Below are 135434 nucleotides of genomic sequence, written 5' to 3'. Positions count from 1 at the left end.
GGGGAATAACACATACAGTGGGGGGGAAAAAATTATTTAGTCAGCCACCAATTGTGCATGTTCTCCCACTTAAAAAGATGAGAGAGGCCTGTAATTTTCATCATAGGTACACGTCAACTATGACAGACAAATTGAGAATTTTTTTCTCCAGAAAATCACATTGTAGGATTTTTAATGAATTTATTTGCAAATTATGGTGGAAAATAAGTATTTGGTCACCTACAAACAAGCAAGATTTCTGGCTCTCACAGACCTGTAACTTCTTCTTTAAGAGGCTCCTCTGTCCTCCACTCGTTACCTGTATTAATGGCACCTGTTTGAACTTGTTATCAGTATAAAAGACACCTGTCCACAACCTCAAACAGTCACACTCCAAACTCCACTATGGCCAAGACCAAAGAGCTGTCAAAGGACACCAGAAACAAAATTGTAGACCTGCACCAGGCTGGGAAGACTGAATCTGCAATAGGTAAGCAGCTTGGTTTGAAGAAATCAACTGTGGGAGCAATTATTAGGAAATGGAAGACATACAAGACCACTGATAATCTCCCTCGATCTGGGGCTCCACGCAAGATCTCACCCCGTGGGGTCAAAATGATCACAAGAGCGGTGAGCAAAAATCCCAGAACCACACGGGGGACCTAGAGAATGACCTGCAGAGAGCTGGGACCAAAGTAACAAAGCCTACCATCAGTAACACACTACGCCGCCAGGGACTCAAATCCTGCAGTGCCAGACGTGTCCCCCTGCTTAAGCCAGTACATGTCCAGGCCCGTCTGAAGTTTGCTAGAGTGCATTTGGATGATCCAGAAGAGGATTGGGAGAATGTCATATGGTCAGATGAAACCAAAATATAACTTTTTGGTAAAAACTCAACTCGTCGTGTTTGGAGGACAAAGAATGCTGAGTTGCATCCAAAGAACACCATACCTACTGTGAAGCGTGGGGGTGGAAACATCATGCTTTGGGGCTGTTTTTCTGCAAAGGGACCAGGACGACTGATCCGTGTAAAGGAAAGAATGAATGGGGCCATGTATCGTGATATTTTGAGTGAAAACCTCCTTCCATCAGCAAGGGCATTGAAGATGAAACGTGGCTGGGTCTTTCAGCATGACAATGATCCCAAACACACCGCCCGGGCAAAGAAGGAGTGGCTTCGTAAGAAGCATTTCAAGGTCCTGGAGTGGCCTAGCCAGTCTCCAGATCTCAACCCCATAGAAAATCTTTGGAGGGAGTTGAAAGTCCGTGTTGCCCAGCGACAGCCCCAAAATATCACTGCTCTAGAGGAGATCTGCATGGAGGAATGGGCCAAAATACCAGCAACAGTGTGTGAAAACCTTGTGAAGACTTACAGAAAACGTTTGACCTGTGTCATTGCCAACAAAGGGTATATAACAAAGTATTGAGAAACTTTTGTTATTGACCAAATACTTATTTTCCACCATAATTTGCAAATAAATTCATAAAAAATCCTACAATGTGATTTTCTGGATTTTTTTTTCTCATTTTGTCTGTCATAGTTGACGTGTACCTATGATAAAAATTACAGGCCTCTCTCATCTTTTTAAGTGGGAGAACTTGCACAATTGGTGGCTGACTAAATACTTTTTTTCCCCACTGTACATTCTCCAGAAACACTGTTCTGTTAAGAGTTCACTAATGTGTATTGCAACGTACTGGCCGCCTACTCGTCTTCTGTTATTCCATGGTAATGACTACTACCGGATGTTCTGGAACAACAAGGAAATGTTGGCGATTATTGAGAAACATAAACAATTTGAAGCATTGCATCAATTAGCTCACGCTAGTTCCATAACATATTTTTTTTCATCACGTAGAAAAACTGATAGGCTACTAGAGGATTCTCTTGACATGGGATTTTGCCAACTATCTTTCTTCAAACCGTGGCAGAAATTAACTGCTTTATAGTGGTGAATGTTGTATTTTATGGTTTATATGAATAGGGACAGGTACAAACACATTAACACATTGAATGAACAATAATCTGATGCATTGCACCATAGTGTATAGCTCACACTAATGTTCAACACCTGCCCCAGTGGTATTGATGGTGCTTCTGAAGTATGTTTAGTCATTGTGGCTCTCATGTACATTTCAGTCACACTTGGTCACATTTTATGTACAGTGGTACAAATCTCTTCCCACAGCTTATCCAGATACATTGTCAATGCTTCACGCCACCCATGTCCTCCTCCTTATTACTCCACCCCCTTCACCTGAGCAGTGATATAAGGCCAGAGCTGCTTCATCACCTCACAACTGCTACCTGCAACACCTTTTCAAGCTACTGCTCTTAAATATTTGTAAGTATCTACTTTATAAGAACTTGAGATAACTCTTACTTAACTTGTTTGTTAGTTTTTTCATTTTTGTAGGCCTACAGGGAATGGCAATAGTTAAAAGGGGAATATGCAGATGCTACATACATTTGACTTAAATTAATTCTATATACCTATTGATTATTGAAGAATATTGCTGGCTTCACGTACTCATGGGAAATGGGAAACTGGGAAGCTATAAGTCCGACATGATTGTGTTCAATTGCTTTTGAAGTCGGAACAATCTTCAACCAATAAGATTTTAGCTAGCTTGATAAACTAGCTAACGTTGATAATGATAAAGTTAACTAGCTTGCTTAAAGGTCAAACTAGCTACATCATCCATATTGATAAGGTCCTAATTGCCAAAATCGCATTTATTGTCATCTTTTGGTTGAAAAGTTAAAAAGGTCAGTGGTGAAACGTCACAACTCGGCAACTCTGGCAACAACATTTTCTAAACACTTAAACAACACAATGTAACTCCAAGTCAATCACACTTCTGTGAAATCAAACTGTCAAGAGTGGCAAGAAGGTTTGCTGTGTCTGTCAGCGTAGTGTCCAGAGCATGGAGGCGCTAGCAGGAGACAGGCCAGTACATCAGGAGACGTGGAGGAGGCCGTAGGAGGGCAACAACCCAGCAGCAGGACTACTACCTCCAACTTTGTGCAAGGAGGAGCAGGAGGAACACTGCCAGAGCCCTGCAAAATGACCTCCAGCAGGCCACAAATGTGCATGTGTCTGCTCAAACGGTCAGAAACAGACTCCATGAGGGTGGTATGAGGGCCCGACGTCCACAGGTGGGGGTTGTGCTTACAGCCCAACACCGTGCAGGACATTTGGCATTTGGCAGAGAACACCAAGATTGGCAAATTCGCCACTGGCGCCCTGTGCTCTTCACAGATGAAAGCAGGTTCACACTGAGCACATGTGACAGACGTGACAGAGTCTGGAGACGCCGTGGAGAACGTTCTGCTGCCTGCAACATCCTCCAGCATGACCGGTTTGCCGGTGGGTCAGTCATGGTGTGGGGTGGCATTTCTTTGGGGGGCCGCACAGCCCTCCATGTGCTCGCCAGAGGTAGCCTGACTGCCATTAGGTACCGAGATGAGATCCTCAGACCCCTTGTGAGACCATATGCTGGTGCGGTTGGTCCTGGCTTCCTCCTAATGAAAGACAATGCTAGACCTCATGTGGCTGGAGTGTGTCAACAGTTCCTGCAAGAGGAAGGCATTGATGCTATGGACTGGCCCGCCCGTTCCCCAGACCTGAATCCAATTGAGCACATCTGGGACATCATGTCTCGCTCCATCCACCAACGCCACGTTGCCCCACAGAATGTCCAGGAGTTGGCGGATGCTTTAGTCCAGGTCTGGGAGGAGATCCCTCAGGAGACCATCCGCCACCTCATCAGGAGCATGCCCAGGCATTGTAGGGAGGTCATACAGGCACGTGGAGGCCACACACACTACTGAGCCTCATTTTGACTTGTTTTAAGGAAATTACATCAAAGTTGGATCAGCCTGTAGTGTGGTTTTCCACTTTAATTTTGAGGGTGACTCCAAATCCAGACCTCCATGGGTTGATACATTTGATTTCCATTGATAATTTTTGTGTGATGTTGTTGTCAGCACATTCAACTATGTAAAGAAAAAAGTATTTAATAAGATTATTTCATTCATTCAGATCTAGGATGTGTTATTTTAGTGTTCCCTTTATTTTTTTGAGCAGTGTATAGCCTGTACAGCCGATAGTGGCCACTATAAGGTAAAGAGCCTAGTGTTGAGAAGTGAAGGTGCGATGACGCTAAAGCGTAAGAATGGTGCAGTTAAGATCAGAGATTCTTCTCCTGAGTGCACACTCGCCATGTTTGGAGGAGGAGGAATGCTGCCTATGACCCCAAGAACACCATCCCCACTGTCAGACATGAAAACATTATGCTTTGGGGGTGTTTTTCTGCTAAGGGGACAGGACAACTTCACTGCATCAAAGGGACGATGGACGGGGCCATGTACCGTCAAATCTTGGGTGAGAACCTCCTTCCCTCAGCCAGGGCATTGAAAATTGGTCATGGATGGGTATTCCAGCATGACAATGACCCAAAAACACACTGCCAATGCAAAAAAGGAGTGGCTCAAGAAGAAGCACATTAAGGTCCTGGAGTGGCCTAGCCAGTCTCCAGACCTTAATCCCATAGAAATCTGTAGAGGGAGCTGAAGGTTCGAGTTGCCAAACGTCAGCCCCAAAACCTTAATGACTTGGAGAAGAGTGGAGCAAAATCCCTCCTGAGATGTGTGCAAACCTGGTAGCCAACTACAAGAAACGTCTGACCTCTGTGATTGCCAACAAGGGTTTTGCCACCAAGTACTAAGTCATGTTTTGCAGAGGGGTCAAATACTTATTTCCCTCATTAAAATGCAAATCAATTTATAACATTTTTGACATGTGTTTTTCTGGATTTTTTTGTTGTTATTCTGTCTCTCACTGTTCAAATAAACCTACCATTAAAATTATACACTGATCATGTCTTTGTCAGTGGGCAAACGTACAAAATCAGCAGGGGATCAAATACTTTTTTCCCTCACTGTAGGTGTAGGGTTAGATGGTGGTGCAAATAAAACATTTCCCATTCCCCCTTTTTTTTGTGACGAAAATGTGCAATCCGCACTCCAACCTGCTAAAGGCAGTAATACGCAACACAGTCTAGTCTGCTGAAAATTCACACTAAGAATTGGTGGTAGGTATTTACCTGTCTTTTGACATATTCCACTTATCTTCTGTAAGTAGTGTGCCCAGCCGGTCATACACCCGTAAATAGCGCCCACTATCGGCTGTACAGGCTTTAACTTATAGATGCCTCATGGGCATTGTTAAACCACAGAGTTTCTAAACCCAGAGGCGCAACATCGTGAAACTTTCGGGGAACGCTTGTGAAGCAGGCCAGGCTGGGGTATGGGGTTTGAGAAGTCAATGACAGAAGTGAAAAATGATTCCTTAGTTGCTCATTTTCTCAAAATCTAAAGGCGCAACCTAGATTGTCATAAGTAGTTGTGAAAGAGAGCGACCTGCATCTACGTATTTTACTGGTTTGTGATTCACTGACACCGTCCCCGGTTCGTGGGGAATAAAGCAGCCCAAGAGTCAACACACAGGAACTTTATTTAAAACACACTAAGGAAGATTAACATGGGGATGAAAAGTGGGAAAGGTAGTGGAATGGTAGTAGTTCTGAAACAGAGGTAATTAATCTACTGTACACAATACTATAACTGATAGCACAAGTAGAGCAACAAGTCTATTAACAAGGGAAGGACTGTATGAAAATATATATGCTAACTGCACATATTAAAATACAGCTATACACAAAGGCAGCATATAACAATAGTAACAACTAACTATGAAGAACAATATTCAAATGTCACAACTCACTTTGTGCACACACACCATCCCACAAGTCCAGAAAGATTTGATTGAGTCGTTGTTGATGGGCAGAGACAGAGATGTCATGGGAGATGGAGAGTGGAGTGTGCAGCTCAGGGCTGTGAGGTGCTGATAAGTCACTGGCAGGAAATTAGTTGAACATGTTATTACTCCAACCACGTGAAAGTGACAAACTGACACGTTTTAGTTTGTCAAAAACAGCTTTATATCGATGGAGTGCCTTTGATTTGAGGCCTGCACAGACGCAGTTCGGCGTGAGACAACCGTTAGACCTGGGCATGAGGTTAGCTAGCCAATGTCGCCATGACATCGCCTACAAGCGTGATAGGGGATTTCTATTAGAGAAGCAGTTTCAGCCTATCGTCATAGAATACCGTCTTTGGTTAAACTGTCCTATCCCTTTTTGTGTGGGTGTTTACAATCTAGACCAGGGGTGTCAAACTCATTCCATGGAGGGCCTAGTGCCTACTGGCTTTTGTTTTTTCCTTTCGATTAAGACCTAGACAACCAGGTGAGGGGGAGTTCCTTACTAATTAGTGACCTGAATTCATCAATCAAGTCCAAGGTAGGTATCACGTTTCAGGAGAAGACCCAGACAGTGTCGAAGTAACACAAGTTTATTACGAAAACAGGGGGCAGGCAAACAGATCAAGGGCAGGCAGAGGTCAGTAATCCAGATCAGAGTCCAAAAGGTACAGAACGGCAGGCAGTCTCAGGGTCAGGGCAGGCAGAGGTCAATAATCCAGAATGGTGTGACAAGGTACAGAACGGTAGGCAGGCTCAAGGTCAGGGCAGGCAGAATGGTCAAAACCTGGAAAACTAGAAAACAGGAACGACATTGTCCCTACAGTGACAGTACATGCATATCTGTTACGAACCCCGTGGCTTTAAAAGTCTAGGGTGGATGGAAAAGAGACCCGTAACATAACTCATGCAAATTAGAATCGTGACACGGAAACAGTGAGAACAAAAATACACCGACAACCATAAACTACCGTCAAACACAAAATGTTTATTGTAAACACACGGTAAAGGTTTGGGAAAAAGGGCTGAGCAGGACCCAAGGAATAAAACAATAATGTCAAAAACCCCTAAACTGATCTTGTCTGCCTCAATAACAATTACAGTGGGTGGTCCGCTCAGGTCTAACTAGTGTTTTTAGACAATGTTCTTTCTACGGGTAATGTATGCCCAAGGGCAACTTGCTAAATCCCCCTTTTCTCAGGAACACACAACATAGTTACCATACAGAGTAACCAGCAAATGATTGAGTACACAAAAAACAGGACACCACAGTATCCATACTCACAAACGAAAAGAGTCTGTCAGCAAACACAACTGACTGGCTTTTAAAACAATAGGATGTGTGATGTGAGTGAAAAACCAGAAACAGGTGGTGCAAGGCAGAGGAATGTCCACTGATTGGTCCACCTCAGCAATCAGCAGACAAACGGATGTCGGACAGGTGGGACACACCAACGACCACCAATCAGGAACACAAAGGACACCTGTGATTAGGGCAGAAGGAGAGGAAAAACACAAAAACACATACAGGATACCTGTATCCGTAACAATATCCCAACCAGAAGCCATGGAATACAGGCAACATCCACATTAAAGGCTAGAGCTGCCGCTTTCAAGGAGCGGGACACTAATCCGGACACTTATAAGAAATCCCTCTACGCCCTCCGACGAACCATCAAACAGGAAAAGCGTCAATACAGGACCAAGATCGAATCCTACTACACCGTCGAATGTGGCAGGGCTTTCAAACTATCACAGATTACAAAGGGAAACCTAGCCACGAGCGGTCCAGTAACGTGAGCCAACCAGATCATCTAAATACCTTCTATACTCTCTTTGAGGCTAGCAACACTGAACCATGCATGAGAGCACCAGCTGTTCCGGACGACTGTGTGATCATGCTCTCTGTAGCCGATGTGAGTAAGACCTTTACACAGGTTAACGTTCATAAGGCCGCATGGCCAGACGGATTACCAGGAAGTGTACTCAGAGCATGCGCTGAACAGCTGGCAAGTGTCTTCACTGACATTTTTAACCTCTCCCTCACCCAGTCTGTAATACCTACATGTTTTAAGCAGACCACCATAGTCCCTGCGCCCAAGAACGCCAAGGTAACCTGTCTAAATGGCTATCACCCCATAGCACTCACATCTGTAGCCATGAAATTATTTGAAAGGCCTGGAGCCACTTCAATACACATACCACCCCAACAGATCCACAGATTAGGCAAGCTTTATATTTCACTCCACACTGCCCTTTACCATCTGGACAAAAGGGACACCTACGTGAGAATGCTGATCGTTGTCTACAACTCAGCGTTCAACACCATAGTGCCCTCCAAGCTCATCACTAAGCTAAGGACCGGGCCACCCCCAGGTGGTGAGGGTAGGCAACAACACATCCGCCACACTGACCCTCAACACAGGGGCTCGAGACCTTTAAGTTCCTCTGTGTCCACATCACTAAGGAATTATCATGTTGCACACACACCAACAGTCATGAAGAGGGCACGACAACACCTCTTCCCCCTCAGGAGGCTGAAAAGATTCAGCATGGGCCCTCAGATCCTCAAAATGTTATACAGCTGCACCATTGAGAGCATCTTGTCTGGCTACATCACCTCTTGGTATGCCAACTGCTTGTCATCTGTGCCTAAACTGCTATATTATATTGTGGCCTTTCTCTTGCATTTCAAAGATGGAACAAAAAATACATAGAAAACACATGTTTTTTTGTTTGTATTATCTTTTACCAGATTCTCCTACATTAATTTCACATTTCCACTAACTTCAAAGTGTTTCCTTTCAAATGGTATCAAGAATATGCATATCCTTGCTTCAGGTCCTGAGCTACAGGCAGTTAGATTTGGGTCATTTTAGGCGAAAATTGGGGGAAAAAGGGTACGATCCTTAAGAGGTTAACCTCATTTGAACTAAATTTATTCATGTAAAAATTGAAAGTTGGCAGGTTTTGTAGATGATCCATTCTCATTATAAAAGGGGCTAGTTTACGTACATTTTCTTTCTCTCCTTTTCCTTTTTTTGTCTCTAAATGTGTTTTCTTCATCCATGTTTGTGTGGGTGTTTACTATCTAGACAGACTTTGCCATCATACGCTGCAGCAAATAAACTATACAATCCTCTCTTTAAAATGCTGAGTTTTAACTACACAGCACAGACAGGATTCTGCTGAAAGGGGACTTTCTCCTCTCCAACAATGGAAAATACAAAGCTATCATTCAGGTTCAATATAGTTAGTGAAACACCTAATTTTCACTTCTATAAACCTTAGATATTTGGTCTGCAACTTATTTTGAAAGTACAATGCCTATAGAAAGTCTACACCCCCTTGAACTGTTTTCACATTTTGCAGGCTTAAAATTAAATCGAAAAAGGGATTAAATTAGATTATTTTCCCTACAGATCTGCACAACCTACATTTTCAAAGTAAAAGAAAGTTATTTGAAAAAATCAGATTTAAGAAAAAACTAAATGAAATATCATAATTTGATAGGTCTTACACCCCCCTGAGTTAATACTTGGTGGAAGCATCTTTGGCAGCCATTACAGCTGTGAATCATTTTCAATAAGATTCTACCAACTTCACACAACTCTTAGCAAAATATATCCATTGTTTCTGTCAAAATTGCTCAGACTCATTAAATTTGGTGTGGATCATTGATGGACAGCGATATGTAAACCTTGTTTCTGACCTTTTAAGCAGATTTAAGTCAGGACTGAGACTTGACCACTCAGGAACACTGCAGAAAAATAAAAGACTGAGGTGGGTTTTCCTCTAACTTTTTACCTGGGTTTTTCTCCTTTCCTATTTCTTTTGATCCTAACAAACTCCCCAGTCCCTGCTGATGACGAGCATACCCATAACATGATGCTGCCACCACAATACTTGAAAATACAAAGGGATCAACAACGTTGCATTCACTACATATTACTGGCCTATGTGACAAAGTGAAAAGAAAGCCTGTGTTAAAAGGCTGTTAAGTAATACTGCAATACAGCATGGCAAATAAAATACTTTTTTTGGCCTAAATTATAAACTACAGGGTTGGTTCAAATCCAATACAACACAACAGAGTGAAACCCTCTCTATTTTCAAGTATTGTGGTGGCAGCATCATGTTATGGGTATGCTTGTCATCGGCAGGGATTGGGGAGTTTGTCAGGATCAAAATAAATATGAAAGGAGCAAAGCCCAGGTAAAAAGTTAGTCTTCTGAAAACCTGACCCTGGGATAGAGTTTTATTTTTCAGCTAGTCAATTGTACACATTTTATTGCCAAAGACACACCAGAATGGCTTGCCAAGAGGTGACAAGGTTTATATTTAGCTTCCCATCAATAATCCCCAACCAAATTTACTGAGCAATTTTGACAAAATCGATGTATGTAAGAGTTGGTAGGATCTTAATGAAAATTATTCACAGCTGTAATGGCTGCCAAGGGTGCTTACACAAAGTATTACCCTGAGGGGGGTTGAGACCTATCCAATTATGATATTTAATTGATTTAGCAAAACATTCTAACTTTCTTTCACTTTTAAAATGTGGATTAGGTTGTGTAGAACTGTAAGAAAAAATCTAATGTAATCCCTTTTTGGATTAAATTTTAAGGCAGCAAAATCTGAATAAAGTTCAAGGAGGTGTAGACTTTCTATAGGCACTGTATATTTTGCTGACGGACACCAGTTGGTTTTGGTGTACACAATGCTAATATTAACATTTTTTGGGGGGGGAAATGTTATCACACTAACTTGTTATTGCCCTCTAATTATGATATCCCTTTTAATAAAACAATAAAGTAATAATTTAAAGTGGACACAGACAGCGGATCAAGGGAATGCACACAGCACTACAGAACAGAGGCATCCTTTTACGCTAATTAATTTTCTATTTGCAGACCGATGGCAACTTTGTGCTCTACGGTTGGGATCGGGTTCTCTGGGAATCTCTGAACACAGATGCTCAGGAGGTCATCCTCCAACAGGATGGCAATCTGGTCATCTACGCCAGGGTTTCCAAAACTCGGTTCACCCAGGGGGGCCCCAGGACTGAATTTGGGAAACCTTGATCTACGCCATCCCACATGCCACCCCAACAATGCACAAAGCGGTCACCTCACCTTCACTGACGAAGGCGCCCTGGTGCTTTACATTCCCGGAAATGTGGTCTGGTGCTCTCGTGATGACACTGGTAATGAGGGAGAGTAACACCTTCGCATCGCAATACCTGTCTATGTCTACCACTAAAATCTGCATTCAAAAGCCTCTCTTGGCCTTTGATTTGCTCAAATAAAGAAGACATTTACTTTTAAAGTAGTGGTTTGTGTTGTAATTCTGTGCATTGTGACTGCGGATTCTCTGTGTTCAAAAGACAAACATCACTAACTTTTCATCATGGAGATTATAGCTTTGACTCACATAAAAGAGAACATGAGATCTGACTGTTTTTCATGTACATTTTTATTATGAAAGAGACATACACTATCATGCATCACAACAGAATAATTTATGGAGGGATACACACATATACATGGATTATAACGTTGCAGTTATGCGTGAGTCTGTATTGGTGTTTGTCCCATAGAGAATGATAGAGGCCGCTAATGGCAAAAAAGCGTTTTAGCACGGGCAGCACCATTGAGGGCTTCAACCATGCTTCTGCCATTTTAAAGTAGTCAACTGGGTGGGGATTCCTATGGGTTGTAGCCTCAATGGCGCTGCCCATGCTGTCACAGATGCTATAACGGCACAGATAAAGATGAGTCCTCTATCCATCTCTATGACTTGTCCATGATTATGGGTGTGTGTGAGTGGGAGGATGTGGGCCCATGTGTGATGTTACAGGAAGGCACACAGTCTCTCCAATACAGAAGGGTTTCTGTTGCTGAGGAAGATCAGTTCTTTCTTCCCTTCCTCTGTCTGACCTGAGAGAGAGAGAGAGAGACGGAGCTCAGTTCAAAATGTCAATCTAAACCAACACAAACTGTGCCAGGGGTGAAAGTGAATAGCTCTTACTATGTGGGTGTTGTAGCCAGTGGCGGTCCAGGTAGTAGAGGTAACAGCTCTCAAACTCCTTCTCACTGTAGTTGGAGACTGGTACTGGGACAAACGGGTCCATGCTGTCAAAGCCCTCCTGTATGGGGAACACAGAAGAGGATAGAAGTGTTTATAGGTGAACTTATGTTTCTATTTGACTGGTCATACAATAACATGAAACATGATGTATGTAAACACGTCAGAAGAGTATTTTCCAAAACATCTAGATCAGTCCCTTCCCTTAGCCCAGATCAATAGACACCCAGGGCTGGAGGTTGTTTTTGGACTGGACATACAACATTAAAATCGGGATGTAATCATGACCCCTGACCTCTCCCAGCAGCTCCTGGGGCAGGTAGGCAGAGCTTGGAGCGTAGAGAGACCCTGTCTGAGACAGAGTGGCGATGACCGCCCCTCCAAACTGAGGAGAGAGAGACATATATAGGGGTGGTGGTGTAAATCAGATTTAATTTTCTAATGTCTATTAGACAAAGAGGATAACTCCATGCAGTTCTGACCCAGTCATTGTTGATCATCTTCCTCAAGTTATGAACCAATGTCAACTCCTCTGGAGCCACCTGAGAGAGAGAGAGAGAGAGAGAGAGAGAGAGAGAGAGACACATAGAAAAAGTAGAGAGAAGGGAAAAGTTACAAGAAGAGAGGATGAAATGGAGAGGAGAGAAAGAGACAGGTCCGTCAGGTACGCAATCTTTATACAGAAATTACAAAGACATGACAATGGAAGCAATAGAAATCAAAAAAATGTTATAGAACCACAGTGAGGTGAATGAATGTATAGGTGTGTATAAGTACTGGGCTCTTGTCCTCCTTCTTGAGTGTGGTCCTTCCCCAGAGACCGTTGACTCCATCAACAGCCACAGCCAGCCTGAAGCCCTCCTCAGCCCCCTCTGTCCCCCCAGCCTGAAGCCTCAGCTCCTTTAGCACCGCCCCCACCACATCACTGCTGCTCTTCACACGAGACACTCCCTGGGGTGAAAAAAACATGGTTTAACAATGATACGTGGTATGAGATTCTTAAAAGAGAAGTGCACTGAACCAATTATGTTGCAGGACTGGAGCCCAGACGCAAGGCGTCCGCATGATTCCCAGCCGAAACAATTCGGAAGTGTTTGTGCATATATTATGACAACATTTTTGTTCATTTTGGACTTCTGTAAGGTTTTTTGGTGGGGGCTGTTCGGGCACAAGTAAATTTTTTCTTGAGGCAAGCCGAAGTCAGTAGCCGAAGTCTATGCCCATTCGTCAGTGATTGGTCAACAGTAGGGATTCTTCAATAAAGTCTTTGTTGTCATTCAACAAGAGATTCCTCGTTTTCATGCACATTTTTTAATTGAGAAATACTGCACCAAACATCTTAGTTAGACTAAGATCTCCTTGGCAAAAACGCCAAAATTAATGACTGAGTTATTTTAGATTAATTCTGACTACGGCGTCTCAAAATGGACAAACAGCACTATTGATGCTTTTTTCTCATTTTTCAAGTGAAGGCCTTAAGGGATTATGCGAGCACATTCGTTCGGTTCGCCTAGCCGAGTTCGGCCGAACTGAAGCATGCTGACGCCTTAATACAGGGCAGGTTGACACTGGACTCACCATGTCCACCAGCTCCCCTAGTGGCCGTCCCTCCTCAGTGCTCTCTCTCTTAGTCCACACATACCGCTGCCTCAACTTGATCTAAATCAACAACAAGGGGAGACACAGTCACAAATACAGCATGCCTCAAGCTTACTTACATACAGTGCCTTCAGAAAGTATTCACACCACTTGACTTTTTCCACATTGTTGTGTTACAGCCTGAATTTAAAATGGATTCAATAGAGATTTTGTGTCACTGATCTACACACAATACCCCCCCCCCCTTTATTTTTTTTCAAAGTGGAATTATGTTTTTTTTTTAAATGTAATTAGAAATGTTTATATGAAATGTCTTGAGTCAATAAGTATTCAAACCATTTGTTATGGCAAGCCTAAATAAGTTCAGGAGTAAAAATATTCTTAACAACTGTGTGCAATAATAGTGTTTAACATGATTTTTAAATGACTACCCCATCTCTGTACCCCACACATACAATTATCAGTAAGGTCCCTAAGTAAGCAGTGAAAAATATTCCAAAACATACATCCTGTTTAAAATATGGCACTAAAGAAACACTGAAAAAAATGTGGCATGAAATGTAGTTTTGTCCTGAATACAAAGTGTTATGTTTGGGGCAAATCCAACACATCACTCTTCATATTTTAAAAATGGTGGTGGCTGCATCATGTTATGGGAATGCTTGTCATCGGCAAGGCCCAGGGAGTTTTTTAGGATAAAAAGAAACAGAATAGAGCTAAGCACAGGCAAAATCCTAGAGGAAAACCTGGTTCAGTCTGCTTTCCAACAGACACTGGGAGACAAACACAAGGCCAAATATACACTGGAGTTGCTTACCAAGATGACATTGAATGTTCCTGAGTGGCCTAGTTACAGACATTGAATGTTCCTGAGTGGCCTAATTACAGTGTTGACTTAAAATCAGCTTGAATATCTATGGCAAGACTTGAAAATGGCTGTCTAGCAATGATCAACAACCAACTTGACAGAGCTTGACACATTTAAAGAATAATGGGCAAGTATTGTACAATCCAGGTGTGCAAAGCTCTGAGACTTACCCAGAAAGACTCACAGCTGTAATTGCTGCCAAAGGTCATTCTAACATGTATTGACTCAGGGGGTTGAATACTTATCTAATCAAGATATTACAGTTTTATTTTCCATGAATTAAAAAAACATACTTTTTCTTCCACTGACAACTTCTGTAGATCGTTGACAAAAAATGTCAATTAAATCAGTTTTAATCCCACTTTGTAACAACAAAATGTGGAAAAAGTATAGGGGTATGAATACTTTCTGAAGGCACTGCATCTTTGTCATTTTTTGTCATTTTTTTTTAGCAGCATCTTACTTCTTGTTGAGAACTCTGTTTATTAAGTTTTACACACACACAGACAAGACAAAGCAATATAAATAATATACTCAACTAGAAAAAAATACAAATAATACATATATAAAAAAAAAAACTTTAAAGATACCATACTTTAGACAAGTTAAACACACCAGGCAGAAGGCTACAAAAGGTTAAAGGGCAATCTATAGAATAGGGACAGAGCAAACACCTCACCATTGTTCCTGTAAACAGTTAAGGGATGGGGTGGAGAAATGCAACCACTCACAGACAGTCAAGGCCACAGACCAATCATCCACTGGACCAAAAATAAAAAGTTTACAATGCTTTAAAATAAAAAATGAATATTGATAATTTTATGTAGGCGTGAACAGAATTAAAAAATAAAAATAACTGGGAAAAACAAGCTCACACCTTAGTCTCTGCCCGGGCGAGATGAACAAGGCATCCGCAGGTCACAATCAATAAGCACATCAACCTTAATGCCCCCCCCCCCCCACCCCAGAAAAAAACACAGAGAAATGCTCATCCAACCCCTAAGTCACAGGGGGTCAAATACAGACTTATTTTGGTTTTAATAGGAATGCCATCAGAGGATGGACTGTTTAAAGTAAGACCGGAATGGAGCCCAAGCCTCATTAAACAGTTTGGGGTTCCCACGTGAATTGAATTTAATTTTTTCTAATTTCAGAGAGCACAACACATCTCTCACCCAATATTTATAAGATGGGGGAGCTGCCATCTTCCAGTTCTGTAGTATTAGCCGTCTAGCTAAAAGAGTTGTATAAGCAACAGTGTCCGACTGGATTCTTGACAGGGGGGTGCTTATGGGCAGTACTCCAAAAAGGGCTGTAAGGGGAGAGGGATCTATAACAGTGTTATATATATCAGAGAAACATTTAAATATTAATTCCCAGAAACCTGACAGTTTATGACAGCCCCAGAACATATGCAACAGTGTGGCCGGTTCAATTTTACATCTGACACAGGTAGGATCAAAATCAGAGAATATTCTTCCAAGTCTGGCCCCAGACCAGTGGATACGGTGAACCACCTTGAATTGAATGAGGCTGTGTCTAGTGCTAAAAGAGGACGAATGCACCCTGCGCAGCACAGATTCCCAGGTGTCTTCCCCAAGTTCCTCCCCCAAATCCTTTTCCCATCGAGTTTTTAAAGGCACCAAAGAAGGGTTCTGTAAGTCATGAATGATTGCATATACATCTGAAATTGCGCCCCTAGGAAGCTTGTTCAGCTCCAGGATGCTCTCTATAGCTGTATTCACAGGCCTATGGGGAAATTCAGGTGTGTTAGCTCTGACAAAGTTCCTAGTCTGGAGATAGCGGAAAAAGTGGGATTGGGGGAGGTTGAACCTTTCCTGTAGCTGAGCAAAAGAGGCAAATGTATCATCAAAGAATAATTGGGCTAGTGAGGAGAGGCCTAGTGAGTGCCAGATGTCAAAAGCCCCATCATTCAAAGATGGAGGAAATAAAATGTTCTGATTGATTGGGCCTGATAGAGAAAAGCCTCGAAGGCCAAAGGCTAAGCGGAACTGATTCCAAATTTTAAGAGACTGCTTTACAATTGGGTTGACACACCTTTTGCCTAGGGACACTGGGAGAGACGAGCACAACACAGAAGAAAGTGCAGCAGGTTTACACGATTCAGACTCCATCTGGACCCAGATTGGTCTAGGGCCAGCATCTTACTTCTAATGTTAGGATTAGGGGAGGGTAAGCTGATCCAAGATCTGTTGCTACAGGCAACATGTACCTGGCGCCCACTATTTATCTGAGGAGGAGGAGCTACCTTGGAAAGGAAGTGTTCATTGGTGGTTCTGAAGTTGCGTAGCCAGTTGGACGCCTGGATTGGCTGGTCGAAGCGGGAGGCGTGGTAGGAGGAGGGCAGCAGCTCCTTACAGTTCTTCACCCACAGGTGGGCTATAGAGAAGAGAGGAGAGGATCATCACAATCATTATTTTGTGTGTTGGGGTAGTGTGTGTGTGTGTGTGTGTGTGTGTGTGTGTGTGTGTGTGTGTGTGTGTGTGTTTACTACCATCTGGAATGTGTAGTACTAGCCATCCCTGTGTGGAGCAGTAGTGGACAGTATGACAGAGAGACATGGTCTTCCCACTGCCCTTCACCCCATCTACACAACCAGTCAAGGTCAACACCAACACAGTTCAACACAATACAGGAAGACAACACTGGTCATAGAGCGGTACGGGGATGACTGTGTATATTAAATGTGTAAAGGCACAAAGGTACATTGAGGTGTGATCCGGTGTATTAGGTAGGGTAGGATACAGAGTAGGTAGCGCAGGGTGGGCTGGCTGTAGTCGGCTCTCTTCAGGTGAGATATCAGCTCCAGAGCAGGCTGCCTCACCATCACACAGCCCTCGTTAAACGTCTTCACCTGGACACGGGTACAGACAGTCAGTCAGTCATACTGTAACACCCTAACACATGCTCGGACGCGGACACACAATACCTGTTGTTGGTATCGTGGAGGCAGGCCGTGGGGAAAGACAGTGCGGAAGTGGGAGGGGGGCACAGTGTAGTACTGCCCTAGGTGCTGCTCCAAATGACAGGCCTGGGGACAGAGGGAGATTAAACATCAGTACTCTCCAGACTTATTACGACATGCTACAGTATACTAATAAAGTGGGATTGATTAGTTGATGGATTTCTTCCACCTACCGGGTCGTTCTCCTGTGTTCTGAAGATGGAGAATGTCTCCTGTCTCGTCTCCGACTCCATGGCAACCGCCTCCTGCTGCTGGCCACACCCACTGCCATGGAGCGGCCGCACCTGCGCTACCTGTCCGTGACATCATCACATTCCACAAGTAAGATGCAGGTGTAGGTGTTAAGCGTCTATCATAGTCCAAAACGTGTACTTCTAGAATACAGGACCGTTAGAATGAACTACAGTGGTGAATCACAACATGCATTTTCACTAGTACCAGCAACCAGCACAACATCTCCAGAAAGACGTGTACTGTATATGTATAGGGCTGACTTTTCAAAATGCATTATCCCACGGAAACTGACATCACAATGCATATTAAATGTTAATAAATATGCATAGCTAGCACTAGCCCAAGATGTACTCTTAAGGAGCCTAACGTTACCGTTACTCCTTAAGGTCCAAGGACCTTATATGTTATTTTCAGAGGTAGACTAGCTCTGGCAGCCAAAACAGCCAAATACTACATGTAAACGCGAATCGATTCTCAACTGCCATATGGTTCTAGAGTCATAAATCCCTTTACATTCATATCACATCAAAATAATTTCACAAATGCAAAATACACACCTACTGTACACCACAGGAGGTTGGTGGCACCTTAATTGGGGAGGTCAGACTTGTGGTAATGGCTGGAGCGGAATGGTATCAAACACATCAAACATGGGTTTCATGTGTTTGATGCCATTCCATTAGTTCCTTTACAGCCATTATTATGAGCCGTCCTCCCCTCAGTAGCCTCCACTGCTGTACATTGTTTTAACGGCTTTATCACAGATGCAGCCAACAGTATTTTTCAGTGACAACACGTTTCTGGCGGCCTTCTTCCATTACACACAGGTGTTCGGGGCATAATAAATAGCAGCACAGGTGGTCCCTCAGTCTTCCGTAAACACGCGCTGTAATATGAATTATGGCAATGTGGGAACACTAACCCTATAAAAGTTGTGTATCAATTTAACATTTTGTTTTTTGAAAATTGTTTCTCGCTGTTATTTAGGATAAGGAAGGTCCGTATGTTTCCAAAACTGTAACGCAAGCGATGCGTGTTAATGTTCAGACCGAGCGTCGGGGCTCTTAACTAAACTCACCCATACAGAAGACGCCTTCGTCCAATGACTTATGTGTAATGGAAATGTGAGTCGAGAGCTAGCACATGACAACAATTAGGTATAAGAGACTATAGTATTAGTGCAAGCCTCATGCTATGAATGTCATGGGATCTTGCACCATGGACTCACCGTTTGTCGTAATCTGAAGGATAGTCTGTGAAGGGCCATGTTCTGGAACATGAATAAGTACATAAACCCAGGTCAGTTTACACAGCTACACTGGTGCCATCTGTACTATTGCAGGGGCGACCTTGACTGTAAAATATGTATTTTATTTTATTAGGACTAGCAAGCTATCTTAGCTCAATCGCTAGCTAACCTTGCATTAGCTAGCTAGCTATCTGCTAGCATGATACTGTAACATGCATCGTCTTACAGTACACTGCAGCAAGACTACAACAACTGTAGGTGCACAACAATTTACCAAGCAATTAATTCATTAAATTCCTAATTAAGATCCAAATAGGCAAGGTCATGTAGTTATAGACGGTCTATTTTGAAAACACTGAAGTTACACAATTTCGGTCGAACTGTCACGGTGCTAAATCAGTGGACGTCGCCATTTTGGTTTGTAGACGAAGGATGTGACGTGAGGAGCTCGAACATGCGCAAATCCAGATGTCAATCACAGCTGTTGTAGCGCTAGGTGGTCTTATTTAGAACCCGTCTGATTTATATATATAAAATAAAAAAAAACAGTGGGAAAGCCGGATGGTGGGTGATGAGAATAGTTGGCCTAAAATAGATTTAAGTCAATGGACCTAGGACCTAGGCCTATAGGTTTCCAATGGTTATGACAGGTGGAAAAAAAACGTTATAAACACTCAGGATGATTCTATGCAAGATGGTCCCATCAATTCCAGTGTGGAGTATGCGCGAATGAAACCAAAAAATATAGTGTTTTAGTTTGTAAACATAATTATAGCCTCAGGCCTAATATTAGACATTCAACCACAGTAATGATATAGCTCAGTTGATAGAGCATGGCGTTTGCAACGCCAGGGTTGGGGTTCGATTCCCACGGGGGGCCAGTATGAAAAATATATATAAAAAATGTATGCACTCACTAACTGTAAGTCGCTCTGGATCAGAGCGTCTGCTAAATGACTAAAATGTAAATAATGCTCTATAGTGATAATGTTTCAAATGAAATATAATTTATAAACAAAACAAAAAAAAACTGTAGGCCTTGGTTGTGTAGGCTTACAGGCTACTGGATCTCCCATAGCGCACATCAATCACCCTTCTCTCCCGCCTCTTGGAGCTTCTGAAAGTGTGGCGTGTGTTGCTTTCAGCTTGTTTGAGACTTCTGAAGCCTTCAACTCAGTGCTTCTTCTACGGGCGCTTTTCGCTCAGAAGCCCCGGTTTTGTGAATGGGCTTCAGTCCGCCCTGACTTCAACCATGCCTGGGTAGCGCAAGGAACGAATTCAGATATGCAAACAGGTAACTGCTTGGGAAAGAAGGGCCAAGAGAAAGCAAGGCTTGATGTTTCGGAGCTTATATGTCGTCGCCATTTTGTTAGTTTTTTTTGTTTTTATATCATTATGCATATCTAAATCATTTAGGCTATTTTGTGAACATACGTTTTTTGCTACTTTTTTGCTAATTTAGATGCACATTGAACTGTTGAGTGTTTTTATTATTTCGGACAACTGCACATATAGCTTCTGAATACATTTTCTCATGAAAGTTGCTTTTGCTAAGAGATTTCTGTCTTATGTGCTCATCATTTATTACGAGTGAAGCTCGCAACGATGCAATCGAATAGAAAGCCTAGCTGTCAACAATGTTTTGGCACAGAATGACGCAGCCTCACGGGGGGCGTTCTCCGTTCTCGAGCACAGTGCACGATCTGATCAGTCTGAAGGAAACAATGTAGCCTAACATTCCCTTTCCCTGGATGAGAAATAGTTACAAAATAAACATAGCACTACTGCAGGGCTCGGCAACAGGACTGACCCCCCCAAAAAAGTTTTTAGTAAAAAAAAAAAAAAAAGATTTTATTGTTTATGTCAAAAAATACTAAATTCACAAAGATTTCAGCTAAAATTTAGTATAATTTAGGAAACTGTTCCCAAGTATATAAACAAATAAAAAAAGAGACATAGCCTTTGTATGTGATCATGTCTCAATGTAATCAAGGTATGAAATGATTGTTATTTTCAAATACAATCTCTTATTAGGATTAGTTGTGGTCAATGCAGTGTACAAATTATTATAATTATGTTTTGGCCACCGACCATTGCCTCGACGGCTGAATCTAGTTGCCTTCCCCTGCACTACTGTAACTAGCTCGTCACCTAGCTGTCGAGACAAGTTACCACGGAGAATGCTACTGTAGTGTCTTCAACCGAGCGCTATGAAAACAGCCGCGCAAATGTTCTCTTCTGTATCCAGCCAGCCTATGCGTAGGGTTTCGGAGGAGGAGTAGGCCAAGCGACTTTAGTTATGTAACCAAACCAATATCTGAATACATCGCATGATTGTTGATGGTTGTCGAGAGGATAGGGCAGTATCACCAAGCTCTCTTATCTTGTCTAATGTAGGCTAAACGCAGTTTTGGGACGAGCACGCTCGGTAAGTAGCACGATTATGTCTAATTTTGTACCATATCAAACCAGCATGTTATGTTAGTTTGTAAGTATATGCTAGCGTGCTGTATCACAGTGTTGCAACATTATTGCATCTATCATATCATTTATTATGGGGGTGTGGGACCAGGGTTGAATTCTCGCTGCACAGACTGTGATAATATTTATCAAGCCAATGTTGCTGACACAATTATTATAAGGCAGACAGAGGACAGATGAGGGAGAGGAAAGGGGCATGGACTCATCACAAAAAAAATATTGTTTCATCATAGAGAATTGTGATCACTGACAGACATGTAATAGTTTAATGGTTAAATTGGTTAATTTCGTTGTGCAATAATATGTATTATTGGCAGATGTTCTGTGAAATAGGCTATATGAATGACAACAACAACAATGGCACGTGTCATGTCATTACCTACGTTATGTGTGCACTGTGCATAATGCCTACAAGCTGCCATAGTTCACACGACGCATCAAAGCCATTCGCAAAATATACTAGTGGGTAATGTTGTCATGACAGTGACAAGGTGAACGCGGGTAGATCACACAGCGAGTGCAGTACTGGACATCCCTCCCCTCCCCTCCGCTCCGCTCCGCTCTAGATCAGCCAGCCAGTGTAGCAGCGACCATGGTACACAATGTAAGACCCACGGACCAAGAGCCTGATACAGCCAGATATAACTGTGAAGAGAAGGGCAGAGAAAGAGAGTGTGTTTGTGTGTCACAACATTAGCTCTCTGAGATACATTGGTATCGAACATGTTAAGACACCTAGGAGGGAGGGGAGGGAGATACTGATAATCTATTATTGAGAAGATAATTGTATTGGATTCATCGTTTGTGTACCATGTCTCCTAAAGGTCTGAACCAAGAGTTTGATATCACATCATTTCTTACATGAATATGTCACTTTGATTTGTCTTGCCTTCCAGGTCTCCTACTTGGTCATTTTGTAAATATATTTTATTTTCTGGAACTACTACATGTGCCCATCTCATTGATATCAAATTATTAGAGATGCACAAATGGTTTTTGCACCCACCAGCATCATGTGCATAATGATCATGTGAGGTGAAATGTGTATATTTTGGGATGTGAGCACTCAGTTTGTTTGTTTGACCTGACAAAGATCAGTTCGGATCGAAAACGTTGTCAATATAGCTGTGAATTGGGAGCTTTAACAGCGTGCAGGCCTTGTTCTTTACTAATATTCTTTATTAGCCCAGCACCTATGTTTTTAAGGATGTGCATATGACCACAAACTTTTCTGTGTGTGCGTGTGTGTCTCATCAGCTTGTATGGAGTAGTGGTACCACTTAGTATACTGCAATACTATCTCAACCTATCACTATCATGTACGCTGCATGACCAAAAGTATGTGCACACCTGTTTGTCGAATATCTCATCCAAAATCATGGGCATTAATATGGAGCTGGTCCCCCCGCCCCCCAGATTCGTCCGTCGGACTGCCAGATGGTGAAGCGTGATTCATCACTCCAGAGAACGCGTTTCCACTGCTCCAGAGTCCAATGGCGGCGAGCTTTACACCACTCCAGCCGACGCTTGGCATTGCGCATGGTGATCTTCGGCTTGTGTGCGGCTGCTCGTCCAAGGAAACCCATTTCATGAAGCTCCCGACGAACAGTTCTTGTGGTGACGTTGCTTCCAGAGGCAGTTTGGAACTCGGTAGTGAGTGTTGCAACCGAGGACAGACAATTTTTACGCGCTTTGTACGTCAGCACTCAGCGGTCCCGTTCTGTCAGCTTGTATGGCCTACCACTTTGCGGCTGAGCCGTTGTTGCTCCTAGACGTTTCCACTTCACAATAACAGCACTTACAGTTGACCGGGGCAGCTCTAGCAGGGCAGAAATCTATTTGTCTATGGATATTGCATGGCTGTGTGCTCGATTTTATACACCTGTCAGCAACGGGTGTGGCTGAAATAGCCAAATCCACTCATTTGAAGGGGTGTCCACATACTTTTGTATATACAGTATAGCGTGTAATGGGATGCTCTGTCAGCAGTGTTGTCACAGAGCTGCTAATGTACATGTAGTTATGGCTGATAACAGTGACAGTCAGATGGTGATAGTTGGATATGAGAGGGCCATTACAGTGATTTAACCCACTGCTCGTTGAGTGCTTACGATCACAATGATGACAGTGACAAGTCTATCCATCACTCTGACATCCGCAATAGCTGTAGACCTGCTGCTTAACGGTAGACTGAGTGAAATGACTTTGCCATGAGCAGCACCGGATATACAGTCACACACAGTATCTGTGCATGTGCAGGGGTTCGCTTCACACTGTTCACAGCGTGGTAACCAGGGCTCCAAAACAGCTGAGAAGTTGAGCCTCGCGCGTCAACGCTCAATTACAGTAGTTGTTGCGGAAATTGACCCACTATGCTGTTTACTTCCTGCATCTACAGTGAGGGAAAAAAGTATTTGATCCCCTGCTGATTTTGTACGTTTGCCCACTGACAAAGAAATGATCAGTCTATAATTTTAATGGTAGGTTTATTTGAACAGTGAGAGACAGAATAACAACAACAAAATCCAGAAAAACGCATGTCAAAAATGTTATAAATGGATTTGCATTTTAATGAGGGAATAAGTATTTGACCCCCTCTCAATCAGAAAGATTTCTGGCTCCCAGGTGTCTTTTATACAGGTAACGAGCTGAGATTAGGAGCACACTCTTAAAGGGAGTGCTCCTAATCTCAGTTTGTTACCTGTATAAAAGACACCTGTCCACAGAAGCAATCAATCAATCAGATTCCAAACTCTCCACCATGGCCAAGACCAAAGCGCTCTCCAAGGATGTCAGGGACAAGATTGTAGACCTACACAAGGCTGGAATGGGCTACAAGACCATCACCAAGCAGCTTGGTGAGAAGGTGACAACAGTTGGTGCGATTATTCGCAAATGGAAGAAACACAAAATAACTGTCAATCTCCCTCGGCCTGGGGCTCCATGCAAGATTTCACCTCGTGGAGTTGCAATGATCATGAGAACGGTGAGGAATCAGCCCAGAACTACACGGGAGGATCTTGTCAATGATCTCAAGGCAGCTGGGACCATAGTCACCAAGAAAACAATTGGTAACACACTACGCCGTGAAGGACTGAAATCCTGCTGCGCCCGCAAGGTCCCCCTGCTCAAGAAAGCACATATACAGGCCCGTCTGAAGTTTGCCAATGAACATCTGAATGATTCAGAGGAGAACTGGGTGAAAGTGTTGTGGTCAGATGAGACCAAAATCGAGCTCTTTGGCATCAACTCAATTCGCCGTGTTTGGAGGAGGAGGAATGCTGCCTATGACCCCAAGAACACCATCCCCACCGTCAAACATGGAGGTGGAAACATTATGCTTTGGGGGTGTTTTTCTGCTAAGGGGACAGGACAACTTCATCGCATCAAAGGGACGATGGACGGCGCCATGTACCGTCAAATCTTGGGTGGGTACCTCCTTCCCTCAGGGCATTGAAAATGGGTCGTGGATGGGTATTCCAGCATGACAACGACCCAAAACACACGGCCAAGGCAACAAAGGAGTGGCTCAAGAAGAAGCACATTAAGGTCCTGGAGTGGCCTAGCCAGTCGCCAGACCTTAATCCCATAGAAAATCTATGGAGGTAGCTGAAGGTTCGAGTTGCCAAACGTCAGGCTCCTGAGATGTGTGCAAACCTGGTGGCCAACTACAAGAAATGTCTGACCTCTGTGATTGCCAACAAGGGTTTTGCCACCAAGTACTAAGTCATGTTTTGCAGAGGGGTCAAATACTTATTTCCCTCATTAAAATGCAAATCAATTTATAACATTTTTGACATGCGTTTTTCTGGATTTTGTTGTTGTTATTCTGTCTCTCACTGTTCAAATAAACCTACCATTAAAATTATAGACTGATCTGGTCTTTGTCAGTGAGCAAACGTACAAAATCAGCAGGGGATCAAATACTTTTTTCCCTCACTGTACGTCATATCGCTGAGTCTACCTTTAATGTTGAGATACCGTCGACTGCTGGTTAGTTAGCACAACAGACACTTCCCTGGAGCAGACAGACAGGCTGTTTATAGGACTGAGGGTCATAACATTAATATTTAGTCATAGTGAATAATACGATTAGCTTTTTTGTCTATCCAGTATGTATTGGCCACACCCCTTTCCTCAGTTTATCTACATGTAGGCTATGCGTGGGCCTGCTTGTTGACTCATGGCACTTGTACTTGTGTTATCTAAATGCATAATGTAGCCTATTCCATAAATCTATATTCTGAGAATTAAAGGTATTTCAACCTGTCACTCAATTTAGCCAACTTGACATTGTATTGACAAACAGGGCTGTACTGTACTATACTGTACTGTACTCTAGCTCACCATGTCTCCTTAGTTTTCATGTCACTGTGACCTCCACATATGTATACTCTCTCTCTCGTTCTATTTCTGGGTTCTCTCTGTCCTTATATCTGGGTCAGGCCACAGTAGTGGTCACTGTAGAGGTGACCAGTAGTCAGAGAGATACTGAGCTCTACATGCTAACATGGTCTGACTGGAAGCCTCTTCAGAGGACAAGGACAAGGCACTGTTGAGAGACAGATGAGTTGTTTCATAAGAGGCTCTCCATAGAGAGTAAAGAATGTACAACAGGGTGTGTTTTATTAGGAAATGGAAGAGAGAGAGAGAGATACAGGAGATGGTGTTTGTCTTGGCGTATATTGGTCAGCACATAGAGTCTACAGAGCAAGTGTGTATGTGGGAGAGAGAGGGAGACAGACAGAGAGTAAAGTATAGCTGTTCAGGGGAACGTTATTGCTGAGTGTGATACTTGCCTTAGCGTCACATTAAAAGTCCATTTACAATGGGGTAAATGAAAAGCCTACTTGACTTAGAGGAAACCAGAGGAGGGGGAGGAATTCACTAGTTTCCAAAAATACGCTTTGCCCGTTCCTACGGATTTGTGTTACACCACTACTGAGAGGGGAGGAGGGGAATGTTCTGGAGGACGTGAATGGAGGGATTGAGGTTGAAGAGGAGAAAAAGACGGGAGAGAAGAGGGGGAGGAAATATGGTTTTGATTAACATGGATACGGTGCCTGGTGCTGGGTTGACCATTTTACTGTGTGGTCTGTTCTGAGAGAGAGAGAGGACGAAAAGAGAGTTGAAGTATGCAAAGGGTTGCTGACAGACATGAAACAGAGAAGGTTGGAGAGAAAATAGAGAAAAGAAAGAGGTGGACTACAGTAGAGGGGAGGGAGGGGGGAGGGAAAGGTAGAGGGATTGTGGGGTGGAGAGAAATCAAAGTTGGTATCGAGCATGAGCCCTTAGATCTGTGATCACTTCATGAATGAAAGAAAGAAAGATGGAGTGAGGAATGGAGGGAAGGAAGCAAGGAAGGAATTATACATTTTTAAAGAATTTTGAACAGGGCCCCTGTTTTCCAGTAAGTGTGGGCATTCTTGGAAAGGGCTGCTCTGCTGAGTGTGATTGGTCCCCTGGGGTTCCGTTCAGTGAGGTCATCAGTGAGGTCATCATCTGAATCATCTCCTGAGTTACTTTACTGCCATCTGCTTCTCACACACACACAAACACACACACACACATACATATACACACGCGGCTTCGGAAATTGTATTGCAGAATTTTCTTCAGGACTTTGGACGGAGAGAGCGGGGGAAAGAGAGGGAGGGGTTTAGTATAGTGTTGGCTGCCAAGCTGCGTGATGCTGTGGTCAGCTGCAGTGGAGAACAGGACATAGCCTACATGTAAGCTGACATTTAGCTGGTGTCTTTTGCCGTCTGTTGTAAGCATTATAGCATTATTATGGGCCCCGTGTAGCTCAGTTGGTAGAGCATGGCGCTTGCAACGCCAGGGTTGTGGGTTCGATTCCCACGGGGGGCCAGTATGAAAAAAATAAAATAAATGTATGCACTCACTCACTGTAAGTCGCTCTGGATAAGAGCGTCTGCTAAATGACTAAAATGTAAGTGTAAAGTGCCATAGAGGTAGTATAGTTTCTGTGTTTTCACTTTCTTGTAAAGTGCCTTACATTTGGATTGTCATTCTGTTGTTTTTCAGTAAAGCTGATAGGAGACTTTTTGTCTGTCGTTGTTGTAAAGTACCTTACATTTGGATTGGCATTCTGTTGTTTTTCAGTAAAGCTGACAGGGACTTCTCCTCTGTCGTTGTTGTATTGCTGCTACTGTCTGATGTCAGTGAAATGACTAATCTCTCTCTCTCTGTTTCTCTCTTTCACTCCATCCTTCTCAGCTCAAGCCTGACTGACAGACAGATAGGGACAGAGCGCTGGACAGTTGGGTCAAGAAAGCTTTTTGACATTTCATCTCTGGACAATACCTGTTCCCTCCCACCCTGGGTGCTGCACCCCCCACCCCTCCCCCCTCACATCTCTGATGGACCAGAGAGCGAAGGGGGGACCATCTCTACCTCCACCATCCAAACCGCCTCTCCTCCCCCCTGCCCCGCCACAGCAGTACCCAGAGAAAGGGGTAGGCAGTGGGAAGCGGAAGAGGAGAGAGAAGGAAGGAGGAGGTGGTGCAGTACTGGAGGTGTTCATTGAGGGGTGCTGTGGCGCTGCAGGGCAGAGACAGCTCCCATTTCCAGGAAGAGAGAGGAGCTGCACTGAGGGCAATGTGAGGCTGAGGATTGGAGTCCAAACGGCCAAACGCATCAAGAAACCCCCCAGGACCCTGGAGGGCTACGAGTATAAACCCACCATCAGGACCTACCAGAGGCCTGGGAGGGGGGCAGTGGGGAGGGGGGATCAGGAGGGAGGGGTGAGTGGGCAGGGGAACAGCCCTCAGGAGGAGGGGGACGGAGAGCAGAACCAGGGGTCGGACCCCAACACCACCCAGACCAGGAAGATACACTCCTCCTCGCCTCCGCCTTCATCACCACCATCATCATCATCAACAGCCCCTACAACCACCACTCCCAGCCCAGCCAACCCTCAGACTGTGCTAGCCAAACAGGTAAGAAGAGAACCACTACTACCTCACTGAATACCTGACTTGTTAACCGCTTACTACTAATTTATTACATTGACTAGTACTTCAGGTCTGTTTTATTTGTACACTGGGTCCCCTACAAACCTCTCCGGTGTGGAGAAGGAAAAGTCATGGATATTATAGTATTCACATTTGACACAATTGTATATTATTACACGTTTATCTAGGCCTATGCATGATATGCATTAGTGTACAATTAATGTACAGTATGTGTGTTTCCTATTCATTCCCCACAAGGCGTGTTATCCTGTCCCGAACACTCAGCGCTGTTCCTAATGGTTTATAATAATAAGGTGAAGTGAGTGATGGTCTGGATAGAGAAACTTAAACAGCAGCAGCAGTAGTGTAGTGGTGCATTAGAATATAGAGAACAGGACTATTAATAGTCACACAGCACAGCAACTATTAGCAGCTGATCCAGACATTGGTCCATCAGCTCTTATGACAATCACCTACCCCAGAGAGTAGATTATTGCTTTAGCTGCAAATACACCAGTCAGGCTGCAGCAACGCAGCTCACAAATGACAGGACAAGCATGAAATGTCAAGCCTCCTCATCTCTATTAGTGGGCATTTATAGCTACCAATAGCACAGCTGCCTTTCTCTGTCTTTCTCGATCGCTCTCGCTCTCTAATTCTCTCTCCTCTGTCTTCTTCTCTCTGTCTATTTTTACCTCCCCTCTTTTCTCTACCTGCTCTCATTTATCTTTCTCTCCACCTCTCTCTCTCTCTTTTTTGATAGCTCAGTTTCTCCTCATGGTGTGTCAACCTCATTTCAGTCTCCATCACCTCAGCTTCTCTCCTCCCCTTTGTCCTAATTTCTCTCTCGCACTCGCTCTCTCGCTCTCTTCCTCTTCCTCTCTCTCGCTCTCTCTTCCTCTCGCTCGCTCTCTCTCGCTCTCTCTTCCTCTTCCTCTCGCTCTCTCTTCCTCTCTCTTCCTCTCTCTCTCTCTCTCTCTCTTCCTCTCCTCTCCTCTCCTCTCTCTCTCTCTCTCTCTCTCTCGCTCTGTTTTTATGTCATTGTGTCCTTTAGCTTTCTTTCAACAGGCTTGCACCAGCACCCCACCCTTGCTGTTTCTCTCTCTCCCGTTTGCTCTCCTTTTCCCTCCCTCTTTCCTCTCCCTGTCCTCTCTCTGACCCACTAATGCTAATGAACTATGCAGCTCTGAAATACATTACATTTACATACAGTTGAAGTCGGAAGTTTACATACACCTTAGCCAAATACATTTAAACTCAGTTTTTCACAATTCCTGACATTTAATCTGAGTAAGAATTCACTGTCTTAGGTAAATTAGGATCACCACTTTATTTTAAGAATGTGAAATGTCACAATAATAGTAGAGAGAATTATTTATTTCAGCTTTTATTTATTTCATCACATTCCCAGTGGGTCAGAAGTTTATATATACTCAATTAGTATTTGGTAGCATTGCCTTTAAATTGTTTAACTTGGGTCAAACGTTTCGGGTAGCCTTCCACAAGCTTCCCACAATAAGTTGGGTGAATTTTGGCCCATTCCTCCTGACAGAGCTGGTGTAACTGAGTCAGGTTTGTAGGCCTCCTTGCTCGCACACACTTTTTCAGTTCTGCCCACAAATGTTCTATAGGATTGAAGTCATGGCTTTGTGATGGCCACTCCAATACCTTGACTTTGTTGTCCTTAAGCCATTTTGCCACAACTTTGGAAGTATGCTTGGGGTCATTGTCCATTTGGAAGACCCATTTGCGACCAAGCTTTAACTTCCTGACTGATGTGTTGAGATGTTGCTTCAATATATCCACATAATTTTCCTTCCTCATGATGCCATCTATTTTGTGAAGTGCACCAGTCCCTCCTGCAGCAAAGCAACCCCACAGCATGATGCTGCTACCCCCGTGCTTCACGGTTGGGATGGTGGTCTTCGGCTTGCAAGCAACACCCTTTTTCCTCCAAACATAACGATGGTCATTATGGCCAAACAGTTTTATTTTTGTTTCATCAGACCAAAGGACATTTTCCAAAAAGTACGATCTTTGTCCCCATGTGCAGTTGCAAACCGTAGTCTGGCTTTTTTATGGCGGTTTTGGAGCAGTGGCTTCTTCCTTGCTGAGCGGCCTTTCAGGTTATGTCGATATAGGACTAGTTTTACTGTGGATATAGATATTTTTGTACCTGTTTCCTCCAGCATCTTCACAAGGTCCTTTGCTGTTGTTCTGGGATTGATTTGCACTTTTTATACCAAAGTACGTTCATCTCTAGGAGACAGAACGTGTCTCCTTCCTGAGCGGTATGACGGCTGCATGGTTCCATGGTGTTTATACTTGCGTACTATTGTTTGTACAGATGAACGTGGTATCTTCAGGCATTTGGAAATTGCTCCCAAGGATGAACCAGACTTGTGGAGGTCTACAATTTTGGCTGATTTCTTTTGATTTTCCCATGATGTCAAGCAAAGAGGCACTGAGTTTGAAGGTAGGCCTTGGAATACATCCACAGGTACACCTCCAATTGACTCAAATTATGTCAATTAGCCTATCAGAAGCTTCTAAAGCCATGAAATCGTTTTCTGGAATTTTTCAAGCTGTTTAAAGGCACAGTCAACTTAGTGTATGTAAACTTCTGACCCACTGGAATTGTGATACAGTGAATTATAAGTGAAATAATCTGTCTGTAAACAATTGTTTGAAAAATTATTTGTGTCATGCACAAAGTAGATGTCCTAACCGACTTGCCAAAACTATAGTTTGTTAACAAGAAATTTGTGGAGTGGTTGAAATAACGAGTTTTAATGACTCCAACCTAAGTGTATGTAAACTTCCGACTTCAACTGTACCTCTACTTCCTTGTCAACAAGGGCACTATGCTGTAAATGATTAGAAAATAGCAATGGGCTAGTACATTAACAGAACTATCATAGGTCTAACCGGGCTTCTTTTGGAGATATAAAAATCTTTACCTGTAAATTACCTAGATCTTTTGTGATAGATGACATAATAAATGACCAATCTGATCTGACAACAATGTGTTTATAACCATGTTTTCATCCCAGCAGGTCCCTGTGAACCTGACCCATAAGAAGTCAGACACCCTACCAGAGAAACCAAGGCACCCTGACCCACCTGCTCAAATGGATCAGGCAACCCCCTCTGACCCCACAGCTTCATCCCCCCATTCCCCCCCTCCCTCATCACCCCGTTCCCCCTCGGTGAAGGACCCTAGCAGTGAGGCAGGTGTTAATGGTGAGGGAGGTATGCTGAATGGGGGAGTACCTACAGTCACCTGCCATCCTACCAGACTCACAAATATCAAAGGTCGCAAACATAACTGTTCTTCCTCAGCCGCCCCCACTAACGTGAACTCAACAACAAGACCTCCAGCCTCCAGCCCCCATCGGGCTGACCTTGCAGCCCAGGACAGGACTACAGGCTTCAGCTGCCCTCCTACACCGCCCCCATCCACACCCCTACTTCCAGACCAGAGAGGAGCCCCAGTGGCTGATGGGAGACTGAGTCCTGCTGCCTCCCTCACCAGCCTGAGCAGGAGACCATTACCACAGTCCTCCATGGGAAATGAGAGAGGGAGAGAGGAGAAAGCAAAGAAAAAGAAAGAGAAAGATGAGAAAGCGAGGGGTGAGAAAGGGAAGGGCAAGAGAGGGGAGAAGGGGAGAGGGAAGGAAGACAGGGGGAGGAATGAGAGTCCAAAGATGGACAGAGATGAGAAAGCAAGGGATGAGAGAGGGAAGGAGGGAACTGGGATGGATGAGAGAGGGACGGATATGACTGGGAAGGAGGAGAGAAAGGGGGAAGAGGACAAGGAAAGCGAGAAGCCCAGAGACTTGAGGATGAATAAATTGCCCTCTTCTACAAGGTGTCAGATATTGCCTGAGGTTCAGAGCAGGAAGACAGGTACACCCAGCCCAAACCCAGACCTGACCAGCAGAACAGGGGAATCAGATGATCCAGGTGGCCCCTCAAGACCCACCGTCTATCCCTCCAACCCCTCCTCTCCCCTCACCTCCCTCCCTCCTCCCTCTCTCTCTCTCCGCTTCTCCTCTCCTCCTACCTCCCCCCGAGAGCAGGACAGCCGTCCGCTGAAGAAGCGTAAGACCCGACGGCCAAGCTGGACCAGGCTGGTGAACCGGGCACAGAGACTGGCAGAGAACCCAGATGGCCCCCAAGATGCCCCCTTAGTTGCCCCACTGACCACCACTACCCCCCAGACACCCCCCACTACCCCCCAGACACCCCCAACTACCAACTCACCCAACCTTCGGTCAACTGAGTCATGCCTAGCCCCCTTCGTTCCTCTACCCCCCAGTCCGTCCTCCCTCTCCCCCTCTACCTCCACCCCTGTGAGACCCAGACCAGCAGGGCGACCCCCATCCCCCACCCAGACTTACCTGTTGACCTCTGATCCTAGCCCTTCACCTGGACCTGACCGTCCCGTATTTCAGGCCAGAAAAAGGGGTCGCCCCAAATCCCAAACCTCAAGCTTGGACGAACCTCCACCCAGACACTTGCCCAAACCTAACCGAGCTGAGGTGCTCCCTCATGGGCATGATGAGACTCTGGACCCCCATGTGCTCAACCCAGTGCTGGATCACAGTCTTACCCTCACCAATCCCTCTAGCCCCAACCCTACACCCAGGAAACAAGGTCGCCCCAAACGGCTGCCCCCCTCCCCCCTCCTCCCCAAACAGACTCTCCAGGACCAGAACAGGGATACACTGACCCCCTCTGGAAGTGAGGAGGGGGGTAAAGACTTCCCCTCTGAAAAGGGGAACAGGCAGCTGAGGATGAGGAGCATCATCGGAGAGATGAAGAGGAGGAAGAGGAGGCTACTCAGGGAGATGCTTTCTGGGTGTGGGGGGGTAGAGAGAACTCTTGTGGGGGTGCAGGAGGGGTGTGTGGGTCGGTCACAGCACCCTCCCTGTCCTCCTCCTTTGGGGGTAACCTAGGTCCCCAGATCAACGTGAGTAAGAAGGGGACCATCTATATGGGGAAGAGGAGAGGACGCAAACCCAAAGCTCCAGCTAACTCTAACCCTGCCTCTCAGTCCACACTGTTCACCAGTCTCTCTGGTCCCTCTCTCTTCTCCTCTCCACAGTCCCAGCCCCATCCTCCCCTCCCTCACCCATTCCCCTCCCCATCTCTCACCCACTCCAGTGGAGCCCAGAGCCCTTACAGTGATGGAGGCTTCACAGAACCAGCTCCCTCCCTCTTCCTCCCCCACACCTTCACCCTCCCCTCACCCTCCTCCTCCTGCGCATCGCCACGTCCTCTCTCCTCCTCATCCCTCTCACCCTCCCTAAAGAGGAGTTCTCCAGGTCAGGCACGACATCCCCTCTTCCACCATCCCTCCAGCAGACTCTCTTCTCCTCCTACTCACCCTCCTCACCCCCACCAGCCTGTCTCCCTCGCTCACCTGAAAGAGGCCACACCCTCACCTATCAGCGAATCACACAGCGAGGAGATGTTGCCTAGTGACAGTGTGATTGGAATGGACCACAACAGTATCTCAGAGCGGGGGGAGAGGAGGGGCCGTGGGAGAGGGGGGGTAACCATGGGAATGACCTCAGAGGTCACCAGGTCAGTGTTCCAGACAGGCTTGGGGATCAGCCTGAAGGGTCAGAGACAACTGTCTCCCTCCATGTTACCAGAACACCCCTCCCCTGTACCCACACCCCTCAGAGTGTCGGCCCCCTCCGCCTTCCCCAGACACACACACCCTGCTACCCCTCCTTCTGACTTAGTGGAACCCAGAGACAGACAGAGGCGGAGGGGGTACGAATGCCCCTATACCTGCCCCCCCTGCCCCTGCCTAGGGCACAACCAGCGCTCCCACCTGGACCTCTGCCCCTGCCTCGCACACAACACACTCAAAAGACAGAAACACAAACGCAAGAGGAAGTACCAGCACCTGCTCATGCACGACCCAGACTTCCTGTCTGAACTGGACGATCTTATTGGGCAGTTCAGCGAGGTCCGCATCGGGCGCCACCAGGATTGGGCCAGACTGGATCTCGATGAGAGTGGGGAGAAAAGACGCCACTCTTCCTCATTGTCATCGCATAATTTCCGCTCAAACATTTACAGAATTAACTTGAGTGGATACTACTCGCCTCACCCCCTGTCTTACCCCCCTCACCCCTCCTTCTCCCCCCTCCACCCCCACCCCCACCCCTGCCACGGCCTGCCATATGGCAGCAGAAAGCCCGAGCGGAGGTTGAGCTGTGGCTGTCCCAACAAGCCCTGTGAGTCCCTAGACCAGGGTGACTGTGGCCAGGGGCGGAGGTGTCCCTTACAGGGTAACACAGGGCACCTCCACCCCTCCTCTCTCAGTAACCCCCTGTCCTCCTCCACCACCTCTTCCACCACCCCCATGCCTCTGGGTTTTGGCTACTACAGAGGCTATCCTCTGACCATGGCCCATTACCCAAACCCCCACCTCCACCCCTCCTTTCCCCTGCCTCCCCCTAACCCCTACGCCCCCCACCACCCCCACCTCCACCCCCCTCACCTCCTCCTCAACCCAGCCAGGTTCCACAGGAGGAGGAGCAGGCAGCTGAGGGAGGCTGGGTTGGGTGGAGGGGGAGGTGAGGACGTGAGGGGTAGGGGTGAGGGAGAGAGGGCCGGGGTCCGTTCCTGTCCAGCAGGGTCCATCCCTGGTCGGTCCTGTGCCTGTGGGGGGAGTGAACACAAGCTCAGACACAAACATCGTCACAGACAGCGTGATCGTGAACGAAAGGAAGAAGAGGAGGAAGAGGAGGAGAGAGTGGCAGGGTCACAGCCAAGGTCAGAGTTCACCACAGGGTCCGGAGGAAGTAGAAAGACTGGAGGACAAGGGAGTGCTGGGTTGATGGAGTCTCCATGGCAACATAGGCACGGCAAATACCCCTCTACTTTCTCCTCTGCTTCTGCTAAACCAGCCTCTTCATCATCATCATCATCAGAGAGGCTCAAACACACACCCCTCACCTGTCTAGGCTCCTCTCACCTGTCCTCGTTTGGGGAGGCCTGGGGGGGTCGGCAGCACCCCTGGCTGAGGAGAGGGGGGCTGGGGGCAGGATTCAGACCCCCCGACCCCACCTGGGGCACTCTGACAGAGGGGCAGAGGATGGCCGCTGTGGGGAGGTCAGAGAGAGAGGCGGGGGAGAGCCACACACCCTGTCACAGCACCTTCACCCCTCAGACACACACCAATCTCTTCACCTCCTCTGCCACCAGTGGGAGGGGCATGAGGAGCGGAAGAGACAATTGGAGACCAGGGAGCCAAGACGGGTCACTGAGGAGGGAGGAGCCATCACAGACCGAGAGGAGAGGCACAGGTGAGAGAGAGAGACCCAGGACAGCAACACAATTAGACCCAACCAAATCATGAGAAAACAAAAAGATTATTACTTGACACATTGGAAAGAATTTACACAAAAAAATGAGCAAACTAGAATGCTATTTGGCCCTAAACAGAGAGTACACATTGGCAGAATACCTCACCACTGTGACTGGCCCAAAATTAAGGAAAGCTTTGACTATGTACAGACTCAGTGAGCATAGCCTTGCTATTGAGAAAGCCCGCCGAAGGCAGACCTGGCTCTCAAGAGAAGACAGGCTATGTGCACACTGCCCACAAAATGAGGTGGAAACTAAGCTGCACTTCCTAACTTCCTGCCAAATGTATGACCATATTAGAGACATATTTCCCTCAGATTACACAGACCCACAAATACTTTTGATAAACTCCCATATCTATTGGGTGAAATACCACAGTGGGCAATCACAGCAGCAAGATTTGTGACCTGTTACCACAAGAAAAGGGCAACCAGTGAAGAACAAACACCATTGTAAATACAACCTATATTTATGTTTATTTAGTTTCCCTTTGGTACTTTAACTATTGCACATCATTACAACACGGTATATAGATATAATATGACATTTGAAATGTCTTTATTCTTTTGGAACTTTTGTGAGTGTAATGTATACTGTTGAGAGAGAGAGAGAGAGACTGCATGAACAGTCATGCACACTCTCACATAATTTTCCCCTCATTTGTTAGTTCATTCTCACAGTCTGTTAATAGCCCTTCCAGTCTGATCTTACAAATGTTTCTGCTTGTGAAGTTGGCCACTTGCTGTGCTGTTTGAGCCCTGGGCTATGAAGCTATGAGCAGAACACAGTCATTAGTTAACCAACAGAGTCTCTATGTATAGCCTTGTCCATGTCTCACCTGCTGCATGCCTCGCTGCCTGCCTGCATGGTCAACATACTATAATGTACACTGGCTGGCTGGCTGGCCAACATACTGTACTGTACACTTGCTGGCAGGCTGGCTGGCTGGCCAACATACTGTACTGTAGGCTGGCTGGCTGGCCAACATACTGTACTGTACACTAGCTGGCTGGCTGGCCAACATACTGTACTGTACACAGGCTGGCAGGCTGGCTGGCTGGCCAACATATTGTACTGTACACTGGCTGGCTGGCTGGCTGGCTGGCCAACATACTGTACTGTACATTGCTTGGCAGCTGGCTGGCCAACATACTGTACTGCACACTGCTTGGCTGGCTAACATATTATACTGTACACTGCCTGGCTGGCTGGCTGGCCAACATACTGTAATGTACACTGCCTGGGTGGCTGGCTGGCCAACATACTGTACTGTACACTGATTGGCTGGCTGGCTAACATACTGTACACTGCCTGGCTGGCCAACATACTGTACTCTACACTGCTTGGCTGGCTGGCCAACATACTGTAATGTACACTGCTTGGCTGGCTAACATATTATACTGTACACTGCCTGGCTGGCCAACATACTGTACTGTACACTGCCTGGCTGGCTAACATATTATACTGTACACTGCCTGGCTGGCCAACATACTGTACTGTACACTGCCTGGCTGGCTAACATATTATACTGTACACTGCCTGGCTGGCTGGCTGGCTGGCTGGCCAACATACTGTAATGTACACTGCCTGGGTGGCAGGCTGGCCAACATACTGTACACTGCTTGACTGGCTGGCTAACATACTATACTGTACACTGCCTGGCTGGCTGGCCAACATACTGTACTCTACACTGCCTGGCTGGCTGGCTGGCCAACATACTGTACTGTACATGCTTGGCAACTGGCTGGCCAACATACTGTACTGTACACTGCTTGGCTGGCTAACATATTATACTGTACACAGCCTGGCTGGCTGGCTGGCTGGCCAACATACTGTAATGTACAATGCCTGGGTGGCTGGCTGGCCAACATACTGTACTGTACACTGCTTGGCTGGCTGGCTAACATACTATACTGTACACTGCCTGGCTGGCTGGCCAACACACATTTACATTTTACATTTTAGTCATTTAGCAGACGCTCTTATCCAGAGCGACTTACAGTTAGTGAGTGCATACATTTTTTTTTCTTTTCATACTGGCCCCCCGTGGGAATCGAACCCAAAACCCTGGCGTTGCAAACGCCATGCTCTACCAACTGAGCTACACAGGACTATACTGTACTCTACACTGCCTGGCTGGCTGGCTGGCCAACATACTGTAATGTACACTGCCTGACAGGCTGTCTGGCCAACATACTGTACTATACACTTGCTGGCAGGCTGGCTGGCCAACATATTGTACTGTCTGCTGGCTGGCAGGCTGGCTGGCCAACATACTGTACTGTACACTGGCTGGCAGGCAGGCTGGCTGGCCAACATACTGTACTGTACACTGGCTGGCTGGCTGGCTGGCCAACATACTGTACTGTACACTGGCTGGCAGGCTGGCTGGCCAACATATTGTACTGTACACTGCCTGGCTGGCTGTCTGGCCAACATACTGTAATGTACACTGCCTGACAGGCTGTCTGGCCAACATACTGTACTGTACACTTGCTGGAAGGCTGGCTGGCCAACATATTGTACTGTCTGCTGGCTGGCAGGCTGTCTGGCCAACATACTGTACTGTACACTGGCTGGCAGGCAGGCTGGCTGACCAACATACTGTACTGTACGCTGGCTGGCTGGCTGGCCAACATACTGTACTGTACACTGGCTGGCAGGCTGGCTGGCCAACATATTGTACTGTACACTGCCTGGCTGACTGGCCAACATACTATACTGTACACTGCCTGTCTGGCTGGCTGGCCAACATACTGTACTGTACACTGGCTAGCTGGCCAACATACTATACTCGTAACATACTATACTGTACACTGCCTGTCTGGCTGGCTGGCCAACATACTGTACTGTACACTGGCTGGCTGGCAGGCTGGCTGGCCAACATACTGTACTGTACACTGGCTGGCAGACAGGCTGGCTGGCCAACATACTGTACTGTACACTTCCTGGCTGGCTGTCTGGCCAACATACTGTACTGTACACTGGCTGGCTGGAAAAACCCTAGAAGGAAAGGCTGCTCAGTCAGTGTTAAAGTTGGGGAATTTAGGAAAGATGGGAAAAAAGGAGATACTTGGGGAGAAGTGATGGATAGAGGGATGCCGGGGGACCGATAGTGAGGGAGGACAGAGAGAGAGGTTGGAGGGAGGTAGAGAGTTTTGAAAGGGGAGGGAGGGAGGGATATGTTTGGCTGTGGCACATCATCTAACCAGACACATATGTGACTGAGCACACACACACACACACAGCCCACACATTGTTTCTAATATATTGTGTGTGTGTGTGTGTGTGTGTGTGTGTGTGTGTGTGTGTGTGTGTGTGTGTGTGTGTGTGTGTGTGTGTGTGTGTGTGTGTGTGCGTGTGCATACCAGAGGCGGCTTGTAGGAGGAGACATAGGCGGACGGGCTCTTTGTAATGGCTGGAATGTAATCAGTGGAATGGTACCAAACACATAAAATACATGGAAACAACGTGTTTGACTCTATTCCATTAATTCCATTCCAGCCATTACAATGAGCATGTCCTCCTAAAGCTCATCCCACCAGCCTCCTCTGGTGCATACCGTGTGTATGTGTGCTTGACTGCTTGTTGTGATTCCCAGAAAGGGAGTAGATGATTTGAGGGGAAAACCAGGCAGCAGTGCAGAGGAAGTGTAGAGTCACCCCATCCCTGTTCACTGTGACTCACAGGGACACACTGAGACAGACTGCTGCTGTTTCAATTACTGATACATATACACCTCTCCTCACTCTCCCTCTCTTTACTTCCCACTCATTCCCTTTCTCCTCCCTCTCTCTCCCACCTCTGTCTTATCTCTTTTCCCCATCTCTCTTCTCTGTCTCCCATCTCTCTCTCTCCCTGTCCTCGCTCCAATGACTGCTCTCTGGACTCAAGGCCCACACTATGACCTGAGCAGGAGGCAACTGAAGTGGCTGAGAACCGGTCAACGTTTTGGGGCTAAGAGAGGGCCTGGACGACCCAGGAAGAACCCTCTACCCTCCCCCATGGTCTCCCCCTTCCTCTCCCGTACAACCCCACCAAACCCTCCAACTGAGACACACGTCCAGAACAGAAACAGAGGAAGTAGAGGAGGAGGAGATACAGTGCAAGAGGTGATTGAAGCTGTGATTCGGCGCCAGAGGAGGAGAAGACGGAAGAGGAGGCGCATTGAGGAAGAGGAGAAAGAGGAGGGTGAGCATCCACCCTGTCTCCAAAGGTAAACCGTCAGAACTCACCCTTATCCCAACTGACCCAGCGGGTGCCCTCGCAGATGCTCGCAAAGTTTAACTCAACAACATTTCACTCCACAGCGATCAAAACGTTACTGAGAAAGTCTAGAAAATGCATGCTATTTTACATGCCCTGCAACTAGCTGCTAGATGTGCACTGAAGACTCAATACCTCACACAGACAAAGTATATTAACACATGGTTGACAGCACTGTGTGCTAAGCCAGTGCCCTTTCTCTCTCTCTCTCTCTCTCTCTCTCTCTCTCTCTCTCTCTCTCTCTCTCTCTCTCTCTCTCTCTCTTTCTTTCTTTCTTTCTTTCTTTCTTTCTTTCTTTCTTTCTTTCTTTCTTTCTTTCTTTCTTTGTCTCTATCTTTCTTTGTCTCTATCTTTCTATCTCTCGCTCTCTCTCTTTATTCATTCCTCTTAGTTCTGGTGAAGGTGAGCCAGTCACCCACACCCCCGCCATATGCATAGGCCAATCAGAGCTAAGTCAAGCTCCATCCCTAACACCGGCCAGCCAATCAGATAAGGGAGCTGACCAGCTGCCTAGGAAGAGGTTTCAGAGGGCGGGGCTCTACTCAGATGACTACAAAACTACAGAGTGAGTTATCATGCACCCGTTCACACAAACTAACTTCACTTTGAATTTATTTCACAAATGATGTGTCTTCTATTAATTTCATTGTGTAAATGTGTCTCTTCCCCAGTCCCTCCTCTCAGAGCCAGCTGAACAGAGAGAGACTGGAATATACACCAGGAGAACAAGACTACAGCCTCCTGCCTGCTCCCATACATGTCGGTGTGTGTGTGTGTGTGTGTGTGTGTGTGTGTGTGTGTGTGTGTGTGTGTGTGTGAGAGATTGTGTGTGTGTCAGGTTTTTAACACCCTCCCCCCTTCTCTCTCATAGGGAAGTACCTAAGAATGAGACGTATTGACTTTCAGTTGCCCTTTGATGTCCTGTGGCTCTTCAGGCACAACCAGGTAACACACACACATACACTATACACAATATACAAACACACACACACACAATAAACACACACACTTGAATGACCATGTCTCTGTGTGTTCCAGCTCCACAAAGAGCCTGATGTTCCTCTGACCAGAGAGATCTCATCCTGTGAGTACCCTAAAGTCAGAGCTGGCTTCTGTCTGTGCATACAGTGCATACCATACACAATGTTTATACTGTAGTGTGTACATCAATACTTGACTTCAACATGACTTACCACCCTACCTGGTTGGCGGGAGACATCCAAGTGTTGCAGTGACACGTTGAAGGTGTTCAGTCTGTGTGGAGGGGTCCGTACCTCACTATCTCTCGTTCTGTCTTTGTCTTCCTCCCAGGCCAACCAAAGGAGAAGAGCCTGTCCAGTCACCAGACAGGGGTGTCCCTCCCTCCCTCTCCCTTGGAGGAGGGTTCCAGTCCCAGTAAGAAGCTGTTTCCCCACCTGGACATGGAGCCTATGACCACCAGTGACAGGTAAAGACAGAAGAGAACCCACCATGTCAATACACATGGAGGAACAGACTAGTTGTTTATTTGCATTTATCAAAATAATAATAATGATCTTATTTATGTATTTGTTTGATTGTCAGGGTGTTCGTCCTGAAGCAGCACGTGTTCCTTTTGAGGAACTGGGAGAGGGTCAGTGACAGACAGATACGCCTGAGGAGGGGGAGAGAGGGGGAGCGAGAGAAAGAAGGAGAGAAGGATGGAGGAGGAGTTTCCAGCGATGTAGCTACTGGGGACAACAACAGCCACATCATGTCAGGTCCATGAAGCAAGTGTGTGTGTTAGTTTAAGTTTTTGTAGGTGTGTGTGTGCTCGCCCGCCTGTGTGTCATTGTGTTTTATTTGAAATGTGTTCATTGTCTTTCAGTAGTACTGTACTGAATGTATGTTTATATGGACATAAATGTGTGTGTTCATCTCAGTGCTCAGTTTAGCTATCTGTTTTACAGTATTTATTTAGCCATATCGTATTCAGCATTACACACACAGCAGTTTTCCGACCACAGAAATAACTGTCATCTCTTCACTGCCGTCCAAGAACATTCAGCTAGGTTCAGCTTTCCCCATAAACTATCAACCAAACTTTATTTCCATCAAACAGTCACCAGCCAAGAACAGACACACATAAGGGAATTTAAGGACATCTACTGTACACACACACACACAAAACCATCCATGGGCACTAAAGTTGTTTCCCCTCCCTGTAGGTCGACGAATGGTGGTGAAGAAGAAGGTTGTGTTGACTAGTGAGCCCCTTCGTGATCCCCAGTGCCCCCCTAACCCCCTCAGCACCACACCCCATGTGAGTACTCTACTCTGTACTGTAACTGTAAACATATTCACTCATTACAGTTTCTCCCATGAGGGCTGCCTTGAAGTGTAATGTATTCATACAGAGTGCTTTGTCTGTGTCACTAATTCTTATAACTAACTGCTGATGTCGCATTTACCACACCACAGCTCACTCAACCTCAGAACAGACGAGAGGAGAAAAAACAGGGGGAGGAGGAGGGCCAGAGGGAGGTGCGGAAGGAACGACTGAACAACATACTCCTGAAGCTGTGGCAGGCATGATTGGTGACAGAGAGGAAAAGGAAGGAAGGAGGAAATCTTCTTCCTCCAAGTAGCTCAGCTCAGTGTCTTTTTCTTCCTCCAAGTAGCTCAGCCTCTCTTCTTCCTCCAAGTAGCTCAGCTCAGTCGCTCTTCTTCCTCCAATTAGCTCAGCTCAGTCTCTCTTCTTCCACCAAGTAGCTCAGCTCAGTCTCTCTTTTTCCTTCAAGTAGCTCAGTTCAGCTAACTTTGCACTAGTGTTGGGGGGCGCTTCCCCTCGTTATAAGTTATAAAGATTCTTTTCGGCTTTGTTTCTGAGAGGAATGTGGGATGGGTGTTGTTGTTTGCTGTACCATTGAGAATGATTGACAGATGGTCAGCAGACCAGTGACAGTCTGATTTAATAGTCAGAGAGGGCGGAAGGGATGGATGGAGACCATAGTCCAGGGTTCTTCAATTCCGGTCCTGGAGGGCCGAAACACCAGTTTTTCATCCTCTCCTTCTAATCAGGGGCTAATTCAGACCTGGGACACCAGGTGAGTGCAATTAACTACCAGGTAGAAATAAAAAAAACAGAAGTGTTTCGGCCCTCCAGGACCGGAATTGAAGAACCCTGCCATAGTCTTAGGGCTGGATTCAATTCGTATCGCGGAAGATCCGCGTTATAGCTCGATTTAAATGTAAAGGAAATGTTCACGGTAAACGCTGCATGTCGGCTCAATCTAAAATTACCTTTTTCTCCCCAATTTTGTGATATCCAATTGCGATCTTGTTTCATCGCTGCAACTCCCCAACGGGCTCGGGAGAAGCGACGGTTGAGTCATGAGTCCTCCGAAGCATGACCCAAGCCGCACTTCTTAACACCCGCTCGCTTAACCCGGAAGCCAGCTGCACTAATGTGTCGGAGGAAACACCGTTCAACTGATGACCATCAGTTGCAGGTTCCCGGCCCGCCACAAGGAGTCGCTAGAGCGTGATGAGCCAAGTAAAACCCCCCCGGCCTCCCTTAACCCGGACGACGCTGGGCTAATTGTGCGCGGCCCTATGGGACTCCCGGTCACGGCCGGTTGTGAGACAGCCTGGGATCGAACACCAGGCTGTAGTGACGCCGGAACACTGCGATGCAGTGCCATAGACCACTGCGCCACTCACGAGTCCTATCTTTACATTTTTATGCAGATTTTCTGCGATACACAGCCCTTAGGGTTTGATTCAATCCCTATCACTGAAGGTCATTTCCAATTGAGCCAACATATGCAGTTTTTACTGTGAATGCAGTCTCCGCTAGCCTGGGAACATTGCCTTTAATATTCTCTTCAGCGCTACGGATTGAATCAAACCCTTAATGTAAATGTGCCATGTTGTAAATAAACTGAAGCCTAAGTGAGTTCGATCTCCAAAAGCAATACATCCTGTAAGGATTTTACTACAATAACTGTAATATCACTACCAGTAGCAGCTAGAGATCCTTCTATGTATCAAACCAAGTAGTTTTTATTGCCTTAGTGAATATGATCATTTCAAGATCGTTATATTGTACCAATGATAATGCAGTAACATTGACCTAATAATGTAATGAATCAATTTCATAATTGATAGGTATCTAAGAGTTAAAGTTAATAGTCAAAGGCCTTCATTTTGCTACAAAGTGTTAAACATATAACTGACCTTTGTTAAATATTGCTATGATTGTATATTACTTTCTTTTCTTCACCTGTATAGTTTTTCTGACTAATGGAATGTTATTTTTTTATTTGGTCAGACAATCAGGAAAATGAATTGAATCTGAGATTTGTAACCGTTCATTTGTACAGTTCATTTTGGTACAGTTTCTAATTTGACTTTGAACACTAAGTTGAATGTTTTGTAGTTTACCTGTGTATTTTCTTCACCCACTATTACCAATGGGTGATTAGGAATATTATAGCATTCATCAATATAGTGAAGGGTTATTTATGTAGTTTGCATGAAATTTAACTTTGGGCTGGATTCAATCCATATCGCGTAAGATCGCATTAAAGTGTAAAGGTGATATCCCATTAAGCCGACATATGCAGTGTTTATCGTGAATGGGAATTCCACGAACGCGGGAACGTTGCCGTTAAATTGAAATGGAGCTATAACGCGGATCTCCCGCAATACTTATGCGATGCGGTGAGAATCCAGCCCTTTGTTGTACAATTTAAATTGCTGCTTATAACGTGTCTTTGGAGAAAATACCACAGAGTTCATCTGACAGAATGTAATTTCAAACATTGACCTTATTATCAATAACAATAAAATGCAGTTTTTGTTTACAAAACATTGTGGACTTATTGTTATATTCTAAACCACTTACCCCTTCATACTATCACAAGGCCCATGAATATCGTTGCTCCTCCATCCTTATGAAGACGCTGCATAACTGGTGGGATATTTAATAGACGTAATGGAGCAACTGCTAAATGACCAAAATGTAAATGTGTAATAAACAGCACCATCTGTTGGTGTAAAGCTGAATGACTCCATTGGCCATGTGATCAGGTGATACAGCGCTTTCCTCCATCACGACCCTCATCTGAGGACGTGACAGGCAGGACTGAGCCTGAGGCCCTGCTCTACTAATGCATCCTTCTCTCCTCCTTACCTTCAGCAAATCACTGATCTGTATGTGATTATATAGGCTATGTGTAAGTGGAGGCTGGTGGGAGGAGCTATAGGAGGACGGGCTCATTGTAATGGCTGGAATGGAATAAATGGAATGGTACTAAACACATCAAACATATGGAAACCACTCTGTTCCATAAATTCCATTTCAGCCATTCCAATGAGCCCGTCCTCCTATAGCTCTTCCCAGGAGCCTACACTGCATGTGTGAGCAAAAGTTGCCTAGCCAATCCATCCTGCTCAGGTCTGTGGGTACTTTAATGAGGAAATCATTTTGAAAGTATTAAAACAGGGATAGTTTCTCATTTCAGAGAGTAAGTCCTTCCCTCGATCTTCCCTCATGCACTCCCCTTCACTGCTCTGATAGAAGTGGCTAGGTCAACTGGAAGCATATACACTAAGCTCTTTGATTGTGATGGCTTTAATATCAAGGGACCCCATACTTTCTAGGCAAGTATTCGCCATAGCTCAATGGAATAGAGCAGGGGTATTCAACTCTTACCCTTCGAGGTCTGTAGCCTGCTGGTTTTCTGTTCTACCTGATAATTAATTGCACCCACCTGGTGTTCCAGGTCTAAATCAGTCCCTCATTAGAGGGGAACAATGAAAAACACAGTGGAACTGGCTTTGAGGTCCAGAGATGAGTTTGAGGGGAATAGAGAAGAAATGAGACTCATGAGAGAGTTTGAGGTTTGGTTTATGTTGAATATTTATTGGGTATTTACAAACAAGCACATGCGGGAGTCGGACACTGACTGACTACAGGGACACAGTACACAATGCAACAGTTAGGTACAGGGCTGGCTACATCACACCAGAGAGAGATACAGAACCCACTGCTACACACACAGACGCTCGCTCGCTCGTACATACATGTGCGCATGTACGTGCACACACACACCAGTGGAGGCTGCTGAGGGGAGGATGGCTCATAATAATGGCTGGAACAGAGCAAATGGAATGACATCAAACATATGGAAACCATGTGTTTGATGTAGTTGATACCATTCCACGTATTCTGCTCCAGTCATTACCACTAGCCCGTTCTCCCCAATTAAGGTGCCACCAACCTCCTGTGACACACACACACAGAACCCCAGATAGATAGAGAGAGAGATAGACGTGAGGGGACAGATACAACAGAGCTATATACCTTTCTGGGACTCCAGGGTCAATAAATAACACATCCAATAAATGAACAGCTTTTCATACAAATCAATGCATTTATCATGGATCATCTCACACAATGGAAAATATACCCGAACCAACAACAAAAAAATAACAAAAAAATCCTTGTCAACATACTGAGATTGTTACCGTCACAGACCATGTGTATTTCCTGAAGTTAGGTTTACCCCTCACCTGCATCTAGGCATGGCATATTGAATGGTGGGCCTTGCTGACACTAACTAGCTCTTCCCTCATACAGCCTAATTTACTACAAGCTGCCATTAAAATACATTATAGATAGCTCTAAACAACTCATGTCAATTTACTGGCCTAAGAAAGTAGTTCTCTAACTTGTTTTGCTGCCGTGACTCAGCTAAAGCCTTTAGAAAACCAGGGGTTTAGTGTGACTGGCCATGACACGCAGTGGCTCAACTATCTATTCTAGCTAAACAATGTCTTGAGACATGCAGCGATTTGGATTAGCTAGTTAGGTTGTTGACATACTAGCCAGTGCCATACCATTGCATTTGGTAAAGTAGCCTATGTAATGCAAGTGCAAAGTTACAATGTTTCCAATCTAATGTCACATATTTCTTCTACGAGGTTGTCATAGGGACACTAACCCTGTGCTACACCACAGAGGCTTGTTGGCACGGTAACCTTTAATATTTTTTCTGACCAATCAAAATAGAGATATTCCCATAGAATTTGAATTTATGGGTAATCTATTCTATTCTTCATTCCTCAAGTACCCTGAACTCCCGCGAGTGACTTTGAAAAACAAAAAAACAGTAAACAAACCAAAAAGACAAACAGTTCCTTTAAACCACAAGCTTTCAGAAGTACATCATATGCATCATCAATACCAAGCCTACAGAATAACTACCAACCAAATCATAAGATAAACACAGTAATAAACATTACTACTTTAACGTTATTCTACTACCACTATCGTTACTACAGTATTAATAATGATGACCTTACACGGGTTAGCATGACAGGTAGGGAAAGAAGGAAGGTGCAGTGGGGAAAAAAAGTATTTAGTCAGCCACCAATTGTGCAAGTTCTCCCACTTAAAAAGATGAGAGAGGCCTGTAATTTTCATCATAGGTACACGTCAACTATGACAGACAAAATGAGAAAAAGAAATCCAGAAAATCACATTGTAGGATTTTTAATGAATTTATTTGCAAATTATGGTGGAAAATAAGTATTTGGTCAATAACAAAAGTTTCTCAATACTTTGTTATATACCCTTTGTTGGCAATGACACAGGTCTTCACAAGGTTTTCACACACTGTTGCTGGTATTTTGGCCCATTCCTCCATGCAGATCTCCTCTAGAGCAATGATGTTTTGGGGCTGTCGCTGGGCAACACAGACTTTCAACTCCCTCCAAAGATTTTCTATGGGGTTGAGATCTGGAGACTGGCTAGGCCACTCCAGGACCTTGAAATGCTTCTTACGAAGCCACTCCTTCGTTGCCCGGGCGGTGTGTTTGGGATCATTGTCATGCTGAAAGACCCAGCCACGTTTCATCTTCAATGCCCTTGCTGATGGAAGGAGGTTTTCACTCAACGGGCCTGGACATGTACTGGCTTAAGCAGGGGGACACGTCTGGCACTGCAGGATTTGAGTCCCTGGCGGCGTAGTGTGTTACTGATGGTAGGCTTTGTTACTTTGGTCCCAGCTCTCTGCAGGTCATTCACTAGGTCCCCCCGTGTGGTTCTGGGATTTTTGCTCACCGTTCTTGTGATCATTTTGACCCCACGGGGTGAGATCTTGCGTGGAGCCCCAGATCGAGGGAGATTATCAGTGGTCTTGTATGTCTTCCATTTCCTAATAATTGCTCCCACAGTTGATTTCTTCAAACCAAGCTGCTTACCTATTGCAGATTCAGTCTTCCCAGCCTGGTGCAGGTCTACAATTTTGTTTCTGGTGTCCTTTGACAGCTCTTTGGTCTTGGCCATAGTGGAGTTTGGAGTGTGACTGTTTGAGGTTGTGGACAGGTGTCTTTTATACTGATAACAAGTTCAAACAGGTGCCATTAATACAGGTAACGAGTGGAGGACAGAGGAGCCTCTTAAAGAAGAAGTTACAGGTCTGTGAGAGCCAGAAATCTTGCTTGTTTGTAAGTTACCAAATACTTATTTTCCACCATAATTTGCAAATAAATTCATTAAAAATCCTACAATGTGATTTTCTGGATTTTTTCCCCTCAATTTGTCTGTCATAGTTGATGTGTACCTATGATGAAAATTACAGGCCTCTCTCATCTTTTTAAGTGGGAGAACATGCACAATTGGTGGCTGACTAAATACTTTTCCCCCCCACTGTACATATGAGAGCTGAGGTACGGTTGGGGGAAGGGCAGCCTTTACAGTAGTGGTATCTTCATACAGTACATCAGGGAGTAGCTTGCTGCTTCATCTGAAAGCTTGGATAGTCTAGGTCAGGAATGTACAACTACGGCCCTGGAAGCCCACATTGTCTACTGGTCTCTATAGTCTTTTGAATTGTCTTGTAGTCTGAGACTTAGAAACGCCCAGGTAACCAGTCGAGTTAAATATCTGGCGAATCAAAGATACTAATTGATCTATGAGGTAAAGGAAAAGCTACCAGACTAGAGTTGATCATCCCTGGGTTGAGTAGAAAGAGACATGTCTCAAGTCCCTGTCAGTCTGTTTATCTGTCAGTTTATCTGTCCGTCTCAAAGCATTGATATTTCCATAAGCACTGAGTAGTATGTGTTAGTGAGGTTTAAGAGGTGTGGACTGATTGAAGTTACAGCATTGCTATGCCAGTTATACTTATATACTGTTGGATACTAGAATGTCCTTTAGATAGATATGTGTCATATAGATAGATACTCTTCTGCATTCCAGGGTTGGACTCAATTCGAATTGAAGGCAGTCAATTCAGGAAGTGATTTGAATTTAAAATCCGCAAATTAAAAAACTTCACATAAATAGCTTCTCCTTTACAGTTCATTAAGAAGTCATTAAAAATAGATGCACCTTTTTTAATAATTGAATTGTAATTTCAGTTTACTTCCTGAATAGACTGCCGAATTGAGCCCAACCCTGCTGCATTCACTCAAAGCATTCATTATACAATAAATACAGTGTAAAGATATGAGACTAAATCTATCAGATTATGATGAAGATATGAAGGATATGAAGTCTGTATGCCAATGCATACAACACACACTAAGATGAAGCCACTGGATTCAGATAATTGACAAACAGACTTGAGCTGTCCATGTGTAAAACGACTATAGAGTAGTGACTGGTGAGTTGGAGATGTAGTGAGAGCAGCAAATAAAAGGCCAGATCACTTATCAATTTGATTCATGATCAACCTTATCTATAGTAACGTTTGACTATCTGTTTTCTCTTGGTTATCTATCTTTCTATCTATCTCAGTTAAATCAATCTATATTCATATACCTATATATTATGTATGTATATTTATACAGTCAAATAGTTATCATTTTTAAACTGACTATTAATTGTAGTGGGCACATGTCAAACACACATACAGAGAACAGGCGATAGAGGTGAGAGATCAATAGGGGTGAAAGGTCAAATTGAACACAGAAAACGGCTACATTTCACTATGGTACTACGTTACATAACAGGGGCTACGCGCCATTGCTCCAATACTCTACTATGGCTCCCTTCACTGGTTAGCCTGGCGGCAAGGTCTGAGACGAAGGAGTTGGCTAGAGCAGAAACCGACCTGGCTACCAGGCTATACATCTTCCCATGGTGACTGCTGATCTGAAAGTGTCAGGATAAACTGAATGCATGGGTTGCATGTTTCGTCACAATATTGTTTTTAACGTTCGTTTGGACTGATGATGCCCGACTGAGCATTCTACTCAATGCATCGTCAATGAGCGCTGATGAAGATTTCATCAAAAGTGCATTACAGTGGCTTGGAAATACAATGACATTCAAAAAGAGGCAAATCATTATTAGGAAAACCTTTCGTCATAATTTTGATGTCACCAGATTTACTTTAGATGCAGTATAACGTTAGCTAAGTAGCTCAAATTGAGGGGAGGCCACTGGATTGTAGCTAGCTAACGTTACTAGCTATTTTTGACGAACTTTGCTAGCTAATGACATTACCATCTGTCTAAAGTAAATTTGACGACATTATCATGCTGGCAAGGTTGTTTCCTACTACATATTTGACTACTTTAGCAACGTCACCGTATTTCCAGGCACTATAGTGTAATTTAGACTAAACAGTAGTTAGCCTCAGTTATCACCACTTTAGGGCAACGCCGATAGAGGGCGCTTTGAGAACGTTCATAACAATGGCATGACGCGACCGAGTGACGGAGATGCAACCTATGAATAGAAAGCTATGGTGTAAACTCTACAAAGCTTAATCCAGTCCTTCTCAGATCAGTGGTCACCAAAGAGAGGAGATGACGAATGGAGGACATTTAAAGGGATAGTTCACACCAAGATAAGTGTTTGTCCGAAGTTTTCGAACTTCAAAAGTGGTCTGAAGTCATGCTGGGTCCATATTCCACGCCATCTGGTGAGCTAAATAAAATCTTCATTAAATCCCCCTAATTAGATGGCGCAATTCTTTAGGGATTGAGTTTTGCAGATTTCTCTCAGTGCATATAGTGGGATCTACACAACAGATGGTGCGGAGTAACGACTGAACTAAATCACTGAGACCAGAGATCATCAACTAGATTCAGCCGCGGATGGTCAGGGGGCTGGAACATAATTACAAATAATTTGTAGACTACAAATTGACCGCAAGAAGCCCATACAGATATAACATTTGACTAAAATATAATCCTTTCAAACCTTGCTTAGATTTGTAAACAATCACGTTTCTATTATGTGTGGGAATACTTTGGAACAGATTTCCTAAATTTGCTGCTGATTTTTGGTCTTATGTCCAACAAGTAACCCTAACCCTTTGCTCAGAAAACTTGGGGGGCCAAATAAAATCACAGGCCGCCAGTTGGGGAACCCTGACTTATGACTTTGGACCACTTTAGAGGTATAAAAACGTGATTTCAACTTAGATTTGGGGGTGAACTATTTCTCTGAGAGCATTGGGACTTCGCCACAGCCTCTCAATGGTTGCCTAAATACATTATAGCTTTATGACTTCATTTTCCCTCCCCCAGATATATTAAAACAATCAAAACTCTGATCAGGCGTCTGAAATCACATGATCAGGGAGGCGTAGCCAATGGGCACGAGCCCCTCTCGGTCTCCCTGACGACAGCGAATCCAGTCGTGATCGACACCCCCTAAAACCACTAACTCCTCCCCTTTTCGGAAGCTTAGCTCCGCCCCTGTGCCAGAGTGGTCGCATAGTGTTCTGACTGACCTGAGAAAGAGAGAAAAATAAGTGATACTGCTGTAAAAAAAGTCTCATAAGAATGACATAACAGTCATAATAGACAGTCATGACAACTGAACTGATGTCTGAACTGAACAAACTAAACATGTAATCTAGATATCTTTCCTAATTTTTACGATACCTGAGGGGTCTTGGGTTGTCCCATGTCTCTTCTGTCTCTCTCTCTACCACCTCTTCTACTTGCTGGGGCTCCAGCGCCCTCCTCTGGTTAGCGCTGGAACTGCTGCTCACCATCCGGGTCAGAACAGACACCCCTGGAGACAACCACTGAGACGGACGTCTAGGGAGGGAGAGAGATACATCAATAATAAGAGTAAGATACTTAAACGGTATAGTATCATACAACTCTATCACACAAACACTTACAGACACACCAGCTCACCTGGTTGAAAGTGTGGGTATCGTGGGGTTATTGGAGGCTCCAAACAGCCGTCCCAAACCCCAGGGGACCGCCAATGCTCCATCGACCTGAGGAGGGTCACTCCTGGCCTGGGGCTCTGGAGGGTCTCTGGATGTCCCCTCCTGGTTCTGGTTCTGTACTGCAGACAGGCTGAGTTCAGCCAGGTTCTGGCCCAGCTTGCCCCCCCAGCGTACCACAGCCCCCCATCCCTGCTGGATCACCTAGGGAGAGAATAACAGCTCAGAAAAGTGCTGTGTGGCACGGACACTCACACATGCATTCAAACACACACACACACACGAATACACACACTTCAGGGAAAAAAGAGCCATTGAATTGTGCTCACCTGTCCTGCCTGTTGGGAGAGACTGGCCTCCTCAACATTAGGAGGTGCTAGCTCCCTAATTTCTTTCTCCTGAACCCACATCAGCTGAGGACTCGTCTCCGCAAGACCCCCAGAGACCTTCGCAGGCCCCACGCTGAGACTCGCTGGCTTCAGTGACTCCACCAACCCCGAGTTGGCCAGGGACGACGAGCTTGCATTACGATTGGTCACCTCGGGTTCCACACTCCCAAAGTCCAGCTCTGATAGACTCTCGAGATAACTGCTGCCCCTGCCTTGGGAAGCGGACCCCCGGGGCGAAAGCCTGAATCCCAGGTCCTGATTGGGTGGGCTGAGGATCTCTGGGCTGAGATTGGAAGGCTCCAGGTGGTGGTGCTGGAAGAGCAGGTCGAGGTTAAGGGTCAGGAGACTGAGGGGCTGCAGCAGGAGGAGGAGCTCCTCAAACAGAGGCTGGCAGGAAGTCAACGACAAGCGCATGAAGGAGGAGGGCCGGTAGAACGTCACCAACACATCTGACAGAGAGAGAGGGAGGTGAAGGAGAGAGAAAGAGACGGAGGGGTGGGGGAGAGAGAGGGGTGGGGGAGAGAGAGGGGTGGAGGGAGGAGAGATAAATAATGTTATAACATATTAATATTGAAACGGCTAGATTGCGGACATGAACTTTAGGCTTCAGAGACTTACCACTGCATGACTGGAGATGGGACAGCCAGAAATCCAGAAGCTTGATGCTGAACAAGAGAGAGAAGAAGCAGGTGAGAATTGGAATTTAAAAAGTCAAACAGAAAAACCCTAGGAAAGAAGAGCCAGGTCTTACTTGAGGAGGCCGAGGAGGAAGGCGTTGAACCTGTGTTTGTTCTGCCTGAGCTGGGGCAGCTCTCCTATTCTAGCCTGTAGGCTGTACAGGGACTGAGTGCTGGGCCCTGGAGGGACAGAAGGGGAACACAGATCAGAGAAAGAAAACACTTAGGCTTTGGCACAGTGAAACAAATCACTCATGTTACCTTTGACCTCAATTGACTGAAATTGAAATTGAAATTGAAATTAACAAGTACTGAGTCAATGGAATAACCCTGATCACCATAATAGTGAGAAGGAGAGAATAAGGGGGAATAGAGGAGGGGAGAGAGTGATAATCAGAGAGAGAGAAGGATGACTCAACACTGCAGAATAATGAGTGCCAGACTGGAGCGAGAGAGGAGAGGAGGAGAGAGAGACTGAAAGTACTATGAACCCACATGATGTCTGGGAGGGTGAGAGAGATACATATTGGAGAGAGGGAAAGAGGAAGAGAGATAGAGAGATTGGCTATGTACGTCCATAATATCTGAGAAAGAGAACTAGAGAGCGATGGATATAGAGAGAGATATATAAATAGATGGAAAGGGAGGGGGTATAACAACCATAGCCCTCCTATGCTGTCTATGCTCTCTTGCCACCCACCTCTGTACTGCGCTCCAGAGTTCCTACCTGGCCTGGTGGAGGCCTGGACCAGTCCCCAGGCTGAGTTTGGCCTCCTGCCCGAGATCAAATCACTCTGGTGGGGCTTGAGGCCGTCGGAGAGCAGGCTCCGCAGGGCGGGGCACAAACACTGCAGCACCAGCCGACCCAGAGACGGATTCACACTGCTGTCTCCTGATAGAGCCTGGAAAGGGGAGGAGGAAGGAGAGTGGCAAAATACAGGAGGAGATAAATAGAGGAGGAGAGAGAGGGAAGAGAATAGAGAAATAGAGGAGGGAAGAGAGGGGATAAATAGAGGAGGAGAGAGCGGGAAGAGGGGATAAATAGAGGAGGAGAGAGAGGGGATAAATAGAGCAGGAGAGAGAGGGAAGAGAAGGGATAAATAGAGGAGGAGAGAGAGCGAAGAGAGGAGAAATAGGTGAGGAGAGAGGGGGAAGAGAGGAGATAAATAGGGGAGGAGAGAGAGGGAAGAGGGGATGAATAGAGGAGGAGAGAGAGGGAAGAGGGGATAAATAGAGGAGGAGAGAGAGGGAAGAGGGGATAAATAGAGGAGGAGAGAGAGGGAAGAGGGGATAAATAGAGGAGGAGAGAGAGGGAAGAGGGGATAAATAGAGGAGGAGAGAGAGGGAAGAGGGGATAAATAGAGGAGGAGAGAGAGGGAATAGGGGATAAATAGAGGAGGAGAGAGAGGGAATAGGGGATAAATAGAGGAGGAGAGAGAGGGAAGAGGGGATAAATAGAGGAGGAGAGAGAGGGAAGATAGGGGATAAATAGAGGAGGAGAGAGAGGGAATAGGGGATAAATAGAGGAGGAGAGAGAGAGGGAATAGGGGATAAATAGAGGAGGAGAGAGAGGGAATAGGGGATAAATAGAGGAGGAGAGAGAGGGAAGAGGGGATAAATAGAGGAGGAGAGAGAGGGAAGATAGGGGATAAATAGAGGAGGAGAGAGAGGGAAGATCGGGGATAAATAGAGGAGGAGAGAGAAGATAGGGGATAAATAGAGGAGGAGAGAGAGGGAATAGGGGATAAATAGAAGAGGAGAGAGAGGGAAGAGGGGATGAATAGAGGAGGAGAGAAAGGGAAGATAGGGGATAAATAGAGGAGGAGAGAGAGGGAAGAGGGGATAAATAGAGGAGGAGAGAGAGGGAATAGGGGATAAATAGAGGAGGAGAGAGAGGGAAGATAGGGGATAAATAGAGGAGGAGAGAGAGGGAATAGGGGATAAATAGAGGAGGAGAGAGAGGGAATAGGGGATAAATAGAGGAGGAAAGAGAGGGAAGAGGGGATAAATAGAGGAGGAGAGAGAGGGAAGAGGGGATAAATAGAGGAGGAGAGAGAGGGAATAGGGGATAAATAGAGGAGGAGAGAGAGGGAAGATAGGGGATAAATAGAGGAGGAGAGAGGGGGAATAGGGGATAAATAGAGGAGGAGAGAGAGGGAAGAGGGGATAAATAGAGGAGGAGAGAGAGGGAAGATAGGGGATAAATAGAGGAGGAGATAGAGGGAATAGGGGATAAATAGAGGAGGAGAGAGAGGGAAGAGGGGATAAATAGAGGAGGAGAGAGAGGGAAGATAGGGGATAAATAGAGGAGGAGAGAGAGGGAATAGGGGATAAATAGAGGAGGAGATAGAGGGAAGAGGGGATAAATAGAGGAGGATAGAGAGGGAAGATAGGGGATAAATAGAGGAGGAGAGAGAGGGAATAGGGGATAAATAGAGGAGAGAGAGGGAATAGGGGATAAATAGGGGAGGAGAGAGAGGGAAGATAGGGGATAAATAGAGGAGGAGAGAGAGGGAAGAGGGGATAAATAGAGGAGGAGAGAGAGGGAAGATAGGGGATAAATAGAGGAGGAGAGAGAGGGAATAGGGGATAAATAGAGGAGGAGAGAGAGGGAATAGGGGATAAATAGAGGAGGAAAGAGAGGGAAGAGGGGATAAATAGAGGAGGAGAGAGAGGGAAGAGGGGATAAATAGAGGAGGAGAGAGAGGGAATAGGGGATAAATAGAGGAGGAGAGAGAGGGAATATAGGGGATAAATAGAGGAGGAGAGAGATGGAATAGGGGATAAATAGAGGAGGAGAGAGAGGGAAGATGGGGGATAAATAGAGGAGGAGAGAGAGGGAATAGGGGATAAATAGAGGAGGAAAGAGAGGGAAGAGGGGATAAATAGAGGAGGAGAGAGAGGGAAGAGGGGATAAATAGAGGAGGAGAGAGAGGGAATAGGGGATAAATAGAGGAGGAAAGAGAGGGAAGAGGGGATAAATAGAGGAGGAGAGAGAGGGAAGAGGGGATAAATAGAGGAGGAGAGAGAGGGAATAGGGGATAAATAGAGGAGGAGAGAGAGGGAATATAGGGGATAAATAGAGGAGGAGAGAGATGGAATAGGGGATAAATAGAGGAGGAGAGAGAGGGAAGATGGGGGGATAAATAGAGGAGGAGAGAGAGGGAATAGGGGATAAATAGAGGAGGAAAGAGAGGGAAGAGGGGATAAATAGAGGAGGAGAGAGAGGGAAGAGGGGATAAATAGAGGAGGAGAGAGAGGGAATAGGGGATAAATAGAGGAGGAGAGAGAGGGAATATAGGGGATAAATAGAGGAGGAGAGAGATGGAATAGGGGATAAATAGAGGAGGAGAGAGAGGGAAGATGGGATAAATAGAGGAGGAGAGAGAGGGAAGATAGGGGATAAATAGAGGAGGAGATAGAGGGAATAGGGGATAAATAGAGGAGGAGATAGAGGGAAGAGGGGATAAATAGAGGAGGAGAGAGAGGGAAGAGGGGATAAATAGAGGAGGAGAGAGGGGGAAGATAGGGGATAAATAGAGGAGGAGAGAGAGGGAATAGGGGATAAATAGAGGAGGAGAGAGGGGGAAGATAGGGGATAAATAGAGGAGGAGAGAGAGGGAATAGGGGATAAATAGAGGAGGAGAGAGAGGGAAGAGGGGATAAATAGAGGAGGAGAGAGAGGGAAGAGGGAATAAATAGAGGAGGAGGGAAGAGGGGATAAATAGAGGAGGAGAGAGAGGGAAGAGGGGAGAGGGGAGAAATAGGGGAGGGAAGAGAGGGGGAGAAATAGAGGAGGAGAGAGAGGGAAGAGAGGAGAATAGAGGAGGAGAGAGAGGGAAGGGAGAGAGGGGAGGAGAGAGAGGAGAATGGAGTGGAGAATAGAGGAGGAGAGAGAGGTAAGAGAGAAGAGGGTTTTATGGATTGGAGGGGAAAAGTAGAGAAGGATGAAAACAGAGAGGGGGAAACAAGAGAGAAGAGAAAAGGAGTAGAGTAGAGAGAAATGTGGGGGAAAGAGGGATGTGGAAGGATGGTGTTAGTACACAGAGGTTCTGACTACTGAGCCAAAGATAGGGATATCTGAAGACAATCTAGCACCTTGTTAATGGAGGCAGACTAGGGGAGAGGAAGAGGAGAGAGAGAAAGAGAGACAGATATTTCCAGTTATTCAATGGATGATTCATAAATTATATGGATATAGAGCCACTAACAGGCTGTTTGAGCCATCAAGTTTGAGCCATCAAGTGTCACAAGTCATTAAGTTCCAATGAGCTGAATGCAACCACCGCTGCTATAGACCTAAGTCTAATTTCAGAGACACGGATACAGAAATCCTATAAGGCAATGAAGAGTCTTTTGGGAGATTGAGCTGGTTGATCTCTTTATGTCTGTCTGTTTTTCACTTTGCTTTGCCTGTCGGTGTGGAAACCCTGTCATAGCAACAGTTTGACAATACGTCATTAGGAGCGGTAGCTAGGTATTATAAACGCGGGGTGGAGGTTTGCACTGATTGGATTACCTCCCCTGATCTAAAACCAAAATGTGAAATCGGAGGAAGATGATTGGCCCTCATATTTCTCATAATTGAAATGAATATACTTTATTGATCCACAGAGGAGAAACTGAGTTTGCTACCAGCATCAGACAAAGGCAAACACAGTAGAAACAAACAGGCATGCATTCAGAAATACATCATTAAAGTATATACATAATGATTAAAAACTCAAGCCCATTTTCCATATCTTGCATAATGTGGTGTGTACATCGTGTTATTGAAGAGATAGTGTTAAACATCGTGTTAAACACAGAGACAGTGGAAACTGACCTTCTGCACCAGGGTCCGTGAGGAGCTGAACTGAGCCAAAATGGCCTCTACTGCCACACTGACTGCACTGACCAGAGCTGTGGATGGGAACAGTTACACAGTTATACACACACAAACATAATGTCTCTAACAGTGTAAATGTACATGAATAAATGTACTGTATATCACAGACTGTTTATAAATATACATGTAGGCTATATATGGTCCTGTGTGGCTCAGTTGGTAGAGCATGGCGCTTGCAACGCCAGGGTTGTGGGTTTGATTCTCACGGAGGACCAGTACAAAAATGTATGCACTTACTGCTGTAAGTCGCTCTGGATAAGAGTGTCTGCTAAATGACTAAAATGTCAAATGTAAATATATACATGTATATCATACCTCTTTTTTCAAGCAGGCACAGAGAGGACAGCCCTAGGCCTCTCAGAGGGGCCTTCACGTCATCGCCCATCCAGGAAGTCCCGCCCCTCTGTACAGAGTCGGCGAATGAGACGCTACGAACCGCTGAGATTAACAGAGATAGAGGAAGGATCACTTACTCTACTCTAATCAGTGGTGGACTCACAGAGAGGAATAGCAATGTTACTTGGTATTTCTGTGTTACTGTTTCAGTATTAGTGATATTAGTTGTTGTAGCAGTTAGTTAAAGCAGTGGTAGAGTAGCAGTACTATCAGTAGTAGTGTAGTAGTAATAGCATAGTGATAGCACAGTGATAGCATAGCTTAGTTTGTTGAAACATCCCAGTCAATCTTTTTCACTGAATCTAAAATGATTGTCTTGTACACTTTGCTTTTCCAATATTCTACGCAGGACATCGTCCATTCTGAGGGTGATACATTATGTAAATGGGAAGCGGATGCATTAACCTTGACAGACACAGGAAACATAAAACCCCCTAAGGGAGAAGAGAGCCATGCAGAAGTCAGGTATCAGTCACAGATTGGTGGCACCTTAATTGGGGAGGACGGGCTAGTGGTAATGGCTGGAGAGGAATGAGTGGAATGGTATCAAATACATCAAACACATGGTTTCCATGTGTTTGATGTCATTCCATTAGCTCAGTTCAAGCCAATATTATGAGCCGTCCTCCCCTCAGCAGCCTCCTGTGGTATCAGTAAGGTGTGAGAACATTCCTTAATCTGACCTCATGATAGCCACTTATATAAATGCAGCAGGAAACATATAGACACACTATAGAAGGTTAGTGTTCAGCCTAGTTTATAGCCATTCACCACTACATTAAACACATAATGTATAGTCATACCCAAACACACGCACGTACACCAATGCATTCATGCACACACTAAAGCGTGATAATAATCGTCACAGTGATTATCATGGTTCAACAGAAGCTGAAGGTCATAGCTTCATTAAGGTGAGAGTGAAAATCAGAGGTGTCTATTTCAGCACTCCATGCAACACAGACACAACAACAACAGCAGGGACAGACAGACTACAGACAGACTGACAGACAGGGAGATAGAGATATACAGTGAGGGAAAAAAGTATTTGATCCCCTGCTGATTTTGTACATTTGCCCAATGACAAAGACATGATCAGTCTATCATTTTAATGGTAGGTTTATTTGAACAGTGAGAGACAGAATAACAACAACAAAATCCAGAAACATGCATGTCAAAAATGTAATAAATTGATTTGCATTTTAATGAGGGAAATAAGTATTTGACCCCTCTGCAAAACATGACTTAGTACTTGGTGGCAAAACCCTTGTTGGCATTCACAGAGGTCAGACGTTTCTTGTAGTTGGCCACCAGGTTTGCACACATCTCAGGAGGGATTTTGTTCCACTCCTCTTTGCAGATCTTCTCCAAGTCATTTGGCAACTCGAACCTTCAGCTCCCTCCACAGATTTTCTATGGGATTAAGGTCTGGAGACTGGCTAGGCCACTCCAGGACCTTAATGTGCTTCTTCTTGAGCCACTCCTTTGTTGCCTTGGCCGTGTGTTTTGGGTCATTGTCATGCTGGAATACCCATCCACAACCCATTTTCAATGCCCTGGCTGAGGGAAGGAGGTTCTCACCCAAGATTTGATGGTACATGGCTCCGTCCATCGTCCCTTTGATGCGGTGAAGTTGTCCTGTCCCCTTAGCAGAAAAACACCCCCAAAGCATAATCTTTCCACCTCCATGTTTGACGGTGGGGATGGTGTTCTTGGGGTCATAGGCAGCATTCCTCCTCCTCCAAACACGGCGAGTTGAGTTGATGCCAAAGAGCTCGATTTTGGTCTCATCTGACCACAACACTTTCACCCAGTTCTCCTCTGAATCATTCAGATGTTCATTGGCAAACGTCAGACGGCCCTGTATATGTGCTTTCTTGAGCAGGGGGACCTTGCGGGCGCTGCAGGATTTCAGTCCTTCACGGCGTAGTGTGTTACCAATTGTTTTCTTGGTGACTATGGTCCCAGCTGCCTTGAGATCATTGACAAGATCCTCCCGTGTAGTTCTGGGCTGATTCCTCACCGTTCTCATGATCATTGCAACTCCACGAGGTGAGATCTTGCATGGAGCCCCAGGCCGAGGGAGATTGACAGTTCTTTTGTGTTTCTTCCATTTGCGAATAATCGCACCAACTGTTGTCACCTTCTCACCAAGCTGCTTGGTGATGATCTTGTAGCCCATTCCAGCCTTGTGTAGGTCTACAATCTTGTCCCTGACATCCTTGGAGAGCTCTTTGGTCTTGGCCATGGTGGAGAGTTTGGAATCTGATTGATTGATTGCTTCTGTAGACAGGTGTCTTTTATTCAGGTAACAAACTGAGATTAGGAGCACTCCCTTTAAGAGTGTGCTCATAATCTCAGCTCGTTACCTGTATAAAAGACACCTGGGAGCCAGAAATCTTTCTGATTGAGGGGCTCAAATACTTATTTCCCTCATGAAAATGCAAATAAATTTATAACATTTTTGACATGCGTTTTTCTGGATTTGTTTGTTGTTATTCTGTCTCTCACTGTTCAATTAAACCTACCATTAAAATTATAGACTGATCATTTCTTTGTCAGTGGGCAAACGTACAAAATCAGCAGGGGATCAAATACTATTTTTCCCTCACTGTAGATATACACACAGACAGACAGACTACAGACAGACAGGGAGACAGACTGACTAACTGACTGGGAGATAGCGATATAGATATATAGACACACTCAGACAGACTAACAGAGTGACAGACAGGCGAGCAGGATGTTAGACAGGGGGAGGGAGTGTGAGAGAGCGAGAGAGAGAGAGAGAGAGAGAGCTCTTACTCAGCGCGGGCGGCAGCGGCGGAGCCTGGATGAGTTTTGGGGGATCTAGGGTTTTCTTGGGGGGTATAGGGGGGTAGAGGAAGGGGTAGTAGAGGGGTGCGGCCAAGGCAGGGAGGGTATGAGAGCGGGGGAACAGGGGTGAGCTGAGGCAGGATGTGTCCAGGCCTGGAGGGGGGGCTCCAGAGCGATGGGGGGGGTCGAGAGCCCCGATGGGGGAGAGGCGGGGAGGGGCGCCCCTGTGGAGGGGGCAGTTTTTGGGGTGGTAGAGGTACCAGGTGGGGAGGGGAGGGAGATCTTTAGAGGTTCTGTTCTGGCCAGGGCAAGAGGTGTATGTGTGTTTGTCTGAGATAGGGCCGTACAGCAGGTCGATGTCAGTGTGTTTGTTGGAGTGTGTGTGTGTGTCCGTGCGACCGAGGGAGCCAACGGTGTGTGTTTTGGCGTATGCCATCATCATCGCATCAATGTTTTTATATGGGGTGGTGCAGCCTTGAGTGTGTGTGTCATTGCTGACGAGTGTGTGTGAGCCGGTGTGTGTGTGAGTCTGTTTATCAGTGGCGGTAGCAGTGCAGTAGAGAGAGTCAAAGTTAGTGATGGAGTCAGAGCCAAAGCCATACTCCATCTTTTCTTTAGTCTTGGAGTCATTCACATAACGATACACACTATCAACGTTGCTCTTGAAGTCATTTCCAAAACGATGTGCAGAGTCTAGGCCTCCATCCTTCTTAAAATAGTCACTATAGCTATATCCGGAATCAATATTCTTAGAATCAGTTCCATGGCTGTCTTCATTTAAATCTGTGTGAGTGTATTGTGTAGCAAAGGGGTTAGATGACTGGGTAGTGTAGGGGTTAGGGGCCGTGGCTGTAGACTGGGTAGTATAGGGTTTAGGGCCCGTAGCTGTGGACTGGGTAGTGTAGGGGTTAGGGCCCGTGGCTGTGGACTGGGTAGTGTAGGGATTAGGGCCCGTGGCTGTGGACTGGGTAGTGTAGGGGTTAGGGCCTGTGGCTGTGGACTGGGTAGTGTAGGGGTTAGGGCCCGTGGCTGTGGACTGGGTAGTGTAGGGTTAGGGCCTGTGGCTGTGGACTGGGTAGTGTAGGGGTTAGGGCCCGTGGCTGTGGACTGGGTAGTGTAGGGGTTAGGGCCCGTGGCTGTGGACTGGGTAGTGTAGGGGTTAGGGCCCGTGGCTGTGGACTGGGTAGTGTAGGGGTTAGGGCCTGTGGCTGTGGACTGGGTAGTGTAGGGGTTAGGGCCCGTGGCTGTGGACTGGGTAGTGTAGGGGTTAGGGCCTGTGGCTGTGGACTGGGTAGTGTAGGGGTTAGGGCCCGTGGCTGTGGCTGTGGACTGGGTAGTGTAGGGGTTAGGGCCTGTGGCTGTGGACTGGGTAGTGTAGGGGTTAGGGCCTGTGGCTGTGGACTGGGTTTCAGTGTGGCTGCGAGGTTGTGTCCTGGGGGCCGTTCTCGTATGAGCACCACAGTATCCTGGGCGGTAAGGGGGGATTGCAGAGTGAAGGAAATAGGAGGAGGGCTGGGAGTGGGACTGGGCCAGGGAGAGAGGGGGTGAGGACACTGCCCAGTCGAAAGGGGCACAGGGCAGGAGGGGAGAAGAAGAGGAGTATGAGTGTAACAGGGGCAGGTTGGGGCAGAAATGGGGATTTGAAGGGGACAAGTTTTTTTTTCAGGAGGTAGGGGTGTGAGTAAGAGGTGCGGGTAGGTGGTGTGTTTGTGTGGGGGGGTAGTTGGGGGTCAGAAGGGGGGTAGTTGGGGGCAGGTAGGGGTAGTTGGGGGTAGTTGGGGGCAGGTAGGGGTAGTTGGGGGGTAGTTGGGGGCAGGTAGGGGTAGTTGGGGTGTAGTTGGGGGCAGGTAGGGGTAGTTGGGAGATAGTTGGGGGCAGATAGGGGTAGTTGGGAGGTAGTTGGGGGCAGGTAGGGGTAGTTGGGAGGTAGTTGGGGGCAGATAGGGGTAGTTGGGAGGTAGTTGGGGGCAGGTAGGGGGGTAGTTGGGGGCAGGTAGTGGTAGTTGGGAGCAGGAGGACAAGCGAAAGCAGAGAGGAGGGGAAGGTAAAGGAGAAGCAGAGCCATGGACAAACGTTAGAAGGACGGATGGGACGGAGGGATGAGAACAACAAGGAGAGGAGTAAAAATTTATGTTGCAAATAAATTGGGAGGAGAGAGAGAGAGAGATGGAGAGAATGTTAGTGTCTGTTGAGAGAAGAATGCAATGTAAACCAGTAGATCCCCACCACACCACAACATGCAGTAATGCAGTACATCACCCAGTATCCACACAACAACATATGTTCAGTAGTCTGACCCAACAGATGCACACAGACTGACCACAATACATGACAGAGTCAATGGAGGTGGATTTAATGAACAGAGGAGTCAAAGTTCAGATTTAGAGAAGCCTTTCTCTTTTGTTTCCTACTCTCAGTCTCACAGTCGTTCACCATTATTTCAACCACACCCAAACCTTATATCTCACCATCAAACAGTTAGGCTATGGCATTTCCCCTCTAGTATTTCCAGTGGTTTAAGTTAGTGGTTTCACGTTCTACTCTTCCGTCAGAGTGTATTCTGTATTATAAAACGTATAGGTGCAGGTGACTGGCGAAGGTGAGGGTATCGCTGGCCATAGCTAGTCTAGTTCTTCTGCTGTTCTAGCAGTTCTCTCTCTCTCTATCTTCACCTCTCTCTCTCTCACTTTTTATTTTCCTCTCTCTACAGAGCAGTACAGAGTACCGTTGGTTACGCTGAGTCAGCCTATATAGAGTTCTGTTCCTGCCTGGCTGCACACTGTCTATCTCTCTGTCTCCTTGGAGATTATTGGATAATAGCCTGTGCTGATTAGAACTCCATTATGCACAGAAATACATTGTCTCATTTAATATCACTGTGAAAGAGAGATAGAGGCTACACAGAATGTGTGTTAACTACCATACCTTGGTTTAGCCTTGAGTTGATCTGACTGTCTCTCAGATGCAGCCACACATTACACTTCCTGTTTTTTTGCACTACTGTGAAACAAGTCTCTACCATTGGTTGATAGATGGAGCCCCTCCCTTTTGGTTCTTAAAGCTGTACACGCACATGTGACAAATAGTCTGGTCTGTATTTTGTTTTGCAGTCTGTGGGTAGAAGTTGCCCCTACATAACATAGGATCAGTTTATCCTACTGCTGTGACAAGTTGACCACACATAACTCCTTCTACGTTGACAAATACCATACAACTTAGCTTTTACATACACACACAGAGGGAAGCACACTACACGCACACACGCACATTCAGCATGTCTCCTGAAATGTACATTGTGACTTTGATTCGAAATATATATATATTTTAGACAATAATCACATAATGAAATTAATTAATGTAAATTGTTATCAAAACAATAAAGCTGTGTAATTAAAATACAGATTAATAGAGGTATTCAGCCCTTCAGCCTATGTAACTAAGAACCACTCTAAAGGTAGCCAATAATATGAGTTATCGGATCTGAGCTGAATCGCAGACACTCTGGGAAGGGGAGAACAGTCTGGACAAAAGAAAGGAAGATGGAAGATAGAAGAGAGGTGAAAGGAGTGTGTGAGCGGTCAAGGACAGAAGAGAGAGAGAGGAGGAGGTAGGCAGCAAAAAATTTACCGATGACTCAGCAGATAGAGGAGAGAGAGAGGGCAGAATAGAGGGAAGGGGAAACAGAGAGAAGGGGGTACAGTGTATAAACAGAGAAAAGATTAGAAAGAGAATGAGGGAGGAGGAAAGAGACAGAAAGAAGGGGAGACAGAGGGAGAGAGATACAGAGTGTATCTCTGTCTCCCTCTCTGAGGGAAGGAGAGAACTATAGAAAGGGAGTAATGTAGAGTTAGCAGAATAGGGAGAGAGTAACAGAGAGAAAAACTGCAAGAGAGGGAGAGCTAGAGGGAGATAAAGAGAGAGAGATAGAGAGAGGGAGGTAGATGGAGGGAGGGAGGGAGGGAGGGAGGGAGGGAGGGAGGGAGGGAGGGAGGGAGGGATAGCTGTGGGTACTCCATTACTTCCCCCCGGTCTGCAGATTGGATGAATAATTTAATAAGGTAGTGATGACATCACACCAGGCCCACAGGAAGCACTGAAGAGATTCCACCATCTCTCTCCCTCTTTGTCTCCCTCTTTGTCTCCCTCTCTGTCTCCCTCTCTGTCTCCCTCTCTGTCTCCCTCTCTGTCTCCCTCTCTGTCTCCCTCTCTGTCTCCCTCTCTGTCTCCCTCTCTGTCTCCCTCTCTGTCTCCCTCTCTTTACACTCATCTGTCCATCCCTGAAAAAGAATGAGTGCAGCCCATCTAATCCTATCGCTCTCCTTTCCATCTATCTGTCCATCCTAGATAGAAAACATAGATGCTGCACCCATCTCTGTATGTATCTCTCTCTTGTTCCCCCTTCTTTCTCTTTCCCTCTTCTCTGGAATGCAGAGAAATCTCCCCCTGTGTTTTTGTCATCCTTCTCTCTGCTGGTTTAGTTTTTATTCCCAAGAGAGGACACAGTTTCAGATGTGGTGTTGTGTGCATAATATTAGATGGAAGGTGGCTTCAGTGAATACTGTAGTTTGTTACTACCTCCACATTTTAACCCCAAATCAGCACCTCACAGTCAGCAACTAGGCCTATAGTCATCATCATGACCATCATCATCATCTAACTCACCTGTAGTTCTTGACTCCCAGGTTCTTCCTCCATCAGCTGTTCCTCTCACCTCCACCTCTTCTTCCTCTACCTCTTCTTTCCTCTTTTCTCCCTCCTCTTTTCTCTGTCCATCCATCCTCCATAGGTTCCCTTCACTGGCTGAGCACCCAATCCGCTGCGAGGGACACAGCTCGGGCTGTCCAATCGCATCCTCTGCTTTCTGGAACATTTCCCTAAAAGCAGCCAATGAGGTGAGGGGAGGTGGTTGCAGGAAGGCGGCCTGGGCCTGGGAGGTGTACTCCCATTGGATCCCGTCGCTGTCCATCTTTTCCCTCCTCCACTTGAGGTTGTAGAGGAAGTCAGGGTCAGGGGTTATGACTGTGGGGTCAGGATCTGGTTCAGTTATTAGCTGGTAGGCCGGGGAGCTGTGTTTGCTACGGTTACGCAGTTCCTTGAAGGTCATCACTTTTGAACCTGACCCTGACGTTGACCCAGATGATGACGTTGACCCGGAAGTAGATTTCTTCAGGGTTTCTTCATTGGATTTTCTAACTTCCAAGGGCGAGGGCAGGGGCATGTTTTCACCATCGGGGGAGAAGGCCATGAGCCAATCAAATCGCTCAGGGCGTAAAGAGTTGGCGAGAAGGGTGCAGACTTTGAGGGGGGGAAGGGTAGGGGGGACAGGGGGTAAGGGACGCGGGGGAGGAGGGGGAGGAGATTCCGACAGCACAGGGGAATATTTGAAAGTCTCGAAGCTAACATTGTTAGAGGTGTTGGTATTGCCAGTGCTGTAGTAGGGGTCAGATGCTAGGCTAACGTTAGCCCCAAACCCACTGTTTCTCTTCCTCCTTCTCGCCATGTCAGTGAAAGACGTTGTTCTAAACACATCTCTGCTCTCCACTTTCTCTCCCTCATCCTCCTTTACTCCTCCAAATATATCAGTCTCTCTATCCCTCTCCACCCCTGACCTCCCTCCGCCATCTCTCCATCCATCCACAGCCAACCCATCTATATCATACTGCTCCTTTGCCCTCTCCTCTTTTTTCCTCATCCCTCTATCCGGTGTCTGTCCAAGCCTGGAGGTGTGGTGGGTCTCCGCCTCTCCCTCCTCCTCCAGTCCCCCCACAGAGACCCCCAGCTCTGGGCTGAGTTTGAGGAGCTCAGCCTGGGTCAGTCCTGCTAGCACCAGTAGCTTACGGATCTCATCATCCAACGCATGGAAAGAGGGAGGAGGGGGGAGAGAGGGCGGGGGAGGGATGGCAGGGGGGGGGGTGGAGTTGGAGATGGAAATGGTGGGGGCAGGAGGGAGAGGAGGGGGGCGAGAGGTGGGAGGGGGGAGGGACAAGGGGGTCTTCTCGCATCCTGCTTGGAGGATGGCGAGACGCTGGGCCTCCTTACGGGCTAGGTGCCTCCTCCGAGGGGGAGGGATGGGGGGAGTGGAGGAGGGGAGGGAGAAAGGGAGAGGGGAAGATTTGTAGAGTGTAAAGTAAGGGATGGGCTGACAGGGAAGAGGAGGGGGGACGGAGGGTGGGGAAGGAGGGAGGGCCTTCTCACACCTGAAGGTGTAGAAAGTGGGGGATGAGGATGGAGAGGTGCAGACAGAGACGGAGGGGGTGATGTCACGGCTGATGTTGATGTAGGTGTGGAGTTCAGAGTTCACGCTGGCATAGCGGGCGGGGGGTTTGGGGGGTCTCGGTGGGGGCTCTATGGGCGAAGAGGTCTCCGATTCCGAGACCAGGGGCTCATCACAGTCTGAAGGCGCTGTCAGGTCCACTCCAGCATCAGAGAACTCCTGTGAATCTCCCAGCGACCCGCCCCGGCCCTTATACAGCTTCCAAGACATATCCACGTTCCCCATCTCATCCAGAACATCAGAGAGATCCTCCTTGCCCAGATCGCCTAGATCCAGTCCCTTCTCATGGAGCCTGGAGATGTGAGCCAGCTTCACCTGCCTGTTGACACTCTCCAGTCGGTCCAGATGATCCAGTCGATCCCTCAGTAGATCCCCCTGAGGATCCCCCTCCAGGTCCCAGCGAGCCACCTGTATCACCTGGCTGAAGCGCTCCATCTTGCCAAAGTCTCCCACTGACTCCAGGAAGTCCAGGAGGCCTAGTTTGGTGACCTCTGACCCTAAGCCTGTCTGACCTTTGACCCCCAGGTAGTCGGAGGAGGAGGGGGAGGCGGGGGCGGAGGGGTAGCCCTCGTCTGGGGAGCAGGCAAGTGGAGGGGAGGAAGGGCAGCGAGAGACAGAGGGGGGGATGGGATTGAGGAGCAGGGAGGGGGGTGAACGGGAGGCTGGGTAGCGCTCAGGAACGTGAATGAGAGTGTGGTCCTGAGAGATTGACAGATCAGCGTTCCCCTCGTGGGAAGAGGACGACAGAGAGATGGAGAGATCGGCGCAGTCTGACTCCAGATCAGAGCAGGAGCTGATGGAAGTGGAGGATGAGGAGGTGGAGGAGGTCAGGGAGAGATCCAGGAGAGAGGGAGGGCAGTCGCAGCACGATGGGACCAACGTGTCATCATCATCATCATCATCATCTCCCTCCTCCTCATCATCTTCATCAACTTCAACGTCCACACTGTTTTCCTCTTCCTCCTCTCTCTCTTTCTTGTTATCCACCTCTTCCTCCGTTTCTTTCTTGTTGTCTATGACCACGTCTGTGTTCTTGTTCACATCTGCAGTCTCCTCCTCTTTTTTCCCTTTCTCCAGCTCCAGGGCATTAGGGGGGCAGGCCGGGGCCAGGGCCTGAGGCTGGGGCTTGGGCTGAGAGGGGCTGGCCTGTGCCTTGGCCTTGCCCCCTGTCCCCTCCTGTCTCTGGGGTAGCAGGGGAGGTGGTGGAGGGGGCTGAAGCTTTAGCTGCTGTCTGATGGAGATGGTGTTGTTGTTGTTGTGGTTGTGGTTGAACAGACTGTTATTGTCCTGGGGAGAATGGCCGTCGCAGCACAGACAAGGCAGGCTGGGTTCATTACAGTTGGGGTCCAGATGAGGAAGAGGAGGAGGAGGGGCGCAGTTGGACACAGCTGCTGCTGCACGGACACTTTTGGGTTTGGGTTTGGGTTTGGTCATAGAGAGGGGAGCAGTGTTTCTCTGTAAACCCAATCTGGACTGACCCAAGGGGGCACGAGGCTGGACCCCCACCCTGGTCCTGGAAGACTCGGGGGTCACTTTGGTGGCACGCCGAGGAGAGGAAGAGGAAATGGTGTTCATGTTTTTGTCTTCCCTCTGGGAAGCAGGGCCGTGTGGCTTTGGTTCCGCTGCAGTGGTGGTCCGCCTGCTTGTGTCGAAGCGACGAGGCCTCAAGGGCGGAGCGGAGGTTCGGCTAGAGGAGTGCATTTTAGGAATAATAGTTATTTATGTTTCTATAGAAACAGGGGTTCTGTTTTCTATCTAAGGGATGGAGAGATCCAAAACATGGTGGTCACATCTTGGCTTGACTCCAAAGATCCTGCAACATCAAAAGAGACATGCAGTCAATAGAGGCACAGCAGATAATAGAGATAAGAGGAGTCTGTGCTTCCATGTTCCTCTAACTGCACAAGGGACCAGCTTGTTCTTGTTCATATGAAATCTTAGAAGTTAAATCATCCCCTGGTTCATTCATTATAGCTCAATAGCTATTGGGCTTTTTCTGCTGTATAATTACCTCCTCAGTGCTGGGACTAGCTAAATTAAATCCATCTCTCCTCTCCTCAATCTTGTCCTCCCTCCCTCCCTCTCTCCATAAACAGACAGACAGACAGACACGCACACACACAGACAAACACACACACTTAAATTCAATGTCAGAGATCGAGAGGAGATCTCCATGAAAACAGTTGGCAACTAATTAAGGATTATTGTCATCCTTCAGCATCCCAGTCTACTCTGAGATTCCGCTTGATGGAGTGATGATGTTAAAGCCTTGAGAAAGGATTTACGCTCTCTCTCTCTCTGACAAATAGGTTAAGTATAGGCCAAGCAAATTGAATCGGGATGAATCAAAATGAACTATCTAAATTCGAAGGTTATTTGCATTAAAATACATTTTTACATATAGCATCGTACAAACATCTTTAGTAGACAAGATCAAATTATTTAGAGCAGAAAATCCTTAGCGGCGCAATGACTAACGTAGAGGCTGTCTTTTAAAGCCCATCCACTGCCCAGGCTAAACACACTGGTCATATTCCTCCACAGCAGCACGGTGCCCTTCACATCAAACGGGGAGAAGAAGGTAGGCCTATATAAATCATAACCTGAACAGCGCTTAGATCGGGCCTGGGACACGTCGCCCTGGTCAGAACCGTTAGAATAACGCACCGAAACCGCATCGCACATCATCTGCTGGATTTTCGGTATTTACCACCGGATTTATCGACGTGAAGTGGCCGATGAAGACCGGGGGAGATGGGGTGAGAGAGGAGTGGAGGGGGGAAAGGGGGGGTAGTACCTCAAGCCGCATCGTCCTGATACATTCACCCCCGCTACTATCACAAAATGTGTCGCAATTTGTATAAAATTAACTATAACATGCTTATGTTCGTCATTCTTTTAAACAACCATAGTCTATAAATCAAGACAAAGGCTATTCAAATTGGTTATCTGGATCTGGGGATATGGGCAGTGGTTGAAGGCATAGCAAAAACGTATAGCCTAGATCTGGGTAAATAGAGAGCATTTGATCAACAACACTTATAATCATATGATTGTGAGATATTTGACTCACCATCGGCTCGGTTGAGGAGAAGATGGAGACGCTGGATCCCGTTCTCGGTAAACGGATGCGAGCGCGCGCGAACTCGTTCGACCGACCAACAGCCTCTCCAAGGGTTACAGCGAGAGCTCTCTCCTCTCGCGACCACCTCCTTATCTTTCGTCATCCGCCTCTTTCTCTCGCTCGTACGCCGGGACCACACCCCTCTTCTGCCTCACCAATCCATCTCCCTCTCACTGTGTTCATCTGCCAGCACCCTCCATCCCTCTCAGCCTTCGCTTCCTCCCTCCAAGAAAAAGTCAATCACTTCGGAATCTTCTACCGTATTCTCTATGATCTCTAGTAGTGGAATTCTTCCTATCCGCCATCACACTCCCTCCATCTTTATTATTCTCTTTCATTCTCAGTGGAAATGGAAGGTCACATGGTAAATGCACATGCAGTATAGTAGTCTATTCACACTGTTTCCCTATTAAACACAGGAGTGGAAACACAGGAACAGTGAAAAATAGACTCATTGTCTTTATGAATCATGATGGAAAGCCACACACAATGTTAGATCTTGCTGTACTATATATTGTGTTTCCCACAAAAGGTCTGAATACCAAACCCATGTCATGTTGGTCACATTTCTTTATTAAAAGCAATAAGATGACTGTCAGCAGCAGGTAGATTTACAGTAGTAATTACAGACAGAAAGAGGTGATCATACACAGCGAGAGATAGAGAAAACGAAATACAAAGATAGGACAGAACACTGTGTGAGAGAGACAGCAGGATTGTTCCTTTCAGGAAGCTTCCTGCTCTAGTCTATTCACTCTACTAATAAACTCTTCTATTAGTAGAGACTGCACTCTACTGAACCACTCTACTGGTAGAGACCAGACCACTCTACTGGTAGAGACCAGACCACTCTACTAAACAATGGTCTACAGGGACCCCTGTAAAAACAGGTTGTCATCCTGATTGAGGTGATCATCGACCAATAATGATGTCATTCCCTGCCGTCATTATCAAATCCTTGGGATTCTAGAGCAAACAGTTCCTGACAGTGACATGATGTCATACTCACATCATCATCAATAAATAACTAGATTGATACAGAGACAGACAAAGAGATTGACAGACTTTTTTGATGACATGATATTCACAATTTGAGTAATCAGTTATTCTGTACATAATTGAAAATCAGAGTGGAGGAAAAATGTGCACACATAGGGGTCCTTGAAGACCAGGTTTAAGACTAACTGGCCTAATCTCAACCAGGCTCACTCTCAGTCCAAACTAAAGCCTTGTTCTATTTAAGTCCCTAGACCCTTACCCTAGCCCAGGGCTCTCCAACCCTGTTCCTGGAGAGCTACCCTCCTGTAGGTTTCCGCTCTTATTAGAATCAGGTGTGTTAGATTAGGGTTGGAGCGAAAACCTACAGGATGATAGCTCTCCAGGAACAGGGTTGGAGAGCCCTGCCCTAGCCCTTAACCCCATGGTGTTCACTGAAGGGGTAGGAGCAAGGGACCGAAATGGAAGCAGCCACACCAACTAGCCCTCCTCAGTCCAGCTACAGTGTGACACCCCCACCCCCCCAAAAAAAACTGTCCCCTCGTCATAGTCTTCACTTGTTTCTCTTGTAGATTTTCTTGGCGAAGTTGAGGAAAACTACATGTGGAAGGTTTTGGGCGTGCCGAGCGATGAGTTTCTGTAAGCGCTGGTAGCTGTCGTCTTCGTATTGGTGGTACAGGGTGGACATCTGTAGGGTGTTGTACAGCGCTTTCACCTTCTCCACACTCACACTGTCATGCCGACCATAACATGACTGAAAGAGGAAAATAAAAATGGAAATCATTTATTGTATTTTTATCCATTTTCTTCCCAGATATACTGTAGTCAGACCAGTTTCTTGTATTGACCTATGTAAAGAATTGAATAAATACATTCATTCCCTCAATCATTCTTCCATCCTTCCAAGCTTAGGTGTATTTACAGTTCAACAGTCAACTGTGACTGTTCATGTGTTACGGATACAGGTATCCTGTGTGTGTTTTTGTGTTTTTCCTCTCCTTCTGCCCTAATCACAGGTGTCCTTTGTGTTCCTATTTGGTGGTCGTTGGGGTGTCCCACCTGTCCGACATCCGGTTGTCTGCTGATTGCTGAGGTGGACCAATCAGTGGACATTCCTCTGTATTGCACCACCTGTTTCTGGTTTTTCACTTACACCTCCCATTGTTTTAAAAGCCAGTCAGTTGTGTTTGTTGGAAAATACTATTTTCGTATGTGAGTATGGATACTGTGGTGTCCTGTTTTGTGTACTCACTCATTTGCTGGTTACTCTGTATGGTAACTATGTTGTGTGTTTCTGGGAAAATTGGGATTTAAGCAAGTTGCCCTTGGGCATACATTACCCGTAGAAAGAACATTGTCTAAAAACACTAGTTAGACCTGAGCGGACCACCCACTGTAATTTTTGTATGGTTAGCAGTAGCTTAGCGGTTCTTGAGGCAGGCAAGATCAGTTTAGTTTTTTTTTACATTGTTGTTTCATTCCTTGGGTCCTGCTCAGCCCTTTTTCCCAAACCTTTATCGTGTGTTCAAAATAAACATTTTATGTTTGACGGTAGCTTATGGTTATCGGTGTATTTTTTTTGTTCTCACTGTTTCCATGTCACGATTTAAATTTGCATGAATTATGTTACGGATCTCTTTTCCATCCACCCTAGACTTTTTAAAGCTACGGGGTTCGTAACATAACGTGGGGGCTCATCCGGGATCTATCTCATTGATACCCATGCTACTCATGCAAATTGGTTTAGTGTCTGGTTCAGTGTTGAGCTTGGCAGCTGTGACTAACTGGTTTTGTGTTCAGTATTCGTCGGCTCGTGTTGCTAGCTTAAGATGGCTACTTTTGAGTTGGAGGCCTTTTTGGAAAACCCTATGTGGGAGGTTTTTGATAATTGCCGTAGAGTGGATCTACAGGCTTTGGCTGACCACTTTTCTGTACCCATATCAAGGGTTTTGGTGAAAGCAGAAGTTAGGAAAGCAGTGTTAGAGATATTATTGAACGAGCGAGTGCTTGAGTTACCGCCGCCTGAGCCTGCTGCTCCTGTAGGGGATGCGGCTGCTGCTCCTGTAAGCCCGTCGGTGTCTGAGGACGAGGCTAAGGCTCCAGCCACATTGCCCCGTTTTGACCCACTCTCTCCACTGTCCGACAGTGATGCCAGGATGGATGTCCGCTCGACACGGCTCCAAATGGAGGCAGAAGAGCGGGCACAAATCAGGCAAGACAAGCTGGAGACGCGTAAGCTAGAGGCAGAACAGGAGACGCATAAGATAGAACTGGAGACGCGTAGACTTGATAGTAGGTGACGTGATAGATTTGTCGAACACGATTCTATTCAGAGAGTGTGACCCAGAGGATAGCTTGGGTGCTACCTCTGGTAAGCTGGTGCTGTCTGATCAACAGCCCAGGGAAAGGAAGAAGTATGTGGAACTTGTGAGCAGCTGATCGCTAACCAGAAGGTTGACATTAGCCTGGCTAAATGTTTTTCTAGTGTTGTCTCAGTGGAGGAGCTAAAGAAGGAAAACATGGCATACTTCATTGATGGTAATCTCCTCATGCGTAAATGGACATCCCATGTTGACGCTGGCGGAGATTGGAATGCTATTTACCAAATAGTGATTTCTACAGCCTTTCGACAAAATGTTTTATCCCTCGCTCATGATCACCAGTGGTCCGGACATCTGGGAGTCACCAAGACTTATGATCGGGTTTTGCAAAAAAATGTTTGGCCTGGTTTAAACCAAAATGTGGCTCAGTTCTGTCGGACTTGCCACACCTGTCAAGTAACTGGGAAACCGAACCAGGTTATTCCTCCCGCGCCTCTTTGTCCCATACCTGCCATAGGTGAACCATTCGAGCATGTGATGGTTGATTGTGTTGGACCATTACCAAAGACAAAATCTGGTAACCAGTTTCTGTTGACGACTGTGTGTGTGGCCACCAGGTACCCAGAGGCCATTCCTCTGCGAAGGATTACTGCTCCGGTGGTGAGTAAAGCGTTGATCAAATTCTTCTCAACTTTTGGGTTACCTAAGGTGGTACAAACTGATCAGGGTAAGAATTTCCATTCTAAGCTTTTCAAACAAGTGTTAAAATCCTTGTCAGTTACACACCGTGTGTCAAGCGCATATCACCCAGAGTCTCAGGGTGCGCTTGAACGTTGGCATCAGACACTGAAGTCTATGCTCCGTAAATATTGCTTGGAATCTGAGAAGGATTGGGATGAGGGAGTTCCTCTAGTTTTGTTTGCTGTCTGTGAGACAGTACAGGAATCCCTAGGGTTCAGCCCAGCTGAACTGGTGTTTGGACACACCATGAGAGGACCTATGAAAGTCCTTAAGGATCAGTTTTTATCACAAGAGTTGTGTGTGAAAGAAAATGTGTTGGACTACGTTAGTCGCTTTCGTGAGCGCCTACATGGTGCCTGTGCTCTAGCAAAGGAAGCACTGTCTTCCTCACAGAGACGTATGAAACGGCACTATGACAACCAGGCTGTTTCTCGTTCACTGCAGCCAGGTGACCAAGTTCTTGTATTGTTGCCTGTGCCGGGAGTGTCATTGTCAGCACGTTTCTCTGGTCCTTATGTAATTGAAAAGAAACTAAGTGAAACTGACTACGTGATACAGACTCCTGATAGAAAACGCCAATCTTGTGTGTGCCACATTAACATGTTGAAGACATACCACACCAGACCCGTCACTCAGATAGACAGTCCAGAGAAACTGGCCGAGTCGGCGGTCTCTATTGCTGCTGCGGCTGTAGTGGGAGGTCATGTTAATGATGTGGACGGAGATGGTTTGGAGTTGCGCAATACTCAGCAGCAGTGTGCTAGATTGCCCAATTCAGAGATGCTGCTGTCTCTCCCGTCAAGCCTGATTCATTTAACGGACGGACAGTCAGATATATTGTGAGGCTATTACACAGCTTTCCATGTCTTTTTAATGATGTGCCTACATGCACAAATGTGTTAGAACATGACATCAATGTTGGAAATGCTGCACCTATCAAGCAACATGCTTATCGTGTCAACGTCTCTAAAAAGAAAGATAATGAGGGATGAGGTCGGTTATTTGCTGGAGAATAAACTGGCTATGCCAAGTTCAAGTCCTTGGAGTTCTCTGTGCATTCTGGTTCCTAAACCTGATGGGACATCCAGGTTATGTACGGACTATCGAAAGGTCAATGCTGTCACAGTGCCCGACTCGTTCCCGTTACCCAGACTGGATGACTGTATTGACACTGTTGGTGCTGCTACTTATGTAACCAAACTAGATCTTCTAAAAGGTTACTGGCAGGTGCCGTTAACCTCACGTGCCTCCGACATCTCTGCCTTTGTGACCCCAGACCACTTCCTACAATATGCTGTCATGGCATTTGGGATGCGGAACGCAACAGCCACTTTCCAACGCCTGGTTAACACAGTATTGGCTGGAGTTCCTAATTGTAGTGCTTACCTTGCTGATCTGGTAATGTATTCAACTGAGTGGTCTGATTATGTTAACACTCTAAGGGTAGTGTGTGAACGTCTAGCAGCCGCTTCTCTAACCCTGAACTTAGCAAAGTGCGAGTTTGGGAAGGCCACTGTTACTTATCTCGGTAAACAGGTCGGCCATGGTCAGGTGCGCCCTGTAGATGCCAAGGTCTCAGCTATAAATGCATTTCCCGCACCTACCACCAGAAGAGAGCTACGCCGTGGGATGGTTGGCTACTGCCGTAGTTTCTGTAAAAATGTATCTGCGGTAGTTGCTCCATTAACTGATTTGCTCAGTCCGGCGAGAAAATGTGTATGGTCTGAAGATTGTCATACTGCTTTCAACACTGTTAAAGCACTCTTATGTAGTACCCCTGTTCTTGCTGCGCCAGACTTTGAACGGCCGTTTAAACTGGAGGTAGATGCAAGTGCCAGAGGTGCTGGTGCTGTTCTACTGCAGCCGGACCAGAGTGGAGTGGACCATCCTGTCTGTTATTTTTCACGGAAATTTAAGAAATGTCAGACAAACTATTCCACCATTGAACAAGAAGCTCTAGCTTTGTTGTTAGCTCTGCAGTACTTTGAAGTTTATGTTTGTTCCAGTGCATTACCAGTGATAGTGTATACTGACCATAACCCCTTAGTTTTTCTCCACTGGATGTACAACCAGAACCAACGCCTTATGCGTTGGGCACTTGTAGTGCAAAATTATAATTTGGAGATCCGCCACAAAAAGGGGTCGGATAATGTGTTGCCAGATGCTTTGTCTCGGGCTTAGAGATCTAGGTTTTTTTTGTTATCCCGTCAGGATGCTGTTGATCTTTGAATTTTGGGTGTTGTGATGGTACGTGTGTCGCAAATCATTGTGGTTTGCTCTTTTAAGGGTGGGAGTGTTACGGATACAGGTATCCTGTGTGTGTTTTTGTGTTTTTCCTCTCCTTCTGCCCTAATCACAGGTGTCCTTTGTGTTCCTATTTGGTGGTCGTTGGGGTGTCCCACCTGTCCGACATCCGGTTGTCTGCTGATTGCTGAGGTGGACCAATCAGTGGACATTCCTCTGTATTGCACCACCTGTTTCTGGTTTTTCACTCACACCTCCCATTGTTTTAAAAGCCAGTCAGTTGTGTTTGTTGGAAAATACTATTTTCGTATGTGAGTATGGATACTGTGGTGTCCTGTTTTTTGTGTACTCACTCATTTGCTGGTTACTCTGTATGGTAACTATGTTGTGTGTTTCTGGGAAAATTGGGATTTAAGCAAGTTGCCCTTGGGCATACATTACCCATAGGAAGAACATTGTCTAAAAACACTAGTTAGACCTGAGCGGACCACCCACTGTAATTTTTGTATGGTTAGCAGTAGCTTAGCAGTTCTTGAGGCAGGCAAGATCAGTTTAGTTTTTTTTAACATTATTGTTTCATTCCTTGGGTCCTGCTCAGCCCTTTTTCCCAAACCTTTACCATGTGTTCAAAATAAACATTTTATGTTTGACGGTAGCTTATGGTTGTCTGTGTATTTTTTTTGTTCTCACTGTTTCCATGTCACGATTCTAATTTGCATGAATTATGTTACGGGTCTCTTTTCCATCCACCCTAGACTTTTAAAGCCACGGGGTTCGTAACATCATGGTTGACCTCTCACCTCCAGCTCTGCCCTCTGTTCCGGGGTCATGACCCCTAAAGCAGTCACCACCAGCCAGCCACACTTGTTGTCCTGGATGTCTGTTCCAATCTTCCCCGTCACCGCCGGGTCGCCATAGCAATCCAGGTAGTCATCCTGGCAACAGAGAAATATTGTAAAACAATGATGTTATGACATTGTTAATGTGTGTGTGTGGGTGTCAGTCTCACCCATACAATTACACATAGAATGTCTGTGGTCTCACCTGTATCTGGAAGAACTCTCCCATCTCCAGTAAGATGTGTTTAGCGTTGTTGTGTTCCTCTTCACTGTCAATGCCCGCCTGGGAATTATTCAGAAAGGGATATTCCATTTCTATAAGTTACCTTGTATAATGAGACTGCACCAGCCATTAAAAGACTATACACACTCACCATGTACATGGCTGCTGCCACAGGGAGGTAGAAGGAGTAGAAGGCAGTTTTGTACTTTACTATGGCCTTATATCTGACACACAGAGAGTGGGAGGGAGAAAGATAAAGTGAGTAAAGATAATACCCTTCCAAACCCTCCATACCCCAACAGCCATGCACTACTTCTATCAACAATACCCACTCACGTGTACCTTAAATCACCATATACCCCTCCATCTCTATATCCCTCCCTCGCTTTATCCTCCCCTCTCTCTCTCTCTCACACCTCTCCATGGTGAAGCGGTTGAGGTCTATTTGACCAGGAGGAGCGGTCATCAGGTCCAGAGCCTGGCCCAGCTCTGTCTGGAAGGACGTCTGACACACACAGGGACAGAGAAACAATAGTAAGCTACAGCACAAGTCAGCCGTGTAAGTGTTTGTGTGTGTGTGTACCTCAGTGAAGAGCTCCAATAGGTGTACGTAGTAGAGCTGTGCCCTGCAGTGTCTGCGCAGTAGTCTGTAGATGGCTCCCTCCAGGAGGAAGGCATCATTGATGGCATCCAGACCCACTCTCTCCTGAGAAACAACAGCTATGTTACTGAGCACACCCTTTACTTAAAGCCTACTACGTTAACAGGGACACATGTTATTGTTGACAGGTGATGCAGTATGTAAGTTGATGTCAGCTTACAGTTCGTTTTGGGTAAACCAGTTGGCTGACCATAACAATGCTTTTAGATTAGACTACAATTCTAGTGAGAGCAATAACAATAGTCAGTCTCACCCTCTTGTACCAGCAGGGCTGACCTCTCCGAGTCACTGAAGCATCCATGATGTCATCAGCTACCAGGAAGAATGCCTGGAGCTGAGATGGAGAAAGAAAGAGAGAGAAAAAAAAAAAAAAATTGTGCGAGAGTCAGCGTTAGTCAATTCACAGTAGAGAGATACTGGTACCTCAGCAAAGTGCCAATTGATGCAACAACTGTGTGTGTGTGTCTCACCAGCTCAATGCACCAGCCAACCAGCAGGGCCCGTCGCACAGCATCCTGGGTCAGCTCTGTGGGAGGGACAAGCTCCCTCAAAGAGCCAATCACAGACAGACCTCTGTTTCTTTTTCCTCCAGGAGTGTTGTAGTGCAACACCTAAGAGACAGAGACAGAGAGAGCGAGAGACAGAGACCGAGAGAGACAGAGACAAAGAGAGAGAGACAGACAGAGACAGAGAGAGAGAGACAAAGAGAGAGAGGGAGACAGAGAGAAAGAGAGACAGACAGCAATAGAGATGAGTTGCATCATCTTTGCACATCTCAATTTCTCCCCCCAAAAACTAGCAACTACCGCTAGACACTTCTCGTAGATATGAAGGATAAATACTTTTTTTTTTGACTTCCTATGGTGGTCTCACAACACACCCTACCTCTCTGAGTCTGTTGAGAGCGTCAGCAAGGACAGGGTCTGTGAGGTCCTGCTCTGTGAGCTCTGTCACCAGCTCCTCAAACTGGGCCTCAAACAGCTGTGGGTCTGACTGTACCGCCCCTGAGTGGTGGGTCCCGTTGCTGCAACTACTGTCACCCTGAGAGGAGAGGAGACATTTAAGATTGTGAGGGAAAGTCGAAAGGGGCATAGTAAGCAACAGCATTAGTTTCCAAAGCATCACATGTTAATACAAGGTCTAGTTTCTGCTTACACAGAAACATAGTTCAGTGTCAACAACAACACTCAGTTTATTAGCTAACAGTACTAGCTACATTGGTATAGCCAACTAACTGAAACTGTTAGCTCATTGCACATAAGCAGACAGGGTGAACATCTTTACAGCAAAGCTAGTAACATCCCAATGCTGTCAGTAGTAGCTTCAAAAGTCCCACCACCTGTTCTCTGCAGTAATGTGACGAATTTGAGGTGAAACTATAGCTAACAGTCTGTGTTTACTAGCTCGAAAGACCCAGATAAACAAAGTCTAAAAATAGAGATGACCCACTAACATTAGTAAAAATAGCAAGTTACCTTGGCTAGAATACAACTAACGTTAGCTAGCCAACGTTATCTAGCTACTGTTAGTAAACTTGTCTGGCTAGCCATTCAAGACACATAGCGATATCAAGCATGAAAGTTAGATCAGATAGCTAGAAAAGCAATTACACACAAGGTTGCAATATCTGCAGTCGTTCTTACCATGATTAGCTTGTCCTTGCTTGTAGTGACTGTCTGTTTGGCAAATCCCTCTTCACTGGTGTTTCTTTACCTGTCAAAGGGGAGAGCGCGACGCCCACAGAACTTGGGAATTCTGAGTATTGTAGTTTTTGACCACGTTGTGTTTATTTTATCTCATAGCTTCTGAACTAAACGTCCCGACAGCCTTCGCGAGTGATGGCAGGGGCGTGGGGCCACGAGGCTTCATATGACATCGAGACTTTTGATTCGATAACACCATCGAACCAGGATGGGCTTTCGGGCTGACTAGCCAATAGAAATTCGGAAGAGGCGGAGTTTAGATGTGGGGCCCTGTCTGATGTTTAGGTAGTTTTGTGGTGATGCACATTAACCCCATGTAGTTAGTTTGATCAAAATCAATAAATTGCTTAGCATGAGTTAGAGGTTTCTAGGCTAAGTCTAATACACGAAACAATATATAATATGCAACTTGAAATCTGTGGCTCCATAAGAATAGAATAGAATAAAATGGAATAGGGCATTTCTATAACATGTTTAGCCTAGCTACACATTTGGAACACATTACACACATGAGCACTTTCATGTTGTGGATAATTTATTAAATATGTTGAAATACATGACTTGCATTAAAAGTTCTTGCATTAGAACATTTATGTATCATATTTGAAGAGAATTATACATTTATTCAGTTAGGCTCTATCACGTCAAGCCATACAATTATACAATGTGCAAAATAGGAGGTAGAAATTATAGCTAAATTCTTAACACAGCTCAGTGCTTCTGTGTGTTTGAGTGTGTGTGTGTGTGTGTGTGCATATGTGTATCTGTGTGTTGTGTTTAAATCATTTACATACATAATTGTGTGTATATTCAAAACTTAAGTCTTCACAGATATGGGCCCAATATCGCCATTGAGTGTCTAACTCTTGTCCGACTGGGTTGAGGTTAGCCAGCTTTCTAGTCCAATCCAGAGACAGTATATCCTCTAAGAATAACGCACACTTTATGTCGTCCAACCTCCAGTATCAGACTATTATAAAATAAATAAAAATAAATTGGTCATTTAGCAGACGCTCTTATCCAGAGCGACTTACAGGAGCAATTAGGGTTAAGTGCCTTGCTCAAGGGCACATCGACAGATTTTTCACCTAGTCGGCTCGGGGATTAGAACCAGCAACCTTTCGGTTACTGGCACAACGCTCTTAACCACTAAGCTACCTGCCGCCCCTATAATTATATCCATATTCTCATAGTTCTATATCCCACTAAGTCTTGCTGGAACTACCGTCCTGAATATCTGATCCCCAACATCTATACAAACTTATCTGTACATTTATTGCAAGAATCTCTTTAGTGCTTTTGGAATCATACTGAGGTGCAATTGATCATACATAACCATTCAGCCAGAGCTATACACATCACAGAGTTCATGGATGATAGTTACAACTCAGTATATCTACGGCTCTGGGTTCAACAGCACAACATTGATCCATCCCCTTCACTATACATGAACACATTTCCAAAGGCTCAGAGCAACTAGGTTTTGGGTGCAAGAGAGAGAGAGAGGAAGGGAGAAAAGTAAGAAGCATTGCCAAAACATGCAGCTAAAGTCATTCTTAGGGTGAAGTTAGTTATTTTGTAGGATTAGATACACAGGGAAGTTGTGGTATTTGAACAAGGCTCCTGTTGCATTTGGAGTACATTTTGGGGGGTTGTAGCATAACATGCACGCATACAAATCAAATCGCTATGTCCAAGGTCATCTCAGAGAGAGGAAATGCCGAGTTTGAGAGTATGTCTTAGACCGGTGTAATGGAGTTCGTTTTGAGTTTGGGGTAGATGGTGTGTGAGTTTTGAGTTTGAGGCACCTTTCCTCTGAAGGCAGAAGGAGATGGACTAGGTAAGGGGTGTTGAGGATTACATGTTGATTTTACCTCAAGAAAATTAACCATAAAAAATATAAAAATAACAATGTAAGATTGTAAACATACGGCGACACTAGCAGGCCATTCAACTTTCACTTTCAGTCAGCAAAACGAGTGTAATCTTTTCTGTACATTTTACAGTCATCAGGAGAAAAGGAAGGTGAACCATTTCACCAGTGGAAGACAAAAAGGTGAGTTCCATGACCACTTAAAGTGAGTTTCGCTCTGGATGAAGAGCTGGACAAATGAATGTACATTTGAGTGTTGAAAAAGAGTGAGCAGCACAATCCAACACGTGTGTGTGCAGTGGAATGAGTGTAGGTGGTTTGTGTAAGAGTGGAGTGATGCTCACAGCTCCAGAAAAGTGTTTACCTTAGACACAGATCTAGGATCAGCTTACCTTCCCCTGATCCTAACCTTAACCATTAGGAGGAGAAACACTAAACTGACCATAGCTAAGAGTCTAGGGGAAACTTCATTATCCTACTCCTTCTCTCCATCCTCTCTAGTCTTGAAGTTAGAGAGAGATCCCAGAGAGTTGGAGAGGACAGATAGAGGTGTGTTCAGTATGGCTAGGTGGAGGTTGAAGATAGGAGGTTAGAGTTGAGAGGTCAAAGTTCAGGAAAGGAAGGCCAGGCCAGGCGCAGATGCAGAGGAGGGCTCCAAGGGGAAGGGAAAGAGGAAGGATGCATGTTGAAAGTATTGGAACAAGGCTGTAGTAAAGGTCTAGTCGTTCCCTCCTCATAGTGCTGACTCCCTCCACCGCCCATCAGGATATGTCAGTAGCCTGTTCCTTCATCCTTCCTCTCCCCTGTCTAACTCATCCTACCATCCTCCACCTCTCCTCCTCCCTTTGTATTTCTTCTTCATTACACCATACCATGCCTCCACTCTCCTCTGTGTGGGTACACTTTCTGCCTCCTCTCCTTTTCCTCCTCCCTCCTCCCACTCTCACAGGGCTGACTCTGTGTACAGCGCCCCTGATGACCCATGAGGGGGGTTGGCCGTCAGTAATCGCCATAGCGACGCAGAGGAGGTGGAGCTTAAGTCGCCGCAGCTGCGCAGGTGGATCCCCTCCGTCACAGGGGGTTGGTTGCTATGACGGCGGTTGTGCCGGCTGTCGCTATGGGAGTGGTGGTGACCGCGGTGATGAGGGTGTGGGGTGTTGGATCCCCGGCTGGCCCCCCAGGAGTTACGTAACACCTGGAGACAGACAGACAGACACTAGTGTGAGTGTGTGTGTGTGTATTCACAGTATGTGTGTAAATGTGTCAGTGTGTGTTACCTGCTCTAAAGGGAGATGGCCTGTCCCGTTGCCCTCCGCCCCGCCTCTCCTTTTCTGACCCTGTCCTGTGTTCCCAGAATGCTCTGTGGCGGACGCCAGGTTCCGTTTGGAGCGCTGCAGGAAGCGAGCCACCAACCCCCTTGTCACCTGACAGGAAGAAAAGGAGAGAGGATGAGAAATGAGGACCTGGCATAATCTTTCTATATACAATATCTCAATTTCTAGATATTAGTATCTTTGCAGAGTTTATGGCTGCTGTTATTTGCATTTTTCAGCCATTACACACCTTGAGGTCCCCAAGAGAGCGGTTGCATTCTTTGGGCAGGTGCAAGGGAGAGTTGGCGGGGCCTTTGGAGAGGGGCAAGGTGCGCCCCATGGTGGCTGCCTTCACACTGCCCTTCCTGGGGAGGAGGGCTGAGGGCGGCACCAGAGAGGAGTGGGGCAGAAGGCATGCCTCGGAGGACGGAGCTGGGGAAGACAGTCAGACAGAAACTATAATCTGTAGTGTCTAACCCAAGGGTGGTCAATCCTGCTCTCTCTGACCACTAACCTTTAACTTCTCACCTGTGTCTGTAGAGGTCTGAGAGCCCACCCTCACTCCTTTACTGCCCACTGAGCCACAACTGAAGTCAACTAGAGCAGAGAGGGAGGGAGAGAGCAGAGAGGGAGGGAGAGAGCAGAGAGGGAGGGGAGAGACGGAGAGATGGGGAGAGAGGGAAGAGAGGGGAGAGAGGAGAGAGGGATGAGAGGGAGAGAGAGAGGGAGGGAGAGAGGGAGGGAGAGAGGGGAGGAGAGAGGGAGGGGAGAGAGAAGAGAGGGAGGGAGAGAGGGAGGGGAGAGAGGATAGAGGAAGGGGAGAGAAGAGAATGAGCGGGGAGAAGGGAGAGAGGGTGGGAGAGATGAGAGATGAGAGAGGGAGGGAGGAGAGAAGGAGGACGAGAGGAGAGAGGAAGGGAGAGAGGAGAGAGGGAGGGAGGAGAGAAGGAGGAAGAGAGGAGAGAGGAGAGAGGGAGAGAGGAGAGATGGAGGGAGAGAGGAGAGAGGAAGGGAGAGAGGGAGAGCGAGAGAGGAGAGAGGGAGGGAGGGAGGGAGGGAGGGAGGGAGGGAGGGAGGGAGGGAGGGAGGGAGGGGAGAGAGGGAGGGAGGGAGGGAGGGGAGAGAGGAGAGACAGAGGGAGAGGGAGGGAGAGAGGGAGAGGAGTGAAAGAGGAGAGAGGGAGGGGAGAGAGGAAAGAGGGAGGGAGAGAGGGAGGGAGAGAGAGGAGGGAGAGAGGGAGGGAGAGAGAGGAGGGAGGGGGAGAGGGAGGGAGAGAGGAGGGAGAGAGGGAGGGAGAGAGAGGAGGGAGGGAGAGAGGGAGGGAGAGAGAGGAGAGACAGAGGGAGAGGGAGGGAGAGAGGGAGGGGAGAGAGGAGTGAAAGAGGAGAGAGGGAGGGGAGAGAGGAAAGAGGGAGGGAGAGAGGGAGGGAGAGAGAGGAGGGAGAGAGGGAGGGAGAGAGAGGAGGGAGAGAGGGAGGGAGAGAGAGGAGGGAGGGAGAGAGAGAGGGAGGGGGAGAGAGGTATGACATAGATATGAAATGCAAACTATCACCACGTCTTTCCTGCATAGTGTGTTCATAGCGTGTTCATAGTGTGTTATATAGTGTGTTCATACTGTGAGTTGTAAATCACTAACACAGGATGTCTGTATGTGTGTGTGTGTGTGCCCACCTGTATCAGCAGAAGAGCTGAGGCCAGGCTCACTGTGTGACCTCACTAGGGGCAGAAGCCCATCACTATCCCTCCTCTCGCTCCCTCCGCCCCGATGACGCAAGTACAATGGCTGTAGGGGGAGGGGCACCCCGTTGCCCTGACCGCCCGGCTGATTGACAGCTGAGGATGAGGAAGTGGGAGGAGCTGCAGAGGCAGAGGCGGAACCACGTCGTAAAGGGGTGCAGGGCCTGACTCGTTTCTCTAGGATAGAGGAGCGCTGGTGAGAGGTGGCGCCCCCTAGCAGCTCCAACTGGGAACAACTACTGGCTAACATGGCCTGTCGCCTCAACACTGGAGACCTGCAAAGAGGGGGGAGGGGGGAGGGGAGTTCCCGTTTGAGAAGGGGCCGTAAGAAAGTGGCTGTGCTGTGAACTGTGTGTGTGTGTGTGTGTGTATTTACCTGTATGTAGCTGTAGCAGTGCTAGATGAAGAGCAGGAGTTGGACCTCTCCCCTCTGAAGCATCGCCTGGCCCTGGGGCCTACCAGGGGACTCTCCGGGGCCTGGGGAGGGGGGCCACGGAAGCTCACATACTCCCCTCCTTCTCCCCCGTCTCCCCCCTCCACTCCCCTGGTGCTCCGTCTCTCCCCCCTATCTCTCACCCCCAACCCCACGAGGCAGGAGTCCTCTGAAGGTGAGGAGTCATCTGGGATGTCAACGATCTCCGACATCAACAGAGAACCACTGTCCATGGAGACTGGAGGGAGGGAGGGAGGGAGGGAGACGGTTCATTCACTTGTTTGTATTAGGCTACATTTATGAATTGGCAGTGTTGCTGGAACAGTCAGTAGCTGTTTAGGTAAAGAACCAGAGTCAATGGGCCCTTCATGGAAAATCTCCAGTCAATACCAGACTGGTAAAAACATGACTAATAGAGCTGAAGTAAATAGAAGTGAACAGAATGTAGCATATGTGACTCTCACCCTCTCCGCTGAAGGCAGTGGATGTGGCCCTCTCTCCAGACAGCTCGTTCCCATGGCTGTCAAACACCGTGGCCTAAAGACAACCACACAGGACATGTGTTTAATAAACACAAACACACGCATGCACACACAAACACACACACATAATACACACACAGAGGCAATTGTCCTGTATTCTTGCTTAGCACTTTCTCTCTCTCTCTCTCTCTCTCTCTCTCTCTCTCTCTCTCTCTCTCCTTTCTCTCTCTCTCAAACACAGACAAACACACCAGAAAACATGTCCAGATTCCCACTGACCTGGCTAGCTGCTCTCTGTCCCATCACTAATTCGTAAGGAGGGGGACAGTCAGTGGGATACAGAGGGACTGGACTCTCCATCGACCCGTTATAGGTGATACTGAGGACATACAGATAAACAGACAAACAATGAACAATGATTTTATTGCCTATTTGATAATGCTAGAGTGTGTGTGTAATAATAATAATTTGAGGGGTGCTTATATTATATTATTTGTACTGTTACACACAAGTGTTTAATGAAAATGTGTTTCTTGCATATCCCAACTCCCCCTGAGACACCTGCAGGGAGTGGGGTCATAGCCAGGGTCACCATTGTCCTTGCTCAAGGGCATCGCAACAGATTTTTCACCTTGTCGGCTCCGGTATTCGAACCAGCGACCTTTCGGTTACCGGCCCAATGCTCTAACCTCGAGGCTACCTGTCTGTGTTATTACCTCTGTGCGTCTGTCTCAGAGCTGCAGGTGTATTCAGGGGGGTAGTAGGGGGGCGGGGGGATGGGCGGGACAAACTCCTCAAAGTCCATGATGTTGGTTAGGAAGGCATCCTGAGGAGTGGTGCATTCTGGGTTGACGGAGCGAGAGCGGTGCGGGGCGAGCTAGAGAGAAAGAAACAGGGAGAGGAGGGGAGGAATCATTATAACGGATGGATAAAGAAACTATTGTCTGTGTGTGTGTACAAGAGTGTGTGTGTGTGTGTGTGTGTGTGTGTGGGTGTGTGTGTGTGTGTGTGTGTAGACTCACCAGGTGCACTAAGTCCAGGGAGAAGATGTGTATACTACAGGTGACAGTAGAGAGAGTACAGATGATGGTAGAGAGAATACTCAGACCACAAGCACTGAACAACAGGTCCTGGAACAGAGGAGAGGACACTCAGACCACAAGCACTGGACAACAGGTCCTGGAACAGAGGAGAGGACACTCAGACCACAAGCACTGAACAACAGGTCCAAGAACAGAGGAGAGGACACTCAGACCACAAGCACTGAACAACAGGTCATGGAACAGAGGAGAGGACACTCAGACCACAAGCACTGAACAACAGGTCCTGGAACAGAGGAGAGGACACTCAGACCACAAGCACTGAACAACAGGTCCTGGAACAGAGGAGAGGACACTCAGACCACAAGCACTGAACAACAGGTCCAGGAACAGAGGAGAGGACACTCAGACCACAAGCACTGGACAACAGGTCCTGGAACAGAGGAGAGGACACTCAGACCAGAAGCACTGAACAACAGGTCCTGGAACAGAGGAGAGGACACTCAGACCACAAGCAATGAACAACAGGTCCTGGAACAGAGGAGAGGACACTCAGACCACAAGCACTGAACAACAGGTCCTGGAACAGAGGAGAGGACACTCAGACCACAAGCACTGAACAACAGGTCCAAGAACAGAGGAAAGGACATCAGCCCTTAACAAATAGTCAGGAGGCCAGGGCAGTGAGGAGCAGTGTGGTTACTGTTTGTAATCTTTTATATGCTGTATACTGCAGCGTGCATCATGTGCATTTGGCTATAATATTATGCTCTGCTTAGTTTATATCTGCATAAATGATTGTTGAGCTGAATCTCAGGAGTGAGTCAAAGGACTACACTTCCCAGAGTGCACCAGCAGCAGCAAACCGGCTGCTTGTCACCTGATCAGTCATTTTCACTGATTTGGAGCACCTGTGAAGGCATGGAGGGGCTCAGTCATTCAGAAGAACAAACTTCAGAGAGAAGACTCCAAGTTCACTCACAGGTTCAGTCCAAAGACGCCAATGGTAAATGGTTAATTCATTGAAGTTATTTAGAATGTTTATTTAAATGTTTAAACTAATTTAAGTTCATTAAAATGGTAACTTTTTATTCTGTCTTTAAAGGTTTACAACCTAATTTACTGGCTAATTTACTGGACAGACCAATCAACTGAAAGCAAACTAAAAATAAAAAAGATTGAGTCAGAAATTTGAGTTGTCCCTGTGTCCTTTGGATGGTGAACAAGAGGAGGACTTGACAGTTGTAAACCACGCGGAGCGGCCTGGCCCTGAGGATAAACGGCTTCAGATCCAGAAATAAGCTGTTGACGCAGAGGAAGTCAAGATGGCGGAAGATGTCCTGGGGAAGTCGGTCCAGCAGCTCAAAAAGGAGAGGACCACTGCAAAAAGCAGCTTCACCAGACAAGCCAACTTCATTTCAAGAGGAGCAAGGAGCATGCTTCAAGTGGAGTTAAAGGAGGAATTCGCTAAGCTTTCAGATTGTTTCAGACAGATGCTCGATGCCAACGATGACTACAGGATTGGACTGGAGGCTGACATGACTGAGGATAAGGAACCAGGTCTTAATGAACAGCAAGAGGCTGACATTTATAGATCTGTAAATGAAGCTGAAACAAAGTTGGCGGAGATAAGAGACATTGTTCAAACAAACCTGTGGTCGAGGTATGGAAGGAGTGAACTTCTTGTGGCAATCCTGGAAGCAGAAAAAGCCAATGATAAAGCGGCTGATGTACCTGTGGAAAGTGCCAATTTAGAGGGCTATGAAGTGCACCTCACTCTCTTGGACAAGAGAATAAAAGAGGCCATCTCAGCAATGTCAAGATGGGAGCGATGGATCCCTGTAGAATTAAAGGACGAATTAGATGGAAGAGTCAAGGACGTAAGAGCATTCTACTACAGGCTTGAGTTAAGGAGACCTGAATTTGCCACTGCACGGACGATCAATGAGCAAGGCACAGGAGGGAAACTACTACCCCAACCGGCAACATCCACACCAATAGTGAGAATCAAGCCAATCTCTCTACCTATCTTCAATGGAAGCAAGAGAGAATATCACAGATGGAGGAAAGACTGGGAAAGGCTACAAAAGCAGGGAGAGCCATCCGGATTAACTGAAGTTAAGAAAATTCAACTCCTGGAGAGTGTGGATGAAAAAATCTCAAAAGACCTCAGACTTTCAACCTACACCACTGCCGATGACATGTTCAGAGTCCTGGAGAACAGGTATGGCAACAAGTCAACCATCATAGTGGAAATCCTGGAAGAGCTGGAGAAGATGCCACATGTAAAAGGGAACCAACCAAGAAAGGTCATTGATCTCATGCAGTCAGTGGAGAAGGCTCTAGCAGATCTCACAGAGTTAGGAAACTCTGGAGCCATAAATAACCCACTGGTAATTAGATCCATTGAAAGCAAGTTGCCTGACTTCATTAAAAGAGACTGGGTGATGTTCATGGTTGAACCCAGAAACAATGTCACATCAGACAACCACTTTGTCATGCTCTTGAAGTTCCTGAAAAGTCAAGAAGAAATACTAGAGAGACTCGACCAGCTCAGAACTGTGGAGAAGGTGGAAAAATCAGATCGTTTGGACAAGAAGTATGACAGAAAGATTGCCTCAACAAAAACCACAAAGAAAGAAGAGCTTGATGAGGTATGTGGTGTATGTGGTGATAGTGGGCACAACAACAAAATCTTCTTCTGTAGAAAGTTCAAAAGACTTAAGCTACCTGAAAAGAAAACTGTATTGAGAAAGCTGGGAGCATGCAGAAAAAGTCTCGGATGCCATGATGAAGATGGATACTGCAGAGACACTTTCCTATGCAGAAACAAAGACTGTAAAAGGGAAGGTGGTGCCCCAGACCACCATTTTTTCCTCTGCCCAAAAGGAGAAGTCAAAAGAGGGGAAGAGAGAAAGAGTGGAAAAGACGGCAAAGGTGAAAGCAAGCTAACGGAGGAACAAGAGGAGATCTTGTCGGAACTTTCCCAGGAAATGGCAGATCGATGCAGAAAGGCTTTCACCAACACCAACAAAACCGCAGTGACACTCGATGCTTCAGGCCAGTCTGAGCTACCGCAGAGAAATGGGCTCTCTGAACTTCCTGTCATCATGATGTTGATGCAAGTCACGGCAAACGCAGGGCAGAAGATTGGGACTTTAATTGACCTTGCTTCAGACACAAACTACATTACCCATAAGGCTGCTGAAAGACTGAGGTTAAGACATGAGAAGATAACTTTAGTTGTGCATGGGGTTGGTGGTATGACCATGGAGGTGAACACACAAAGGTATCTCCTCAAAGTCAGAGTCAAGACACCTAAAGGGACAGAGAGAGCTCATGAAATGGTCTGCTACGGCTTGGATGAAATCGCCAGAGTGCATCAAGTAATTGAACCTGAGAAGTTGAAAAAATTATTCCCAGAAGTCAAACTTACAGAATTGGAAAGGCCAGAAGAGGTTGAACTTCTCATTAGCCACCGAGAGGGAAGACTCGCTCCCCAGAGGGTAAAAATCATCGGAGACCTCCTCTTGTGGGAGGGTCCATTGGGGAAAACAGTGGGTGGAGCACATCCCGACTTATTTGAAGAAGTGGAGGTTGCAGCATATGAGTCCAAAACACACTTTGCTCGCTCCATGAGGACAGCAGCTGTCAAATATCAAGAAATCACAAGTCCAACAACTGACACAGCCCAGCTACAGCAGGAGGATGTGACTCAGACCAAATTTACAGCTGCCAGTAACCGTGAGTTCCTTGAGTGGTGGCACTGGGACAGCATCGGAGCTGCATGTGAGCCAAGATGTGGAGGATGCCGATGTGGAAACTGTCCACCAGGAGGAAAGGAAATGACCCTGGCAGAGGAAAGGGAACTGGAGATCATTAAAGAAGGCCTCACCTACAAGAAGGGGGATGCTCACACACCGGCTCCACATTGGGATGCAAAGTATCCTTGGACGGTAGATCCAGCCTCTCTCCCGAACAACAAAAGTGCAGTCCAGGCTTGTTTCTTAAGGATGGAAAAGCAACTAAGCAGAGAGCCAGACTGGAAAGTCGCATATGCTACCCAGATCCATTAAATGGTCGAGCGAGGCGCAGCCATAAAACTCACCAACAAAGTCATGGACGAGTGGAACGGACCAGTGTGGTACGTAAGCCACCTGGTGGCACCAAACCCTCATTCGGTGACAACACCGGTTCGTATTGTATGGAATAGTAGCCAGAAATACAAAGGCGTGGGTATGAATGATCTTCAGAAATGACCAGACGTTCTCAACCCTATAAGAGCTGTCTTGCTGAGGTTCAGAGAAGGGACGTATGCATCTCTAGGAGACATCAAAAAGATGTACAACTCTGTATGGCTGGAGGAGCGTGAGATGCATCTTCACAGGTTCCTCTGGAGGGACAGCCCAGATGAAGAGATAAGTGAATATGCAATAACCAGAGTCAACATTGGGGACAGACCTGCTGGTTGCATTGCTCAGTTGCCTATGAGGGAAACAGCACGCCTGCCCAAATTTCTTCACTTGGAGGATGAGCGCAGAGTCATTGAAGAGGACAGTTATGTGGATGACCTCTTAACCTCCCAAAATGACCTGAATAAACTTGACAAAATCACAGCAAATGTCGAAGAGATCTTGAAAGCTGGAGGGTTCTTCCTCAAACCATGGGTCCGGTCAGGGCAAAGTGGGAGGCAAGGAATGGAGATGGAGGTTCTAACAAAGACACAAAGTAAAACCTTAATTCTTCCAAATCAAATGAGGGACGAAGACAACAAAGCCTTGGGTATCGGCTACCAAATGGATGAAGACAAGCTCTACATGTTAACCTCAGTTAACTTTTCCAAAAGGAAAAAGAAGATGAGAGTTGGAAAAAATCTTCTCAAGGAGGAGGTGATTACTGAGACACCTAACCCACTGACTAGGAGGGCTCTCTTAAGCCAAGTGGCTGGACTGTACGACCCAATTGGCTTAGTTACACCTGCCAAACAGAAGGGAGCAATTCTTGTTCGAAAAGCATTCCAAGAGGGAGGGGGTGGGAAACTAACCCAAGAAACCTGGGACCAACCTCTCTCAGAAAGCCTCAGAGAAGAAGCCATCCAGCTTTTTGAAGAATATGTGCAGCTTGGAGAGGTGAAATTCCACAGGAGCCTCACACCAGCTGGCTGGGAAGGGAAACCTTGGGGCATCACATTCTCTGATGGAAGAGACAAAACCTATGGAGCTGTGATGTACTTAAGATGGGAGACAAGTCAAGGCACTAAAGTTCGATTAGTTGAATCAAAAGCCAAGCTGACACCCCTGGATCAGAAGGGAGAAGCTGTAAAAGCTGAGATCTGTGGCGCTGTCTTCGCAGCCAGGATCAGGAAGTATGTGGAAAAGCATGCTCGAATGAAGATCGAGAGATGGTTCCATCTACTTGACAGTCAAACGGTCTTGGGAGCCATTCAAAGAGTCAGTTATGGGTACAAAACCTTCTTTGCAAATAGAGTGGGTGAAATCCAGAAGGCTGGACAAGTGCAAGACTGGTGGTGGATCTGTGGGGATCTAAACATAGCTGATATCATAACAAGAGGGGGTGCTCCTGAAGATTTGAAGTAGAATTCCACATGGCAAAATGGACCAGAGTTCCTAAAGTGGCCAGTGGAGGAGTGGCCTATAAAATCAGCTGGAGAGGTTGCAGCTCATGCCAGGGAGAGTGTAAACAAGCTCCAGAGGAAGGCATTCTCAGGTGCATTAACAAGAGCTCAAGCAAGAAGTAGTCAGCAGAAAGAAGACCTACAAGGCACTCAGGAAAGTCCAAAGAGTGAAACTCAAGAGGGAATACCTGTGGTAAACCCAACTCTTCTTAGAAGGAAGCCCACTGGCTGGGTTAAAGATCTTGTGGAAGTAAGAAGATTCAGTAGCCTGTCCAAACTGGTGAGAGTCGTTGCCTGGGTTTGTCTAGCAGCCAAGCAGTGGCTGAAGAGGAAGGGCCGGGCCCCTAAACAGGCAAAGAGGGAGGTAAGATCACCCAAGCAACCTGTGCTGACTGTCAAAGAACATGAAGATGCACTCAAATACCTTTTCCTCGCAGCTCAAGAAGGTACAGATTTTTCAGACACAACTATAAGCAGACTGACAGTGTACAAAGATGTGAACTCTGGGCTGCTAGTTTGTGGAGGCAGAATTCAGACATTCAACGAAGATAAGACAGCAGTGCCAGTTTTACCCTTTGAAGCATGGGTGTCTACACTGCTGGCACAAGAATCCCACAAAGCAAACCACGAGGGAGTGGCGGGAACCCTTTTCCGGATGAGGAAGAAAGCCTGGGTAATAAAAGGCCGTAGACTTGCCAAGAAAATGGTTGACAACTGTGTGGTCTGCAGGAAAAACAAGGCAAAACAGTGTCAACAAATCATGGCTGACCTGCCTCTAGAGCGAACAGGCCCAGCTGCACCTTTTGAATTCACCACCATGGACCTGTTCAGCCCTTATGAAGTGAAAGATGAGGTCAAGAAGAGAACTAGACTCAAAGTATGGGGAATAGTCTTCTGCTGCATGGCTTCCCGAGCCATACACACTGAAGTGGTGAGTGACATGTCATCTGAAGGATTCCTGCCAGCCTATCAAAGGTTCACTTCACTGAGAGGACACCCCAGGAAACTCTGGTCAGACCCTGGCACTAACTTTGTGGGAGCCAAACCCGCACTTCAAAAATTCCTTAACCAACGAAACAAGTCTGAACTTGAAGACACAGCTGCCAAGCATGGTACAGAATGGTCATGGAAGATCCACCCTGCAGACTCTCCCCATAGGAATGGTGCCGCAGAGGCAGCTGTCAAAGTAGTGAAGCGGGCGTTGAGCAACCTTGGTGGAGATGGTGTTTTCACGTGGGGAGAATTCCAACCTTTTCTCTTCATGGCAGCCAACCTTGCTAATGAGAGACCCATCGATGCAAGAACTCAAAGCAGAGAAGACTGTGTAGAGTACATCACCCCGAATTCTCTGCTTTTAGGACGTACCAATCCAAAGGGAGACCCTGGAGATTTCCAGTTTGATGGCTACCCTTACAAAAGACTTAAACATATTCAAGCAGAGTTAAGCCATTTCTGGAAGAAGTGGAGCCAATTGGCTGGACCTAATCTGTTCATAAGGAACAAATGCACACCAAAGAGCGAAATGTTGCTGTTGGAGATGTGGTCTGGTTGGCTGACCAAAACGCCCTAAGAGGACAGTACAAGCTGGCTAGAGTGGTCGGTGTCAATGCTGACAGCAAAGGCATCGTAAGAGATGTGCTTGTGAAGACTTTTCCCAGCTATCCTGTTCACATCACAAAGTCAAACAGCAAAAAAGGGCCCACAAGAGCAAACGGTGAAAGTAAGAAGAGGCTTCAAACCAAAATCCCAGCCACAATTCTTCATAGAGATGTCAGACGGCTTGTCATTCTACTTCCCATTGAAGAACAAACAGAGGTGTGAAGGGCTTGTGTGACCTCTCTGGATTTGAAAAAACCAGGAGCTCAAGTGGGAGGTGTTGAGCTGAATCTCAGGAGTGAGTCAAAGGACTACACTTCCCAGAGTGCACCAGCAGCAGCAAACCGGCTGCTTGTCACCTGATCAGTCATTTTCACTGATTTGGAGCACCTGTGAAGGCATGGAGGGGCTCAGTCATTCAGAAGAACAAACTTCAGAGAGAAGACTCCAAGTTCACTCACAGGTTCAGTCCAAAGACGCCAATGGTAAATGGTTAATTCATTGAAGTTATTTAGAATGTTTATTTAAATGTTTAAACTAATTTAAGTTCATTAAAATGTTTCATTAAAATGGTAACTTTTTATTCTGTCTTTAAAGGTTTACAACCTAATTTACTGGCTAATTTACTGGACAGACCAATCAACTGAAAGCAAACAAAAAATAAAAAAGATTGAGTCAGAAATTTGAGTTGTCCCTGTGTCCTTTGGATGGTGAACAAGAGGAGGACTTGACAATGATTGTCAACATCAGAAAATGTAGCCCACATACTCTCAGAGAATATAGACGCCACACACATTGAGCTGTCATTAAACACACACACTGAGCTGTCATTAAACACACACACTGAGCTGTCATTAAACACACTGAGCCGTCATTAAACACACTGAGCTGTCATTAAACACACTGAGCTGTCATTAAACACACTGAGCTGTCATTAAACACACTAAGCTGTCATTAAACACACACACTGAGCTGTCATTAAACACACACACTGAGCTGTCATTAAACACACTGAGCTGTCATTAAACACACACACTGAGCTGTCATTAAACACACCACACTGAGCTGTCATTAAACACACAGACTGAGCTGTCATTAAACACACACACTGAGCTGTCATTAAACACACTGAACTGTCATTAAACACACTGAGCTGTCATTAAACACACTGAGCTGTCATTAAACACACTGAGCTGTCATTAAACACACACACTGAGCTGTCATTAAACACACTGAGCTGTCATTAAACACACACACTGAGCTGTCATTAAACACACACACTGAGCTGTCATTAAACACACTGAGCTGTCATTAAACACACACACTGAGCTGTCATTAAACACACTGAGCTGTCATTAAACACACTGAGCTGTCATTAAACACACACACTGAGCTGTCATTAAACACACTGAGCTGTCATTAAACACACACACTGAGCTGTCATTAAACACACTGAACTGTCATTAAACACACTGAACTGTCATTAAACACACTGAACTGTCATTAAACACACTGAGCTGTCATTAAACACACTGAGCTGTCATTAAACACACTGAGCTGTCATTAAACACACACACTGAGCTGTCATTAAACACACACACTGAGCTGTCATTAAACACACTGAGCTGTCATTAAACACACTGAGCTGTCATTAAACACACTGAACTGTCATTAAACACACTGAGCTGTCATTAAACACACTGAGCTGTCATTAAACACACACACTGAGCTGTCATTAAACACACTGAGCTGTCATTAAACACACTGAACTGTCATTAAACACACACACTGAGCTGTCATTAAACACACACACTGAGCTGTCATTAAACACACACACTGAGCTGTCATTAAACACACTGAGCTGTCATTAAACACACACACTGAGCTGTCATTAAACACACTGAACTGTCATTAAACACACTGAGCTGTCATTAAACACACTGAGCTGTCATTAAACACACTGAGCTGTCATTAAACACACACACTGAGCTGTCATTAAACACACTGAGCTGTCATTAAACACACTGAGCTGTCATTAAACACACTGAACTGTCATTAAACACACTGACCTGTCATTAAACACACTGAACTGTCATTAAACACACTGAGCTGTCATTAAACACACTGAGCTGTCATTAAACACACACACTGAGCTGTCATTGAACACACTGAGCTGTCATTAAACACACTGAACTGTCATTAAACACACACACTGAGCTGTCATTAAACACACACACTGAGCTGTCATTAAACACACACACTGAGCTGTCATTAAACACATTGAACTGTCATTAAACACACACACTGAGCTGTCATTAAACACACACACTGAGCTGTCATTAAACACACTGAGCTGTCATTAAACACACACACTGAACTGTCACTAAACACACACACTGAACTGTCATTAAACACACACACTGAGCTGTCATTAAACACACACACTGAGCTGTCATTAAACACACTGAGCTGTCATTAAACACACACACCTTCAGCTGATGTCTGACAGAGTGGCAGTCTGCGTTTAGGTAGAGTACCAGGGTCTCCTCCTCGTTTATAGAGCAGGAGTGTGTCGGGGCGCAACACACACACAACCCGTTCTCCACCTGCAAAACACACACACAGAGGATTAACACACACACACCCCCCAACCTCCCACACACAGAGGATTAACACACACACATCCCCCCAACCTCCCACACACAGAGGATTAACACACACACATCACCCCCCCCACACACACACACAGAGGATTAACACACACACATACCCCCTCATCCAACCCCCCCCACACACACACACACACTCTCCACAGGGCTGTGTACACCTCTCTGATTCAGAGGGGTTGGGTTAAATGCGGGAAGACACATTTTGGTTGAAAGCATTCAGTTGTGCAACACATTTCCCCTTTCCCTACATACCTGGCAGGTGAGGAGTGATTTGACCATCTGTGCGTTCTGACAGGAGAGCATGGATCCAGCCAGACTGAGGATGACACACACAGCAGACAGCAGCATGAAGAGGGACACCTGGAGAGGGAGACATGGAGAGGGAGACATGGAGAGGGAGACATGGAGAGGGAGACATGGAGAGGGAGACATGGAGAGGGAGACATGGAGAGGGAGACATGGAGAGGGCGACATAGAGAGGGAGACAGAGTTTTGAGGTATGCAGATGACCTGTGTTCAAATCAGGTAGCAGGTTTGTCAGTTACATACATATGCACAAACACACACACACACACACACACACACACACCATTAACATATAAATAGACAGACACTTCTGTACTACTCACCACAAGAGTGAGTGGTCTTCTCCATGAGATAAGTCCAACTATCCCTGACGCCACAACCTGGGAACAACACACAAAAAATACATGAATCAATGATCATATCTATAACCCAGTTAAGCACAGCCATGAGATATTGGGATCATTTCAATATTCTAAAGAGGTTTCTTCTCCTTGTATCCTTTCCTCCATCTGCACTCCATCTGCACTCCATCTCCACCTCAATGAGACATTCTCCATATTGCTTTCACCTATAAAACAGCCTGCTGTCTTTTCAGGGGTGAGTTTCACATACAGATGTAGGATCTTCATTTGAGCCAGTTTGCTAGAGCAGGAAAATAATCCTGCAGCGAAAAAGGAAATGTGAATTATTCATTGAATTATAATTGATGGATATTTTTGTAGGGGTTGATACATTTTCAGTTAGGACAAATCAAGCCTGAAATTTCAAAGTGGAAATTACAAACATTGGAAGCCTTTTCAAAACTCAAATACACTACAAGTTTGCATTTCATGCTTTGCAGGAAAATTCTCAGCAATAAAATAGTGATCAAAATAAGATCCTACATCTATAAAACATAAATAATTGTTTTAGCATTAAGATCATGTTCCTCCATTGCCTAATAGACTTATGATTATCTTGCTAAAGATGATATTTAGGTTTTCAGGAAAGTCCCCCCTTATCAGTGCAGATGAAGGAAAGGTAGTCATTCAGACCATTTAGAGATGCTCCCACGGGATACTCACAAAGAAGCCGGCCCAGAAGGGGCAGGACTGTCGGACGCGGGTGGAGGATGTGAAGGCCATGCTGGTGAAGGAGAAGGCCAGGACCATGGCCCCCAGGCCCAGGTGGCACAGCCCCAGGTACAGCAGCAGCTTCGCCCCACCTTGACGGCCAGACATGCCCCGGCGGCTATCTGACCAGCCCCTAGACCCAGAGGCTGACACCACACTGCTGGAGTCTGACGGGGATGGCATGGCTGGTGTGTGTGTGGAGAGTGGTGAGTCTGTGTATGTGTGTGTGTGTGTAGGCCTATGTGCGGTGAGTGTGTGTGTGTGTGACAGAGAGAGAGAGAGAGAGAGAGAGAGAGAGCGAGAGAGTTTGTTGCTTTGGAAAAAATCAGCCCTTTTCCACTTTGGCACCGCAGTCAATTGGCAGGTGACAAAGAACGATCCTGACGCGACACAGCGCAGTTTCCAAAAACTCTCAACTCAGAAGACTGGGCTATTCACCATTTGAAAACACCAATAGCTGCTTAGCAGAGTGTGTATGCCCATTTCATCTGCACCCCAGACAAACTTCAGCATGTTCACGTGAGGAAAAAAAATAAGAAAAATACCTAGGGCTGATGCTTGAGAACCTGAATGTATTTACGACACACAGCTCCCTCCCTCTGTTCCTCTCTCTCCATATCTCTACCTCCTAAGGCCCGTAGCATTGCGGTGGGCGGAGCCCCTAGGCCGCAGTCCTGTAGCATCTCCCGTTATTAAGGGCCAGATATCCCGTTGTTTCTACAGTAATGGGAAACGACATGTATTGTGTAAGGCGGTGAGTGGGTCTGGATCTTGTCAAGGTGACGAGGAACGAGCATTGAAACAAGGCCCGAGTTGTCCTGTCTTCACGAAGGTCCGACTACCGGACCTGTCCAAGGATGAGAGATATGGCTCTTGATCAGATCTTAATCGGTCCGGTCGGGAAACCGTTCAGGTTAAGAAATTACTTAAATCCGTCGAAAGTCAACGTATATAAATTATAGAAAGTACATCCTCCTTGAGCCGTCGGTACGTTTGTTCTGTTTTCATTTGCTATTCCTCCACTTTCCATGTTTTTCCTCCGTGGGAGTTTTGCGGTGGACCACACAAACTTCTCTCCTCTTCTCTCCTCCCTGCAGCAGTCACGCGGGCCTCCCGTTCTGCTCGTGTGTATCCCGGACATCTACCTCACTGCACCGAATTCTACGTCACACACCTCAAGCGATCGGTTCCAGTTTCACACACATCCGTTTCCCAAGTCAAATAGCCTAGCTGATCATCATTCTTATATTTCCCGTTCACCATCATCCCATCCCTCCATTATCTCTCCTTCACCATAGAGGCAAAAGAAAGGAATGACTAGTGTTTGTAAACCGACACGTAATCATGTGACGAAAAGGCAAGCAAGAATACGCGCGAGGAGGATGCGGCAAAGCCCGACGGTCCTGGTGCTGATGATGCTGCGCTGGAGGGGAGCCCACCTCCAAGGCTTAATGCAGCCAGCCAATCAGATATGCTTTCATTGCACTGTGCGGCCTCCAGGAAGTTTGTAGTCCCAGGACTATAGGCAGTTGTAGTTCACTGAATTACACGTCTCACAATATAGGCCTGCCTACATGTTACATTATACATGTTTCACATTGGTTCCATCCTCATCTCTTATATAGGCCTATACATACCAGTTTAAAAAATGGTGAGGGGCTCAACAAGAACATTTATGTAAGCCATTAAAGGAAAAATGTAGCCCAGCTGGTATGGTCATAGTGTAGAAATGCAGCAATGCTCTTTAGGGGGGCTGTTAGACTTATTCATGAAACTGTGAAGGTTTGGAGAGTGGGGGACAATGCACTGATTACTGTAAGCTGAGATACACTCGTTATTTTAGTGGGACAGACAACAGAGTGATGCACCAAAATGCAATTCACTCTGAGGAAATGTAAGCATAGGCATAGAAAATAGAAGGGTATTTTATTGAATAGGCTAAGCAGCGTGTATGTGAAATGATATACATTGGTCATAAGATAATTGATCAGACAAGGAAGGTTTGATAGGGTGAACATGTGTGGAAGGAAAAGAGGAAAGGTGAGGGAGGGAACAATGAGATATCAGAGTAAAAAACACACAGGGTGCATCATCTCAATAGTCTGGAGTGGCTTCTTCCCCTCGTCTTCTTCCCAGAGGAAGCCACTTTAGAGTATTGAAATGAACCCATAGACAGATAAGCTTACTGGCACAGTAGTGATTATGTAGTGTCTGGCATGGGCAGTTACATCATTCCTTCAGAGTAATTACTGATCTGACACGTTTGGATTGGTGAGAGCATCGAGGTGGAAGTCTTGTCCAATCACAGTACAGTTTATGATATAGGGAGAGATATATTTGCAAATATATCCAGTAGTACATCAGTGATTACCTCCAGGGGTGCATTGGATCAGGGCCCTGGTCTATGTCTGAAAGAGGAAGGGAGGGTGTTTCATTTTTGCCAAAGCTGTTGAACAGGTGCATCAGATAAAAGGTCCATTTGTCTATCAGATCAGAAAAGGTCAGTATGTTTATCACTAAAAAAAGAGAACATCTCATCCCTCTATTTCTAACTCTCATCAGCATCATTCCATCCCTGTCTCTATGACACTTGCTTTACTCATCTTATCTTCTTACTCCCTTGCTTCATCCATCCATCATTCTCTCATCACTCCACTCCTCACATATTGCACTTCTCTGTCTCTCTCTTCCACATCCTCAGTCCATCCATGTACAACACTTTATGTAGTAGAAGAATAGTTTACAACAGGCACAACCCAGATCACTCATCTTTACGTAGTGTGGAAAAATCAAACAAAATTAGAATTCAGGTTGAACTATCCCTTTAAGAGCATAATGTACCATCACCATAGATACAGCATGTAGATCTAAATTCCTGTCACTCTCTAGAATGCCCCCTGTGCTACGCCTAAACAGCTATGCGCTGCTATGACCATAGAAATAAAATGAATGGAAAGGAATGTCTGCATGTTGTCATAATTCTAATTCTTTGGCTATGACATTGAAAAGTGATTCTATGGCAGCGGTGCACAACTCAGGTCCTCTAGGGCCGCCATTATAGTAGTAGTTACCAATCAACTGTTCAATCAAGAAGCAGCAATATGTTTGGCAGTTTCACTGAAAGGTCACTTGTTAATGTTCCTGGTTAATCAAGGAAAAATAATCCCTCTGAAATAGAGAGATAAAATTAAACACAGCAGACTCTTGTTCCATTAAGGAGATGTGTACCACTACTCTATAGAGTGAAGTCCAGAGCCATGGGATTACAGAGTTCAGCAAACTCGGTTTGGGATTTAGAATTTGAGCGTGCACCATGTTGGTTCCAAAAAATCAAATTCAACAGTGCATTTTAGAAGGAATTAATATATTGGAATGCTGTCTCATGGAACTTGTGTAGCCAACATTGAAGATATTTTGCTGAACTCTGTATGGCTCTGGTGGAGTGTAAACATACCATGGCTGTCAATCAGTCAGTCACCATGACAACAAAGCCATTGCAGGAGATTTGAAGGCAGTTGATACAAAACATGTTTTGGATGAAATCAAGGTGGTGTTCATCCTATTCTTTAAACAAACCATTGAATATTCCTCTGTAAAATGACCTTGGACCACCTCAACATAGTTACATGGTCAGTAAAAGTGCAATCCATAAATTCGGTTTCTGGTTTAAAAAAGTGTAGTTAGCACTTTTTAAAGGGGAGGGGGTAGTAAATTAATACATTTTTATTTTTTCTCAAGTCAATATAGTGTTTGAAATCGATCTTGTTGCCACAGGGGACAGAGAACTTGTGGATTGCGCCTTTAAAACCCTTTCCTTTGCAATAATATTGTTCCTATATGTGATAGTTCCCTCAGGTAACGAAGAGTCAGCCAGGACAGGCCAGCTCTGCCTCTACAGTAGGAGACATTTGGAGGATTTCTTCTCAGCGTTGGTGATTTTGACCTCGCGACCTGTGGGGCCTGACTTCTTGCTGGACTTCAGTAGAATATCTCGAGCCAAGGCCATAAAAGACTACAGAGAGGCAGGAAGAGGTGGAGGGAGAGAGAGGCAGATAAAGGGTAACAGTAGGAGAGTGGGGGTATGGGGATTATTAGGGTATGTGGCACATGTAACCTGTATGAAAAGGACAACATATCGCCCATATTCCCCATGTGAAATGCATCATAAAGGACCAGATAAAGACAGACTCTGTGATTGAATAAATGACATAAATGTAATATCTAAAATAACATATATTTATCTCACCTCATCAACATTGATGCTGGCCTTTGCGCTGGTCTCAAAGAATCTGATCCCATGATCCTTTGCCAGCTGTCAACAACAGAACACAAGCGTAATTACAGCAGGATATAATGTCACTCCCGCTCCTAATCAGCAGAGTTTATGCCGCGTTCAAAACAACTGGGAACTCAGAAAAATACGAGGTCAAATCATGACGTCAGTGATCTTCAGGCCGAAAAGTCGGAGAGTTCCCGAATTGGAATTCCGAGTTGGATGACTGTTCAAATAGATTTTACCCAGTCGGAGCTCGTTTTTTTTCTGAGTTCCCAGTTGTTTTGAACGCATTGAAGTCGGAAGTCTGAGATTTCCGAGTTCCGAGCTCACAGTTGATTTGAACGCAGCATGAGAAACTGCAACACTCTGGGTGAATCTCAATAGTCTAAGGTGGCTTCCTCTGCTCTTCTCCCTCCCTTCATCAGGACAATATTTGACCATCCATCCATCCATCCATCCCTCAATGATCCATCCATCCCTCAATGATCCATACATTCATTCATCCATCACTCCGACATCTGCACATCAGTGTCAATATCATTGAAAGCATACACTTCTTAATCAAAACAATGATCATAAAAATTGTAGAGGCTCACCTTTTCCCCCGTTTCCTTGGATACCTTCCTCTTGGCCTCAATGTCACACTTGTTAGCTAGCAACATCCGGCTGACCCCCGCTGATGCATTCTGGGGGATAAAAGATAGGGAGTTGGCATCCATTGCATCCATTTTATATTTCAATGATGTATCCCTCTCATCTTCTGCCCTTAGTTCTGCCTCGACAAGCACTCTCTTGGATAGTCTTTAATTCAGCTCTAAATTGGAGCCAAGTCTAACTCTTGGTTCAGATGTGAAATCATGAACATTTCAAAATGTTAACTTTGAACTGTTATTTTTGTTCACTATGCAAACAAAATGAAACAAATTTAAACATGTTTTTGGGAGTGCAGTTGTATGCCCATTTATTCACTAAAGGCACCCCCTTAGACAACAGACTAACGTCTAGTCTCAATGTAACCCTTGTTATTGTGGTTTATAGATGGCAATAAGAAGTCTGGTCAATCAGAATAACTTCCTGTGCAGTCATTCCATAATACTGTCTGTCTAGGGCAGGGGTGTCAAACGTCCGGTCCGCGGGCCGGATCAGGCCCGCAAACGGGTTTAATCCGGCCCACAAGATGATTTTGTAAAGTATAAAAATGCGCTGCAATTTTTCAATAAAATAAACTGCTGTTCCAATTGAGTCCACTGGATGGCGCAATAGCAATTGTGTTAAGCAAGCAAACTGTTTTACCGGGGCAGAGCAAGTAGGTCAAGCAAGTGCTGCCAGTCTGGATGAGCTACTTTGTTTTGCCCGCGATATTTATTACGGCTTCTACTATTAACATTATGTGCTTTGGCACCCTCATTGCCCCAATATGTCTCTGTCAAAAAAGAGAAAAGTGGACGCAGAGTGCAGAGTGTTCCAAGAAAAATGGTCATCCTCCTATTTATTCACGGAATTGAATGGGAAAGCTGTATGTTTGGTGTGTTCACAGCATGTTGCAGTGCTGAAAGAATATAACCTTTGTCGCCACTATGTGAGTCTTCATGCGGACAAATATGACAACTTTCAAGGACAGCGGAGAAGAGAGAAGGTGAATGAACTGTTGGCGGGTCTGAAGAAACAGCAGTCTGTGTTTACTCACAGCCGAGACATCAGTGACGCTGCAGTGAAAGCTAGCTACCTCATTGCTAATGAAATCGCAGTGGCTTCAAAACCATTTAGTGAGGGTGAATTTGTAAAAACATGCATGATGAAGGCAGCGGAGATTGTGTGCCCTGAAAAGCGCCAGGCTTTTGCAAATATCAGCCTGACAAGAAACACAGTTGCAGACAGGATTTCCGATCTTTCAGTGGATTTGGACAGCCAGTTGAAGCAAAAAGTAAAGTCATTTATTGCGTTTTCGGTTGCAATTGATGAAAGCACGGACATTACAGATGTTGCACAACTGGCCATTTTCATCCACGGAGTTGATGACACATTGACCATCACCGAGGAGTTCGTGGAGTTGGTGCCGATGACAGATACAACGACAGCAGCTGATATTTTCACCGCACTCGTCGGCGCGCTGGACAGGGTCGGAGTGGACTGGTCCCGCACTGTCAGCCTGGCTACAGATGGTGCGCCCTCAATGATCGGGAAAAAAGCAGGTGTTGTGGAGACGCAACTCGCCGGTGGTGATGCAGCTCACTTCCCCTGTCTGAAAAATGTGTGCGCGACCCAACATGTGACAGACATGAAGCGGTTCAAAGATAAAATAACAGGACTGTTACGGGAGTTTGAGCAACGCTTTCAGATTTTTGGTGAACGGGAGAAAGACTTCAACGTTTTTTGCTCGCCATTCACCGTGAATCCCTCTGATCTGCCCGTCAGCATCCAACTTGAAATAATAGACTTGCAGTGTGACTCGGATTTGAAGGGCAAATTTGCCGCAGCTGGCTTGGACACATTTTATCAGAATCTCTTGCCAGATTACCCCAACTTGACAACCCTCGCTGCAAAACTGTTGTGTATGTTTGGAACCACATATCTTTGTGAGCAAGTTTTCTCTGTAATGAGCATAAATAAAACAAAGCTGCGCTCAAGGCTCACGCACAAGCACTTGAATCACATCCTGAAGTTGGCTGCCACCCAGGATGTGACGCCTGATATTGATGCGCTGGTGAAAGCTAAAAGATGCCAGGTATCAGGAGTCAAATAAACTATGCAACCCCACTTAAAGTGCTGCATGAGACACCCTGATATAGTTCTGTGATCTGTGATATACTTATGTGAATCACTGAGGCATTGTGTGTTTGTGTGTTCTTTGTCCTCAGAATTTTCAAATAACTTGAGGTGTTTTATGATTAATAGTGATGTTGTGCTTTTGGACACACTGTCCTCAGGCTCCAGCTTTATGTTTATATGTTTTTATGTTGATGTTGTTTTTAATTGATTTTATTTTATTTATATATTTAACCTATTCTTGACTCTGTGGTTCTTGCACTTGTTTGGGGAACAGGATTTCATTCTTTTTATCTACATTTCTGCCTGAGAAATGACACCCTGATATAGTTCTGTGATCTGTGAAACAGTTCTGTGAATCACTGAGGCATTGTGTGTTTTGTGTGTTCTTTTTCTTTAGAATGTTCAAATAAACTTGAGGTGTTTTATGATTAATAGTGATGTTGTGCTTGTACTATTTTGGACACACTGTCCTCAGGCTCCAGCTTTATGTTTTATGTTGATCGTATTAAAACAATGAAAACAATCTGAAGTTGTTGTTTTTAAGTTATATATACCATGATTTTACCAGTCCGGCCCACTTGGGAATAGATTTTCCTCCATGTGGCCCCTGAGCTAAAATGAGTTTGACACCCCTGGTCTAGGGGTTGTTTGATGTCACTGTGCATAATGGTTGATTCATCTAAAGAATGTTAACATGTTTCTATAATGAGATCGTTTTGGTTCAAAGCTCTTCTTCAGGACTAGGACTGTGCCTCCAATGTCAGTGGAGAGGCAGCTACATCATGTCTGCACCTCATGCTTTTCTAAAAGTCATCCATCACTGACCACAGAATAAGGAAACAGTGGTATGAGACCCTCTGGTAGTGTTACTCATGTCTCAGGTATTTTATTGTTTCAAATCCTTCCTAGGGGCCTGAGAAAATGCTGCCCTCTCAGATTCCTTCTGGCCTGTGTCATGTCTTGTCCCTTCCCTCTTTCACAACACTCAGTCTGTATTTTGTTTTCCCTCTCACCTCCTTGATGCTCTTCATCCAGTTCTGAATGTTCTCGTAGGACTTCTCGTCTGTGATGTCATACACCAGGATGATGCCCTGAGAGATCACAGGAGACATGAGTCAGACAAAAAAAAAACATTGTGCAATTCCAAATCAACCTGATGGATGTAAGCAATATGATACTAATAGTTTCAGCCATAATCATACATCCATCATGTTCTCTCATATCTACAAAGGTGAAGTGAGAGAGAAGCCCTGTTTATGCCTGGTGCTAAGATGCAGCCTTTGTCCTGATCTTGTCCACATTCTGATTGTGCCCACAGTTTTAGACCGGTATAGATGATTAAATGCCTTGTGATCTGATTGTGATTGAGAGCGAGAGCGAGAGAGAGAGAGAGAGAGCCAGAGAGAGAGAGAGACTCACCATAGCTCCTCTGTAGTAGGCTGTAGTGATGGTCTTAAACCTCTCCTGCCCTGCTGTGTCCCTGGAAACACAATACATTAGGGAAAATGTTTCACCTCCTTCCAAAAGTAGCTCACTGAACACCCTGGAGTACAGATGAAGGATCTTAATTTGAGCCAGTTTGCTACAGCAGGAAAATAATCCTGCATCAACAGGAAATGTGAATTATTATGTGGATTATAATTCATGTACATTTTTGTAGGGGTTGAAACATTTTCCATAAGGGCAAATCAAGTCAGAAATTACACATTTTAGAACCCTTTTTAAAACTGAAATACACTACAAATTTGCATTTCATGCTTTGCAGGGAAATTCTCAGCAACAAAAGAGTGGTCAAATTAAGATCATACATTTGTAGTAAGCACTGAACCTACTGCTGATTTGTCTGTGTTGGCAGTTGGTGGCTGTTCTTTCTCTACACAGTACCTTTTTTTCTAATGCAGCACCCAATTCAAAGAGTACACTGTCTATACATACTTATCTGGAGAGATACAGCCTATACACATGTGAGTGTTCCAGCACATCATTTATCCACGCTACTACGAAAACATTAAGCTATGGTCACGCTAATGTTCTCATAGCACAGAACGTTGAAGTTCCCCACCTACACACTGAGCTATGGTCAGCACAGGAGGTTGGTGGCACCTTAATTGGGGAGAACGGGCTCGTTCTAATGACTGGAACGGAATTGGTGGAATGGTAACAAATACATCAAACACATGGTTTCCAGGTGTTTGATGCCCTTCCATTTGCGCCGTTCCGGCCTCAGCAGCCTCCTGTGATGGTCAGTATGGCATATCCCCCCCTAATGGCTTAGGTCAGGATTTGGGGAGGTTAACCTGATCCTAGATCTGTGTCAAAGGACAACATCTACCAGGGGTGTGAAATCCACAGAGATATGAGACATGCATATGTTTTATGCCAGTTCAATAAAGTCTTTATGGCTGCTTCAGACTTCATGTCTGGCTTTATGATAACTCACTGGCACTCACTGACAGATAAAACATAGGTGAAATCTAAGCCAAAGGCCCTGCCGGGACAGTCAATATCTCAGTGTACTCAGTGACATATGCCAGATATGCACTATATATATATATAAAAGTATGTGGACACCCCTTCAAATTAGTGGATTCAGCTATTTCAGACACAACCGTTGCTGACAGGTGTATAAAATCGAACACACAGCCATGCAATCTCCATAGACAAACATTAGCAGTAGAATGGCCTTACTGAAGAGCTCAGTGACTTTCAACGTGGCACCATCATAGGATGCAACCTTTCCAACAAGTCAGTTCATCCAATTTCTGCCCTGCTAGAGCTGCCCCGGCCAACTGTAAGTGCTGTTATTGTGAAGTGGAAACATCTAGGAGCAACAACGGCTCAGCTGCAAAGTGGTAGCCCACACAAGCTCACTACCAAGTCAGCACAATAACTGTTCATTGGGAGCTTAATGAAATGGGTTTCCATGCCCGAACAGACTCACACAAGCCTAAGATCACCATGCGCAGTGCCAAGCGTCGGCTGGAGTGGTGTAAAGCTCGCCGCCATTGGGCTCTGGAGCAGTGGAAACGTGTTCTCTGGAGTGATGAATCACGCTTCACCATCTGGCAGTCCGACGGACTAATCTAGGTTTGTCAGATGCCAGGAGAATGCTACCTGCCCCAATGCATAGTACCAACTGTACATTTTGGTGGAGGAGGAATAATGGTCTGGGGCTGTTTTTCATGGTTCGGGCTAGGCCTCTTAGTTCCAGTGTAGGGAAATCTTAACGCTACAGCATACAATGACATTCTAGACAATTCTGTGCTTCCAACTTTGTAGCAACAGTTTGGGGAAGGCCCTTTCCTGTTTCAGCATGACAATTCCCCCGTGTACAAAGCGAGGTCCATACAGAAATGGTTTGTCGAGATCGGTGTGGAAGAACTTGACTGGCCTGCACAGAGCCTTGAATGCAACATAGAAATATTGCATTCCTAAGGTACTACAATCAGTGTGTGGTGGCCCTTTGAGTGACATTTGGACAGTAAACCCTGTCATAAACGGTTGGTTATTTTGGTAAAAAGGGAGGTTCCTCTTTCCTCTGAGAAAGAGAAGTAGACACACGTCCAAAACACACAGGAGTTGAATAAAAACTGTGTGTTGGTCCGATAACTATCATCACTTTTGAGAGCAGCAAACAGTAGGCCTAAATGGACATTTCATTCATTCTTTGCCAGGGTCCTCTTCTCTTACCAGACTTGCAGTTTGACTTTCTTTCCCTCCACGTCTATCGTCTTTACTTTAAAGTCGATGCCTGAAGAAAGGATGGGAGGATGACACAGAGAGAGGGGGAGGGAGGGAGGAGGTCGACAGGAAGGGAGGGAAGACAATGAGTTAAATTCCCTCACACACACACACACACACACACTCACACAGCACTGGCATAGCAGCAAATATAGGTCATGCCAATTAAACCCTTTTGCCATGCATGGAGGGGGAGACAGGCATTCTCAATTCATCAAACTTTCACTGGGATAGTAAAGACTGTCTATCTCTGCCCCATTCTGCTGTGATGTACCACACACAAGCACACACACACATACATACACACACACACACACACACTGTGTCTCTGGGTTTGTTATTGTCTGGGTTTCCTGCAGGACAGGGACAGTCAGAGAGAGAGAGTGGGCAGAGAGAGAAATAGAGAGGGCAGAGAGAGGGAAGCGCAAGAGAGGGCAGAGAGAGAGACAGAGAGGGCAGAGAAGAGGGGGACTTAAGCTGTGAATGCCAAGGGACGACCACCATTCTTCTGAAAATGAGAGACTGAAAAGAGATAGGAGAGATAGGAGGAATGGGGGTGGGTGGACCCTCTGGGTAAAGTGAGGGAGGGGAGAGGGGGATATGGAGAAGGAATAGAAACAAGAGCAGCACAGCAACAATGTAGATGAACTACAATATGGATATCAGATTGAGATATAGTTTGATAGAGACGTGTAGACACATGAACACAGCAGAACTGGAAACGTGAGAAAACTGCGGGGTGAACGTGATAAGAACTTGGCATTACATGGTAGCTGAAAGAATGATACCTATGTCAGCAATGACGAATTTAAAGTGTTGCTGAATATTTTTGTGCCGATTAAAAAGTAGGCTATAACCGATTAAATGGGGTATCGTAGAGCTAGGCTACATACCGATAGTTGATATGTAGGTTGAGTTGAAGTTGTCCTCAGCAAATCGAATAATCAGACATGTTTTGCCAACTCCACTATCTCCGATGAGTAATAATTTGAAAAGGAAGTCGTACTTTTTCGCCATAATGTTTTTCAAAGTTTTTGGTGAATGATCAGAAACTATGACTCTTTACAAATCCAGTACAATTTCCAATGTTTTTCTTAACCTTATGTTTAACGCTTAAGAGGTTAACAAATGCCTTAAAGTATTACTCAACATACACACAGGTCAAAATTACGCTCTCATTTCTCCTGGAGAGTTTTCAGCTTTTCTTTAGCATAAAATCCGCTTGTTTTCCCTTTCCCTTAAAAACTGTCACCATTACATTCGGATCTCCCCCTATGTCTTTCTTGTTCCGAGAAAAATAAAACAGAACGCCACACAAGTTAAAAACGAAAGTTGGAACAAACTTTGCTGCACTGCAATGGGCTATACAATTCTACAGAGCCACAAAACTTTGTTATAATCCATTTATCAAGCCAAAATTTCAAGTTTTCTTTTCTTCCAAAGGCCGATCAACATACATCCATTCCACACAAACAGGGCTAACTTTTCGCCCAAAAAAACTTTCTCCTGTCGAAGTTCATGTAGGATTACGTAGAGAGGGAGAGGTTCGCGGTTATTACAGTGGAGAGAACAGACAGGAGTGGGACAGCAGAAAGAGTCGATGCTGCTTACAGACAGCAGAGGGCGCTCGACCAAATGAATAAAGTCAGTGGTTTCTTAGGTGTATATAGAGCTCCATGTAATTGCGTTTACCAAAGGCCTTTACTGAAATATGTCATAATTTCTCTGTAAACGTGTATCCTTAGTACCACATTTCAAGTGGTCCCTCCCTCACACTGGGAGAGAAATCGAACAAAATCAAATGTACCAGTAGGCTAGTTAAAGATGGCTCTGAACAAAACCTCTCTGTGTGTAGGCCTGTGTAATTTGGTAGGAAGAGTTGACCTCACAAACATGGCATCCTTGCCTCTCCTCCTTGACACGTAATGGCGACAAAAACACTTCCGGCCCCTGCACCTCGAGCCTCGTTCATTTATTAACTTTCAACTTCCGGTTGATCCTTCTTTTCGGCTACGGCTACAAACTCGCCAAGATGCCAGTAAGTGCCCACACAGGCTATATAACCCTTGCTTCAGTTTGTGAAATTTGTTTGGGCGGGATATGACCACACCCATCGATGCATTAGAACTTTGCTAATATTCCGATCTATTTATATACAGGATTAGTCTAGCAATGGATAGCTAATGCAATCTTGAACTGCGGGCCAAGCGCGTGCTATGGGCTTTGCTGAATTGACGCAATATGGCGGCGTACATGCAATAGAAAGCATGGACTGACATGTAGCTAGCTAACTACTTTGATGTTTTAGTGATTGTTTATAAACATTTGACAGCGCTTGTACACGATGCATTTTGACTAGATATGCACATTCATTGACTTATGTTTGATAGTGGACTTACGCATGCTTTAGCCAAACAAGCTAACGGTAACTAGCATAGCCTAGTCTACTGTAATTACCAGCCAGGAGTTTACCCAACGAACATTTGTCAGACATGTCAAATATTTTTGATGATACTTATCTTATGTACACGTCTCCTGTATGGACATTGTTTTAACTTGTTAACTAGCTAGATTATCAATTGGACACCCTCTTCTGCATTTTCTAAGATGGCCACCCTCTGGTTTCTCTTTTCTTTAGCTCGCAAAGGACCTGTTGCACCCAACCTCCGAGGAGGAGAAGAGGAGTCACAAGAAGAAGCGTCTTGTACAGAGCCCTAACTCGTATTTTATGGATGTCAAATGTCCAGGTTAGTGTCTCCCTGTAGCCTGGCTAGAAGTGGCTCTCCGGTACAGATCTAGGATCAACTCACCCTAAACGTTACCTAAACTGACCTTGGTTTATTATCTAGGGATGTGGTTTGCCTTTCTTTATTAAAACTGGTCAGTCCACCAAAGAGAGTTTGCATGGCTAATGGAAACTCAATGTGGTTCAGTTGGTAGAGCATGGTGCTTTAAACGCCAGGGTTGTGGGTTTGATTCCCATGGGGGACCAGTATGAAAATGTATGCACTCTACTATAAGTCACTCTGTATAAGAGCGTCTGCTAAATTACTTAAATGTAAATCTAGTATAGTGGTTATTGATTCATCACGGAGACTGACTTGTTTCTAGGGAGATGTGTAGCGTCTTGCCTTTATGTGTTGCCCGTTCATTGTCTCCAGAGTGAATGAGGTGTCAACGAAGGCATACAGTAACCTTGTTGGTTGTCTTTGTTTGGAAGGAGTCTCCACTGATTCCTTTCAATAACTGCAATTGCAAGAACACAACAGTAATTGGAGAATATAATGTGTGATTTGTTGGGACAGAAAACACGAGTAAGTCGTTGAGTTTAGGACATTTTGAGGCGAATGTTAATTCATATTCTGGATGGGTCTGAACTGTTCTCTCTACAGGATGCTATAAGATCACGACAGTGTTCAGTCACGCCCAGACCGTCGTCCTGTGTGTCGGATGCTCCACAGTCCTGTGTCAACCTACAGGGGGTAAAGCACGCCTCACAGAAGGTACTATACTACACACACACACACACGGAGTATCCAGGATGGAAAAATACTGATGTTGGACATAATTGTTGCCTTTATGTGTTGCCCATTCATTGTCTCCAGAGTGAATGAGGTGTCAACCAAGGCATACAGTAACCTTGTTGGTTGTCTTTGTTTGGAAGGAGTCTCCACTGATTCCTTTCAAAAACTGTGACTGCAAGAACACACTTAATATACAGAAGTAATACTGTCCGTTCTGTTTCTAGTTTACATTTTAGTCATTTAGCAGACGCTCTTATCCAGAGCGACTTAGTGAGTGCATACATTATTATTATTTTATTTTTTTCATACCCTGGACGACGCTGGGCCAATTGTGCGCCAGGATCTCTAGTGGCACAGCTAGCACTGCGATGCAGTGCCTTAGACCACTGCGCCACTCGGGAGAGTTGTAATAGTCTGATCTGCCACTCGTCAGGATCATGCACGAGATGGCAAATGTTTTGGGGAAAAGTTGCTTACCTGAACTTGTCAAAGACCCTTTTGTTTTCCAGTTGAAAATGTAGTTTTTTCATACTTTACTGACCATGACCCAAATAATTTAATGTATTGCTGTTCAATAGCCCCAATTCAAGTGTGACCCTTTACCTGCTCAGCTGGCTTGGTTTGTGTTCACCACAGTTCAAAGCGGTTGGCAGTGTTTGTAGGGCTGGGAATTGCCAGGGACCACACAATACTTAAAGGAAAAATCCACCCAAAACCACTCATTCATAATTTACAGTGCTACATAACACTATGTGAGGACAATATTTTTTGTGAACAAATGTTTCATTTTGTCGTTAAAAGATGCTTGGTAGCAACGTGAAAATCATTGTGGAAATCTGTTGCAGCTCAAGTCAACTACAAAATCCACAATGCAATGCTCTATGGGCTTGCTGGCTAGGAAGGTAGGTAGCTAGCTAGCAAACGTACCTACACACAATACCTAAGTCAATATCAGCATATGAAGTAGCTAGTTAAAATCGCCTAAACAAACTGCACTATCAATTTAGGAGTACAATCTCACCATTTTCAACCTGCAGATTGATGTGCCTCGGAGTGGAGTCTGACATTCAAAACGGCACCATGCAATGTACCCTGGACTGACGAAGCAGACAAATAGGAGGAATGTGTTAGATCCTCTGTTAAATTACACATTTCGAGGTAGGAAAATTGCAAAACTATGATCAATGGCTCATTCAAGAGAAGACAACCTCCCGCGTTATGACATCGGCCAGTATTGAAATCTGACGTGTATGATAGACGTTTTTGCGATCTAAAAGTCATTCCTATTAACTTCCAGTGTAGTGAGAGCGGCTTTATCACAATGCTACATCATACCAGCCAAATTTCTGCCTGCTTGAACAGCAATGGCTCAGATAAACATGAAATGACCCATGGAATCGATAGAACATCACTCAGAGATGCACAAAAACAATATACCATTCAAAATGGGTGGATATTTACTTGAAGTGCCGATACGATATGTATTGCATTTTGATGTTAAACATATTGCTGAAGATATGATCTGTGCTGTTGCCAGGTGGAACCTTTTCCCTGTGTTAGCTTAGTGGCAGAGGTGCTATATACCGCTTCCTGGCTCACCAGTCGGTTGGTCAATATTGACATAGTATTAATGATTGACAATATTGGCATGCAATGAGTTCCTAGTGAATGTCTGTCCATAACATGACTAGACCGTGTTGATTTTGTACGTCCACACCAGACGCGATCCAAGACACGCAGGTTGAAATATCAAAACAAACTCTGAATCAACTACACTGAACAAAAATATAAACGCGACATGTGTTGGTCCCATGTTTCATGAGCTGAAATAAAAATCCCTGAAATTTTCCATAAACACAAACCGTTTCTCTCAAATGTTGTGCACACATTTTTAGTCCCTGTTAGTGAGCATATCTCCTTTGCCAAGATAATCCATCCACCTGACAGGTGTGGTATATCAAGAAGCTAATTCAACAGCATGATCATTACACAGCTGCCCCTTGTGCTGGGGACAATGAAAGGCCAATCAAATGTGCAGTTTTGTCACACAACACAATGCCACAGATGTCTGAAGTTGAGGGAGTGTGCAATTGGCATGCTGACTGCAGGAATGTCCACCAGAGCTGTTGCCAGATAATTGAACGTTCATTTCTCTACCAAAGTCGTTTTAGAGAATTTGGCAGTACATCCAATCGGCCTCACAACAGCAGACCACGTCTATGGCGTTGTGTTGGTGAGCGGTTTGCTGATGTCAGCGTTGTGAACAGAGTGCCCCATGGTGGCGGTAGGGTTATGGTATGGGCAGGAATAAGCTACAAACAATTGCATTTTATCGATGGCAATTTAAATACACAGAATTACCATGAGATCCTGAGGTCCATTTTTTAAAATTATTTTTTTACGTATCTGTGACCAACAGATGCATATCTGTATTCCCAGTTGTGAAATCCATAGATTAGAGCCTAATGATTTTATTTCATTTGACTGATTTCCTCATATGAACTGTAACTCTGTAAAATCTTTGAAATTGTTGCATGTTGCATTTTTATATTTTTGTTCAGTATATATTAATTTGGGGACAGGTCGAAACATTCATGGACATTTAGCTAGCTAGCTTGATGTTGCTTGCTAATTTGTCCTGGGATATAAACATTGGGTTATTTTACCTGAAATGCACAAGGTCCTTTTTTCTGGATCTTTGTAGATTTTTCTCCCATTTTGAGTCACACAAAATCGTGTGTTCTCTACTCCGACAATTAATCCACAGATAAAAGGGGAAACTTAGTTAGTTTCTAGGAATCTCTCCTCCTTCAGTAGTCTTCTTCTGTGGACTTTTATGTCGGTTGGCAACCAACTTTAAGGTGCATTACCACCACCAACTGGACTGGAGTGTGGACCTCAGTTAATATTTCAATCACCCACGTGGGTATTTGTTCCTAAAAACCAATGAGGAGATGGGAGCGATGTGACTTGCAGCACGTCAAGCATCAAAAATAGAACCAAGTTCTATTTTAGCGCCTGGCTACGCAGACAAACTGATTGAATAACCTGTATGTGTGCATTTATTTTGCAACGCGAGTGGTGTGGTCAGCATGTAATGCACACACTTGACGCCTCACATGATCCCTGCATGTCCATTGTCTGGATTTCTCTCCCTTCCTCCATCTCCGTTATCCTCATATCGCCTTCCCCGCTAGGCTGTCAGTCTGGCCTTAAGAATCAACAGTAGTTTGATCCCCTCACTCTCCCTACTGGAGCCTGTTGGGAGCTCTCACTACCATATAAAAGTGAAATCTGTCTGGGACCATAACTAACTCCTCTTCCTCCTTTACCCAGGATGCTCATTCAGGAGAAAACAGCACTAGTCTCTCAGCAATGGACCTTGTTGGACCGAGAGACCAAGGGAGGAGAGATGGGATTGACCCCACAGTGACCCTGTTCAGGAAGTGACAAAGCGAGAGGAAAAGTGGAGATGAAACGAGATGAAACTGAAGAAGAGGAAAGATGGTGTTGAGCTCTGCTTTGTGTGCGTAGAGAGAAAACGTCCCCTGGCATAATGACATCACTGTAACACCACTCCTCCACCGGTCTTTCTCACTTATTAATAAAGTTTAGTTTTTTCGTTAAAGAATCCAGTTTACTTGTCTGTCTTTGATCCAGGTGTCAAATATGTTTGACTGTATTATTAGAAAACAACATGAAGGTGTCATATGGGGAAGGTAAGCTGGTCCTAGATCTATGCCTGAGAACAACTTCTACCTAGAGCTCCACTGTTCTTAAATCAGGGGTGTCAAACTCATTCCATGGAGGTGCCTAGGGTCTGCTGGTTTTTCCCCTTTCAATTAAGACCTAGACAACCAGGTGAGGACAGTTCCTTACTAATCAGTGACCTTAATTCAATCAAGTACAAGGGAGGAGAGAATCCGCAGACACTCGTCCCTCTGGAATGAATTTGACACCTGTGCCTTAAATGGACCAACGCAATGCGCTGACAACGTTTGGCAGGAAAATGTTTAGTTGACGGTTTTAACATGGATAATTTACAGGGCTGTTAGTGTAACCGTGTGCTCCAGAGCCAGTTGCGTCTGCGGAGGATCCTTTCTGTATCTGGGGACGAGGGTCTGATCCAGGGAGAGAAACGCACCGTCCTGCTGCGGGCCACTGGAACACACACACACCAGTTTAGACAACCCCAAGACTGCTGCTGTCCACTGGAGAACAATTACCTCAGATATAAAGCTTACAAATCATTTATGCTACCTGATGCACCAATATAATAGGAAAGGGTAACGTACTGACCTGTGTTCGGTGGTGTATTTGGGTACAGGCCGACCACAGGGACAGGAACCGTCTGCATGCAGGAGTTGTACACTGACAAATACAGAAGTTAACTGTCACTGGAGTAGGGAGTAACAGTCACATTCAGCTGCACAGGAGACATCACCAATTGAGTGGTTAGTTACCTATGAATAAGGTAGTGGTGGTCAGACAGTTACCTATGAATAAGGTGGTGAGTGGTCAGACAGTTACCTATGAATAAGGTGGTGAGTGGTTAGACAGTTACCTATGAATAAGGTGGTGAGTGGTTAGACAGTTACCTATGAATAAGGTGGTGAGTGGTTAGACAGTTACCTATGAATAAGGTGGTGAGTGGTTAGACAGTTACCTATGAATAAGGTGGTGAGTGGTTAGACAGTTACCTATGAATAAGGTAGTGGTGATTGGTTAGTTACCTATAAATAAGGTTGTGAGTGGTTAGACAGTTACCTATGAATAAGGTAGTGGTGATTGGTTAGTTACCTATGAATAAGGTAGTGGTGGTGAGTGGTTAGATAGTTACCTATGAATAAGGTGGTGGTGGTTAGATAGTTACCTATGAATAAGGTGGCAGTAGTGGCCATAACTGCAAACACAGCAAAGACCAGGATGAGATGGAAGTCCAGGAAGATTGTAGACGAATCAGATCTGTCGAACCTGAACACACACACTCAGACAGGGTCAGATGTGTGGATACAGTGGGCTATATCAGCTGTGTAGTGCTAGGGCAAAAACCAAAATGTGCACCCGGGGGGGCCCCAGGACTGAGTTTGGGAAACACTGTTGTATATGAACGTTTTCATTGTCGTGTTTTGGCTGTGTGAGAGTCTGCTCCTCACCTATCTTCACCTCGCTGTCCGCCGTGATGTAAACTGTGAGGACATGAGTCTGTGGGGTCAGGTGGCTGGACAGGGTGATGTTGGCAGGAGGGGGCAGGACCTTTGACCCAGGAAGTGGAAATGTAGACAGACAACACTAGACTTCCGTCTGATTGACTGGGCTCAGATAGCAGCACGTCAGTACTGTCAGAGTGGAACTGAACACAACACAGAGAGAGAAGAGATATGGATTGCATTCACTCCATACTGCCTATGCCAAGGTCTTAAAGCAGTGTGTATTGTGGGGCTGTAAATGCTCTAATGCTTAATGTTAGTCCTAATGTGACCCACCCGTAGGTCAGAGAGCACCTCCTTGGTGCCCAGCACAGAGAACTCTGCCATGGGCTGCAGAGCAGAGAGCACCAGGAAAGACACCGGGCAGTGGAACGCAGGCAGGTACGGCAACTGTACCAAACGTCCGGAGAGAGGTAGCGACAGAGCAGAGAGAGGAAGGATAGGGATGGGGGACTGGCCCCGCAGAGAGGCTGAGAGAGAGACGGAGAGAGAGAGAGAGGAGAGGAGGTGGAGGACGGAGTCTGACTGGGGACGGACGGAGACTCTGCAGCTGTATTCACCTGAGGGAGAGAGAGTAAAAAATGGGTCAAATAATTATTTAATGTATTATTTTAGAGACATGGTCTTTTTATCAATGGGATGGGGAAGAGAGGTCCTGTGTTCCTGTCGTACCTGTGTCGAGGTCATAGTGAGGTGTGGCGACGATCACAGCCTGCAGTGTGTTGAGCTGGAGGTAGGGGGCGCTGAAGTGCAGGGAACACCATAACTCTGCCTCTGGCTGCAGCTTCTCTATGGCCTCCCTCTGGAACAGGGAACACTGGGCTAGTGGGAGAGTTGGGGAGGTGGGAAAAGAGATGGGGAGGTGGGAGAAGAGGAGCAGGGAAAGGAGAGAGAGAGAGGTATCAGTTTACTACTCACCTCTGTTGTAATATGGATAACCTGTATAGGCCATGTAGGTGTGAAGCTCCACACCTGTGTGTGTGTCACCTGTGTTGACGGGGGAGGTGTATAGCTCCACAGGAACAGTGTAGTCAGGTGCGTCAGGCCAGTTGGTGAGGAAACGATCCTCAGGGGGATAGAGTTCTGGGATGGCTGGAGACTCCACCTTCACCTGTTGGCAAAACACTACCATGGTGACCCCTTCATTTCCATGGCAACCCCCTCATTTCCATGGTAACCCTCTGCTGTACTGTACCTCTCTGAGGGCCTGCTGTCCTCCTTCCAGTCTGTAGTAGACCACTACCGTTCCAGAATGCTTTGCCAGGGCAGCTCCCGTCTTTGGGTCGATCTGCAGAACACGACTAGACGACACATTCCACTGACCTGGCTGGCCTGAGAGAGAGAGTCTGTGTGTGTGTTTTGTTTAATTTGTTTAATTTTTTTATTTAACCTTTATTTTATCAGGGAGTCATGCTGAGACCAAGGTCTATTTTACAGATGAGCCGTGAAAAAAACTAAAACTAAATGCAAGCAGAAAGAAAAACAGGGTCCTAAAAAACAAAGACATTCATCAGTAAAAAGGTCCTCAATGAGCGTTCTGAACTAGCAAAAAAAAAAAATTCTGATTTACTTAACTTAGAGACCAAAGGAATAATTACCAGAGTTAGCCATCCCTGAGACCAGGTGTGGTAACTCGTATGTCTAAAGTTTAGTAATGATGTTAGGTACAGTGGGACTTTTTGTAAATGGGCTTTGTAAATGAAAACATAGCAATGTATCAACCTACATGAGTGACATCAAAGAGGGCCAACCAACATTCTGGTAGAGAATGCAGTGAAGAGTGCTAAAACTGTTGCCCATAATAAAGTGCAGTGCGCTATTATAAACTGCATCTAACGGCTTTAATGAAGTAGCAGCTGCATACATATAGATGATGTCGCCATAGTCTAGGACCGATAGGAACGCCGACTGACTAATCTGTTTTCTACTATTTATCGAGAGGCAGGACCTATTTCTATAGAAGCCCACTTTTATTCTCAGCATCTTAACTAACTCATCATTATGCTTTTTAAAAGACAGCTTTTCATCTATCCAGATGCCCAGATATTTGTAAGCAGGGACACAATCAATATGGACACCATCTAAAGTACATATGCTTAAATCAGCAGAGTTATTTGTATGTGCTCTAGAGAACAACATGTAGTTTGTTAAAAAAAAAAATTTTTTTATTATTTTTTATAAAAATTATGTATTTATTTTTGTATCTTTTTGGGGGGGTGTAGATCAGCTTTAATATTGCAGATAGATTGTAATTTCCATCAATGTAATTGTCTGCATCACTTCCAATCCCCCATATGTTTTTTTTTCTCGCAAATACAGTGGGGGAAAAAAGTATTTAGTCAGCCACCAATTGTGCAAGTTCTCCCACTTAAAAAGATGAGAGAGGCCTGTAATTTTCATCATAGGTACACGTCAACTATGACAGACAAAATGAGAAAAAAAATCCAGAAAATCACATTGTAGGATTTGTAATGAATTTATTTGCAAATTATGGTGGAAAATAAGTATTTGGTCAATAACTAAAGTTTCTCAATACTTTGTTATATACCCTTTGTTGGCAATGACACAGGTCAAACGTTTTCTGTAAGTCTTCACAAGGTTTTCACACACTGTTGCTGGTATTTTGGCCCATTCCTCCATGCAGATCTCCTCTAGAGCAGTGATGTTTTGGGGCTGTCGCTGGAGCAACACGGACTTTCAACTCCCTCCAAAGATTTTCTATGGGGTTGAGATCTGGAGACTGGCTAGGCCACTCCAGGACCTTGAAATGCTTCTTACGGCCACTGCTTCGTTGCCCGGGCGGTGTGTTTGGGATCATTGTCATGCTGAAAGACCCAGCCACGTTTCATCTTCAATGCCCTTGCTGATGGAAGGAGGTTTTCACTCAAAATCTCACGATACATGGCCCCATTCATTCTTTCCTTTACCGGATCAGTCGTCCTGGTCCCTTTGCAGAAAAACAGCCCCAAAGCATGATGTTTCCACCCCCATGCTTCACAGTAGTATGGTGTTCTTTGGATGCAACTCAGCATTCTTTGTCCTCCAAACACGACGAGTTGAGTTTTTACCAAAAAGTTCTATTTTGGTTTCATCTGACCATATGACATTCTCCCAATCCTCTTCTGGATCATCCAAATGCACTCTAGCAAACTTCAGACGGGCCTGGACATGTACTGGCTTAAGCAGGGGGACACGTCTGGCACTGCAGGACTTGAGTCCCTGGCGGCGTAGTGTGTTACTGATGGTAGGCTTTGTTACTTTGGTCCCAGCTCTCTGCAGGTCATTCACTAGGTCCCCCCGTGTGGTTCTGGGATTTCAGCCACCAATTGTGCAAGTTCTCCCACTTAAAAAGATGAGAGAGGCCTGTAATTTTCATCATAGGTACACGTAAACTATGACAGACAAATTGAGAAAAAAATAATCCAGAAAATCACATTGTAGGATTTTTAATGAATTTATTTGCAAATTATGGTGGAAAATAAGTATTTGGTCACCTACAAACAAGCAAGATTTCTGGCTCTCACAGACCTGTAACTTCTTCTTTAAGAGGCTCCTCTGTCCTCCACTCGTTACCTGTATTAATGGCACCTGTTTGAACTTGTTATCAGTATAAAGACACCTGTCCACAACCTCAAACAGTCACACTCCAAACTCCACTATGGCCAAGACCAAAGAGCTGTCAAAGGACACCAGAAACAAAATTGTAGACCTGCACCAGGCTGGGAAGACTGAATCTGCAATAGGTAAGCAGCTTGGTTTGAAGAAATCAACTGTGGGAGCAATTATTAGGAAATGGAAGACATACAAGACCACTGATAATCTCCCTCGATCTGGGGCTCCACGCAAGATCTCACCCCGTGGGTCAAAATGATCACAAGAACGGTGAGCAAAAATCCCAGAACCACACGGGGGACCTAGTGAATGACCTGCAGAGAGCTGGGACCAAAGTAACAAAGCCTACCATCAGTAACACACTACGCCGCCAGGGACACAAATCCTGCAGTGCCAGACGTGTCCCCCTGCTTAAGCCAGTACATGTCCAGGCCCGTCTGAAGTTTGCTAGAGTGCATTTGGATGATCCAGAAGAGGATTGGGAGAATGTCATATGGTCAGATGAAACCAAAATAGAACTTTTTGGTAAAAACTCAACTCGTCGTGTTTGGAGGACAAAGAATGCTGAGTTGCATCCAAAGAACACCATACTACTGTGAAGCATGGGGGTGGAAACATCATGCTTTGGGGCTGTTTTTCTGCAAAGGGACCAGGACGACTGATCCGTGTAAAGGAAAGAATGAATGGGGCCATGTATCGTGAGATTTTGAGTGAAAACCTCCTTCCATCAGCAAGGGCATTGAAGATGAAACGTGGCTGGGTCTTTCAGCATGACAATGATCCCAAACACACCGCCCGGGCAACGAAGCAGTGGCTTCGTAAGAAGCATTTCAAGGTCCTGGAGTGGCCTAGCCATATCTTAATTTCCATCATTATCAATAAATATGCGTAATAATGTTAGCAGTTCGTGCGAAGGATTGTTACCTATAACCCTGATTGCCATTGTATTACATGACATTTTTGTCAAGCAATTATTATTTTAGCAAACAATTATTGTGGTTCATCCTATATTCTCCCTAACATCCTTACCCCCTTGCAACAGATGTGGGATACACACACACACACACACACACACACACGCACATACTCTAACACACTCAACCCCTTTCCTCCACAATCAACCATATGCTCAGATGCTCAACGGTTATTACATCCCAGAGCCCAACTCAAGAAAGGACCTGATTTACGAATGCATATACAGTTACAGCTGTTTGAGAAAGCATGCAAGATTGAGCAAAAATTGACAAAAATGTGAGATTTGATTAACCTATATCAAGTCCTAGGTGATGGAGATCAGAGCCACCCTCTTCCCCTGAGACACAAACACTCTGGTCCCCCGTTGTAACCATTTTCCCCAAGCATCTCCGTGCAGTCAGACCTTTGATTATTTTGTGCCACCAGGGCCACAATAATATGCCCCCTCTCTGATTGTCCGAGTGTGACCCCCTCCCCATGGGTTACTGTAGCCAGTGTTGCCAGCACTGCCACTACCTGGGTGGGGGTACCCCACCGGAATCCCCACCGGCTAGGTACAAGGGCGTTAAAGTTCTCATTAGCAGCTTTGAGAATTTCCTTGTATATTATGCTCTCCCATCAACATGTACTTAGTTTTACCTGCATTCAATACTAATTTCAGGTCAATAAAGTATTTATGTAATACAATGAAGGCAGACTGTAGTTCAGATAGAGCCTGGTCAATCTTGGGGGCAATAGCATACACAACAGTTTCATCGGCATACAAGTGCAGGTTAAAATGTATTACAGACAAGTCAATATTGTTAATGTAAACAGTCAAAAGTATAGGACCCAAAATCTCCCCCTGCGGGACACCTTTCATAATATCCAGGAAACCTGATTTAACACCATCAGTAGACACATTGAGTTCTATCTGTCAAGTCATGTTTAAACCATTTACATGCAGCCTGGTCTAGGCCAATTGAGTCAAGCTTCTGAATTAGCAGTGAGTGATCAACAGTATCGAAAGCCTTTGACAGGTCAATGAAGAGGGCAGCACAATGTTGCCTATTATCCATACAATTAACCACAGGAGAGATACTACTATGACCTGGTCTAAAACCCGACTGATGTACATTTAGAATACATTTAAAAGATAGAAAGGTCTTAGCTGAGAATTAATCAAGGATTCAAATATTTTAGCTAGGCAAGAAAGTTTAGAAATAGGGCAATAATTATTTAGGTCACAAGGATCACCACTTTTGTGAAGGGGGCGTACATGGGCCGCCTTCCAAACCTTGGGGATCGTACAAGATATAATCGTAAGGTTAAAAGTATGGATTAATGATTCAGCAATCAGGTGGGCAGAGAGCTACAGCAAAAATGGATGAAGCATATCAGCCCCCGTGGATTTTTTAAAACATCAATCTTAAGCAAGGCATCTAGCACATCACAGACAGTAAATTGCTGAAATGAAAACAAAGATTCACTTGAAGTTGACGTGTTAACCGTCGAGTCAGCTAGAGGCTGGCAGAGGGAAGAGCAGTCGATTGACTGACCAGGTCAATTAAACCACTGTTTACAATGATGATTAAAAGCATCACTTATCTCCTTCTTCTCAGTTATGATTCTTTGAGTGTGTGTGGGTGTGTCTAGGTGGCAGGTAGCCAAGCGGTTAGGACCTAGTAACCGAAAGGTTGCTGGTTCAAACCCAGAGCCGGCAAGGTGTAACAATCTGCCGTTCTGCAAGGCAGTTAACCCCCAACAACAACTGCTCTCTGGGCGCCGATGACATGGACGTCAATTAAGGCAGCCCCCCGCACCTCTCTGATTCAGAGAGGTTGGGTTAAATGCGGAAGACACATTTCGGTTGAATGCATTCAGTTGTACAACTGACTAGGTGGGGGCAGTTTCACCATTAAGGATCCCAGCTTTAAGGAAAATAAAACAGACAGAGAGAGAGATTTGACTATATACTGTGTGTGTTGTGTTACCGGTTGGTGGTAATGTGTGTGTGTTACCGGTTGGTGGTAATGTGAGAGTGTGTGTGTTACCGGTTGGTGGTAATGTGAGAGTGTGTGTTACCTGTTGGTGTAATGTGAGAGTGTGTGTTACCGGTTGGTGGTAATGTGAGAGTGTGTGTGTTACCTGTTGGTGGTAATGTGAGAGTGTGTGTTACCTGTTGGTGGTAATGTGAGAGTGTGTGTTACCTGTTGGTGGTAATGTGAGAGTGTGTGTTACCTGTTGGTGGTAATGTGAGAGTGTGTTACCTGTTGGTGGTATTGTGAGAGTGTGTGTGTTACCTGTTGGTGGTAATGTGTGTGAGTTACCTGTTGGTGTAACGTGAGAGTATGTGTTACCGGTTGGTGGTAATGTGAGAGTGTATGTGTTACCTGTTGGTGGTAATGTGTGTGTTACCTCTTGGTGTAATGTGAGAGTGTGTGTTACCTGTTGGTGGTAATGTGAGAGTGTGTGTGTTACCTGTTGGTGGTAATGTGAGAGTGTGTGTGTTACCTGTTGGTGGTAATGTGAGAGTGTGTGTTACCGGTTGGTGGTAATGTGAGAGTGTGTGTTACCTGTTGGTGGTAATGTGAGAGTGTGTGTGTTACCTGTTGGTGGTAATGTGTGTGAGTTACCTGTTGGTGTAACGTGAGAGTATGTGTTACCGGTTGGTGGTAATGTGAGAGTGTATGTGTTACCTGTTGGTGGTAATGTGTGTGTTACCTCTTGGTGTAATGTGAGAGTGTGTGTTACCTGTTGGTGGTAATGTGAGAGTGTGTGTGTTACCTGTTGGTGGTAATGTGAGAGTGTGTGTGTTACCTGTTGGTGGTAATGTGAGAGTGTGTGTTACCTGTTGGTGGTAATGTGAGAGTGTGTGTTACCAGTTGGTGGTAATGTGAGAGTGTGTGTTACCTGTTGGTGGTAATGTGAGAGTGTGTGTTACCTGTTGGTGGTAATGTGAGAGTGTGTGTTACCTGTTGGTGGTAATGTGAGTGTGTGTGTTACCTGTTGGTGGTAATGTGAGAGTGTGTGTTACCGGTTGGTGGTAATGTGAGAGTGTGTGTTACCGGTTGGTGGTAATGTGAGAGTGTGTGTGTTACCTGATGGTGGTAATGTGTGTGAGTTACCTGTTGGTGTAATGTGAGAGTATGTGTTACCGGTTGGTGGTAATGTGAGAGTATGTGTGTTACCTGTTGGTGATAATGTGTGTGTTACCTCTTTGTGTAATGTGAGAGTGTATGTTACCTGTTGGTGGTAATGTGAGAGTGTGTGTGTTACCTGTTGGTGGTAATGTGAGAGTGTGTGTGTTACCTGTTGGTGGTAATGTGAGAGTGTGTGTTACCGGTTGGTGGTAATGTGTGTGAGTGTGTTATGGGCGTTGAACTGTTGTCCCAGGTTGTCGTAGCAGAGAGCCCTGACTCTGATGGTCCAGCCCAGGGGAAAGGCAGGCAGGCCTCCCCCTCCAACACTGTACAGACTGGACACACTGAACAGCCTGACAAACCACACTGGAGACACCTGGCAAACACAACACACAAATACTATTTTGTACTCTCCAGCATGGTCAGATAGTGATGACCCAGTCCTTCGGGTCAACTGTGGATGCTGAATTTCTCACCAGGTTTACTTTAGAATAGATCCCTGCGAAGGACACAAGTGACCAACTTACCCGGACGCTGATGAGCAGGGTCTGGTTGACCCCACAGGTCTCCATAGCGATTACCTCCAGCAGGGCGGATCCTGTGTCAGGCCCCGCCCTCAGAATGCCCTGGCTGTCCATGGTTACAAGTCCCTCCCCTTTCACACACTGACACAGGGCGTACCGCACGGGACAGATAGTGTCTCTGAAAAACACAATCATACACGCGTGAGTACAGACATAAACACACAATCACACACGCATGAGTACTGACATACAGTGCATTCGGAAAATATTCAGACCCCTTGACTTTTTCCACATTTTGTTACGTTACAGACTGATTTTCCTCATCAATTTAAGAATGATGGAGGCCACTGTGTTCTTGGGGACCTTCAATACTGCAGAATTGTTTTGGTACCCTTCCCCAGATCTGTGCCTCAACAGAACACCCCATAATGACAACGCGAAAACAGGTTTGTAGAAATGTTAGCAAATTTATAAATACCTTATTTACATAAGTATTCAGACCTTTTGCTATGAGACTCGAAATTGAGCTCAGGTGCATCCTGTTTCCAGTGATCATCCTTGAGATGTTTCTACAACTTGATTGGAGCCCACCTGTGGTAAATTCAATTGGTTGGACATTATTTGGAAAGGCACACACTTGTCTATATAAGGTCCCACAGTTGACAGTGCATGTCAGAGCAAAAACCAAGCAATGAGGTCAAAGGAATTGTCAGTAGAGCTCCGAGACAGGATTGGGTTGAGGCACAGATCTGGGGAAGGGTACCAAAAAAAGTCTGCAGTATTGAAGGACCCCAAGAACACAGTGGCCTCCATCATTCTTAAATGGAAGAAGTTTGGAACCACCAAGACTCTTTCTAGAGCTGGCTGCCCAGCCAAACTGAGCAATCGGGGGAGAAGGGTTTTGGTCAGGGAGGTGACCAAGAACCCGATGGTCAGAGCTCCAGAGTTCCTCTGTGGAGATGGGAGAACCTTCCAATCAGGCCTTTATGGTAGAGTGGCCAGATGGAAGCCACTCCTCAGTAAAAGGCACATGACAGCCCACTTGGAGTTTGCCAAAAGGCACCTAAAGGACTATCAGACCATGAGAAACAAGATTCTCTGGTCTGATGAAACCAAGATTGAACTCTTTGGCCTGAATGCCAAGCGTCACGTCTGGAGGAAACCTAGAACCATCTCTACTGGTGGTGGCAGCATCGTGCTGTGGGGATGTTTTTCAGCGGCAGGGACTGGGAGACTAGTCAGGATCGAGGGATGATTAAAACCTGCTCCAGAGCGCTCAGGACCTTAGACTGGGCGAAGGTTCAGGTTCCAACAGGACAATGACCCTAAGCACACAGCCAAGACAACACATGAGTGGCTTTGGGACAAGTCTCTGAATGTCCTTGAGTGGCCCAGCCAGAGCCCGGACTTGAACCCGATCGGACATCTCTGGAGTGACCTGAAAATAGCTGTGCAGCGACGCTCCCCATCCAACCTGACAGAGCTTAAGAGGATCTGCAGAGAAGAATGGGAGAAACTCCCCAAATACAGATGTGCCAAGCTTGTAGCGTTATACCCAAGAAGACTAGAGGCTGTAATCAGTGCCAAAGGTGCTTCAACAAAGTGCTGAGTAAAGGGTCTGAATACTTATGTAAATGTTATATTTAAGTGTTTTATTTTTTATACATTTGCAAAAATGTATAAAAACCTGTTTTTGTTTTGTCATTATGAGGTATTGTGTGTAGATTGATGAGGGGAAAAAAACAATTTAATCCATTTTAGAATAAGGCTGTAACGTAACAAAATGTGGAAAAAGTCAAGGGGTCTGAATACTTTCCGAATGCACTGTAAACACACACACACATGCTGGCTCTCACTTGTTGCTCTGTAGTGCGTAGTGTGACTAGGGAGACATGAGGATGGATCTGGAGGTTCCTACAGCCAGCTGCATCTCCTGGTACACCTTAGAGAGGAGAGGAGGAGAGAGGAGGAGAGAGGAGGAGGTGAGAGGAGGAGAGAGGACAGGAGTAGAAATGAGTAAAGAGTGGAGGGAGAGGAGAGGAGAGGGAGAGGAGAGGAGAGGGAGAGGAGAGGAGAGGAGAGGAGAGGGAGAGGAGAGGAGAGGAGAGAGAGAGGAGAGGAGAGGAGAGGAGAGAGGAGAGGAGAGGAGAGGTCATCATATCACAGACATAAACTCCTCAACAACAACCCATAAACAAATGTCTCAAAAGCAGGAGGTGAAAAGCAGTAGGTGGACCCAGTGTGTTTACCAGTCTCTATATCTCGTCAGAGAGCTGCTGGTGGGAGGCTGACGTGTGGTTGGCCAGCTGAACTGTCACTCTCAGACTGGTCCTGCCCGCTGCCCACGCCCTCACCAGCACAGAGAAACTATGGGCAGGAGAGACAGTCACCCCCGCCTACAACCCACACACACACACACACACACACACACACACACACACACACACACACACACACACACACACACACACACACACACACACACACACACACACACACACACACACACACACACACACACACACACACACATATACTGGGGTTACTAAACCACATGCACATACGCACCCAAATTCTTTACAAACATACACAGAAACAAACTACACTGCCTGCCACATACATTCATCATCCAATGACAGAATGTTTGAGAGAGAATACAAACATTATCTGTATCTTACCTCAGTGCCCACAGACAGTTTGACCAGAAGGGCCTGGATCCTGACCCCTGTCAGGTTAAACACCTCCACCTCCACCTCATCCTGACACACACACACACACACAACCAGATAATGAACAAGTGAAAAGTATGTGTGTGTGTGTGTACCTGTGCGAAGGTGAGCAGCGCTCCTGTGTCCTGAGTGACAGTCTGCAGCGCCCCTCTGAGTTTGACCACGCCCACTGCCACGCCACTGACCAATCCTGTGTCGGTCACTGTGGCGATGCGGCTGTCACTCACAGAGAAGCCCACACTGGACTGGGGGTGGGGGCCACCCTCCCACTTCACTTGAGAGAGGTGTGTGTGTAAGTGTATGATTGCGTGCAGATAGAGGGAGCTGTTCCGGATGACTATGTGATCACGCTCTCCGTAGCCGATGTGAGTAAGACTTTTAAGCAGGTCAACATTCACAAGGCCGCAGGGCCAGACGGATTACCAGGACGTGTACTCCGAGCATGTGCTGACCAACTGGCAAGTGTCTTCACTGACATTTTCAACATGTCCCTGACTGAGTCTGTAATACCAACATGTTTCAAACAGACCACCATAGTCCCCGTGCCCAAGGACTCTAAGATAACCTGCCTAAATGACTACCGACCCGTAGCACTGACGTCTGTAGCCATGAAGTGCTTTGAAAGGCTGGTCATGGCTCACATCAACACCATTATCCCAGAAACCCTAGACCCACTCCAATTTCCATACCGCCCCAACAGATCCACAGATGATGCAATCTCTATTGCACTCCACACTGCCCTTTCCCACCTGGACAAGAGGAACACCTACGTGAGAATGCTATTCATTGACTACAGCTCAGCATTCAACACCATAGTGCCCTCTAAGCTCATCACTAAGCTAAGGATCCTGGGACTAAACACCTCCCTCTCCAACTGGATCCTGGACTTCCTGACGGGCCGCCCCCAGGTGGTAGGTAACAACACATCTGCCACACTGATCCTTAACACGGGGGCCCCTCAGGGGTGCGTGCTCAGTCCCCTCCTGTACTCCCTGTTCACCCATGACTGCATGGCCAGGTACGACTCCAACACCATCATTAAGTTTGCCGATGACACAACAGTGGTAGGCCTGATCACCGACAACGATGAGACAGCCTATAGGGAGGAGGTCAGAGACCTGGCCATGTGGTGCCAGGATAACAACCTCTCCCTCAAAGTGACCAAGACAAAGGAGATGATTGTGGACTACAGGAAAAAAAGAGGACTGAGCACGCCCCCATTCTCATCGACGGGCTGTAGTGGAACAGGTTGAGAGCTTCAAGTTCCTTGGTGTCCACATCACCAACAAACTATCATGGTCCAAACACACCAAAACAGTCGTGAAGAGGGCACGACAAAGCCTATTCCCCCCTCAGGAGACTGAAAAGATTTGGCATGGGTCCTCAGATCCTCAAAAATTATACAGCTGCACCATCGAGAGCATCCTGACTGGTTGCATCACCGCCTGGTATGGCAACTGCTTGGCCTCCGACCGTAAGGCACTACAGAGGGTAGTGCGTATGGCCCAGTACATCACTGGGGCCAAGCTTCCTGCCATCCAGGACCTCTATACCAGGCGGTGTCAGAGGAAGGCCCTCAAAATTGTAAAAGACTCCAGCCACCCTAGTCATAGACTGTTCTCTCTGCTACCGCACGGCCAGCCGTACCGGAGTGCCAAGTCTAGGTCCAAAAGACTTCTCAACAGCTTCTACCCCCAAGCCATAAGACTCCTAAACAGCTAATCATGGCTACCCGGACTATTTGCACTGCCCCCCCACCCCATCTTTTTACGCTGCTGCTACTCTGTTAATTATTTATGCATAGTCACTTTAACTCTACCCACATGTACATATTACTTCAACTAGCCGGTGCCCCCGTACATTGACTCTGCACTGGTACCCCCCTGTATATATAGCCTCCCTACTGTTATTTTATTTTACTTCTGCTCTTTTTTTCTCAACACTTTTTTGTTTTATTCTACTTTTTTATTAAAAATAAATGCACTGTTGGTTAAGGGCTGTAAGTAAGCATTTCACTGTAATGTCTGCACCTGTTGTATTCGGCACATGTGGCCAATACAATTTGATTTGATTTGATTTGAGTTATGACATTGACACAGTAGATAGTAGTACCGTGACTTCCATCAGCATACTATTCAGTTTGTCCCCAACATCGTTTGTGTTGTGAATTTCTAAAAGCCTTTTGAATTGTCACGTGATCCAATGATGAATCAAAGAATGTTCAAGACCAGATGTTCAAGGCCAGAAACCTAGTCAGAGTTAACAGAAACCTAGAGTCAGAGTTAACAGAAACCTAGAGTCAGAGTTAAACCTGCAATATGTAACTTTTTGGGTGACCTGACCAAATTCACATAGAAATGTGTGTTATAGATCTGTCATTCTCATTGAAAGCAAGTCTAAGAAGGTCTAAGCAGATCTGTTCAATGTGCACTAATAGAACAGATGAAAATAAAACAGGTTTGGTTATGGAAAATATATTTCACAGGGGTTTAGGTGGTACAATGATTCTCTACACTACACTTGCTTGTTTTGGCACATAAACTGAAATTAGGCAAACTATTCGAATTTTAGCAACTAGGAAATGGCGGCGAGATTTGTGTTTTGTGTCACCGTTAACAGAAACACACCAGTGGCTCCTCCTGAACCATCATTTGAGAAACACTGATAATATGTATTTGGTTACCTGTCGTACGCTGCCCAGTGTCAGTGCCAGACTCCGTGGCTGCAGGGTGAATCTGGGGTAGACCTGCATATCAAAACAATGTACAGCACATACAGTGGGGGGAGAAAAGTATTTGATCCCCTGCTGATTTTGTACATTTGCCCACTGAAAAAGACATGATCAGTCTATAATTTTAATGGTAGGTTTATTTGAACAGTGAGATACAGAATAACAACAAAAAAATCCAGAAGAACGCATGTCAAAAATGTTATAAATTGATTTGCATTTTAATGAGGGAAATAAGTATTTGACCCCTCTGCAAAACATGACTTAGTAATTGGTGGCAAAACCTTTGTTGGCAATCACAGAGGTCAGACGTTTCTTGTAGTTGGCCACCAGGTTTGCACACATCTCAGGAGGGGTTTTGTCCCACTCCTCTTTGCAGATCTTCTCCAAGTCATTAAGGTTTCGAGGCTGACGTTTGGCAACTCGAACCTTCAGCTCCCTCCACAGATTTTCTATGGGATTAAGGTCTGGAGACTGGCTAGGCCACTCCAGGACCTTAATGTGCTTCTTCTTGAGCCACTCCTTTGTTGCCTTGGCCGTGTGTTTTGGGTCATTGTCATGCTGGAATACCCATCCACGACCCATTTTCAATGCCCTGGCTGAGGGAAGGAGGTTCTCACCCAAGATTTGACGGTACATGGCCCCGTCCATCGTCCCTTTGATGCAGTGAAGTTGTACTGTCCCCTTCGCAGAAAAACATCCCCAAAGCATAATGTTTCCACCTCCATGTTTGACGGTGAGGATGGTGTTCTTGGGGTCATAGGCAGCATTCCTCCTCCTCCAAACATGGCGAGTTGAGTTGATGCCAAATAGCTCGATTTTGGTCTCATCTGACCACAACACAACACCCAGTTCTCCTCTGAATCATACAGATGTTCATTGGCAAACTTCAGACAGGCCTGTATATGTGCTTTCTTGAGCAGGGGGACCTTGCGGGCACTGCAGGATTTCAGTCCTTCACGGCGTAGTGTGTTACCACTTGTTTTCTTGGTGACTATGGTCCCAGCTGCCTTGAGATCATTGACAAGATTCTCCCGTGTAGTTCTGGGCTGATTCCTCACCGTTCTCATGATCATTGCAACTCCACGAGGTGAGATCTTGCATGGAGCCCCAGGCAGAGGGAGATTGACAGTTCTTTTGAGTTTCTTCCATTTGCGAATAATCGCACCAACTGTTGTCACCTTCTCACCAAGCTGCTTGGCGATGGTCTTGTAGCCCATTCCAGCCTTGTGTAGGTCTACAATCTTGTCCTTGACATCCTTGGAGAGCTCTTTGGTCTTGGCCATGGTGGAGAGTTTGGAATCTGATTGATTGATTGCTTCTGTGGACAGGTGTCTTTTATACAGGTTACACGCTGAGATTATGAGCACTCCCTTTAAGAGTGTGCTCCTAATATCAGCTCGTTACCTGTATAAAAGACACCTGGGAGCCAGAAATCTTTCTGATTGAAAGGGGGTCAAATACTTATTTCCCTCATTAAAATGCAAATCAATTTATAACATTTTTGACATGCGTTTTTCTGGATTTTGTTGTTGTTATTCTGTCTCTCACTGTTCAAATAAACCTACCATTAAAATTATAGACTGATCATGTATTTGTCAGTGGGCAAACGTACAAAATCAGCAGGGGATCAAATACTTTTTTCCCTCACTGTATAGACTGTATATAGACTGTATATTATAGTTCTATGGTCTGTTATGTGTATTGGTCTGCTGGGGTTACGATTGGTTGTCTACCTGTAGCTGTCTGTGAGAGGAGGTCCGTACACCTCCCACTGCTGTCCACTGCAGACAGGTGAAGACTGACCACTCCCACTGTCTGACCTGACACACGGTAACCTACGGAGACGCTGTCCAACGGCCCTGCATGCCTACACACACACGTTTATGTAACAGGTTGACAACATATTTCAGACATAACCTCTCTAGCCAGTGAAATGTTTCTTAGGAATGTGGACATAACAGACAAAATGAACACCCACACACAGGTACTCACTCCACAGTGACGATAGGTGAGGAGGGGGTCAGTTTGAGCTGCATCAGAGGAAGGTAGCGATGTAGGAAGGGCTGTCTGTTAGAGTCTAGAACACGCACACGAACCAGAGCACTGTGGTCCACCTCCACCTGACACACACACAGAGACACACACACACACACACAGACACACACACACACACACAGAGACACACACACACACAGAGACACACACACACACACGACACACACACACACACACACACACACACACACACACACACACACACACACACACACACACACACACACACACACACACAAGAGACACACACACACACAGAGAAACACACACACACACGAGACACACACACACAGAGACACACACACACACACAGAGATACACACACACACAGAGACACACACACACACACACAGAGACACACACACACACACACACAGAGACACACACACACACAGAGACACACACACAGAGACACACACACACACAGACACGCATCATACGAAATGTGGTGTCTTGTAATCCAGGATGGTTGTAAAGAGCAACTCTCCTTCATACAACAGAATGAGAGGACACTCACAATGTCAACAAAGTCTATCTGGAAGTCAGTGATGTCAGAGACGGAGGTTAAACACAGGTCATAGGCCAGGATGGAGGAGAGGCCGGGCCGCAGGGGAAACACCTAAGAGACAACACAAGCCTGAGTTAGCGGCACTCTGTGGACAGTAGTCAGAACTCCTTGGCTTTGGGAAGTGTGTGTGTGTTAATGGTGGACGTGTTTAACTATTCTTGTGAGGACCAGAAGTCCCCACAAGAATAGTAAACAAACAGAAATTTGACCAACTGGGGACATTTTGTTAGTCCCCACGAGGTGAAATTGTATTTCTAGCGGGTTTATGGTTAAGGTTAGAATTAGTGTTAGGGTTAGAATTACGTTAAGGGTTAAGGTTAGGTTTTTGGGTTAAGGTTAGGGTAAAGGTAAGAGTACGGGTTAGGTTTAGGGGTTAGGGAAAATAGGATTTTGAATGGGACTGAATTGTATGTCCCCACAAACTTAGCTGTACAAGACTGTGTGAGTTTGTGTGTGCCACCTGTACAACATTGCTGTTCTCCAGGTAAGTGATGTTGGCCAGCTCTCTGTCCTGAAGACGAACCAAGAAGTGTCCTGAACCCTGAACCAATGTCAGGTTCTCCTAGAGAGAGATAGAGATGAGAGAGGAGATAGAGAGAGAGGGGAAAGTCATGCATTACATCTGCTAGGTTATTCACAGTGGCATTGGCAATGATGTCAGAGTAGTTATAAAGGCTTTATAACTGTGTGACGTCAGGGTGGTCATAGAGGGTTATAGCACGTTTGTCCCACTGCACGTCCTCCACCAGTCTCAGATGCACAGACGCAGTCAGAGGTGTGGCCCATGAGTCCTACAATACAACACACACACACTCACAGTGACGTCAGGGTGGTCATAGAGGGTTATAGCACGTTTGTCCCACTGCACGTCCTCCACCAGTCTCAGATGCACAGACGCAGTCAGAGGTGTGGCCCATGAGTCCTACAATACAACACACACACACACACACACAGTTATAATACATATGCAAAGACAAACACACACACAGTTTTAATACACAT

The 135434-nt window shown here is 45.7% G+C and overlaps 7 protein-coding genes, 1 long non-coding RNA gene and 2 other non-coding genes across 14 annotated transcripts; 4 read left to right on the top strand and 6 right to left on the bottom strand.

Annotated features, from left to right (window-relative positions):
* Positions 1-11558: 11558 nt before the first annotated feature.
* On the bottom strand, positions 11559-19268 carry LOC121542739 (28S ribosomal protein S29, mitochondrial). 3 transcript variants are annotated; one of them, XM_041852254.2, is made up of 13 exons: positions 19102-19268; positions 18807-18848; positions 17518-17637; positions 17309-17410; positions 17125-17233; positions 16874-16966; positions 16628-16758; positions 13470-13550; positions 12669-12842; positions 12374-12433; positions 12187-12276; positions 11835-11952; positions 11559-11743 (listed from the first exon to the last, which is right to left on the bottom strand). In XM_041852254.2, the coding sequence occupies exons 2-13, from the start codon at positions 18843-18845 to the stop codon at positions 11658-11660; spliced, it is 1203 nt and encodes a 400-aa protein (XP_041708188.1). In that variant the 5' UTR covers positions 18846-18848; positions 19102-19268; the 3' UTR covers positions 11559-11657. The 3 variants fall into 3 exon arrangements, with proteins under 3 accessions (XP_041708188.1, XP_041708189.1, XP_041708186.1); XM_041852255.1 differs by having other exon boundaries at positions 19193-19257; XM_041852252.2 differs by having other exon boundaries at positions 18807-19268.
* An 8821-nt stretch (positions 19269-28089) lies between these two features.
* LOC121543176 (histone-lysine N-methyltransferase ASH1L) lies at positions 28090-42964 on the top strand. Its single transcript, XM_041852881.2, has 12 exons — positions 28090-28267; positions 31336-33156; positions 33693-35613; positions 39569-39890; positions 40332-40505; positions 40612-40703; positions 40812-40885; positions 40979-41024; positions 41252-41387; positions 41504-41679; positions 42127-42221; positions 42380-42964. The coding sequence occupies exons 2-12, from the start codon at positions 31414-31416 to the stop codon at positions 42491-42493; spliced, it is 4893 nt and encodes a 1630-aa protein (XP_041708815.2). The 5' UTR covers positions 28090-28267; positions 31336-31413; the 3' UTR covers positions 42494-42964.
* Positions 42965-48580: 5616 nt separating this feature from the next.
* Positions 48581-70793, bottom strand: LOC121543880. Its single transcript, XM_045216696.1, has 12 exons — positions 70622-70793; positions 65937-69361; positions 58377-58499; positions 57999-58075; positions 57272-57289; positions 53874-54075; positions 53248-53353; positions 53115-53161; positions 52437-52945; positions 52073-52311; positions 51812-51970; positions 48581-51657 (listed from the first exon to the last, which is right to left on the bottom strand). The coding sequence occupies exons 2-12, from the start codon at positions 69247-69249 to the stop codon at positions 51492-51494; spliced, it is 4959 nt and encodes a 1652-aa protein (XP_045072631.1). The 5' UTR covers positions 69250-69361; positions 70622-70793; the 3' UTR covers positions 48581-51491.
* A 431-nt stretch (positions 70794-71224) lies between these two features.
* LOC121542404 (farnesyl pyrophosphate synthase) lies at positions 71225-80424 on the bottom strand. 2 transcript variants are annotated; one of them, XM_041851801.2, is made up of 10 exons: positions 80341-80424; positions 79583-79738; positions 79168-79308; positions 78951-79031; positions 78620-78742; positions 78453-78541; positions 78188-78260; positions 78019-78096; positions 77775-77909; positions 71225-72422 (listed from the first exon to the last, which is right to left on the bottom strand). In XM_041851801.2, exons 1-10 carry the CDS (start codon positions 80341-80343, stop codon positions 72222-72224), a joined length of 1080 nt encoding a protein of 359 aa, XP_041707735.1. In that variant the 5' UTR covers positions 80344-80424; the 3' UTR covers positions 71225-72221. The 2 variants fall into 2 exon arrangements, with proteins under 2 accessions (XP_041707735.1, XP_041707736.1); XM_041851802.2 differs by lacking the exons at positions 78188-78260; positions 78453-78541.
* A 493-nt stretch (positions 80425-80917) lies between these two features.
* Positions 80918-100017, bottom strand: LOC121543178 (protein FAM189B). Of its 2 annotated transcripts, XM_041852887.2 has the most exons (15): positions 98549-98636; positions 98053-98145; positions 97808-97864; positions 97431-97538; positions 96999-97115; positions 87261-87368; positions 86955-87115; positions 86518-86617; positions 86221-86293; positions 85700-85994; positions 85258-85598; positions 84115-84183; positions 83837-84018; positions 83551-83697; positions 80918-83468 (listed from the first exon to the last, which is right to left on the bottom strand). In XM_041852887.2, exons 4-15 carry the CDS (start codon positions 97524-97526, stop codon positions 83217-83219), a joined length of 1941 nt encoding a protein of 646 aa, XP_041708821.2. In that variant the 5' UTR covers positions 97527-97538; positions 97808-97864; positions 98053-98145; positions 98549-98636; the 3' UTR covers positions 80918-83216. The 2 variants fall into 2 exon arrangements, with proteins under 2 accessions (XP_041708821.2, XP_041708820.2); XM_041852886.2 differs by lacking the exon at positions 98053-98145 and having other exon boundaries at positions 98549-100017.
* Positions 100018-100506: 489 nt separating this feature from the next.
* Positions 100507-110974, bottom strand: LOC121543179 (ras-related protein Rab-13). The gene is made up of 7 exons (XM_041852888.2): positions 110276-110974; positions 109332-109392; positions 107061-107121; positions 106655-106732; positions 103469-103558; positions 102843-102908; positions 100507-102608 (listed from the first exon to the last, which is right to left on the bottom strand). Exons 1-7 carry the CDS (start codon positions 110397-110399, stop codon positions 102489-102491), a joined length of 600 nt encoding a protein of 199 aa, XP_041708822.1. The 5' UTR covers positions 110400-110974; the 3' UTR covers positions 100507-102488.
* Positions 110975-111313: 339 nt separating this feature from the next.
* On the top strand, positions 111314-116537 carry LOC121543181 (40S ribosomal protein S27). Its single transcript, XM_041852889.1, has 4 exons — positions 111314-111420; positions 112021-112129; positions 112775-112885; positions 116243-116537. Exons 1-4 carry the CDS (start codon positions 111415-111417, stop codon positions 116269-116271), a joined length of 255 nt encoding a protein of 84 aa, XP_041708823.1. The 5' UTR covers positions 111314-111414; the 3' UTR covers positions 116272-116537.
* On the top strand, positions 112511-112648 carry LOC121543987. Its single transcript, XR_005996052.1, has one exon. It is a non-coding gene; the product is annotated as a small nucleolar RNA SNORA13 (small nucleolar RNA).
* On the top strand, positions 112955-113092 carry LOC121543989. Its single transcript, XR_005996054.1, has one exon. It is a non-coding gene; the product is annotated as a small nucleolar RNA SNORA13 (small nucleolar RNA).
* A 1920-nt stretch (positions 116538-118457) lies between the features above and the next one.
* LOC121542511 lies at positions 118458-119443 on the bottom strand. The gene is made up of 4 exons (XR_005995920.2): positions 119312-119443; positions 119104-119227; positions 118789-118938; positions 118458-118676 (listed from the first exon to the last, which is right to left on the bottom strand). It is a non-coding gene; the product is annotated as an uncharacterized LOC121542511 (long non-coding RNA).
* Positions 119444-135434: the final 15991 nt, after the last annotated feature.

This window comes from Coregonus clupeaformis, unplaced genomic scaffold, assembly GCF_020615455.1.
Source record: "Coregonus clupeaformis isolate EN_2021a unplaced genomic scaffold, ASM2061545v1 scaf0776, whole genome shotgun sequence".
In the NCBI taxonomy this organism is placed as follows: domain Eukaryota; kingdom Metazoa; phylum Chordata; class Actinopteri; order Salmoniformes; family Salmonidae; genus Coregonus; species Coregonus clupeaformis.
The sequence above is the reverse complement of the archived record's forward strand: the minus strand, read 5'-3'. Positions and strand labels throughout refer to the sequence as shown.

Excerpts from the sequence above, each read along its gene's own strand:
- LOC121542739 (XM_041852252.2), bottom strand. The coding sequence starts at position 18,869 with ATGTACTTATTCATGTTCCAGAACATGGCCCTTCACAGACTATCCTTC. Across the intron at positions 17,638-18,806 it reads CCTTCAGATTACGACAAACG|GTAGCGCAGGTGCGGCCGCT; the intron begins GTGAGTCCATGG and ends TGTCACGGACAG. Across the intron at positions 12,277-12,373 it reads AGATGATCAACAATGACTGG|TTTGGAGGGGCGGTCATCGC; the intron begins GTCAGAACTGCA and ends CTCTCTCCTCAG.
- LOC121543176 (XM_041852881.2), top strand. The coding sequence starts at position 31,414 with ATGGATCAGGCAACCCCCTCTGACCCCACAGCTTCATCCCCCCATTCC. Across the intron at positions 39,891-40,331 it reads CATCCACCCTGTCTCCAAAG|TTCTGGTGAAGGTGAGCCAG; the intron begins GTAAACCGTCAG and ends CATTCCTCTTAG. Across the intron at positions 42,222-42,379 it reads CCCTCAGCACCACACCCCAT|CTCACTCAACCTCAGAACAG; the intron begins GTGAGTACTCTA and ends ACCACACCACAG.
- LOC121543880 (XM_045216696.1), bottom strand. The coding sequence starts at position 69,249 with ATGCACTCCTCTAGCCGAACCTCCGCTCCGCCCTTGAGGCCTCGTCGC. Across the intron at positions 53,162-53,247 it reads TTCCTCCTCGGCCTCCTCAA|CATCAAGCTTCTGGATTTCT; the intron begins GTAAGACCTGGC and ends TCTCTTGTTCAG. Across the intron at positions 52,312-52,436 it reads TCTCCCAACAGGCAGGACAG|GTGATCCAGCAGGGATGGGG; the intron begins GTGAGCACAATT and ends TTCTCTCCCTAG.
- LOC121542404 (XM_041851801.2), bottom strand. Across the intron at positions 78,542-78,619 it reads TATTGGAGCTCTTCACTGAG|ACGTCCTTCCAGACAGAGCT; the intron begins GTACACACACAC and ends TGTGTGTGTCAG. Across the intron at positions 77,910-78,018 it reads GAGAGTTCTTCCAGATACAG|GATGACTACCTGGATTGCTA; the intron begins GTGAGACCACAG and ends CTCTGTTGCCAG.
- LOC121543178 (XM_041852886.2), bottom strand. The coding sequence starts at position 98,779 with ATGCCATCCCCGTCAGACTCCAGCAGTGTGGTGTCAGCCTCTGGGTCT. Across the intron at positions 97,116-97,430 it reads AATCACTCCTCACCTGCCAG|GTGGAGAACGGGTTGTGTGT; the intron begins GTATGTAGGGAA and ends TGTGTTTTGCAG. Across the intron at positions 85,995-86,220 it reads CACTGCCTTCAGCGGAGAGG|TCTCCATGGACAGTGGTTCT; the intron begins GTGAGAGTCACA and ends CCCTCCCTCCAG.
- LOC121543179 (XM_041852888.2), bottom strand. The coding sequence starts at position 110,399 with ATGGCGAAAAAGTACGACTTCCTTTTCAAATTATTACTCATCGGAGAT. Across the intron at positions 107,122-109,331 it reads AAAGTCAAACTGCAAGTCTG|GGACACAGCAGGGCAGGAGA; the intron begins GTAAGAGAAGAG and ends TTGTGTTTCCAG. Across the intron at positions 102,909-103,468 it reads CCAAGGAAACGGGGGAAAAG|CTGGCAAAGGATCATGGGAT; the intron begins GTGAGCCTCTAC and ends TGTTGTTGACAG.
- LOC121543181 (XM_041852889.1), top strand. Across the intron at positions 112,130-112,774 it reads TATGGATGTCAAATGTCCAG|GATGCTATAAGATCACGACA; the intron begins GTTAGTGTCTCC and ends TTCTCTCTACAG. Across the intron at positions 112,886-116,242 it reads TAAAGCACGCCTCACAGAAG|GATGCTCATTCAGGAGAAAA; the intron begins GTACTATACTAC and ends TCCTTTACCCAG.